This window comes from Corvus moneduloides, chromosome 29 (assembly GCF_009650955.1).
Source record: "Corvus moneduloides isolate bCorMon1 chromosome 29, bCorMon1.pri, whole genome shotgun sequence".
NCBI lineage: Eukaryota > Metazoa > Chordata > Aves > Passeriformes > Corvidae > Corvus > Corvus moneduloides.
Window position 1 is genome coordinate 2,457,193 of NC_045504.1, and position 129,918 is coordinate 2,587,110.

General features: G+C 52.6%; 42 protein-coding genes across 42 annotated transcripts in view; 23 read left to right on the plus strand and 19 right to left on the minus strand.

Moving 5' to 3' along the window:
• Positions 1-2,648: 2,648 nt before the first annotated feature.
• LOC116436282 (feather keratin 4-like) lies at positions 2,649-2,999 on the plus strand. The gene has a single exon (XM_032093337.1). The coding sequence runs from the start codon at positions 2,649-2,651 to the stop codon at positions 2,997-2,999; it is 351 nt and encodes a 116-aa protein (XP_031949228.1).
• Positions 3,000-6,699: 3,700 nt separating this feature from the next.
• Positions 6,700-7,020, plus strand: LOC116436353 (feather keratin 1-like). The gene has a single exon (XM_032093387.1). It carries the CDS (start codon positions 6,700-6,702, stop codon positions 7,018-7,020), a length of 321 nt encoding a protein of 106 aa, XP_031949278.1.
• A 4,509-nt stretch (positions 7,021-11,529) lies between these two features.
• LOC116436281 (feather keratin 4) lies at positions 11,530-11,880 on the plus strand. Its single transcript, XM_032093336.1, has one exon. It carries the CDS (start codon positions 11,530-11,532, stop codon positions 11,878-11,880), a length of 351 nt encoding a protein of 116 aa, XP_031949227.1.
• A 5,430-nt stretch (positions 11,881-17,310) lies between these two features.
• On the plus strand, positions 17,311-17,643 carry LOC116436284 (feather beta keratin-like). The gene has a single exon (XM_032093338.1). It carries the CDS (start codon positions 17,311-17,313, stop codon positions 17,641-17,643), a length of 333 nt encoding a protein of 110 aa, XP_031949229.1.
• A 1,606-nt stretch (positions 17,644-19,249) lies between these two features.
• On the minus strand, positions 19,250-20,116 carry LOC116436245 (scale keratin-like). The gene is made up of 2 exons (XM_032093293.1): positions 19,716-20,116; positions 19,250-19,499 (listed from the first exon to the last, which is right to left on the minus strand). The coding sequence occupies exons 1-2, from the start codon at positions 20,114-20,116 to the stop codon at positions 19,250-19,252; spliced, it is 651 nt and encodes a 216-aa protein (XP_031949184.1).
• A 3,093-nt stretch (positions 20,117-23,209) lies between these two features.
• LOC116436242 (scale keratin-like) lies at positions 23,210-23,923 on the plus strand. The gene has a single exon (XM_032093290.1). The coding sequence runs from the start codon at positions 23,210-23,212 to the stop codon at positions 23,921-23,923; it is 714 nt and encodes a 237-aa protein (XP_031949181.1).
• A 696-nt stretch (positions 23,924-24,619) lies between these two features.
• LOC116436320 (scale keratin-like) lies at positions 24,620-24,994 on the minus strand. The gene has a single exon (XM_032093373.1). It carries the CDS (start codon positions 24,983-24,985, stop codon positions 24,620-24,622), a length of 366 nt encoding a protein of 121 aa, XP_031949264.1. The 5' UTR covers positions 24,986-24,994.
• Positions 24,995-28,800: 3,806 nt separating this feature from the next.
• On the minus strand, positions 28,801-29,183 carry LOC116436315 (scale keratin-like). Its single transcript, XM_032093369.1, has one exon. It carries the CDS (start codon positions 29,164-29,166, stop codon positions 28,801-28,803), a length of 366 nt encoding a protein of 121 aa, XP_031949260.1. The 5' UTR covers positions 29,167-29,183.
• On the plus strand, positions 28,865-30,188 carry LOC116436305 (scale keratin-like). The gene is made up of 3 exons (XM_032093361.1): positions 28,865-28,891; positions 29,648-29,688; positions 29,796-30,188. Exon 3 carries the CDS (start codon positions 29,818-29,820, stop codon positions 30,181-30,183), a length of 366 nt encoding a protein of 121 aa, XP_031949252.1. The 5' UTR covers positions 28,865-28,891; positions 29,648-29,688; positions 29,796-29,817; the 3' UTR covers positions 30,184-30,188.
• Positions 30,189-31,460: 1,272 nt separating this feature from the next.
• On the minus strand, positions 31,461-31,843 carry LOC116436313 (scale keratin-like). Its single transcript, XM_032093367.1, has one exon. It carries the CDS (start codon positions 31,824-31,826, stop codon positions 31,461-31,463), a length of 366 nt encoding a protein of 121 aa, XP_031949258.1. The 5' UTR covers positions 31,827-31,843.
• A 1,106-nt stretch (positions 31,844-32,949) lies between these two features.
• LOC116436312 (scale keratin-like) lies at positions 32,950-33,332 on the plus strand. The gene has a single exon (XM_032093366.1). The coding sequence runs from the start codon at positions 32,967-32,969 to the stop codon at positions 33,330-33,332; it is 366 nt and encodes a 121-aa protein (XP_031949257.1). The 5' UTR covers positions 32,950-32,966.
• Positions 33,333-34,601: 1,269 nt separating this feature from the next.
• Positions 34,602-34,984, minus strand: LOC116436311 (scale keratin-like). The gene has a single exon (XM_032093365.1). It carries the CDS (start codon positions 34,965-34,967, stop codon positions 34,602-34,604), a length of 366 nt encoding a protein of 121 aa, XP_031949256.1. The 5' UTR covers positions 34,968-34,984.
• Positions 34,985-36,071: 1,087 nt separating this feature from the next.
• On the plus strand, positions 36,072-36,454 carry LOC116436309 (scale keratin-like). The gene has a single exon (XM_032093363.1). The coding sequence runs from the start codon at positions 36,089-36,091 to the stop codon at positions 36,452-36,454; it is 366 nt and encodes a 121-aa protein (XP_031949254.1). The 5' UTR covers positions 36,072-36,088.
• A 1,314-nt stretch (positions 36,455-37,768) lies between these two features.
• Positions 37,769-38,151, minus strand: LOC116436310 (scale keratin-like). Its single transcript, XM_032093364.1, has one exon. The coding sequence runs from the start codon at positions 38,132-38,134 to the stop codon at positions 37,769-37,771; it is 366 nt and encodes a 121-aa protein (XP_031949255.1). The 5' UTR covers positions 38,135-38,151.
• A 1,092-nt stretch (positions 38,152-39,243) lies between these two features.
• On the plus strand, positions 39,244-39,626 carry LOC116436306 (scale keratin-like). Its single transcript, XM_032093362.1, has one exon. It carries the CDS (start codon positions 39,261-39,263, stop codon positions 39,624-39,626), a length of 366 nt encoding a protein of 121 aa, XP_031949253.1. The 5' UTR covers positions 39,244-39,260.
• Positions 39,627-40,896: 1,270 nt separating this feature from the next.
• LOC116436314 (scale keratin-like) lies at positions 40,897-41,279 on the minus strand. Its single transcript, XM_032093368.1, has one exon. The coding sequence runs from the start codon at positions 41,260-41,262 to the stop codon at positions 40,897-40,899; it is 366 nt and encodes a 121-aa protein (XP_031949259.1). The 5' UTR covers positions 41,263-41,279.
• Positions 41,280-42,372: 1,093 nt separating this feature from the next.
• Positions 42,373-42,755, plus strand: LOC116436317 (scale keratin-like). Its single transcript, XM_032093370.1, has one exon. It carries the CDS (start codon positions 42,390-42,392, stop codon positions 42,753-42,755), a length of 366 nt encoding a protein of 121 aa, XP_031949261.1. The 5' UTR covers positions 42,373-42,389.
• Positions 42,756-44,038: 1,283 nt separating this feature from the next.
• On the minus strand, positions 44,039-44,421 carry LOC116436318 (scale keratin-like). Its single transcript, XM_032093371.1, has one exon. The coding sequence runs from the start codon at positions 44,402-44,404 to the stop codon at positions 44,039-44,041; it is 366 nt and encodes a 121-aa protein (XP_031949262.1). The 5' UTR covers positions 44,405-44,421.
• A 1,096-nt stretch (positions 44,422-45,517) lies between these two features.
• Positions 45,518-45,900, plus strand: LOC116436319 (scale keratin-like). The gene has a single exon (XM_032093372.1). The coding sequence runs from the start codon at positions 45,535-45,537 to the stop codon at positions 45,898-45,900; it is 366 nt and encodes a 121-aa protein (XP_031949263.1). The 5' UTR covers positions 45,518-45,534.
• A 1,271-nt stretch (positions 45,901-47,171) lies between these two features.
• Positions 47,172-47,564, minus strand: LOC116436273 (scale keratin-like). Its single transcript, XM_032093326.1, has one exon. It carries the CDS (start codon positions 47,544-47,546, stop codon positions 47,181-47,183), a length of 366 nt encoding a protein of 121 aa, XP_031949217.1. The 5' UTR covers positions 47,547-47,564; the 3' UTR covers positions 47,172-47,180.
• A 1,095-nt stretch (positions 47,565-48,659) lies between these two features.
• LOC116436570 (scale keratin-like) lies at positions 48,660-49,042 on the plus strand. Its single transcript, XM_032093796.1, has one exon. The coding sequence runs from the start codon at positions 48,677-48,679 to the stop codon at positions 49,040-49,042; it is 366 nt and encodes a 121-aa protein (XP_031949687.1). The 5' UTR covers positions 48,660-48,676.
• A 1,283-nt stretch (positions 49,043-50,325) lies between these two features.
• On the minus strand, positions 50,326-50,708 carry LOC116436571 (scale keratin-like). The gene has a single exon (XM_032093797.1). The coding sequence runs from the start codon at positions 50,689-50,691 to the stop codon at positions 50,326-50,328; it is 366 nt and encodes a 121-aa protein (XP_031949688.1). The 5' UTR covers positions 50,692-50,708.
• Positions 50,709-51,808: 1,100 nt separating this feature from the next.
• Positions 51,809-52,191, plus strand: LOC116436569 (scale keratin-like). Its single transcript, XM_032093795.1, has one exon. It carries the CDS (start codon positions 51,826-51,828, stop codon positions 52,189-52,191), a length of 366 nt encoding a protein of 121 aa, XP_031949686.1. The 5' UTR covers positions 51,809-51,825.
• Positions 52,192-53,505: 1,314 nt separating this feature from the next.
• On the minus strand, positions 53,506-53,888 carry LOC116436576 (scale keratin-like). The gene has a single exon (XM_032093802.1). It carries the CDS (start codon positions 53,869-53,871, stop codon positions 53,506-53,508), a length of 366 nt encoding a protein of 121 aa, XP_031949693.1. The 5' UTR covers positions 53,872-53,888.
• A 1,113-nt stretch (positions 53,889-55,001) lies between these two features.
• On the plus strand, positions 55,002-55,373 carry LOC116436578 (scale keratin-like). Its single transcript, XM_032093804.1, has one exon. It carries the CDS (start codon positions 55,008-55,010, stop codon positions 55,371-55,373), a length of 366 nt encoding a protein of 121 aa, XP_031949695.1. The 5' UTR covers positions 55,002-55,007.
• A 1,277-nt stretch (positions 55,374-56,650) lies between these two features.
• On the minus strand, positions 56,651-57,033 carry LOC116436574 (scale keratin-like). Its single transcript, XM_032093801.1, has one exon. It carries the CDS (start codon positions 57,014-57,016, stop codon positions 56,651-56,653), a length of 366 nt encoding a protein of 121 aa, XP_031949692.1. The 5' UTR covers positions 57,017-57,033.
• A 1,093-nt stretch (positions 57,034-58,126) lies between these two features.
• LOC116436573 (scale keratin-like) lies at positions 58,127-58,509 on the plus strand. Its single transcript, XM_032093799.1, has one exon. The coding sequence runs from the start codon at positions 58,144-58,146 to the stop codon at positions 58,507-58,509; it is 366 nt and encodes a 121-aa protein (XP_031949690.1). The 5' UTR covers positions 58,127-58,143.
• Positions 58,510-59,789: 1,280 nt separating this feature from the next.
• On the minus strand, positions 59,790-60,161 carry LOC116436577 (scale keratin-like). The gene has a single exon (XM_032093803.1). The coding sequence runs from the start codon at positions 60,153-60,155 to the stop codon at positions 59,790-59,792; it is 366 nt and encodes a 121-aa protein (XP_031949694.1). The 5' UTR covers positions 60,156-60,161.
• A 1,104-nt stretch (positions 60,162-61,265) lies between these two features.
• On the plus strand, positions 61,266-61,648 carry LOC116436549 (scale keratin-like). Its single transcript, XM_032093764.1, has one exon. It carries the CDS (start codon positions 61,283-61,285, stop codon positions 61,646-61,648), a length of 366 nt encoding a protein of 121 aa, XP_031949655.1. The 5' UTR covers positions 61,266-61,282.
• A 1,283-nt stretch (positions 61,649-62,931) lies between these two features.
• On the minus strand, positions 62,932-63,314 carry LOC116436550 (scale keratin-like). The gene has a single exon (XM_032093765.1). The coding sequence runs from the start codon at positions 63,295-63,297 to the stop codon at positions 62,932-62,934; it is 366 nt and encodes a 121-aa protein (XP_031949656.1). The 5' UTR covers positions 63,298-63,314.
• A 1,084-nt stretch (positions 63,315-64,398) lies between these two features.
• LOC116436552 (scale keratin-like) lies at positions 64,399-64,781 on the plus strand. Its single transcript, XM_032093767.1, has one exon. It carries the CDS (start codon positions 64,416-64,418, stop codon positions 64,779-64,781), a length of 366 nt encoding a protein of 121 aa, XP_031949658.1. The 5' UTR covers positions 64,399-64,415.
• Positions 64,782-66,057: 1,276 nt separating this feature from the next.
• Positions 66,058-67,524, minus strand: LOC116436354 (scale keratin-like). The gene is made up of 2 exons (XM_032093388.1): positions 67,381-67,524; positions 66,058-66,447 (listed from the first exon to the last, which is right to left on the minus strand). Exons 1-2 carry the CDS (start codon positions 67,522-67,524, stop codon positions 66,058-66,060), a joined length of 534 nt encoding a protein of 177 aa, XP_031949279.1.
• An 11-nt stretch (positions 67,525-67,535) lies between these two features.
• Positions 67,536-67,901, plus strand: LOC116436355 (scale keratin-like). Its single transcript, XM_032093389.1, has one exon. The coding sequence runs from the start codon at positions 67,536-67,538 to the stop codon at positions 67,899-67,901; it is 366 nt and encodes a 121-aa protein (XP_031949280.1).
• A 3,175-nt stretch (positions 67,902-71,076) lies between these two features.
• LOC116436542 (scale keratin-like) lies at positions 71,077-71,646 on the minus strand. Its single transcript, XM_032093758.1, has one exon. The coding sequence runs from the start codon at positions 71,644-71,646 to the stop codon at positions 71,077-71,079; it is 570 nt and encodes a 189-aa protein (XP_031949649.1).
• A 4,023-nt stretch (positions 71,647-75,669) lies between these two features.
• Positions 75,670-76,239, plus strand: LOC116436543 (scale keratin-like). Its single transcript, XM_032093759.1, has one exon. It carries the CDS (start codon positions 75,670-75,672, stop codon positions 76,237-76,239), a length of 570 nt encoding a protein of 189 aa, XP_031949650.1.
• A 1,899-nt stretch (positions 76,240-78,138) lies between these two features.
• Positions 78,139-78,627, minus strand: LOC116436544 (scale keratin-like). Its single transcript, XM_032093760.1, has one exon. It carries the CDS (start codon positions 78,625-78,627, stop codon positions 78,139-78,141), a length of 489 nt encoding a protein of 162 aa, XP_031949651.1.
• Positions 78,628-83,109: 4,482 nt separating this feature from the next.
• Positions 83,110-83,598, plus strand: LOC116436545 (scale keratin-like). The gene has a single exon (XM_032093761.1). It carries the CDS (start codon positions 83,110-83,112, stop codon positions 83,596-83,598), a length of 489 nt encoding a protein of 162 aa, XP_031949652.1.
• Positions 83,599-88,571: 4,973 nt separating this feature from the next.
• LOC116436551 (scale keratin-like) lies at positions 88,572-88,952 on the plus strand. The gene has a single exon (XM_032093766.1). It carries the CDS (start codon positions 88,575-88,577, stop codon positions 88,950-88,952), a length of 378 nt encoding a protein of 125 aa, XP_031949657.1. The 5' UTR covers positions 88,572-88,574.
• A 2,807-nt stretch (positions 88,953-91,759) lies between these two features.
• LOC116436548 (scale keratin-like) lies at positions 91,760-92,089 on the minus strand. The gene has a single exon (XM_032093763.1). It carries the CDS (start codon positions 92,087-92,089, stop codon positions 91,760-91,762), a length of 330 nt encoding a protein of 109 aa, XP_031949654.1.
• A 3,305-nt stretch (positions 92,090-95,394) lies between these two features.
• LOC116436356 (feather beta keratin-like) lies at positions 95,395-95,721 on the plus strand. Its single transcript, XM_032093390.1, has one exon. It carries the CDS (start codon positions 95,395-95,397, stop codon positions 95,719-95,721), a length of 327 nt encoding a protein of 108 aa, XP_031949281.1.
• A 25,848-nt stretch (positions 95,722-121,569) lies between these two features.
• LOC116436357 (keratin, type I cytoskeletal 9-like) lies at positions 121,570-122,169 on the plus strand. The gene has a single exon (XM_032093391.1). The coding sequence runs from the start codon at positions 121,570-121,572 to the stop codon at positions 122,167-122,169; it is 600 nt and encodes a 199-aa protein (XP_031949282.1).
• Positions 122,170-124,737: 2,568 nt separating this feature from the next.
• LOC116436359 (scale keratin-like) overlaps positions 124,738-129,918 on the minus strand; it is a 5,388-nt gene continuing 207 nt past the window's right edge. The window contains exons 1-2 of the mRNA XM_032093392.1: positions 129,882-129,918; positions 124,738-125,234 (exon numbers count right to left, since the gene is read on the minus strand). The exon at positions 129,882-129,918 is cut by the window's right edge and continues 207 nt beyond it. Coding sequence (XP_031949283.1) covers positions 124,738-125,234; positions 129,882-129,918 — 534 coding nt within the window. The remainder of the gene's footprint in view (positions 125,235-129,881) is intronic.

Here is a 129,918-nt window from a genome sequence, read left to right on the forward strand (position 1 = left end):
TTTTTGCAGGTGGAACCTTTTCTTGATAAAGAAATTGTCCTGCTTTTGTTTTCCAGTCTAGTTTTAGGCTGGCATTGCATGAGAAGCATCATCCACCCATTAAAAATTCTTTCATCTTCCCATTTTATGGTTACCTTTAATTTCTGGTACTTTTATACCAGCTCTAATAATGTCAACGTGAAATTACTCCAAGTACAGTCTAATAAAGAAAATTTTTTTCCAGCTCCTCAGCAATTTGTTCGCTTGTGGCTGCCTTGGGATCCAAGAGCAAATCCAAGAGGTGCCAAAACTCTTTGTGTGCCATTCCCAGCCTGACCCAGTTACAAACAATTGTCAGTTAAAATGTTCACATCTCCAAAAAAACTCTGAGGACCTTTCCAAGCCTGGAGAAGAGAAGCTTTGGGGTGACCTAATTGTGGCCTTCCAGGACCTGAAGGAGCCAACAAGAAACATGAGGAGAGAATTTCCAAGGGGCTGGAGTGACAGGACAGGGGAGAAAGGGGTAAAACTGAAAGAGGAGAAATTTAGGTTGGGTATAGGGGAGGAATTCTTTTCCATGGGGGTGGTGAGGCCCTGGCAGAGGTGATTCCATGGATTTCCCATCCTTGGAAGTGCCCAAGGCCAGGCTGGATGGGGCTTGGAGCAACCTGGGATAGGGGAAGGTGCCCCTGCCCGTGGATTGGAACAGGATGAGCTTAAAGATCCCTTCCCACCCAAACCATTCCATGATTCTGATCAATATTTGTGAGCTGATACAGAAGGGCTTTATAGGTTCCCTTTCTAAAAGAACTGATAAGTCAGGATTAAATGTCCCTTTGCTCTTGCAGCTGTGCCTCAGACTCTGTTACCCAAATTTAACACAATAAAACCATCTCCATTTGATGTGATAAAGTGGGAATTCATCTCTGAATTCCACAATTCTGGCGCTTCCTCCCTGAGTTCTGTGGGATTTCAGGGGTGGACGTGCTCTTTTGGCAGGGCCTTCCCCAACCCCAGAACTGAGATTGCTCTGACGCTCGGCTGGAGGCAGAGCCTGGTCAGTGGAGACAGGAATTTATTAAGGATTTACACTCATACCCTTAATAAAAGGACACCTTGGAATGATGAATTATGTATTATAGACATTCTTGGTATTTTTCTTTATGACTAAAGTCAAACATACACCAGAGTCTAGGTTTTGTTGTGACTGAAAGGTGGCCCTGAAATAAATTTGGTCCCTAATTCCCGAGATGAGAGAAACCTGCGGGACGGAATCTGTCTGTCAGAAGATAAGGAAATAAAAACAAGGTAAATAAGCACCCAGGAAAAGACATTTAATCAGGTGGAACATTTGACATTCAGGACATACTCGCTGGGAATTAATTCCAGCTACAAAGGCTGTCTGTGGTCCCCAGGCCATCAGGGCTGAGGTATAAAAACCAACTCGACCCAACTCCTTCCCACCACTTCTCTTCCCTCTTTCCTCTTTTGTGAGCAAGGTTAGTTCAAATCCACTTCTCTTTCTCTGTTTGCTGAGTTCTTGCCTTTTAATAATCTGGCTTTTCCCCCACAGTGTTCTGCTGGTTGCTGGATTTGTTGGGGGGAGATTTTTTCTGTTTAAGAAGTTGGGGTTTGCTGTTGGAATTGTGGAATTTCAGGAGTCCTGACTTGGTTATAGAGATCCTTGAATTGGTGATAGAAATTTATTCAAACGTGGGATTTCAGACAAGTTAAGTGGTGTAGAAAATATTGGAAATAATAAAGATTAACAAATTGAATGAGTGGAACGATGGCGCAAGGGGTTGGAACTCTGGGGTCTTTAAAGGTCCCTTTCAACTCCAACTATTTATTAAAACAGAAAATCCAGGAGCTCAGTTATATTTTCAGCACCATTTTATATCTTTGAGGATCTTTTCCATCCTGGAATGCCAGCTGGGTCACCAAGTGCAGAAATTTTGTTCCAGAATGCAATGACATCTCCTGGAATGTTGAGAAATGGGATGAGGGATTGTGGGGATAAAGGGAAAGAAGGGGAAAACCAGAGCAGAGCTGAGCACCCACCAGACTGTGACGGGTGTAGGAATCAGAATTTTGTTTTCATTGCCATGGTGGGACCAGACCCAGGGAGCGTGCAGGGGATTCCTGCCTTTTCTCACATCCGTGGACGAGTTGTCTGGGCAAGATTTCAAAGACCTCCTCTTCAAGGCTGCTTAATGACATTGAAATTTGTACCTCTTTGTAGGCAAAGTTGGAGCCTTGAAATGAAGTCTCCCTTTCATTTTTCCAGCTGCCCATGGAACTCTCTCCACAGGTACATTTGTGGTTGGGTTTTACTCCTAATTGCTGCTCCTACAACGCTCTGGGTGCACGGAGCTGGATCTCTCCAGACATGCAATCGAAATCCTACAATTAAATTAATGATACAGGTTTGTTTCTTTTGTTCTGCTGCCAGCTCTTCCCTGGATCCGCGACAGCACAGAGGATGCTTCAGCCTCTGTCTCCTTGTAACATATTTAAGGGTTTGGTTTCCTTCTCAGCTCCTGGTTCAGCTCCTTAAAGGCTCCTTAGAAAGTTGTTGTCCTGATAACTCAACTGAGTAAATGTAGGTGCAACACGACTCCCAGCTCGCACTCAGGTGTGGTCCTGTATTCCAGACTTCATCCCGAGCCATGTCCTGCTACGACCGATGTCCCTCCACCTCCTGCGGCCCCACCCCGCTGGCCAACAGCTGCAACGAGCCCTGCGTCCGGCAGTGCCAGGACTCCACCGTGGTCATCCAGCCCTCGCCTGTGGTGGTCACCCTGCCCGGGCCCATCCTCAGCTCCTTCCCCCAGAACACCACCGTGGGATCCTCGGCGTCCGCGGCCGTCGGGAGCGCTCTGAGTGCTGAGGGGGTCCCCATCTCCTCGGGCAGCTCCTTGGGGCTTGGGGGCTTTGGCTACCCCGGGCTGGGCAGTGGCTACAGCCGGCCCTACCGGCGCTACAACCCCTCCCGCAGCGGCTTCTACGGGCCCTGCTAAGGCGGGAGGGAAAGCGGGAGGAAAAGACCAGGAATGCTGAATCCCACCCCGTCCCTGGAGCACGACTGAGCTCAGGATTTGCAAAAGCGATGTCAGATCCCCGCAGCTCCACCTCAACGGAGTCAGTCAGCGCCTGGAATGAGGCCACTACTCCTGGTTTACTCCTTTATGTTTCTAATCCATTTTGTAGCTCTGCTGCTCCGTGTATTTGGTACTACCTGGTATAAAAGTTTAAATTTAGGAAGTAGGTGGGGCTTGCTTCTCAGGGTGCACTGGAAGAAGAGCTCTGCCTGTGGAACACGTCCCCCTGAACCGAGCCTTTCCCCCCACACTGACCCCTGGTGCTTTGCAGGGCTTTAATCCTCTTGTTGGGATTAATAAAGTGATGCTTTTATTGTAACTCCAGTCTCCTGCTGGTTTTTTCCTTCCCCTCCTGTTTTCCTTTGAAACTTTCTCAGGGTGAAATTTATCACTGAGTAGATCATCAATAGTCTGAGGGAGCTGGGAATGTTGGGAATGTTCAGCCTGGAGTGTGGAGAGCTCAGAGCACGTGCAGGATATGATTTAGATTTGCAACAGCCTCTGAAGGCACTAAACCAGTCGATTTTGAGGAAAAAATGTAGAAATTCTCATGTTGGGAAGGTTTGGGTCATTCCAATAACTCCAGTTACATAAATAATGTCTGCAGCATGTTGTCCCCAGGAGTTAAATTGCTCCCAGGAGTTAAATTGCTCATGGTTTATGTACCAGTCTGGCATCAGATGAAAAACCTCCCTCAAAGCTTCTTTCATCTCCAGGACCTGGGGTTCATTTCAATCCTTTGTTCCATCACACCCAGGACTCCGGAGTCAACACAAGGCTACAAATTTCAATTCACGCAGTAATTTGTCAACTCTTTGGTGCCTCTCCTGTCCTGGGAGCTCCGTGTTGTCACACAGAGATTTTAATTGAGGGTGGAGAGGGTGCAACTCCATTGCCGATCCATGAACGGGAGTTGGTGTGTCCTGGTTCCCCATCCAAAGGCTCCCAAGTTCTTGGACGAACTCCGGGTGTTAATTACAGAACTGGCAGAGCATCATTGCCAGGCTACTAATGAGGCTTTTTCCAAAATGTGATCTCCCCTCCAAGAGCAGCAGTTTCTGTGCCTGGAGGGAAGGATGAGGAGGAGGAAGCATTCCTGGCTTATCTCAGTTTTACGGATGAAAGGGACACGTGAATTTTTCTTGGGAGTGATTCCTACTAGAAGGAATGAATTTTTTAAAATATCTAAAAAGATTACAGGATGTTGGATCGTAGAGATTTTGAGGAAAAGGAGGAGACAGACTCTCCTTTTAGAGAAAAACCTTTTGTAGAAAGGACTCTAATAGAAAAGAAGAGAATTTCCTCGTGGAGAGTTAAAGGGTTTTAGAAGACATGAAGATTTGGGCTTATTTTTTTCTAAAGATAAATTATAGAAAGGTTTAACAAAATAATTAAAGTTTCTGAAGGCGTTTACCTTGAATTAGGTGAAGTCCTTTGAGTGCTCCTGACTCACACACTTTGATTGAAGTCCTTACGCAGGGGATGTGGGCGCTGAGATCTCGCGTCCCTTGAACCTCGGGGAGCCAAAACTTTGCATATTTGAGCCATTAGCGAGAAGTGCTGGGAACTTTGAAGTCCTTTGTTCCTCTGAAGGCCGAGCCCAGTCTTTGTACAAAGCCTCTTCGTTTGGAGTTAATTCCTATCTTTTGCTGAGTGCTCCCGATCCCAGCTTTTTGCATCCTTTCCGTGCAGGATTTTCCAGCAGGGACAAATCAAGCCATGATAAATGGGATGAAGAGCCGGGTGCAGATTCTCCTGACGCTGTCGTTTGGTTCAGACACAATACAGCCTCTAAACCCCAAAATTTGAATTAATCTCAAACATCCACCTTCACATTTAATTTGTTGTGAAAATTGCCTGCACATCCTGGCGACTTCCCGGGATTTCGGGCAGGAGTGGTGGTGACTCAGGCATGGAAATGATATTAAAATTCGTGTTTGGGTAAAGAAATGCATGTTTGTGGGTGCTTGGAATGGCTGAGTCCATAAAAAGTGGGAGAGCTGTGGCTTGGCCCAAGCAATTTCAGAACGTGTTTTGTTGCTCAGCAATTCTGGGTTTCATTTTCTTCCAGCTTTGCAGTCCTCAGGGAAAAGTGCTGCTCCTCTCAGCCGTGTGTTTGTGTGGGAAGTGGGAAATTTGGGAATATCCACTCTGCATCTTGTGGTAAAGCTTGGAACGAAACGCTGAGGCTCCACCTCAGAAAAAGAAAGGGATTATTCACCTAAAGGAGTGAAGTCTTGAATGAGGGCTAAACATCACAACACGCCCCTGAAGCAGTGTCTTAATGACTAAAACCAATCCTAAAACGTCCGCTGGCCTCAGGACTCGACTTAATTAATGCTGCCCTTTACCCGAGTCGCCACAGCCTCCCAAGCAATTAATTGGGAGCACAGGAATGAAGATGAAAGCTTCGGAATGGGAATGTAATAAGGGGAGCAGGAAAAGGGAGCAATCCCAAGGGAAGATTTCGAAACAAACAACAACAGGAGCCGATCAGTTTGGGGGGGATTTTTGCATGCAAAAGGATGGATCATTAAGGAATTCCATGCATAGGAGATGGCTCGGGATCACGGTATAAAAGCCTATAAGACAGAAGCCTTTTCCATCCACTTCTCCTGCCTCGTTCACCCCGGGAACAGGTGAGTTTGAACCTCCCTGGTGCCTTTTTAAATGCTAAAGTGCCACTTTGATGGCTGCTTTTATTGCATTTTTTTGCTGTTGGGTGTTCTTAGTCCTTTATAAATATTTCTAGGTTGGTTTCTGTTGTTTTTTTTTTTTTTACCTCGAAGGGAAATTAGAAAGGTTTCTTTCTACCAAAAAGAAAGGCTTTATTTACCCGTGAAGCAGAGGGTGACAGGACAGGGACGGTGCTGGGAATGTTGTCTCTCCAAACAAGCAGCTTTATCCTGCAGCAACATCTGCTCCAGGAACTCAAACCCACCTGGATTTCCAGGCTGGTGATGGATTTAAAAGCCCAGTTTTATGGCAATCAGCAGCTGCTCTGAATAGAAATCCTAAATAAATGCTCCAAGCATCCTTTTCCAGCCTCCAAACACTCCAGTTCCTGGGAGGGGAGGGTGTTACCAGCCCCTTTTCCAGCTGGGGTGGCTTAAAACTGACCCTGGAGGAAGCTGGCAGCAGGAAAACCTGGATCAGCATCCTGCCTGCCTCTTAGTTTGGAGGGATATAAACAATCCTTTCCCAAAAGAGGAGGATTTGGGTCAGGTTTAAGTTTCCTGGGACCCTGCAAGCGCTCAAGAGTCTGCAGGGAGGCAGGGAATGTTTAATCACTGCTCCTGGAGGCAGTAAAAAAGGGCAAAAATGAGTTTAATGCCTTGTCCAGGGGGAAACAAAGCCCAAATCCTGGGAAAGGATGCTCAGGGGGAGCAGAGGGAAGGAGAATGCCGGCAATAATCCACATCCAGCCCCAAATCAAGGCTTTTCATGGCCAGCAGGGGATGGTGGGGGGTTTGACCTGATGAGTGACGAGCCCTCCCCCCACCTTCTGTGTGTGCTTGGCTCTCTCTCACCCTCCTGGATCAGTTCTAGAAAATTGCTCCAGCTTTGAAATCGGGTTTGATTTCTTCCCTGCGTTCCAGACCTCCTTCCATCCCAAGAAATGTCCTCCTACGATTTGTGTTGTCCCACCTCCTGCGGCCCCACCCCGCTGGCCAACAGCTGCAACGAGCCCTGCGTCCGGCAGTGCCAGGACTCCACCTACGTGATCCAACCCTCGCCTGTGGTGGTCACCCTGCCCGGGCCCATCCTCAGCTCCTTCCCCCAGAACACCGCCGTGGGATCCTCGGCGTCCGCGGCCATCGGGAGCACCCTCAGCTCCGAGGGCGTCCCCATCAACTCGGGGAGTTCCTCGGGATTTGGGGGATTTGGGTACAGCCGGCCCTCCCGCCGCTACAGCTCGCGCTTGGGGGAGCCGTGCTAAGGGAAAAGCGGGATAAAGCAGCCCGGAATGCTGGAGCATGACCCGATGCAGGACTGAGCTTCTGCTCCAGATGTGATGGGAGACGGCCACAGCTCCGCCTGAGCTGTGGGAGCTCCTCAATCCAGGCCTTTGCTTGTCTTATTCTTTGATATTTCATATTTCTGATGAAGTATTTTTATTTCCTGTCGCTTTGTTGTCTCAGTCCACGGCAGCTCCGAGAGAAGAATCCCAGGATGAAAAGCCGTAAGAGTTCTTGTTGAATCCTAGAAATATTTACTTACACTTTGTACTTTTTTATTCTGCTGTTTTGCTCTCATTAAAGTCCCAAAGTTGCATCACACTCCAAGTCTCCTGCTGTTTATTGGAAAAACTTGGAAAACTTTTAGCAAAAAGCTCATTTTCCGCAAAATTTTCTTATTGTTCCTCTGTTTTATACAGTGAAAGGGGGCAGCAGAGGTTGCAGGAATTCAGCCTAGAGAAGAGAAGCTTTGGGGTGGCCTAATTGTGACCTTCCAGGACCTGAGGGTCCTGGAAAAAACATGGAGAGGGAGGGCAAGGGCAGGGAGTTACAGGACAAGGGGGGATGGGTTTGGAATGACAGGGAGGGCATTTAGATGGGATATTGGGGAGGAATTCTTCCCTGTGAGGGCGGTGAGGCCCTGGCACAGGTGATTCCATGGATTCCCCATCCCTGGCAGTGCCCAAGGCCAGGTTGGAGAGGTCTTGGAGCAAACTGGGATAGTGGAAGGTGTACCTGCCCACGGTCCAGATGATCTTTAATGACCCTTCCATGATTCTATGATCTCCAGAGTTCAAGGACAGGCTGAATTTTCACCTGAAATCCTTCCTCATTTTCCTGGGATGGAAAAGTGTTCCAGGAATCTGTCAGTCATGGCTTTGCAGCTCCGAACAAGCCGGCCACAATCTTTTCCTTCCGGAATGAGTGAAGGAAAGAAATGGAAAGTCAGAGACCTGGGATGTGATTGCAGCAAAAGGCAGGTGAGGGGTAAACCATGGAAAAGAAAAATGCCTTGTGCACAGGGTTTATCCCGAATATTCCTGGCAAATCCTGGCTCCGAGTGGACGTATTAGAATCCCACATCCACCAGCCTTGGTGGCACCAAACGTTGGTCTGCAAGGAAGGTGGAGCTGACACCCAGGGCAGCGCTAATTGCACTCATCCAATTTGAAACATAATTAAAATCTGCATTTGAAAGCTCACGCAAACAGGTCTGAAAAAGAAACAAAACCCTCCCGTTCTGGGTGTGTTGTTTTGCAGAGCTTCTGGTGAGTAAATAATTTCTCCCCTCGAGTGTGAATTAATTTTTGGGCTTGTTTTCTGCTGTTCCCAGCAGAATTCCAGCCGGGAATTCCACACTACCCCAGCTCCTTGCAGGAATCCTCTGCAGATCCATCCAGGAGTGAGTGACATTTATTTCTGGACAAAACCAGAAGTCGTAACAGAAATTGTATATTTGCCACAGGAAGATGCCAAAGCAAACCTCGAGCCTGAATGATTTTAACATAGTTCGTGACAGAATTTGAATAAAATTAACAACTAAATGAGCTCCAGTCAGGTGTGAACCTGGAGGATTTCAGATCTCCCTGTGCCTTCAGGGGGGCTGTTTGAGGAGGGGTGAAATCCCAGGCTCTGCCTACCCCAAAAACCATCTCAGATCACACGTCCACAGCTTCATCTGCCTGGGATGGGCGGCAAATTCCAGCCAGGAACAAGGGGTGCCTTCGATAACCCAAAATTCCAGACAGACACGGCCAGAGGGGCTGAGTGAAACGCCTTAAACCACAGGAACATCTTGAGGTTTGAACAATTCCCCATCCAGGGGGATCTGGGCAGGTTGGAGAGGTCGGACTGGGCCTACCCCAAGGGCAAAGTCCCAAAGCCAGGTGAGGGCAATCCCAGGAACCCAGAGAGGGGATTCTCCCCCTTGGCTCTGCTCTGGGGACATCGACCCGGAATTGTGTCCAGTTCTGGAATCTGGCCAGATTATTGTGGGAACCTCAAATGGCTCCAGAAGGTCCACATGAGCTCAGTCCAGAATTAGGGTTGAGACAAAAGTAAAACCCAGCAGAGAAGGGAACTCGGGAGTTGCAAGGATTTTACAGAGGCTCCAAGCCTTTGAGGAACTAATTCTTCATAATGAGCTAATTAATTACAATTCAAAATGAATTGCAGATGCCACTCTTGCCAGGGAAATTCCCTCTGCTTCTCTGTGGATTTTGGGATCGCTTCTGTGCCTGGAGACTTTACCCAGGGATGACTGTGAGTAACCTCCCAGTTCCATTTTGATTAAAAATCTCTTTTTTCAGACGTTCAGTCACTCACAGGTCTCTCAGGAGGATGTTCTCACATTATGCAAGAAGTCTTAATTATAATCTGAATATTTAGGTCCGGCCTTGATGGCAAAAATCTGTGAACTCTTAATTCACTCACTTTAATGCATCTCAAAATCAGGCCATTAAGTCATTCTGAGTGTACAATCAAATAAAGGCTGGAGTTAGAACAATATTTATTGCAATTATTTACCAGAAAGGCTCCAAACAGCTCTGAAAATGTTGCCAGATATATTTTTAAATTCTCAGACGGATTTTAAATGTGTTTTGTGTTATCAAGCAAATCTCGCACGAAGGAAGAATTTAAAAAATTGAGGAAAATAAAATAATGAAAATAAACTGTGGATGGTGTTATGCAAATTAATTCCTCAGCTAACTTCCTTGAGAGGAAATAATTTCTGAAAACAGCTGCTAATTCCTTACAACATGGAGAAATACTGAAGAATGCACAGCCAAAAACAGCCAAGGAAATATTTTTGAGAATCCCCTTGAAATAAGAGATGGCTCAAACCAAACCTTGAACTTTTCTTCTTGATTCAAAAGAAAGCAGCTGTAATTCCAGCAGATAGAAACAATGCCATCAATTTCACAGCCCAATCACTGCCCTGCACCCCCAAATCTTCAGAACATATGAGTAAATAAGATACAAGAATTCAGATCTAGGTCAGGCATCTGAAATGTGCCAGGGACGGGACATTTGCATGGTGGCACTTGAATAAAGCTGCTGATAAACTTTGAAGTTCTCGGGAAGCTCTGCCCAAGCCAAACAAGTTTCTGTTCCCAGGGGATCCCCACAAAGCCAGCCCTAATTTAGGGGTGATTTACATGTCTCAGGAGTGGATGTGCAAGGAGAGCAAGAACCTCGGAGGTAATGCCTGGATCCAGGATTGCTCATGGATTTGGGGTTGGAAAAGAGCTCCAGGATCATCAATCCCAACCTGTGATTGATCCCCACCTGGTCACCCTCGATGTCTCCTCGTTCCTGGGGCACCTCCAGGGATGGTGACTCCAAACCTCCCTGGGCAGTCCCTTCCAAGGCCTGTCCGCCCTTTCCGTGGAAAAATTCCTTCTTCCTTCCCTAGAGAGCCTCTCCATGCCTGGAGGTGTCCAAGGAATGACTCGATGTTGGGCTGGTGACAAGGCTGGGATTGGGAACAGCTTGGACTCAATGATCCTGGAGCTCTTTTCCAACCTCAGGGATCCTGGGATTTTGTGAAAAGCAGCTCAGACCTCCAAATACTCATGGCTTGCCTTCCAAAATCTGCAATTCTCCATTAATTCCCCCAGGATTTACCTTGCAGAGGAGTGCACAAGGGACTGCATTATGCAAATGAGGCTTAATCTCCTGTAATGACACCAAGCAGATCCCAAAGAGGTTTGAAGGCTGAATAAATCCTGCTGAATTAATCACTGTAGTGTTCCCAGGAATGAACCTGACCCAGAATATTTTAAGATGAAAGCAGCTTGTGGTCAGATAGACAAACCACAAGATAAGGAAGTGAGGCAGTAAAAAATACAAATATTGAGGCAAAAAAACCTGTAATCAGTCGTGGCCCATAAATCACGTCTGGCACAAAGAGTGGCCCAAGTTGTTGGGCAACTCAAAACTCGGTATAAAAACCCGACCAACTCCAGGCTGTCCCAGCCATTTCTCTTCCCTCCTTTGCCATCGTGAATAAGGTGAGTTTGAACCTATTTATTCTCTTTATATAACCAGCTTTTGCCTTGATTTTGTAGTTTTCCCTCCCTCCTGTTGCGGCAGTTTTTTCTCAGAGGGAAGAAGGGGTTTTATTCCAAAGAGGGGGTTTTCTGTTGTTGGCGAGTTGTAAAACTCATTAATTAGCCATGCTGGCCATTTAGGGTTATTTGTTCAGTTTTGGGATCCAAGCAAGTTTTAAGGTTGTGCAGCTGCACTTAAATATCAGCAGTGAATTCTTGGGCCTGTTCAGAGTCCTGTGACTGCATCCCACCACAGCCCAAGCGGAGAATTCACCTGAGGCCAGAACACGAAGAGCATTGAAAATTCAGTTTCCTTCTCAATTTGCTCCTTGATCAACTCCTAAACAGATCCTTGGGAAGCTGCTCTTTTCCTGATAAATGTGGGTGTAACACAGTACAGAATATTCCTGTATTCCAGAATTCCCTCCAGCCACAGCCATGTCCTGCTACGACCTCTGTGCCCCCACCTCCTGCGGCCCCACCCCGCTGGCCAACAGCTGCAACGAGCCCTGCGTCCGGCAGTGCCAGGACTCCACCGTGGTCATCCAGCCCTCGCCTGTGGTGGTCACCCTGCCTGGGCCCATCCTCAGCTCCTTCCCCCAGAACACCACCGTGGGATCCTCGGCGTCCGCGGCCGTCGGGAGCGCTCTGAGTGCCGGGGGGGTCCCCATCTCCTCGGGCAGCTCCTTGGGGCTTGGGGGCTTTGGCTACCCCGGGCTGGGCAGTGGCTACAGCCGGCCCTACCGGCGCTACAACCCCTCCCGCAGCGGCTTCTACGGGCCCTGCTAAGGCGGGAGGGAAAGCGGGAGGAAAAGACCAGGAATGCTGAATCCCACCCCGTCCCTGGAGCAGGACTGAGCTCACGGCTGCGGTTTTTGGATGCCGCATGAGACACCCCCAGGCTGGAGTTTAAGGAGCTGTGGGAGTTTGGCATCTCCCCAAACCAGGCCTTTGCTCGTCTTTCGTTGTGCTTTACTTCATATTTCTGATCAAATGTCTTTTCCTGCTTTTTTGTTTGTTTTTGTATTTGATAATAGGCAAAATATTAATTGTTAGCAATTGTTCTGCATGGCTGGATTAGCACAGGTCATTCATCAATGAAGAAGGAAGATTTCCACTTGCTGAGTGTGCCACTGCGAGAGGGATGAGTGGGTTCTGTCCTTACTGGACCATGGAAATGTGTTCCTGACTTTCACATTGCTTCCTTCCCTTCCTCAACCCATTAAATTGGTGCTGCATCACACCCCGAGTCTGCCTGACCTTCTTTGCTCTCCCAGCCCCTTTTCCAGTGCCTTTGGAAGTCCCCACTTCCAGAAAACACGACGCAAATAATTAATTCCAACTTCAAAGGAGAATGAGTCTGAGTCCAGTGGTGGAAAATGTTTAAAATCAAGCCTGAGACCCCTTACCAAAGGTAGAAAGGGACGACCTTCACCTGCAATGGGTGTCTCCTGCTGGGACATAAACAGGGAATATTTAAAGATGTGATACTTGGGAGCTCAGCTGAGATGCCTCAAGAAAAAGTGGAGGGAGAGGCAGCAAATGGGGCAGCCCTTTGGGCACAGCCTGGAGCTGTTTGGGTGCAGCATCTCCAGGCAGCTGAGCTCAGCCCCTGGTGAGTCTGGGAGGGGAGGCAGAGAAGGACGGGAAGTGCTCCTGCAGGGGAATGAGCCTTTGGAATTTGCTGGGTTGGGAAACAAGTCTGGGACAGGAGATGGGAAACAAGTCTGGGATAAAGAGATGAAAGGAGTAAAATTTAAAGAATTTTTAGTTCTAACCATTTCTTAGGGTGTTTTCTTAAGCGGTTGTGTCTGGCAGAGCTGAGCTTTATCAGGCACTGCTTTACTCCTCCTGGACTGTCTGTGCCGGGATCAAGGTGCTGTTTAGACACCAGAGCTTTGCTCCCTGAAGGAAGAAGGTTTGGAAAGCTTCCCCTGAAGGCTCTGGATGACTCAGTCTCCTGTCAGCCCATAAAACTCCTGTTATCTCTGAAAAGTCTTGCTTGGAGTCTTTGTCTGCCTGTCCAGACTGAGGCTGAACTGTAATTAAAGATGTTGATGAGGTTGTACTGACTGCAGTCATTAGTGGAACAAAATTAAAGGAGGTAAACAAAAGAATTATTAATTTTAAGGAAGAGGTTTCCTTAATAAACAACAAAAGACAGTGGAAAGTTGGCAGTTTGATGTTCTATTACAGGAGGAGCTTGGTCTGGATTAAATGCTTAATTTAATATTTTTTGCCATCTCAGCCGAAGCTGTTCCCTGACCAAAGGTGATGAATTCCAAAAAGTCAATGGCTCCAAAGGGTTGTGACTGAGGCACTGCTGAGAAGGTGCCTTGGACATGTTAAGGTGGATATTCCTCATGACAATATTAATTTCCTTTACCCTTTCAATTCCCTTCTCATTAATTGAACCAAACTCCTTCCCAGATTGCAAAAAAACTCCCCTCAAATTTGGGGTGTTTCCTCCAAGCACTCGGAAATCACATCACGAGCATTTGATATGCAGCAAGCTTTACAAAACAAAATAAAAGACAATCCCCAAGCGTCACTTCCCTCCTTCATTCCTGTCACAAATGTTCTTTTTGGGTTAAAATGTGGTGTGGCAACAAGTAAAGCACAATTCTGAGGAAAAAAGGGAAATGTGGCTGGGTTTGCAGTCAATTAGAAAGTGATATATTCAGTGCTGCAGAAAATGAGTGGGATTTTTGTGTTAGACAGAATGTTTTTCACAGGGAAGAATTTTCTCTGAAGAGCTGGAACAACTTGGTCCCACAGAAATAAAAATAAACCCACGAGATGTTTTCGCAGTCCCCTGAAATATTTGCTGTCAGTGAAAATCCATTTCAACACCGAATTCTGAAAAGCTGAAGCCAGAGCTGCAGCATCTCCTGGGTTTACAGGGAGTAGGAAAGAGGCAGGAAGGCTCTGGAGAGCTTTTATGGCTTTCTGGGGCTGCCTGGAGGATCTGAGCCATTCCTGCACCTTTATTAAGCAGTCCCTGCAGGAATTGTTGGTTTGCTTTGCATTTGGCCGGGTTCCCAGCAGGGAAATTGGTTTATGTTTATTAGGGGTTTATCCTGGCCACGGATGAAACCCACGATCCACGAGGCCGCTTTCATCTCCTCCGTTTGCATCCATTAAATATTCCCGACTCCATCATGCCAACTCCACCTTCCAAAGTGGGGATGAGTCAAAATCCGATTTGTTTAGGAATTGGCTCTTCTCTCTGGCATTTTGGGCACACACCTGGGAGCAGCCCCTGCCGTGGCAGCGAGAGTTTTAATTGGAGTCCTGAGTGTGCAACTTCAGCCTTGATAAGCGCCCAGGAGATTTTGGATCGCTGCTCCTTGTAATATTCCAATGAGCAACATCCTGAAGCTTTTGGCTCCAGGGAGGGGAAGATGGAGCCAGCCAGACAAGTGGGACTTAGGAAGTAGAATTGGGGCTCTTTTTATCTTCTCTGTGGTTTTTGATGAGTTGGCTTTCAAACTACACTCTTAGAGTCAATAGTTAGTTATTGTTATAAAGGAATGTCAGAGAATCAGGGAATGGTTGGGGTGGGAAGGGGCCTTAAAAATCATCTAAACCACGGGCAGGGACACCTTCCACTATCCCAGGGTGCTCCAAGCCCCGTCCAACCTGGCCTTGGACATTTCCAGAGATGGGGCAGCCACAGCTGCTCTGGGCAACCAATTCTTTACCATTTCTGTGTGCAGTGAGAACATTGGGAAAGTCTGGTCAAGCTTAAAGGCCAGGAGAGTTTCCATCCATCGTGTCACTGCTGGGGGTCATCCCAAACTGGGGACATCGAGTGACTCATGGCTGGAATTGTGCAAATTCTGATTTGTATTTCAAGGGCAAGCTAGAAGAGCTGGAGCTGGTGAGGAAGTTCGTGACATCCATCAGGAACCTTGGCCACCCATTTGAACCCCTGATCATGTTCAAAGAGTCCATCCCTGCCCATTTGCTGCTCAGTCCCCATTTGCATGTCTGAGTGGTCCAGGGAAATGTTTTGGGAACTTGGAACACTTTTGTTCTTCAAAAGTCTCCAACCAGGGTTTCTTTCCCAGGAGATGTTGGGGAAGATACTCCCAGTTCAGGGCTGATTTGCCTGTCTCTGCCTGGGAGATTAAACATGAGGAGCGACTGGAATGCTCAGCCCTGCCCTTCAGTCTGCTCCTGCATTGTCTGCAATTACTTTTTAATCTGGAAATTGCCTTTGAAAAGGAACTGGAATTGCTGCACACTGAGGTGCTCTTTGAGACGTGCAAAGTGAAAGCCAGGATTGGCTTTCAAAGAGGAAAAAAAGGAACAAGAACATTACAAACGTCTCTAAGTAACTGCTATTAATTTGGGGAACAATTTTGCATAATGGTGCAAGGCCTAGCAGGGGAAAGTAATAATTTAGTGGCAGATGTAAAAGGGTTTGGTGTCTTTGATGACCCCAAAGATGAGCTTGGGCAAGGCTTTGAGTGTCTCTGAGCAGCCTCAAATTCCCAGCCATCCTCCATTTGACCTCAATTGTTGTCCTGGAGTTTGATGGAGGGAGAAAACCCAACCTGGAGACTCCTGAGATGAAGGACTTGGACACTCAGTTCCCAAATTGTGTCTCAGATTCCATCATGGAAGTGGGGTGCTTTGATATTAAAGGAATAGATCAGGCTGCTGATCCTCTTTCACCCTCTCTGCTGAGTCAAGAAAATAAAATCTATTCCCTCAAATAATCCATTTCCCAATACCTTTGGGAGTGGTGGAGTTTGATCAGCTCTAAATGCTTTCAGTAATAAAGTTATTTCCTTTATTTCCTCTGTTTGAGAGGAATTGGGCAAAATTCTGAGGCAGAAACAGAAATTTTCTGCCCTTTTCAGAGCAAGATGTGCCAAAAACTTATGCCCTCCATGCAGAGGCAAAGGGATTTCACAGGGAAGTTCACTGCATCTTTCCTGATGGTTTTATTCATCTGTGTCATGGTTCCTTAGGATGCAGAATAATTTCCTGAGTAACCCAGATGATTCAGCTTCTGACCGGGAATTAACCAGGCTTGTAAGATTTGAGGATAAAAGAAACCTCTCCAGAGGAATGCATACATTACAGGGAGGAAATGAAATCCAGGCAAGAAACACAAACAGAGGGGAAAAGTAAATCCCCTGCCGGGCGTATTTTGCATATGAGGAATCGTTAGCAATTGCCTGGTAATGGGCTACAAGCACAATTTGTGTCTCAGGTCCTCGGGCTCTCTGGGCCAGGGTATAAAACCAGCCCGGTCAGAGGAGCTAAAATCACTCCTGCTTTATTCTCCTTGGAGAAAAGGGTAAGTCTTGATCTGTTTCCTACTTTTCCATGTCCTGCATTGTTGTTGGTCTTGTATTTTCTTTTTCTACTGTTTGTCTGTAGCAGTGCAAGGTTTGTGCCCTTTAAAATTGTAGGGGAGGCCTCGAAGCAGCTTTTTCTCCAGGGAGGGACATTCTGTGAAGGGGTGGAGGTTGTTCGTGCTCTGACCCCGGATTCAGCCTCGTTTGGCATTTGCGTCACCCAAATCTTTTGATTCCAAGGGGTTCCAACCTCTGCCTGGGCATTGCTCAGCAGCTGGATGTGGGGAATCCCTGCAGAGGTTTCGGCTCTCAGAATGGAATCACAAAACATTTGGGGTTGGAAGGGACCTCTGGAGATCTCCCAGTCCATCCCCGGGGTCAGCCGGAGCAGGTGACCCAGGAAAGACTCCAAGTGGGTTTGGAACGACTCCGGAGAGGGAGACTCCAGGGCAGGAGGGTCTGAGTGTCTCCAGAGGGAAATTCCCTGAACTCCCTTGCTCAGAGCAACCTGTGCCGGGGCCTCACCTCTCTCACGGTGAAATTTCTGCTCCTCACTTTTACTTGCTGAGGAATTGTTTATTTTTCCCTCTCTTTTGGGGCAGAGCTTTTCCCTGCTTTTCTGACAGCCTGGTCCTCACTTCCCCACTTATTTCAGAGCTGCAGGAGGAGTGTGGTGGGAAAGGAGCTCTCAGAGCTGCTCAGGAGGAGGTGGAGCTGCCCTTTGTAGTGTGGAGAGGTTTGGGCTTTACTGAAATCTCCTTTCAAGCCAACACCAACCCTTTACTCCATTCTCCACGTAGTCCTTTGTGCTCTCCATCACCGTAGCAGCTTAATTACGTGACTAATTACAAGCTGTTCCTTGTATTCCCTTCTTCCCTGTGTTCCAGACTCGCACCCCACAGCCATGTCCTGCTACGACCTCTGTGCCCCAACCTCCTGCGGCCCCACCCCGCTGGCCAACAGCTGCAACGAGCCCTGCGTCCGGCAGTGCCAGGACTCCACCTACGTGATCCAACCCTCGCCTGTGGTGGTCACCCTGCCCGGGCCCATCCTCAGCTCCTTCCCCCAGAACACCGCCGTGGGATCCTCGGCGTCCGCGGCCGTCGGGGATGCTCTGAGTGCCGGGGGGGTCCCCATCAACTCGGGCAGCTCCTCAGGGCTCGGAAGCGTGGGATATTCTGGTCTGGGGGGCCTTTATGGGAGGTCCTACCGGCGCTCCAACCGCTGTGGGCCCTGAGGAAGCCTTGGGACAGCCGGGAAGGAACAACCAGGAGACGGAAAGCGCGATCCGGATGCAGGACTGAGCCCGTGCCCACTCGCTTGCTGACCCCCCGCAGCTTTGCCCTGAGCTCATGGGGCTGCAGGAGCTTGGCATTTCTGATTCGATGCCTTTCTGTGGTATCAGGGAGGTGAAAAATGTCACTCGATTGTTGCTGGGTGTCCAGCTGTAAAGCACTGCCTTGAAATGGGTGATTAATTTTAATCCATATTCAACCCTTCTGCTTTCTTACGCTGTACATTTTTTTTTAAATTCCACTTCTTGCTCATTAAATACATGGTGCATCACAATTTGTGGTTTGCAATGTTCCTTCTCGCTCTTCCTCTTTGGAGCCTTCTCTGGGAGAAATTTGCCTGTGCATAAATTGTGAGTACCAGGCAGATCTGCATTTAAGTTAGACCACGCTAATTACTGAGGACTTAATCAGAGATAAATATAAGCAATGAATAATATCCTTTTTTTTTGGTAGGGAATATTTTCCCTTTGTCTCATTTCTGGAAGAACAATTTGAAATAATCACCCCCGGCTAACAACAAAGGGAGGGAAAGAGGTGGGAAAGCTAAAGCTGCTTTACAGACAAAGCAGGGAGGAATTTGCTCCCAATATCCCATCTAAACATCCTCTCCATTAATTTGAACCCACTTCCCCTTGTCCTGTCACTCCAGGGCTTTGGAAACAGTTTCTTCCCACATTTCTGGTCGGCTCCTTCAGACACTGGAAGGTGAAATTAGGTCACCCCAAGTCTTCTCCTCTTCAGGCTGAACAAACCCAGGCAGAACATTTAAAACCCAACAAATAAAATAAAAACTTAGGCCTGGTTCTTCCTTTGTTGTCTTGCTAGTTTAGAAAGGCTGCAATTATGTTTTAATTGCTTGCTAAATGATGTGGTGATTGAGAGGCCTTTCGGGTGCCACCAGAAATCCTCAGAGCAAGAACAATTACTCAGAACCTCGGGGAAGATAATGACGGCTAAATTGCTAAACAAACATTCCTCAACATCGTGTTGAGTACCACAATTAAACTCCCATTCCACATTTTAAAGACATGCAGCAAGGGCAGATCCTTTGATAAGGCTCCCTCAGCACCTTGGGGAGTTTTGCTCCCGGAGGAAAATAAAGAACAAATGAAAACCAGAGAGGCTTTTGTGCAACACAAACAGGGGTTTATTGTCAGAGAGAAGAGCAGCAGTGGAGCACAGGGAATCCAGGCAATCGCAGGGGCAGCAGGGGATGCAGGATTCGTGCTCTGGGAGCAGGGCCTCGCTCAGGACCAGGATACAGCAAGGGGATGGAGGGCTCAGGGTATCCCGAGGGGATGGGGGGCTCAGGGCATTCCCGAGGGGACAGGGGGCTCAGGGTATCCCAAGGGGATGGGGAGCTCAGGGCATTCCCGAGGGGACAGGGGGCTCAGGGTATCCCGAGGAGATGGGGAGCTCAGGGCATTCCCGAGGGAATGGAGGGCTCAGGGCACACCTGGCACAGGAGCTCCTGCCCGGTGTCCCCATGGCCCGGGCTGAGCTCCAGGGCTGCCACTGCCCCTGGGGGCTGGCACTGCCAGGGGGGCTTTAGAAAACCCCACAGCTCCCGCGGCGGGACCTGCCCCATCTCTGGAAGCCAGGCAGGGAATAGCCCAGGCCCCGGGAGGAGAAGCCGGAGCTGTAGGACCTCCCGCCATTGCCAAAGGAGCCCCCATAGCCCCCGAGGGAGCCCCCATAGCCAATGTCACCTCCATAACCCAGGGAACGGCCGTAGCCAAGGGAGCCCCCATATCCAAGGGAGTCCCCATAGCCCTGGGAGCCCCCATAGCCCCCACAGCTTCCCAGGCCAAAGGAGCCCCCATAGCCCCGGGAGCCCCCATATCCAAGGGAGCCCCCATAGCCCTGGGAGCCCTCATAGCCCTGGGAGCCCCCGTAGCCTGAGAAGCCCCCATAGCCTGAGGAGCCCCCATATCCAAGGGAGCTTCCATAACCCCCATAGCCCCCATAACCTCCTAACCCAAAGTAGCCTCTATAACCACGGGACCCCCCCAACCCAAAGGAGCCCCCATAACCCTGGGAATCTCCATAAGGTCCCCACCCAAAGGAGCCCCAGTTACCCCGGGAGCCCCCATAACCTCCAGAGCCAAAGGAGCCCCCATAGCCTGAGGAGCCCAAATAGCCCCCGTAACCCCCGTAACCTCCCAGCCCAAAGGAGCTCCCATAGCCCTGGGAGCTCCGGGAACTGAAGGAACGCCCCAACCAGGCTGGGCCTGACAATGCCACAACGCTCTCCTGAGGGAAGGTGCTGAGGATGGGGCCCGGGATGGTCACCACCACCGGTGGGGGCTGGATCAGGGCTCTGGAGTCGGGGCACTGCTGCACACAGGGCTCGTTGATGCTCTCGGCGATGGGCTGAGGGCAGCTCACCCCACAGGACTCACTGGAGCAGGACATTCTTCTGTGCTGGGAGGCTGCAATACACACCAGAAAGGACTTTTAAGCTAAATTGGCTGAGAAGAGATGAATTAAAATTATTAAGCATTGGCTCTGTGTCTGAAATATCAGAGGGAAACAGATAAATTCAAAGATGCTGTCAAAGAAATCTCACTCTTGTATCAAGTCCACTTTTAACCTTCCTCTCACCATGATCATCCTTACGAGCAGAAATTCTGTGATGGATAAATGAAATAAATCTGTAGCAACCTGTGGCAAAGATTCACTCAAAAGTGTGACACCACCGAGACAGAAGCCAAGAGGAACAGAAAAAAAGACTCATTGACTTTATGTAGTAATTCAGATTTTATGAGGATGAGTGACACCACTTACCTTGTTCGCTGTAGGGATGGGAACAAGAGCAGTGGATGCACGGCTGAGGGTGATCTGAGCTTTTATATCCTCCTCAAAGCCACCCTTTGTGCCTCTCATCCTCATTTATTACAAAACCAACGCGATAGTGGGTGCTTCGATTCTGTCACCTCAGCACTGTCCCTCCCAAACTCGTGTGGGTATGATGCAACAGGTGATGGCAATCAGCTCCCTCTGAGGGCAACTTGAGGGGCTCTGAGGAACTTGCAGCTGAAGGGTGGCCACGGAGACATCGATTAAAGCCAGTCCTGCTTTAGTCCCATTTTAATGGGACATTTTAATGGTCAAGGAAGTACTTCCATGGTGTGAAGCCCTTTGTGGTCCCACCTTCACCAGGTGAAGGTCACGCAACCGGACCTAAAATTTTGGCTCTGAGAGGACACAAATTCTCCTTGTAGCTGAGTAGGGATCTATAAAAGTTGCCCCCAAAGAGGCAGAAATTGGTACAGCCAGAATAGGCCTTGGCCTGGAGGTAATTCCAAACTTGTCACTATTTAATTTGAAATCTCTACTTCCAGAAGTTCAGTTAGAAACACATTAAAAATCATGATTGTCTTTCCCCCACCCCCAAAGTACCGAGCACTATAGAAAAAGAGAGAATTTAATAAAGTAGTATTAAAATAAAAATAAATTTTATTAGGATGAGTCTGGAACATCCTGCAGTTATTTCTTTTCTTTCCTCTTGCAATTGTTTTCTAATTTTACAATATTGCAAAAGAGAGGCAATAAATTACTTCTAAATTGTAAAATAGCTCTGCTTGTGAAGTGTCATCAGGATTTGCTGATAATAATGAGAGGTACCTGGAGGATAATGACTTTAAGCTGCCTCACAAATACTCATTAATAGTCAGTGCTTGCAATTTCTGTTATTATCCTATTAAATGAGGGCCAGGAGTTATGAGGATTTATTCTGAGTTAGGAGCTCCCTTGTTATGAAACAGCATAATTTAAAAATACGCCAACCAATGTCACTCCTCTTGATTCCCTGATCAGCCTCTAATTAATAATTTCCATGCTGGCAATGCTTTGATTTTCACTCCTGATATGAAATTCTTTATTTTATTAAGTATTAATGTGTTGTGGGTGATTATGACAGGTCCATGGTCTGGACTATTGAATGCAGCTTCTTCTTAATGTATGAGGCAGCATTTTGCTGAAATGCCTTAAATTTTAGGAGAGAAAAAAGAACCTGATTGCAAATTACCTGAATTTTCAGGCTTAACTATCGATGTTCTGCAAAAAGTGGTGTCAGACTGGTGTTCTAAAATCTCTACTCTTGGACTCTCACCTGGAAATGTTTTGTCCGTGAAGTTGCACCTCATGACACAGAGCCCTCAGCTCACACATCTCTCAATCGGCGCTCCTGCCCAAGCTTTGGGTGCTGACATTTCTGTGCTCGTGTCTAACACACCAAATATGAGTTTCCAGTGAGTGTTCATAAAGCCTCTCATCGTCCTGGAAGGATCTGGAACATCCTCGAAGTGTCCCTGCCTCCATGACATTCCAAAGCCAGCAGGGAATGGCACAATGGAACCCACCTTGGAATTCACGAGTAATTAGTGGTGTTTGAGCTGCAAACAGATCTTAAACCCCCTCATGTTTCTCAAGCATTTGGAGATAATTGATATTCTCTTTCTTTTTGATACCTGTTTCCCTCGTTTTGTGCAGCTTCCGTGGATTTTCATAGGATTCACTTAAAAACCACCGTTTTAAAAAGACAGATAAATTAATTAATTTGAACTCATCGAACCTAAAGCCAATGCTCATGATGGGGATTACTATCTCATCATTCACCAGCTCGATGCCCTCAAGTCTGTCCTGACATCGTCTCACGCCCATTTTTGCGCGTGGGGAGTGGCAGTGCAAAGCCAGCAGAATTAAATCCCTCCATGTGAGGGTTGTTTTGCTGCTGTGCGGGACCTGAGGCACAGAGGGTGTTTCGTCCCTGTAAGCACTTTGGGAAATGTATAAAAGCTGTCACGACTCGGAGCCTCTCCATCCACATCTCCCGAGTTATTCGCCTTGGTGAACAGGGTAAGTCCAATTTGAACTCCTCTATCCTTCTCTATCCTTTTTTCCCATCCAATTCATTAATGTTATGGATTGGTAGATTTAAAAACCGTGGGTCTCAGAAGGCTGTTAGAGAATAAAAGGTAAATTCTTACCATGCCACCTGGAATAACCATTTCCCAGGCATTTTAGTTCCAGTGCGTGACTATAAAATTTAAAAGGATTTGAGTGATCATTCCCACCTTGTGGGAATATTTCTTCCAGAAGGGTAAATTTTCTGGTTTGGAAGCTGAGGGCTACTTGGGAAGGAATATGAAACAATAAAAACTGCTGGTTTGTATCTGAAACTTCTTAACTTGTTATAGATACATTGCTAGATTTCAGCTGCTCTTAATAAATTTATAAAGAGATGAAAGGAGACTTGTCACGGTATAATTGGTGTAGGAATCACCAGAGATTACACCAGATGTCTTCATCTGTGAGTGACATCTCAGGGATCCTGACAGAAGAGTCTAGAATGTGATTTCTGTGGTCAGATAAAGATCAGATTTGGAAGGCAATGAACTCTGAGCCCTCAAAATTTCCATTGGAAAGCACAGGCAGAGTCAGGTGGAAATTTCAGGATCTGAAATCTGTTTCCTGGTGTGTGTTGCAGCCTCCCAGCACAGAAGAATGTCCTGCTCCAGCGAGTCCTGTGGTGTGAGCTGCCCTCAGCCCATCGCCGAGAGCATCAACGAGCCCTGTGTGCAGCAGTGCCCCGACTCCAGAGCCCTGATCCAGCCCCCACCGGTGGTGGTGACCATCCCGGGCCCCATCCTCAGCACCTTCCCTCAGGAGAGCGTTGTGGCATCGTCAGGCCCAGCCTGGTTGGGGTGTTCCTTCAGTTCCCGGAGCTCCCAGGGCTATGGGAGCTCCTTTGGGCTGGGAGGTTATGGGGGTTACAGGGGCTCCCTGGGCTATGGGGGCTCCCGGGGCTATGGGGGCTCCTTTGGCTCTGGAGGTTATGGGGGTTCCCGGGGCTATGGGGGCTTCTCAGGCTACGGGGGCTCCCAGGGCTATGAGGGCTCCCAGGGCTATGGGGGCTCCCTTGGATATGGGGGCTCCCGGGGCTATGGGGGCTCCTTTGGCCTGGGAAGCTGTGGGGGCTATGGGGGCTCCCAGGGCTATGGGGACTCCCTTGGATATGGGGGCTCCCTTGGCTACGGCCGTTCCCTGGGTTATGGAGGTGACATTGGCTATGGGGGCTCCCTCGGGGGCTATGGGGGCTCCTTTGGCAATGGCGGGAGGTCCTACAGCTCCGGCTTCTCCTCCCGGGGCCTGGGCTATTCCCTGCCTGGCTTCCAGAGATGGGGCAGGTCCCGCCGCGGGAGCTGTGGGGTTTTCTAAAGCCCCCCTGGCAGTGCCAGCCCCCAGGGGCAGTGGCAGCCCTGGAGCTCAGCCCGGGCCATGGGGACACCGGGCAGGAGCTCCTGTGCCAGGTGTGCCCTGAGCCCTCCATTCCCTCGGGAATGCCCTGAGCTCCCCATCCCCTTGGGATACCCTGAGCCCCCTGTCTCCTCGGGAATGCCCTGAGCCCCCCATCCCCTCGGGATACCCTGAGCCCTCCATCCCCTTGCTGTATCCTGGTCCTGAGCGAGGCCCTGCTCCCAGAGCACGAATCCTGCATCCCCTGCTGCCCCTGCGATTGCCTGGATTCCCTGTGCTCCACTGCTGCTCTTCTCTCTGACAATAAACCCCTGTTTGTGTTGCACAAAAGCCTCTCTGGTTTTCATTTGTTCTTTATTTTCCTCTGGGGGCAATATTCACTCTTGCACAGGGAGGAAGTGCCTGGAGTTCCTCAGCTGGCCAAGGCCCTTGGGTCTTCGTGATTTGGGAAAAAGAGGCAAAGAGACACAACTTGGATGCAGGAAAACTTTATTGTGAACAGAGGGGCAGGAGAGGCTGGGAGAGGGACGGCAGGCAGGCCCCAGCCAGGCCGGGTGTCAGGGGCTGCAGGAGGCCAGGGCGGCTTGCGCAGAGCTCAACTTCTCCATGCTGGGCCGAGGCCGCCGTGGGTGTTTGGGGTGCGGGGCTGTGGTGGGTCTAGCAGGGCCCGCAGGTGTCCCAGAGCTTCTTGCTGTAGCGGGGCAGGACGCAAGGGCTGCAGGCGGGAGCAGCGTAGGCTCTGCCAAAGGTGCAGAGGCCCCCCGAGGCCTGGGTGGCGCCGGCGCCGTAGAGGCCGCCCAGCCCCAGGGAGCCGCCAAAGGCCGGTGCTCCGGAGGAGCCCACCACGGCTTGCTGCGGGAAGGAGCTGAGGATGGGGCCGGGGAAGGTGACCACCACGGGGGGCGGCTGGATGAAGGCTGAGGAGTCGGGACACTGGCGGGCGCACAGCTCGTTGCAGCTCTCAGCGATGGGCTGGGGCACAGCCACGCTGGTTTTGGGTGGGCACAGGTCGTAGCAGGACATCTTGCAGGGGTGAGAGTTGGTTTGCCACAAGTGGGGAACTTTAAACTATAAAAAGCAGAAAGTTTAGAGAGAAATTTTCAAAATCACTGTGTTGTGTTTTATGTTCAGCCTTGATCAACCTGGTGAGCGCCCAATAAGCACCTTGATCAAAAATTCCTGCCTGTGTAAAACCATCCCCAGAATGACTAGACCCCACAGACTGATCTTTGTTCTGGCCCCACATTATTGTCTTTCAGCTCCTGGAAATGCACTCCCTGAAGAATATAAAAACCTCAGTCCCATGTCCCACAAACTTCCCCAAAGTGGGGAAATAGCCCTGATCTAGATGTAGCTTTGCTTGAAATAGGAGGGTTTATTATGACTCTCAGAATGCCACTGAACCCACCTGAAAAGGGTCTCAATTCTTGTCTTGAATTTTATAAAATACTAAGATAATCATCTGAAATAAATGTTTTAATCTATGCCTTTTTAAAGCTGCTAATTGGCTTGGTACACTCAAATTTCTCACAGTTTCTGTGCTCATACTCAGACTTCCAAATCCTACATTTCCCACTGGTTTCATTAAGAGTAATGCCAGACAGAAACGGTGTAAAGCTGTTCTAAATCTCAGCATTCCTAAAGGAATATTCTACAACTGCTCTGGTACAGGCTCTGTTTAAATAAATAGAAAGAAATTAAAAATTCATACTCACCAAGCTTCGGAAGGTGAATGAGCTGCGAGAAGTGTCTGGATGAGCCCAGGCACTGGAGCTTATATAGAGGATCCCAACATTCCTGAGGGGCTGGAATCTCGCTTGGGCTGGGGGTTCTGCCTAAAAGAAATTGTTTACCAGCTTGAGTCACGAAAGTTTGGAGTTTGTGGCAGTTCTGATTTCATTCACATTCTCCTATCGTGTGATGTCGGAGTTTCACCATCCTGATTTCTTTAATCTTGGGTCTTAATTGGTGCTGGCAACTCCTGGCATCATTAGAGTGACCTCACTGGAATTACCATGTTCATTAAGCTGACTCCACATGTTGCTTCTTCCTTTACAACCTTGTCATGAGCTTGTCTGCGCCGAGATTTTGTAAGACTCGTCTTTGGCTGACATGGACATTTTTCCTTAACAGCCCTTTAAAATTATCTGATAAATTAATTAGAAGCAGAAAACATCTTATTCCAGAGCTACCCAGGAATAAATGTCTTTTCCAGCCCTAATTAAAGACACCTTGTTGGTCTGAGATGGATTTAAGGGGTCATGAATATCTGCTGAGATTGTCCAGGACACTCAGCAATTCCCCAATAGTTTTCCATTGAGAGGAAGGTTTGGAATCAATCCCACATAAAAATCACTTTGTTTAACTAAAAAAGTCTCAGTGGGAAATGAAATTCAGTTTTAAAAGGGTCTGTGGTGCTGAACGTTCCCGTATCAAGTCCTGTGATTCACAAAGGTCCAATTTTGAGGAAATATCAAAGAGGCAGATCAAGGTTTTTCTTTAATGTCGTGAGTGTAATCTCTTACCAAGCATGTTCTGGGCCTTCTTGAGAAAAATACTTTGTAATGATTTCACAAACATTCATTATCTGCTGTTCAACCCAGCTAATGTTTGCTGTTGTATGACATGAGCGATTTAGACATTTCACTCTTACACAACCCCACCTGCTTTAATATGCAGGAAACAAGGTGGTGCCTGCCATTACTTTAATTAAATCGTGATTTGTGCCATTGGAAGTCAAGGGTTAATAATTAATGCAGCTCTTTTTTCTTTCTTCAAAAAAATCCTTTCAATATCTGTGGTTGAATCCTCTGCGAGTTTAAGATGCCACCTTTGCTGTATTTGTCTTATTTCAAACTATACTTTCCATAAAAAAAGAAACATTTGTGATTATTTGCCCTTTTTCTGTGATTTTTCAGAGAACAGCCAGTATCTTTTATTCTAACTTTTAGGTTTTTACCTGTATCCAGTGCATTTTAGAGACCCTTCTTGTCATTCCTGAGAAATCCCCCCAGAGATGAAGTATCTGCTCTTAATTCCTACACTGAAGATTTGTTGTTGTGGTCCATGTTCACCCCAATATTTTCATTTTCTCTGCAAGTGATAAAGGATTTAGGTTTAGGTTTGTGTTTTGTTTGTTGCCCCGACAAATTTCCCTGTATTTGCTGCAGGGGAAGGAAAACAAGATTCTCCAACCACAGAAAGGGATTGAGTGGTTCCCACATCTCCCAGCCTGGGGGTGTCTTCCTTGCCTTGAGATGTATTTTACATAAATCTCGAAGTCAGAACAAGCTGTGCCTCATCCCTGGCTCAGGGCACAAACTCCCTTCAAATCCAACTCCTTGATTATTCCTGGGCTGCATCAAAGGCCCCGTGGGCAGCAGGGGAGGGGGGATTCTGCCCCTCCGCCCCACTCAGGTGAGACTCCACCTGCAGAGCTGCCCCAGCCCTAGGGCGTGGCACAGGGAGGACGTGGAGCTGCTGGAGAGAGTCCAGAGGAGGGTCCAGGATGGGATCCGAGGGATGGAGCAGCTCTGCTGGGAGGAAAGGCTGGGGGAGCTGGGATTGTTGTTTGGAGAAGGGGAAGCTTTGGGGTGACCCAACTGTGGCCTTGCAGGACCTGAAGGGGCTACAAGGAACATGAGGAGAGACTTTTCCCAAAGGATGGAGTGCCAGGACAAGGGGGAACGGGTTCAAACTGACAGGGAGGAGGTTTAGATGGGATATTGGGAATAAATTCTTCCCTGTGAGCGTGGGGAAGCCCTGGCACAGATGATTCCATGGATGCCCCATCCCTGGAAGTGTCAAGGCCAGGCTGCACAGGGCTTGGAGCAACCTGGGGTAGTGGAAGGTTGCCTGCCCATGGTAGGGCGTGGAACAAGATGATTTTAGGATCCCTTTCCACACAAATGCTTCCATGAGTCCGTGATTGCCTCTCTCAACTTTGTATTAAAAATAAGCGCACTCTGAACTACAAAAGGTATTTTGGGGGTTCCTGTGAGGAAAACCCCTCACTATTTGCAGATTTTCTCGAGCCTCTGAGGAACAAGGACTGTGAGAGCACTTTGGAAGCACTGAGTAATGATCTCTGCTCCCTGTTTTGTTGTTTTAATGGGCCTTGCATATCCCAGGGCTGAGTAACAGCATCAGTCAAAGCGGGGAGGAGCTGCCAGGAACCTCAGCCCTGATCAGATTGTTCATAGCCGCTGGGTTTGGGCAGACCTGGCCCTGCCCTGCTCTTACTTTCCCTTTTGTGTCATCCAGGGCAGACTGCTCCTCTCAGAGTGGCTCCCAGGCCCTTTTCAGTGGCCCTCCAGAGCTTTAAGCAACCAGAAATGGTGAAGTTGAACAGTTCTGTTATAAGCAGGTAAAACCTCAAGTGAATAGTCATCATCATATAAAATAAAAAGAGATGAAAACAACAGAAAAATTTGATGCCTAAAAGATTTATTGCAGGAACAACTTGAATAAATCACACAGAGAATACAAAGAACAGGATGGGAAAAGAAGAGGTACAAAGAGAATCGAAAAAATGAAGCCAAAAATTTTAAGTCACGAAGTTGTCAACAAGCAGAGCTAAATAAACGCAAATATGACATGAGGATGATATAAAAGACATAAACAAGAAAGATCAAACAGATGGAAAGAAAACTGAAACTGTAATGGAGAATTTACAAAAGAGAACACTGAAGGTGAGATCTTCAAACTGGAGAAAAAGAAAAATAATAAGAATGGTAAAAGAAAAGGTTTAAAGGAAAGATGAATGGCTGCAAAAATTGGGATAAATAAATTCTAGATTTCTCTGTTTCTGACGGATAAAACAAGCTTGGGAGTTGAGTCTAGCAGGGCCCGCAGGTGTCCCAGAGCTTCTTGCTGTAGCGGGGCAGGACGCAAGGGCTGCAGGCGGGAGCAGCGTAGGCTCTGCCAAAGGTGCAGAGGCCCCCCGAGGCCTGGGTGGCGCCGGCGCCGTAGAGGCCGCCCAGCCCCAGGGAGCCGCCAAAGGCCGGTGCTCCGGAGGAGCCCACCACGGCTTGCTGCGGGAAGGAGCTGAGGATGGGGCCGGGGAAGGTGACCACCACGGGGGGCGGCTGGATGAAGGCTGAGGAGTCGGGACACTGGCGGGCGCACAGCTCGTTGCAGCTCTCAGCGATGGGCTGGGGCACAGCCACGCTGGTTTTGGGTGGGCACAGGTCGTAGCAGGACATCTTGGCGTGGGATGCGAGGGTGCTCTGCAGGAGAGGCCAGCGATGGTGGGAGAGCAGCAGAGGCCAGCGGCCGAGCCACAGAGGGGACGGGGCTGGAGCAGGGATCCGCGAGCAGAAGCGCTCGCACACTTACCCTTGTCCCCGAGGAGGAGAAGGTGGCCAGGGCAGTGCTTGGCCGAGTCTGGCCCCAGCAGGGCTTTTATAGCAGCCCCAGCATTGCTCAGCTCCAGCCGGGCCAATCTGCTCAGGGGACACTCCCTGCTGCTGCTGCTGCTGCTGCTGCTGCTGCTGCTGACAGCAGGGCTGTGCGGCCCCTGCCCCTCCCTGAGTCGGCATCCCCCAGGTGCCACCCCAGCACATCCCGCTGCCCAAGCCATCCTGTCCTTCCTGCCACGTCATATATTCGCTAGCACGGATGTCACCCAGGAATGGACTCCAGGGACATCTTTAATGTTCCAAAGGGGTGGGGCAGGGCTGGAAGCACTGCCCTGGCCACCTTCTCCTCCTCGGGGACAAGGGTAAGTGTGCGAGCGCTTCTGCTCGCAGCTCCCTGCTCCAGCCCCGGCCCCTCTGTGGCTCGGCCGCTGGCCTCTGCTGCTCTCCCACCATCGCTGGCCTCTCTTGCAGAGCACCCTCGCATCCCACGCCAAGATGTCCTGCTACGACCTGTGCCCACCCAAAACCAGCGTGGCTGTGCCCCAGCCCATCGCTGAGAGCTGCAACGAGCTGTGCGCCCGCCAGTGTCCCGACTCCTCAGCCTTCATCCAGCCGCCCCCCGTGGTGGTCACCTTCCCCGGCCCCATCCTCAGCTCCTTCCCGCAGCAAGCCGTGGTGGGCTCCTCCGGAGCACCGGCCTTTGGCGGCTCCCTGGGGCTGGGCGGCCTCTACGGCGCCGGCGCCACCCAGGCCTCGGGGGGCCTCTGCACCTTTGGCAGAGCCTACGCTGCTCCCGCCTGCAGCCCTTGCGTCCTGCCCCGCTACAGCAAGAAGCTCTGGGACACCTGCGGGCCCTGCTAGACCCACCACAGCCCCGCACCCCAAACACCCACGGCGGCCTCGGCCCAGCATGGAGAAGTTGAGCTCTGCACAAGCCGCCCTGGCCTCCTGCAGCCCCTGACACCCGGCCTGGCTGGGGCCTGCCTGCCGTCCCTCTCCCAGCCTCTCCTGCCCCTCTGTTCACAATAAAGTTTTCCTGCATCCAACTCCTGTCTCTTTGCCTTCTTTTCTCAATTTAGGAAGGCCCCAGGGCTGGGGGAGTTCTAAGAGTGGGAGGGGAAATGGTGTTGCTGGGATTGCCAGGGGGAATCTGAAATGGAAGGGGACAGGGAACGGGAAAGCGAAATAGAAGAGGGAGATGGACAGTGGGGGTTAAAGTGGAGAAGAAAATGAAATCAAAGAGGAAAAGGGAGTGCAGGGGAGAGAATGATGCAAAGGGGTTTGGTTAGGAGATGGAGAAAGATAAGAAGAAGAAGAGGACAAAGGATTGGGAGAAGAAGAGGAAGGAGAAGGAGAAGGAGAAGGAGAGGAGGAAACAGATGATGAGGAGCAGGGAGAAGGAGAAATATAAAGACTAAGACAAATGGAAAGAGAAGGAATTGATGATAAGGAAATTTAATATACAGGGTATGGTGAGGGGGAAGTGTCCCACTTATTCCAGTCCCAGGTCCTTTAGCAGAGCCACAGTGGCACAGAGGGGCTGGAGGCCGGGTTGGAGCCCTGGTCCTCTGCCCCTGAATGGCTCCCAGCTCTGGGCCCACTCCACTCTTTGACAGCACGGGTGCAGGTCTGCCAAAGCCTGTGGTCTCCTGGCCTACAAGCAGGGGATCTGTCTTTCTTCAGGAAGAGTCTTTGATGCTCCTTCTCCTTCTCCTTCTCCTATCCTGACCCCTTCCCCCGTTCTCTTTCGTACTCCTCCACTTCCCCTTTGATAACATTTTCTTCTCAGGTTTAACCTCCACTCTACCCGTCCATTTTCTATTTTACCTTCCACTCCCCTGTCTTTTTCATTCTCCCTGACCATCCCAGGATCAGCATTCGCCCTCCCACTCATGGAACTCCCCCATGCCCTGGGTGCTCATGATTTTGGAAAAGGAGGCAAAAAGACAGGAGTTGGATGCAGGAAAATTTTATTGTGAACAGAGGGGCAGGAGAGGCTGGGAGAGGGACGGCAGGCAGGCCCCAGCCAGGCCGGGTGTCAGGGGCTGCAGGAGGCCAGGGCGGCTTGCGCAGAGCTCAACTTCTCCATGCTGGGCCGAGGCCGCCGTGGGTGTTTGGGGTGCGGGGCTGTGGTGGGTCTAGCAGGGCCCGCAGGTGTCCCAGAGCTTCTTGCTGTAGCGGGGCAGGACGCAAGGGCTGCAGGCGGGAGCAGCGTAGGCTCTGCCAAAGGTGCAGAGGCCCCCCGAGGCCTGGGTGGCGCCGGCGCCGTAGAGGCCGCCCAGCCCCAGGGAGCCGCCAAAGGCCGGTGCTCCGGAGGAGCCCACCACGGCTTGCTGCGGGAAGGAGCTGAGGATGGGGCCGGGGAAGGTGACCACCACGGGGGGCGGCTGGATGAAGGCTGAGGAGTCGGGACACTGGCGGGCGCACAGCTCGTTGCAGCTCTCAGCGATGGGCTGGGGCACAGCCACGCTGGTTTTGGGTGGGCACAGGTCGTAGCAGGACATCTTGGTGTGGGATGCGAAGGTGCTCTGCAAGAGAGGCCAGCGATGGTGGGAGAGCAGCAGAGGCCAGGGGCTGAGCCACAGAGGGGCCGGGGCTGGAGCAGGGAGCCGCGAGCAGAAGCGCTCGCACACTTACCCTTGTCCCCGAGGAGGAGAAGGTGGCCAGGGCAGTGCTTGGCCGAGTCTGGCCCCAGCAGGGCTTTTATAGCAGCCCCAGCATTGCTCAGCTCCAGCCAGGCCAATCTGCTCAGGGGACACTCCCTGCTGCTGCTGCTGCTGCTGCTGCTGCTGCTGACAGCAGGGCTGTGCGGCCCCTGCCCCTCCCTGAGTCGGCATCCCCCAAGTGCCACCCCAGCACATCCCGCTGCCCAAGCCATCCTGTCCTTCCTGCCACGTCATATATTCGATAGCAGGGATGTCACCACGGAGTGGACACCATGGAGACGTGGAAGTATTTGGGAGGTCTGGGTCAGGAGTGGAAGGACCAAGCACTGTGTTGCGATCTTTGCATCACTGGCCAGCATGGGGGAGCCAGAATGCATCTACCTCTAGGCACTGCCCCGGGAGTTCTGCCAGGCTGGGCACAAAGACTGCTCGTGCCAGGCCTGAGATACATTGGGAAAGGAGCAGAGATGTCCATCTGGCCCAGGCTGATTCCAGCCCTGCCCCACCCATTTGGAACATTAAAGATGTTCCTCGAGCCTATTCCTGGGTGACATCCCTGCTAGAGAATATATGACGTGGCAGGAAGGACAGGATGGCTTGGGCAGCGGGATGTGCTGGGGTGGCACCTGGGGGATGCCGACTCAGGGAGGGGCAGGGGCCGCACAGCCCTGCTGTCAGCAGCAGCAGCAGCAGCAGCAGCAGCAGCAGCAGCAGCAGCAGGGAGTGTCCCCTGAGCAGATTGGCCCGGCTGGAGCTGAGCAATGCTGGGGCTGCTATAAAAGCCCTGCTGGGGCCAGACTCGGCCAAGCACTGCCCTGGCCACCTTCTCCTCCTCGGGGACAAGGGTAAGTGTGCGAGCGCTTCTGCTCGCAGCTCCCTGCTCCAGCCCCGGCCCCTCTGTGGCTCGGCCGCTGGCCTCTGCTGCTCTCCCACCATCGCTGGCCTCTCTTGCAGAGCACCCTCGCATCCCACGCCAAGATGTCCTGCTACGACCTGTGCCCACCCAAAACCAGCGTGGCTGTGCCCCAGCCCATCGCTGAGAGCTGCAACGAGCTGTGCGCCCGCCAGTGTCCCGACTCCTCAGCCTTCATCCAGCCGCCCCCCGTGGTGGTCACCTTCCCCGGCCCCATCCTCAGCTCCTTCCCGCAGCAAGCCGTGGTGGGCTCCTCCGGAGCACCGGCCTTTGGCGGCTCCCTGGGGCTGGGCGGCCTCTACGGCGCCGGCGCCACCCAGGCCTCGGGGGGCCTCTGCACCTTTGGCAGAGCCTACGCTGCTCCCGCCTGCAGCCCTTGCGTCCTGCCCCGCTACAGCAAGAAGCTCTGGGACACCTGCGGGCCCTGCTAGACCCACCACAGCCCCGCACCCCAAACACCCACGGCGGCCTCGGCCCAGCATGGAGAAGTTGAGCTCTGCACAAGCCGCCCTGGCCTCCTGCAGCCCCTGACACCCGGCCTGGCTGGAGCCTGCCTGCCGTCCCTCTCCCAGCCTCTCCTGCCCCTCTGTTCACAATAAAGTTTTCCTGCATCCAACTCCTGTCTTTTCGCCTTCTTTTCTCAGTTTAGGAACACCCCAAGAGTGGAATAGTTTCAAGAGTGGGAGGGGTAATATTTTTGCTGGGATTGCCAGGGGGAATCTGAAATGGAAGGGGACAGGGAAGGGGAAAGTGAAATAGAAGAGGGAAGTGGGCAGTGGAGGTTAAAGTGGAGAAGAAAATGAAATCAAAGAGGAAATGGGAGTGCAGGAGAGAGAATGATGCAAAGGGGTTTGGTTAGGAGATGGAGAAAGATAAGAAGAAGAAGAGGACAAAGGATTGGGAGAAGAAGAGGAAGGAGAAGGAGAAGGAGAAGAGGAAACAGATGATGAGGAATGAGCAGTGGGAGCAATATAACGACGAAAGACTAAGACAAAGACAAATGGAAAGAGAAGGAGCTGCTGATAAGGAAATTTAATGTACAGGGCATGGTGAGGGGGAAGCGTCCCTCTTATTCCAGTCCCAGGTCCTTTAGCAGAGCCATGGGGGCACAGAGGGGCTGGAGGCCGGGTTGGAGCCCTGGTCCTTTGCTCCCAGCTCTGGGGCCCACTCATCTCTTTGACAGCACGGGTGCAGGTCTGCAAAAGCCTGTGGACTCCTGGCCTACAAGCAGGGGATCTGACTTTCTTCAGGAAAAGACCTTGGTGCTCCTTCTCTTTCTCCTACCCTGACCCCATCCCACTGCTCTCTTTCGTACTTTCCCACTAACCCTTTGATAACATTTTCTTCTCAGGTTTAACCTCCACTGTCTCCTTTCCTTTCCTATTTTGCCTTCCACTCCCCCGTATTTTTCATTCTCCGTGACCATCCCAGGATCAGCGTTCGCCCTACCACTCTTGGAACACCCCCATGCCCTGGGTGCTCATGATTTTGGAAAAGGAGGCAAAAAGACAGGAGTTGGATGCAGGAAAATTTTATTGTGAACAGAGGGGCAGGAGAGGCTGGGAGAGAGACGGCGGGCAGGCCCCAGCCAGGCCGGGTGTCAGGGGCTGCAGGAGGCCAGGGCGGCTTGTGCAGAGCTCAACTTCTCCATGCTGGGCCGAGGCCGCCGTGGGTGTTTGGGGTGCGGGGCTGTGGTGGGTCTAGCAGGGCCCGCAGGTGTCCCAGAGCTTCTTGCTGTAGCGGGGCAGGACGCAAGGGCTGCAGGCGGGAGCAGCGTAGGCTCTGCCAAAGGTGCAGAGGCCCCCCGAGGCCTGGGTGGCGCCGGCGCCGTAGAGGCCGCCCAGCCCCAGGGAGCCGCCAAAGGCCGGTGCTCCGGAGGAGCCCACCACGGCTTGCTGCGGGAAGGAGCTGAGGATGGGGCCGGGGAAGGTGACCACCACGGGGGGCGGCTGGATGAAGGCTGAGGAGTCGGGACACTGGCGGGCGCACAGCTCGTTGCAGCTCTCAGCGATGGGCTGGGGCACAGCCACGCTGGTTTTGGGTGGGCACAGGTCGTAGCAGGACATCTTGGCGTGGGATGCGAGGGTGCTCTGCAAGAGAGGCCAGCGATGGTGGGAGAGCAGCAGAGGCCAGCGGCCGAGCCACAGAGGGGCCGGGGCTGGAGCAGGGAGCTGCGAGCAGAAGCGCTCGCACACTTACCCGTGTCCCCGAGGAGGAGAAGGTGGCCAGGGCAGTGCTTGGCCGAGTCTGGCCCCAGCAGGGCTTTTATAGCAGCCCCAGCATTGCTCAGCTCCAGCCGGGCCAATCTGCTCAGGGGACACTCCCTGCTGCTGCTGCTGCTGCTGCTGCTGCTGACAGCAGGGCTGTGCGGCCCCTGCCCCTCCCTGAGTCAGCATCCCCCAGGTGCCACCCCAGCACATCCCGCTGCCCAAGCCATCCTCTCCATCCTGCCACGTGAGGGACTCATTAGCAGGGATGTCACCCGGGGTAGACTCCATGGACACCAGGAAGTACTTGGGAAGTCTGGGTCAGGAGTGGAAGGACCAAGAGCTTTGTGGGGATCTGTGCATCACTGGCCAGCGTGGGGGAGGCAGAATTCATTTATTTCTTGGCACTGCCCCGGGAGTTCTGCCAGGCTGGGTGCAAAGACTGCTCGTGCCAGGCCTGAGATACATTGGGAAAGGAGCAGAGATGTCCATCTGGCCCAGGCTGATTCCAGCCCTGCCCCACCCATTTGGAACATTAACGTTGTTCCTGGAGCCCATTCCTGGGTGACATCCCTGCTATCGAGTCCCTCACGTGGCAGGAAGGAGAGGTTGGCTTGGGCAGCGGGATGTGCTGGGGTGGCACGTGGGGGATGCTGACTCAGGGAGGGGCAGGGGCCGCACAGCTCTGCTGTCAGCAGCAGCAGCAGCAGCAGCAGCAGCAGGGAGTGTCCCCTGAGCAGATTGGCCCGGCTGGAGCTGAGCAATGCTGGGGCTGCTATAAAAGCCCTGCTGGGGCCAGACTCGGCCAAGCACTGCCCTGGCCACCTTCTCCTCCTCGGGGACAAGGGTAAGTGTGCGAGCGCTTCTGCTCGCAGCTCCCTGCTCCAGCCCCGGCCCCTCTGTGGCTCGGCCGCTGGCCTCTGCTGCTCTCCCACCATCGCTGGCCTCTCTTGCAGAGCACCCTCGCATCCCACGCCAAGATGTCCTGCTACGACCTGTGCCCACCCAAAACCAGCGTGGCTGTGCCCCAGCCCATCGCTGAGAGCTGCAACGAGCTGTGCGCCCGCCAGTGTCCCGACTCCTCAGCCTTCATCCAGCCGCCCCCCGTGGTGGTCACCTTCCCCGGCCCCATCCTCAGCTCCTTCCCGCAGCAAGCCGTGGTGGGCTCCTCCGGAGCACCGGCCTTTGGCGGCTCCCTGGGGCTGGGCGGCCTCTACGGCGCCGGCGCCACCCAGGCCTCGGGGGGCCTCTGCACCTTTGGCAGAGCCTACGCTGCTCCCGCCTGCAGCCCTTGCGTCCTGCCCCGCTACAGCAAGAAGCTCTGGGACACCTGCGGGCCCTGCTAGACCCACCACAGCCCCGCACCCCAAACACCCATGGCGGCCTCGGCCCAGCATGGAGAAGTTGAGCTCTGCACAAGCCGCCCTGGCCTCCTGCAGCCCCTGACACCCGGCCTGGCTGGGGCCTGCCTGCCGTCCCTCTCCCAGCCTCTCCTGCCCCTCTGTTCACAATAAAGTTTTCCTGCATCCAACTCCTGTCTCTTTGCCTCCATTTCTGAAATTAAGAAGAACCCAGGCATAGGGGAGTTCCACGAGTGGGAGGGGAAATGCTGATCTACGGATGCCCGTGGGGAATGGAAAATGGAAGTGGAAGGGGAAAGTTAAATAGAAGAGGGAAGGGGATAGTGGAGGTTAAAGTGGGCAAGAAAATGTTATCAAAAAGCAAGTATGAAAGGAGAAGTGGGAAGGGGTAGGATGAGAAAGATAGGATAAAGATGAGAAGAAGGAGTTGCAATGATTCTTCTTAAGAAAGTCAGATCCCCTGCTTGTAGGCCATGAGGCCACAGGCTTTTGCAGACCTGAACCCGTGCTGTCACAGAGTGGAGTGGGCCCAGAGCTGGGAGCAATCCCGGGGCAAAGGACCAGGGCTCCATCCCCTCTGTGCCCCCATGGCTCTGCTAAAGGACCTGGGACTGAAACCAGAGGGACACTTCCCCCTCACCATGCCCTGTACATTTACCTTCCTCATCTTCAGCTCTTTGTCTTTGCCTTTGTCTTTGTCTTTGTATTTGTCTTACTCTTTGTCTTTCTTTTTTATATTTCTCCCTCTCCTTGTTCCTCATCTTCTGTTTCCTCTTCTCCTTCTTCTTCTCCTTCCTCTTCTCCATGTCCTCCTCCTTCTCCTTCCTCCTTTTCCTCCACTGTTTCCTCTATTCCTTCTCCTTCTTCATGTCCTTCTCCCAATCCAATCCCTTCCTGACATTTTCTATCTTCTGCTATTAATCCACTTTGATATAATTTTCTTCTACACTTGAACCTCCATGGTCTCCTTCCTTCTCCTATTTTACTATCCCCTTCCCTTTCCATTTCCGATTCCACTGGGCTATCACAGCAACACCATTTCCCTTTGCAGTGTTGGGACACCGCCAGCCCTGGGGTCTTTCTGGTTTTGGATGAAAGCTGAGGGAGACAGGAGTTGGATGCAGGAAAACTTTATTGTGAACAGAGGGGCAGGAGAGGCTGGGAGAGAGACGGCGGGCAGGCCCCAGCCAGGCCGGGTGTCAGGGGCTGCAGGAGGCCACGGCGGCTTGTGCAGAGCTCAACTTCTCCATGCTGGGCCGAGGCCGCCGTGGGTGTTTGGGGTGCGGGGCTGTGGTGGGTCTAGCAGGGCCCACAGGTGTCCCAGAGCTTCTTGCTGTAGCGGGGCAGGACGCAAGGGCTGCAGGCGGGAGCAGCGTAGGCTCTGCCAAAGGTGCAGAGGCCCCCCGAGGCCTGGGTGGCGCCGGCGCCGTAGAGGCCGCCCAGCCCCAGGGAGCCGCCAAAGGCCGGTGCTCCAGAGGAGCCCACCACGGCTTGCTGCGGGAAGGAGCTGAGGATGGGGCCGGGGAAGGTGACCACCACGGGGGGCGGCTGGATGAAGGCTGAGGAGTCGGGACACTGGCGGGCGCACAGCTCGTTGCAGCTCTCAGCGATGGGCTGGGGCACAGCCACGCTGGTTTTGGGTGGGCACAGGTCGTAGCAGGACATCTTGGCGTGGGATGCGAGGGTGCTCTGCAAGAGAGGCCAGCGATGGTGGGAGAGCAGCAGAGGCCAGCGGCCGAGCCACAGAGGGGCCGGGGCTGGAGCAGGGATCTGTGAGCAGAAGCGCTCGCACACTTACCCGTGTCCCCGAGGAGGAGAAGGTGGCCAGGACAGTGCTTGGCCGAGTCTGGCCCCAGCAGGGCTTTTATAGCAGCCCCAGCATTGCTCAGCTCCAGCCGGGCCAATCTGCTCAGGGGACACTCCCTGCTGCTGCTGCTGCTGCTGCTGCTGCTGCTGCTGACAGCAGGGCTGTGCGGCCCCTGCCCCTCCCTGAGTCAGCATCCCCCAGGTGCCACCCCAGCACATCCCGCTGCCCAAGCCATCCTGTCCTTCCTGCCACGTGAGGGACTCGATAGCACGGATGTCACCCAGGAATGGGCTCCAGGAACATCTTTAATGTTCCAAATGGGCGGGGAAGGGCTGGAATCAGCCTGGGCCAGGTGGACATCTCTGCTCCTTTCCCAATGTATCTCAGGCCTGGCACGAGCAGTCTTTGTGCCCAGCCTGGCAGAACTCCCGGGGCAGTGCCAAGAAATAAATGAATTCTGGCTCCCCCACGCTGGCCAGTGATGCACAGATCCCCACAAAGTTCTTGGTCCTTCCACTCCTGACCCAGACCTCCCAAATACTTCCGCGTGTCCATGGAGACTACTCAGGGTGACATCCCTGCTATTGAGTCCCTCACGTGGCAGGAAGGACAGGATGGCTTGGGCAGCGGGATGTGCCGGGGTGGCACCTGGGGGGGATGCTGACTCAGGGAGGGGCAGGGGCCGCACAGCCCTGCTGTCAGCAGCAGCAGCAGCAGCAGCAGCAGGGAGTGTCCCCTGAGCAGATTGGCCCGGCTGGAGCTGAGCAATGCTGGGGCTGCTATAAAAGCCCTGCTGGGGCCAGACTCGGCCAAGCACTGCCCTGGCCACCTTCTCCTCCTCGGGGACAAGGGTAAGTGTGCGAGCGCTTCTGCTCGCAGCTCCCTGCTCCAGCCCCGGCCCCTCTGTGGCTCGGCCCCTGGCCTCTGCTGCTCTCCCACCATCGCTGGCCTCTCTTGCAGAGCACCCTCGCATCCCACGCCAAGATGTCCTGCTACGACCTGTGCCCACCCAAAACCAGCGTGGCTGTGCCCCAGCCCATCGCTGAGAGCTGCAACGAGCTGTGCGCCCGCCAGTGTCCCGACTCCTCAGCCTTCATCCAGCCGCCCCCCGTGGTGGTCACCTTCCCCGGCCCCATCCTCAGCTCCTTCCCGCAGCAAGCCGTGGTGGGCTCCTCCGGAGCACCGGCCTTTGGCGGCTCCCTGGGGCTGGGCGGCCTCTACGGCGCCGGCGCCACCCAGGCCTCGGGGGGCCTCTGCACCTTTGGCAGAGCCTACGCTGCTCCCGCCTGCAGCCCTTGCGTCCTGCCCCGCTACAGCAAGAAGCTCTGGGACACCTGCGGGCCCTGCTAGACCCACCACAGCCCCGCACCCCAAACACCCACGGCGGCCTCGGCCCAGCATGGAGAAGTTGAGCTCTGCACAAGCCGCCCTGGCCTCCTGCAGCCCCTGACACCCGGCCTGGCTGGGGCCTGCCCACCGTCTCTCTCCCAGCCTCTCCTGCCCCTCTGTTCACAATAAAGTTTTCCTGCATCCAACTCCTGTCTCTTTGCCTTCTTTTCTCAGTTTAGGAACACCCCAAGGCTGGAAGAGTTTCAAGAGTGGGAGGGGTAATGTTGTTGCTGGGATTGCCAGGGGGAATCGGAAATGGAAGGGGACAGGGAAGGGGAAAGTTAAATCGAAGAGGGAACTGGACAGTGGAGGTTAAAGTGGAGAAGAAAATGAAATCAAAGAGGAAATGGGAGTGGAGGAGGGAGAATGATGCAAATGGGTTTGGTTAGGAGATGGAGAAAGAGAAGAAGGACAAAGGATTGGGAGAAGAAGAGGAAGGAGAAGGAGAAGGAGAAGGAGAAGGAGAAGAGGAAACAGATGAGGAATGAGCAGTGGGAGCAATATAAAGACGAAAGACTAAGACAAAGACAAATGGAAAGAGAAGGAGCTGCTGATAAGGAAATTTAATGTACAGGGCATGGTGAGGGGGAAGCGTCCCTCTTATTCCAGTCCCAGGTCCTTTAGCAGAGCCATGGGGGCACAGAGGGGCTGGAGGCTGGGTTGGAGCCCTGGTCCTTTGCTCCCAACTCTGGGGCCCACTCATCTCTTTGACAGCACGGGTGCAGGTCTGCAAAAGCCTGTGGACTCCTGGCCTACAAGCAGGGGATCTGACTTTCTTCAGGAAAAGACCTTGGTGCTCCTTCTCTTTCTCCTACCCTGACCCCATCCCACTGCTCTCTTTCGTACTTTCCCACTAACCCTTTGATAACATTTTCTTCTCAGGTTTAACCTCCACTATCTCCTTTCCTTTCCTATTTTGCCTTCCACTCCCCCGTATTTTTCATTCTCCGTGACCATCCCAGGATCAGCATTCGCCCTACCACTCTTGGAACACCCCCATGCCCTGGGTGCTCATGATTTTGGAAAAGGAGGCAAAAAGACAGGAGTTGGATGCAGGAAAATTTTATTGTGAAGAGAGGGGCAGGAGAGGCTGGGAGAGGGACGGCAGGCAGGCCCCAGCCAGGCCGGGTGTCAGGGGCTGCAGGAGGCCAGGGCGGCTTGTGCAGAGCTCAACTTCTCCATGCTGGGCCGAGGCCGCCGTGGGTGTTTGGGGTGCGGGGCTGTGGTGGGTCTAGCAGGGCCCGCAGGTGTCCCAGAGCTTCTTGCTGTAGCGGGGCAGGACGCAAGGGCTGCAGGCGGGAGCAGCGTAGGCTCTGCCAAAGGTGCAGAGGCCCCCCGAGGCCTGGGTGGCGCCGGCGCCGTAGAGGCCGCCCAGCCCCAGGGAGCCGCCAAAGGCCGGTGCTCCGGAGGAGCCCACCACGGCTTGCTGCGGGAAGGAGCTGAGGATGGGGCCGGGGAAGGTGACCACCACGGGGGGCGGCTGGATGAAGGCTGAGGAGTCGGGACACTGGCGGGCGCACAGCTCGTTGCAGCTCTCAGCGATGGGCTGGGGCACAGCCACGCTGGTTTTGGGTGGGCACAGGTCGTAGCAGGACATCTTGGCGTGGGATGCGAGGGTGCTCTGCAAGAGAGGCCAGCGATGGTGGGAGAGCAGCAGAGGCCAGCGGCCGAGCCACAGAGGGGCCGGGGCTGGAGCAGGGATCTGCGAGCAGAAGCGCTCGCACACTTACCCTTGTCCCCGAGGAGGAGAAGGTGGCCAGGGCAGTGCTTGGCCGAGTCTGGCCCCAGCAGGGCTTTTATAGCAGCCCCAGCATTGCTCAGCTCCAGCCGGGCCAATCTGCTCAGGGGACACTCCCTGCTGCTGCTGCTGCTGCTGCTGCTGCTGCTGACAGCAGGGCTGTGCGGCCCCTGCCCCTCCCTGAGTCAGCATCCCTCAGTTGCCACCCCAGCACATCCTGCTGCCCAAGCCATCCTGTCCTTCCTCCCACATCATATATTCGCTAGCACGGATGTCACCCAGGAATGGGCTCCAGGAACAATGTTAATGGTCCAAAAGGGGTGGGGCAGGGCTGGAATCAGCCTGGGCCAGGTGGACATCTCTGCTCCTTTCCCAATGTATCTCAGGCCTGGCACGAAGAATCTTTGCACCCAGCCTGGCAGAACTCCCGGGGCAGTGCAAAGAAGTAGATGGATTCTGGCTCCCCCACGCTGGCCAGGGATGCACAGATCCCCACAAAGTTCTTGGTCCTTCCACTCCTGGCCCAGACCTCCCAAATACTTCCGCGTGTCCATGGAGACTACTCAGGGTGACATCCCTGCTATTGAGTCCCTCTCGTGGCAGGAAGGACAGGATGGCTTGGGCAGCGGGATGTGCCGGGGTGGCACCTGGGGGGGATGCTGACTCAGGGAGGGGCAGGGGCCGCACAGCCCTGCTGTCAGCAGCAGCAGCAGCAGCAGCAGCAGCAGGGAGTGTCCCCTGAGCAGATTGGCCCGGCTGGAGCTGAGCAATGCTGGGGCTGCTATAAAAGCCCTGCTGGGGCCAGACTCGGCCAAGCACTGCCCTGGCCACCTTCTCCTCCTCGGGGACACGGGTAAGTGTGCGAGCGCTTCTGCTCGCAGCTCCCTGCTCCAGCCCCGGCCCCTCTGTGGCTCGGCCGCTGGCCTCTGCTGCTCTCCCACCATCGCTGGCCTCTCTTGCAGAGCACCCTCGCATCCCACGCCAAGATGTCCTGCTACGACCTGTGCCCACCCAAAACCAGCGTGGCTGTGCCCCAGCCCATCGCTGAGAGCTGCAACGAGCTGTGCGCCCGCCAGTGTCCCGACTCCTCAGCCTTCATCCAGCCGCCCCCCGTGGTGGTCACCTTCCCCGGCCCCATCCTCAGCTCCTTCCCGCAGCAAGCCGTGGTGGGCTCCTCCGGAGCACCGGCCTTTGGCGGCTCCCTGGGGCTGGGCGGCCTCTACGGCGCCGGCGCCACCCAGGCCTCGGGGGGCCTCTGCACCTTTGGCAGAGCCTACGCTGCTCCCGCCTGCAGCCCTTGCGTCCTGCCCCGCTACAGCAAGAAGCTCTGGGACACCTGCGGGCCCTGCTAGACCCACCACAGCCCCGCACCCCAAACACCCACGGCGGCCTCGGCCCAGCATGGAGAAGTTGAGCTCTGCACAAGCCGCCCTGGCCTCCTGCAGCCCCTGACACCCGGCCTGGCTGAGGCCTGCCTGCCGTCCCTCTCCCAGCCTCTCCTGCCCCTCTGTTCACAATAAAGTTTTCCTGCATCCAACTCCTGTCTTTTCGCCTTCTTTTCTCAGTTTAGGAACAACCCAAGGCTGGAAGAGTTTCAAGAGTGGGAGGGGTAATGTTGTTGCTGGGATTGCCAGGGGGAATCGGAAATGGAAGGGGACAGAGAAGGGGAAAGTTAAATCGAAGAGGGAATTGGACAGTGGAGGTTAAAGTGGAGAAGAAAATGAAATCAAAGAGGAAATGGGAGTGGAGGAGGGAGAATGATGCAAATGGGTTTGGTTAGGAGATGGAGAAAGAGAAGAAGGACAAAGGATTGGGAGAAGAAGAGGAAGGAGAAGGAGAAGGAGAAGGAGAAGGAGAAGGAGAAGGAGAAGAGGAAACAGATGAGGAATAAGCAGTGGGAGCAATATAACGACGAAAGACTAAGACAAAGACAAATGGAAAGAGAAGGAGCTGCTGATAAGGAAATTTAATGTACAGGGCATGGTGAGGGGGAAGCGTCCCTCTTATTCCAGTCCCAGGTCCTTTAGCAGAGCCATGGGGGCACAGAGGGGCTGGAGGCCGGGTTGGAGCCCTGGTCCTTTGCTCCCAGCTCTGGGGCCCACTCATCTCTTTGACAGCACGGGTGCAGGTCTGCAAAAGCCTGTGGACTCCTGGCCTACAAGCAGGGGATCTGACTTTCTTCAGGAAAAGACCTTGGTGCTCCTTCTCTTTCTCCTACCCTGACCCCATCCCACTGCTCTCTTTCATACTTTCCCACTAACCCTTTGATAACATTTTCTTCTCAGGTTTAACCTCCACTATCTCCTTTCCTTTCCTATTTTGCCTTCCACTCCCTCGTATTTTTCATTCTCCCTGACCATCCCAGGATCAGCGTTCGCCCTACCACTCGTGGAACTCCCCCCATGCCCTGGGTGCTCATGATTTTGGAAAAGGAGGCAAAAAGACAGGAGTTGGATGCAGGAAAATTTTATTGTAAACAGAGGGGCAGGAGAGGCTGGGAGAGAGACGGCGGGCAGGCCCCAGCCAGGCCGGGTGTCAGGGGCTGCAGGAGGCCAGGGCGGCTTGTGCAGAGCTCAACTTCTCCATGCTGGGCCGAGGCCGCCGTGGGTGTTTGGGGTGCGGGGCTGTGGTGGGTCTAGCAGGGCCCGCAGGTGTCCCAGAGCTTCTTGCTGTAGCGGGGCAGGACGCAAGGGCTGCAGGCGGGAGCAGCGTAGGCTCTGCCAAAGGTGCAGAGGCCCCCCGAGGCCTGGGTGGCGCCGGCGCCGTAGAGGCCGCCCAGCCCCAGGGAGCCGCCAAAGGCCGGTGCTCCGGAGGAGCCCACCACGGCTTGCTGCGGGAAGGAGCTGAGGATGGGGCCGGGGAAGGTGACCACCACGGGGGGCGGCTGGATGAAGGCTGAGGAGTCGGGACACTGGCGGGCGCACAGCTCGTTGCAGCTCTCAGCGATGGGCTGGGGCACAGCCACGCTGGTTTTGGGTGGGCACAGGTCGTAGCAGGACATCTTGGCGTGGGATGCGAGGGTGCTCTGCAAGAGAGGCCAGCGATGGTGGGAGAGCAGCAGAGGCCAGCGGCCGAGCCACAGAGGGGCCGGGGCTGGAGCAGGGAGCTGCGAGCAGAAGCGCTCGCACACTTACCCTTGTCCCCGAGGAGGAGAAGGTGGCCAGGGCAGTGCTTGGCCGAGTCTGGCCCCAGCAGGGCTTTTATAGCAGCCCCAGCATTGCTCAGCTCCAGCCGGGCCAATCTGCTCAGGGGACACTCCCTGCTGCTGCTGCTGCTGCTGCTGCTGCTGCTGCTGACAGCAGGGCTGTGCGGCCCCTGCCCCTCCCTGAGTCAGCATCCCCCAGGTGCCACCCCAGCGCATCCTGCTGCCCAAGCCATCCTGTCCATCCTGCCATGTCAGATCTTTGATAGCTGGGATGTCACCCAGGAATGGGCTCCAGGAACAACGTTAATGTTTCAAATGGGTGGGGCAGGGCTGGAATCAGCCTGGGCCAGGTGGACATCTCTGCTCCTTTCCCAATGTATCTCAGGCCTGGCACGAGCAGTCTTTGCACCCAGCCTGGCAGAACTCCCGGGGCAGTGCCAAGAAATAAATGAATTCTGCCTCCCCCACGCTGGCCAGTGATGCACAGATCCCCACAAAGCTCATGGTCCTTCCACTCCTGACCCAGACCTCCCAAATACTTCCGCGTCTCCATGGAGTCTACTCTGGGTGACATCCCTGCTATTGAGTCCCTCGCGTGGCAGGAAGGAGAGGATGGCTTGGGCAGCGGGATGTGCCGGGGTGGCACCTGGGGGATGCTGACTCAGGGAGGGGCAGGGGCCGCACAGCCCTGCTGTCAGCAGCAGCAGCAGCAGCAGCAGCAGCAGCAGGGAGTGTCCCCTGAGCAGATTGGCCTGGCTGGAGCTGAGCAATGCTGGGGCTGCTATAAAAGCCCTGCTGGGGCCAGACTCGGCCAAGCACTGCCCTGGCCACCTTCTCCTCCTCGGGGACAAGGGTAAGTGTGCGAGCGCTTCTGCTCGCAGCTCCCTGCTCCAGCCCCGGCCCCTCTGTGGCTCGGCCGCTGGCCTCTGCTGCTCTCCCACCATCGCTGGCCTCTCTTGCAGAGCACCCTCGCATCCCACGCCAAGATGTCCTGCTACGACCTGTGCCCACCCAAAACCAGCGTGGCTGTGCCCCAGCCCATCGCTGAGAGCTGCAACGAGCTGTGCGCCCGCCAGTGTCCCGACTCCTCAGCCTTCATCCAGCCGCCCCCCGTGGTGGTCACCTTCCCCGGCCCCATCCTCAGCTCCTTCCCGCAGCAAGCCGTGGTGGGCTCCTCCGGAGCACCGGCCTTTGGCGGCTCCCTGGGGCTGGGCGGCCTCTACGGCGCCGGCGCCACCCAGGCCTCGGGGGGCCTCTGCACCTTTGGCAGAGCCTACGCTGCTCCCGCCTGCAGCCCTTGCGTCCTGCCCCGCTACAGCAAGAAGCTCTGGGACACCTGCGGGCCCTGCTAGACCCACCACAGCCCCGCACCCCAAACACCCACGGCGGCCTCGGCCCAGCATGGAGAAGTTGAGCTCTGCACAAGCCGCCCTGGCCTCCTGCAGCCCCTGACACCCGGCCTGGCTGAGGCCTGCCCGCCGTCTCTCTCCCACCCTCTCCTGCCCCTCTGTTCACAATAAAGTTTTCCTGCATCCAACTCCTGTCTTTTCGCCTTCTTTTCTCAGTTTAGGAACACCCCAAGGCTGGAAGAGTTTCAAGAGTGGGAGGGGTAATGTTGTTGCTGGGATTGCCAGGGGGAATCGGAAATGGAAGGGGACAGAGAAGGGGAAAGTTAAATCGAAGAGGGAAGTGGACAGTGGAGGTTAAAGTGGAGAAGAAAATGAAATCAAAGAGGAAATGGGAGTGGAGGAGGGAGAATGATGCAAATGGGTTTGGTTAGGAGATGGAGAAAGAGAAGAAGGACAAAGGATTGGGAGAAGAAGAGGAAGGAGAAGGAGAAGGAGAAGGAGAAGGAGAAGGAGAAGAGGAAACAGATGAGGAATGAGCAGTGGGAGCAATATAAAGACGAAAGACTAAGACAAAGACAAATGGAAAGAGAAGGAGCTGCTGATAAGGAAATTTAATGTACAGGGCATGGTGAGGGGGAAGCGTCCCTCTTATTCCAGTCCCAGGTCCTTTAGCAGAGCCATGGGGGCACAGAGGGGCTGGAGGCCGGGTTGGAGCCCTGGTCCTTTGCTCCCAGCTCTGGGGCCCACTCATCTCTTTGACAGCACGGGTGCAGGTCTGCAAAAGCCTTGTGGACTCCTGGCCTACAAGCAGGGGATCTGACTTTCCTCAGGAAAAGACCTTGGTGCTCCTTCTCTTTCTCCTACCCTGACCCCATCCCACTGCTCTCTTTCGTATTCTCCCACTTGCCCTTTGATAACATTTTCTTCTCAGGTTTAACCTCCACTATACCCGTCCATTTTCTATTTTACCTTCCACTCCCCCGTCTTTTTCATTCTCCCTGACCATCCCAGGATCAGCATTTGCCCTCCCACTCGTGGAACTCCCCCCATGCCCTGGGTGCTCATGATTTTGGAAAAGGAGGCAAAAAGATACAGGAGTTGGATGCAGGAAAACTTTATTGTGAACAGAGGGGCAGGAGAAGCTGGGAGAGAGACGGCGGGCAGGCCCCAGCCAGGCCGGGTGTCAGGGGCTGCAGGAGGCCAGGGCGGCTTGTGCAGAGCTCAACTTCTCCATGCTGGGCCGAGGCCGCCATGGGTGTTTGGGGTGCGGGGCTGTGGTGGGTCTAGCAGGGCCCGCAGGTGTCCCAGAGCTTCTTGCTGTAGCGGGGCAGGACGCAAGGGCTGCAGGCGGGAGCAGCGTAGGCTCTGCCAAAGGTGCAGAGGCCCCCCGAGGCCTGGGTGGCGCCGGCGCCGTAGAGGCCGCCCAGCCCCAGGGAGCCGCCAAAGGCCGGTGCTCCGGAGGAGCCCACCACGGCTTGCTGCGGGAAGGAGCTGAGGATGGGGCCGGGGAAGGTGACCACCACGGGGGGCGGCTGGATGAAGGCTGAGGAGTCGGGACACTGGCGGGCGCACAGCTCGTTGCAGCTCTCAGCGATGGGCTGGGGCACAGCCACGCTGGTTTTGGGTGGGCACAGGTCGTAGCAGGACATCTTGGTGTGGGATGCGAGGGTGCTCTGCAAGAGAGGCCAGCGATGGTGGGAGAGCAGCAGAGGCCAGCGGCCGAGCCACAGAGGGGCCGGGGCTGGAGCAGGGAGCCGCGAGCAGAAGCGCTCGCACACTTACCCTTGTCCCCGAGGAGGAGAAGGTGGCCAGGGCAGTGCTTGGCCGAGTCTGGCCCCAGCAGGGCTTTTATAGCAGCCCCAGCATTGCTCAGCTCCAGCCGGGCCAATCTGCTCAGGGGACACTCCCTGCTGCTGCTGCTGCTGCTGCTGCTGCTGCTGCTGACAGCAGGGCTGTGCGGCCCCTGCCCCTCCCTGAGTCGGCATCCCTCAGGTGCCACCCCAGCGCATCCTGCTGCCCAAGCCATCCTGTCCTTCCTGCCACGTGAGGGACTCGATAGCAGGGATGTCACCCAGGAATGGGCTCCAGGAACATCTTTAATGTTCCAAATGGGCGGGGAAGGGCTGGAATCAGCCTGGGCCAGATGGACAGCTCGGCTCCTTGCCCCATGTATCTCAGGCCTGGCACGAAGAATCTTTGCACCCAGCCTGGCAGAACTCCCGGGGCAGTGCAAAGAAGTAGATGGATTCTGGCTCCCCCACGCTGGCCAGTGATGCACAGATCCCCACAAAGCTCTTGGTCCTTCCACTCTTGACCCAGACCTCCCAAATACTTCCGCGTCTCCATGGAGTCTACTCTGGGTGACATCCCTGCTATTGAGTCCCTCGCGTGGCAGGAAGGAGAGGATGGCTTGGGCAGCGGGATGTGCTGGGGTGGCACCTGGGGGATGCTGACTCAGGGAGGGGCAGGGGCCGCACAGCCCTGCTGTCAGCAGCAGCAGCAGCAGCAGCAGCAGCAGCAGGGAGTGTCCCCTGAGCAGATTGGCCTGGCTGGAGCTGAGCAATGCTGGGGCTGCTATAAAAGCCCTGCTGGGGCCAGACTCGGCCAAGCACTGCCCTGGCCACCTTCTCCTCCTCGGGGACAAGGGTAAGTGTGCGAGCGCTTCTGCTCGCAGCTCCCTGCTCCAGCCCCGGCCCCTCTGTGGCTCGGCCGCTGGCCTCTGCTGCTCTCCCACCATCGCTGGCCTCTCTTGCAGAGCACCCTCGCATCCCACGCCAAGATGTCCTGCTACGACCTGTGCCCACCCAAAACCAGCGTGGCTGTGCCCCAGCCCATCGCTGAGAGCTGCAACGAGCTGTGCGCCCGCCAGTGTCCCGACTCCTCAGCCTTCATCCAGCCGCCCCCCGTGGTGGTCACCTTCCCCGGCCCCATCCTCAGCTCCTTCCCGCAGCAAGCCGTGGTGGGCTCCTCCGGAGCACCGGCCTTTGGCGGCTCCCTGGGGCTGGGCGGCCTCTACGGCGCCGGCGCCACCCAGGCCTCGGGGGGCCTCTGCACCTTTGGCAGAGCCTACGCTGCTCCCGCCTGCAGCCCTTGCGTCCTGCCCCGCTACAGCAAGAAGCTCTGGGACACCTGCGGGCCCTGCTAGACCCACCACAGCCCCGCACCCCAAACACCCACGGCGGCCTCGGCCCAGCATGGAGAAGTTGAGCTCTGCACAAGCCGCCCTGGCCTCCTGCAGCCCCTGACACCCGGCCTGGCTGAGGCCTGCCTGCCGTCCCTCTCCCAGCCTCTCCTGCCCCTCTGTTCACAATAAAGTTTTCCTGCATCCAACTCCTGTCTCCCTCACCTTTTCTCCAAAACCAGGAAGACCCCAGGGCTGGGAGGGTCCCAACACTACAAAGGGAAATGGTGTTTCTGTGATGGCCCCATGGAATTGGAAATGGAAAGGGAAGGGGATAGTAAAATAGGAGAAGGAAGGAGAACATGGAGGTTCAAGTGTAGAAGGAAATTATATCAAAGTGGATTAATAGCAGAAGATAGAAAATGACAGCAAGGGATTGGATTGGGGGAAGGACAAGAAGAAGGAGAAGGAAAAGAGGGAAAAGTGGAAGAAAAGGAGGAAGGAGACGGAGGAGGACATGGAGAAGAGGAAGGAGAAGGAGAAGAGGAAACAAAAGATGTGGAACAAGGAGAGGCAGAAATATGAAGAGGAAAAAGACAAAGGCAAAGACAAAGAGCTGAAGATGAGGAAGGTAAATGTACAGGGCATGGTGAGGGGGAAGTGTCCCTCTTGTTTCAGTCCCAGGTCCTTTAGCAGAGCCATGGGGGCACAGAGGGGATGGAGCCCTGGTCCTTTGCCCCAGGATTGCTCCCAGCTCTGGGCCCACTCCACTCTGTGACAGCACGGGTTCAGGTCTGCAAAAGCCTGTGGCCTCATGGCCTACAAGCAAGGGATCTGACCTTCTTGAGAAGAACCATTGCAACTCCTTCTTCTTCTCTTCCTTATCCTATCTTTCTCATCCTACCCCTTCCCACTTCTCCTTTCATACTTGCTTTTTGATAACATTTTCTTGCCCACTTTAACCTCCACTATCCCCTTCCCTCTTCGATTTAACTTTCCCCTTCCACTTCCATTTTCCATTCCCCACAGGCATCCGTAGATCAGCATTTCCCCTCCCACTCGTGGAACTCCCCTATGCCTGGGTTCTTCTTAATTTCAGAAATGGAGGCAAAGAGACAGGAGTTGGATGCAGGAAAACTTTATTGTGAACAGAGGGGCAGGAGAGGCTGGGAGAGGGACGGCAGGCAGGCCCCAGCCAGGCCGGGTGTCAGGGGCTGCAGGAGGCCAGGGCGGCTTGTGCAGAGCTCAACTTCTCCATGCTGGGCCGAGGCCGCCGTGGGTGTTTGGGGTGCGGGGCTGTGGTGGGTCTAGCAGGGCCCGCAGGTGTCCCAGAGCTTCTTGCTGTAGCGGGGCAGGACGCAAGGGCTGCAGGCGGGAGCAGCGTAGGCTCTGCCAAAGGTGCAGAGGCCCCCCGAGGCCTGGGTGGCGCCGGCGCCGTAGAGGCCGCCCAGCCCCAGGGAGCCGCCAAAGGCCGGTGCTCCGGAGGAGCCCACCACGGCTTGCTGCGGGAAGGAGCTGAGGATGGGGCCGGGGAAGGTGACCACCACGGGGGGCGGCTGGATGAAGGCTGAGGAGTCGGGACACTGGCGGGCGCACAGCTCATTGCAGCTCTCAGCGATGGGCTGGGGCACAGCCACGCTGGTTTTGGGTGGGCACAGGTCGTAGCAGGACATCTTGGCGTGGGATGCGAGGGTGCTCTGCAAGAGAGGCCAGCGATGGTGGGAGAGCAGCAGAGGCCAGCGGCCGAGCCACAGAGGGGCCGGGGCTGGAGCAGGGAGCTGCGAGCAGAAGCGCTCGCACACTTACCCTTGTCCCCGAGGAGGAGAAGGTGGCCAGGGCAGTGCTTGGCCGAGTCTGGCCCCAGCAGGGCTTTTATAGCAGCCTCAGCATTGCTCAGCTCCAGCCGGGCCAATCTGCTCAGGGGACACTCCCTGCTGCTGCTGCTGCTGCTGCTGCTGCTGCTGCTGACAGCAGGGCTGTGCGGCCCCTGCCCCTCCCTGAGTCAGCATCCCCCAGCTGCCACCCCAGCACATCCCGCTGCCCAAGCCATCCTGTCCATCCTGCCACATCATATATTCGATAGCAGGGACGTCACCCAGGAATGGGCTCCAGGAACAATGTTAATGGTCCAAAAGGGGTGGGGCAGGGCTGGAATCAGCCTGGGCCAGGTGGACATCTCTGCTCCTTTCCCAATGTATCTCAGGCCTGGCACGAGCAGTCTTTGTGCCCAGCCTGGCAGAACTCCAGGGGCAGTGCCAAGAAATAAATGAATTCTGCCTCCCCCACGCTGGCCAGTGATGCACAGATCTCCACAAAGTTCTTGGTCCTTCCACTCCTGACCCAGACCTCCCAAATACTTCCACGTGTCCATGGAGTCTACTCAGGGTGACATCCCTGCTAATGAGTGCCTCACGTGGCAGGAAGGACAGGATGGCTTGGGCAGCGGGATGTGCTGGGGTGGCACCTGGGGGATGCCGACTCAGGGAGGGGCAGGGGCCGCACAGGTCTGCTGTCAGCAGCAGCAGCAGCAGCAGCAGCAGCAGCAGCAGGGAGTGTCCCCTGAGCAGATTGGCCCGGCTGGAGCTGAGCAATGCTGGGTCTGCTATAAAAGCCCTGCTGGGGCCAGACTCGGCCAAGCACTGCCCTGGCCACCTTCTCCTCCTCGGGGACAAGGGTAAGTGTGCGAGCGCTTCTGCTCGCGGCTTCCTGCTCCAGCCCCGGCCCCTCTGTGGCTCGGCCGCTGGCCTCTGCTGCTCTCCCACCATCGCTGGCCTCTCTTGCAGAGCACCCTCGCATCCCACGCCAAGATGTCCTGCTACGACCTGTGCCCACCCAAAACCAGCGTGGCTGTGCCCCAGCCCATCGCTGAGAGCTGCAACGAGCTGTGCGCCCGCCAGTGTCCCGACTCCTCAGCCTTCATCCAGCCGCCCCCCGTGGTGGTCACCTTCCCCGGCCCCATCCTCAGCTCCTTCCCGCAGCAAGCCGTGGTGGGCTCCTCCGGAGCACCGGCCTTTGGCGGCTCCCTGGGGCTGGGCGGCCTCTACGGCGCCGGCGCCACCCAGGCCTCGGGGGGCCTCTGCACCTTTGGCAGAGCCTACGCTGCTCCCGCCTGCAGCCCTTGCGTCCTGCCCCGCTACAGCAAGAAGCTCTGGGACACCTGCGGGCCCTGCTAGACCCACCACAGCCCCGCACCCCAAACACCCACGGCGGCCTCGGCCCAGCATGGAGAAGTTGAGCTCTGCACAAGCCGCCCTGGCCTCCTGCAGCCCCTGACACCCGGCCTGGCTGGGGCCTGCCTGCCGTCCCTCTCCCAGCCTCTCCTGCCCCTCTGTTCACAATAAAGTTTTCCTGCATCCAACTCCTGTCTCTTTGCCTCCATTTCTGAAATTAAGAAGAACCCAGGCATAGGGGAGTTCCACGAGTGGGAGGGGAAATGCTGATCTACGGATGCCCGTGGGGAATGGAAAATGGAAGTGGAAGGGGAAAGTTAAATAGAAGAGGGAAGGGGATAGTGGAGGTTAAAGTGGGCAAGAAAATGTTATCAAAAAGCAAGTATGAAAGGAGAAGTGGGAAGGGGTAGGATGAGAAAGATAGGATAAGGATGAGAAGAAGGAGTTGCAATGATTCTTCTTAAGAAAGTCAGATCCCCTGCTTGTAGGCCATGAGGTCACAGGCTTTTGCAGACCTGAACCCGTGCTGTCACAGAGTGGAGTGGGCCCAGAGCTGGGAGCAATCCCGGGGCAAAGGACCAGGGCTCCATCCCCTCTGTGCCCCCATGGCTCTGCTAAAGGACCTGGGACTGAAACCAGAGGGACACTTCCCCCTCACCATGCCCTGTACATTTACCTTCCTCATCTTCAGCTCTTTGTCTTTGCCTTTGTCTTTGTCTTTGTATTTGTCTTACTCTTTGTCTTTCTTTTTTATATTTCTCCCTCTCCTTGTTCCTCATCTTCTGTTTCCTCTTCTCCTTCTTCTTCTCCTTCCTCTTCTCCATGTCCTCCTCCTTCTCCTTCCTCCTTTTCCTCCACTGTTTCCTCTATTCCTTCTCCTTCTTCATGTCCTTCTCCCAATCCAATCCCTTCCTGACATTTTCTATCTTCTGCTATTAATCCACTTTGATATAATTTTCTTCTACACTTGAACCTCCATGGTCTCCTTCCTTCTCCTATTTTACTATCCCCTTCCCTTTCCATTTCCGATTCCACTGGGCTATCACAGCAACACCATTTCCCTTTGTAGTGTTGGGACCCTCCCAGCCCTGGGGTCTTTCTGGTTTTGGATGAAAGCTGAGGGAGACAGGAGTTGGATGCAGGAAAACTTTATTGTGAACAGAGGGGCAGGAGAGGCTGGGAGAGAGACGGCGGGCAGGCCCCAGCCAGGCCGGGTGTCAGGGGCTGCAGGAGGCCAGGGCGGCTTGTGCAGAGCTCAACTTCTTCATGCTGAGCCGAGGCCGCCGTGGGTGTTTGGGGTGCGGGGCTGTGGTGGGTCTAGCAGGGCCCGCAGGTGTCCCAGAGCTTCTTGCTGTAGCGGGGCAGGACGCAAGGGCTGCAGGCGGGAGCAGCGTAGGCTCTGCCAAAGGTGCAGAGGCCCCCCGAGGCCTGGGTGGCGCCGGCGCCGTAGAGGCCGCCCAGCCCCAGGGAGCCGCCAAAGGCCGGTGCTCCGGAGGAGCCCACCACGGCTTGCTGCGGGAAGGAGCTGAGGATGGGGCCGGGGAAGGTGACCACCACGGGGGGCGGCTGGATGAAGGCTGAGGAGTCGGGACACTGGCGGGCGCACAGCTCGTTGCAGCTCTCAGCGATGGGCTGGGGCACAGCCACGCTGGTTTTGGGTGGGCACAGGTCGTAGCAGGACATCTTGGCGTGGGATGCGAAGGTGCTCTGCAAGAGAGGCCAGCGATGGTGGGAGAGCAGCAGAGGCCAGCGGCCGAGCCACAGAGGGGCCGGGGCTGGAGCAGGGAGCTGCGAGCAGAAGCGCTCGCACACTTACCCGTGTCCCCGAGGAGGAGAAGGTGGCCAGGACAGTGCTTGGCCGAGTCTGGCCCCAGCAGGGCTTTTATAGCAGCCCCAGCATTGCTCAGCTCCAGCCGGGCCAATCTGCTCAGGGGACACTCCCTGCTGCTGCTGCTGCTGCTGCTGCTGCTGCTGCTGACAGCAGGGCTGTGCGGCCCCTGCCCCTCCCTGAGTCAGCATCCCCCAGGTGCCACCCCAGCGCATCCTGCTGCCCAAGCCATCCTGTCCATCCTGCCACGTGAGGGACTCGATAGCAGGGATGTCACCAAGGAAAGGGCTCCAGGAACATCTTTAATGTTCCAAATGGGCGGGGAAGGGCTAGAATCAGCCTGGGCCAGATGGACATCTCTACTCCTTTCCCAATGTATCTCAGGCCTGGCACAAAGAATCTTTGCACCCAGCCTGGCAGAACTCCCGGGGCAGTGCAAAGAAGTAGATGGATTCTGGCTCCCCCACGCTGGCCAGTGATGCACAGATCCCCACAAAGTTCTTGGTCCTTCCACTCCTGACCCAGACCTCCCAAATACTTCCGCGTGTCCATGGAGTCTACTCTGGGTGACATCCCTGCTATGGAGTCCCTCACGTGGCAGGAAGGACAGGATGGCTTGGGCAGCGGGATGCGCTGGGGTGGCACCTGGGGGATGCTGACTCAGGGAGGGGCAGGGGCCGCACAGCCCTGCTGTCAGCAGCAGCAGCAGCAGCAGCAGCAGCAGCAGCAGCAGGGAGTGTCCCCTGAGCAGATTGGCCCGGCTGGAGCTGAGCAATGCTGGGGCTGCTATAAAAGCCCTGCTGGGGCCAGACTCGGCCAAGCACTGCCCTGGCCACCTTCTCCTCCTCGGGGACAAGGGTAAGTGTGCGAGCGCTTCTGCTCGCAGCTCCCTGCTCCAGCCCCGGCCCCTCTGTGGCTCGGCCGCTGGCCTCTGCTGCTCTCCCACCATCGCTGGCCTCTCTTGCAGAGCACCCTCGCATCCCACACCAAGATGTCCTGCTACGACCTGTGCCCACCCAAAACCAGCGTGGCTGTGCCCCAGCCCATCGCTGAGAGCTGCAACGAGCTGTGCGCCCGCCAGTGTCCCGACTCCTCAGCCTTCATCCAGCCGCCCCCCGTGGTGGTCACCTTCCCCGGCCCCATCCTCAGCTCCTTCCCGCAGCAAGCTGTGGTGGGCTCCTCCGGAGCACCGGCCTTTGGCGGCTCCCTGGGGCTGGGCGGCCTCTACGGCGCCGGCGCCACCCAGGCCTCGGGGGGCCTCTGCACCTTTGGCAGAGCCTACGCTGCTCCCGCCTGCAGCCCTTGCGTCCTGCCCCGCTACAGCAAGAAGCTCTGGGACACCTGCGGGCCCTGCTAGACCCACCACAGCCCCGCACCCCAAACACCCACGGCGGCCTCGGCCCAGCATGGAGAAGTTGAGCTCTGCACAAGCCGCCCTGGCCTCCTGCAGCCCCTGACACCCGGCCTGGCTGGGGCCTGCCCGCCGTCCCTCTCCCAGCCTCTCCTGCCCCTCTGTTCACAATAAAATTTTCCTGCATCCAACTCCTGTCTTTTCGCCTTCTTTTCTCAGTTTAGGAACACCCCAAGGCTGGAAGAGTTTCAAGAGTGGGAGGGGTAATGTTGTTGCTGGGATTGCCAGGGGGAATCGGAAATGGAAGGGGACAGGGAAGGGGAAAGTTAAATCGAAGAGGGAATTGGACAGTGGAGGTTAAAGTGGAGAAGAAAATGAAATCAAAGAGGAAATGGGAGTGGAGGAGGGAGAATGATGCAAATGGGTTTGGTTAGGAGATGAAGAAAGAGAAGAAGGACAAAGGATTGGGAGAAGAAGAGGAAGGAGAAGGAGAAGGAGAAGGAGAAGGAGAAGGAGAAGAGGAAACAGATGAGGAATAAGCAGTGGGAGCAATATAACGACGAAAGACTAAGACAAAGACAAATGGAAAGAGAAGGAGCTGCTGATAAGGAAATTTAATGTACAGGGCATGGTGAGGGGGGAAGCGTCCCTCTTATTCCAGTCCCAGGTCCTTTAGCAGAGCCATGGGGGCACAGAGGGGCTGGAGGCCGGGTTGGAGCCCTGGTCCTTTGCTCCCAGCTCTGGGGCCCACTCATCTCTTTGACAGCACGGGTGCAGGTCTGCAAAAGCCTGTGGACTCCTGGCCTACAAGCAGGGGATCTGACTTTCTTCAGGAAAAGACCTTGGTGCTCCTTCTCTTTCTCCTACCCTGACCCCATCCCACTGCTCTCTTTCATACTTTCCCACTAACCCTTTGATAACATTTTCTTCTCAGGTTTAACCTCCACTATCTCCTTTCCTTTCCTATTTTGCCTTCCACTCCCTCGTATTTTTCATTCTCCCTGACCATCCCAGGATCAGCGTTCGCCCTACCACTCGTGGAACTCCCCCATGCCCTGGGTGCTCATGATTTTGGAAAAGGAGGCAAAAAGACAGGAGTTGGATGCAGGAAAATTTTATTGTAAACAGAGGGGCAGGAGAGGCTGGGAGAGAGACAGCGGGCAGGCCCCAGCCAGGCCGGGTGTCAGGGGCTGCAGGAGGCCAGGGCGGCTTGTGCAGAGCTCAACTTCTCCATGCTGGGCCGAGGCCGCCGTGGGTGTTTGGGGTGCGGGGCTGTGGTGGGTCTAGCAGGGCCCGCAGGTGTCCCAGAGCTTCTTGCTGTAGCGGGGCAGGACGCAAGGGCTGCAGGCGGGAGCAGCGTAGGCTCTGCCAAAGGTGCAGAGGCCCCCCGAGGCCTGGGTGGCGCCGGCGCCGTAGAGGCCGCCCAGCCCCAGGGAGCCGCCAAAGGCCGGTGCTCCGGAGGAGCCCACCACGGCTTGCTGCGGGAAGGAGCTGAGGATGGGGCCGGGGAAGGTGACCACCACGGGGGGCGGCTGGATGAAGGCTGAGGAGTCGGGACACTGGCGGGCGCACAGCTCGTTGCAGCTCTCAGCGATGGGCTGGGGCACAGCCACGCTGGTTTTGGGTGGGCACAGGTCGTAGCAGGACATCTTGGCGTGGGATGCGAGGGTGCTCTGCAAGAGAGGCCAGCGATGGTGGGAGAGCAGCAGAGGCCAGCGGCCGAGCCACAGAGGGGCCGGGGCTGGAGCAGGGATCTGCGAGCAGAAGCGCTCGCACACTTACCCTTGTCCCCGAGGAGGAGAAGGTGGCCAGGGCAGTGCTTGGCCGAGTCTGGCCCCAGCAGGGCTTTTATAGCAGCCCCAGCATTGCTCAGCTCCAGCCGGGCCAATCTGCTCAGGGGACACTCCCTGCTGCTGCTGCTGCTGCTGCTGCTGCTGCTGACAGCAGGGCTGTGCGGCCCCTGCCCCTCCCTGAGTCAGCATCCCCCAGGTGCCACCCCAGCGCATCCCGCTGCCCAAGCCATCCTGTCCATCCTGCCATGTCAGATCTTTGATAGCTGGGATGTCACCCAGGAATGGGCTCCAGGAACAACGTTAATGTTTCAAATGGGTGGGGCAGGGCTGGAATCAGCCTGGGCCAGGTGGACATCTCTGCTCCTTTCCCAATGTATCTCAGGCCTGGCACGAGCAGTCTTTGCACCCAGCCTGGCAGAACTCCCGGGGCAGTGCCAAGAAATAAATGAATTCTGCCTCCCCCACGCTGGCCAGTGATGCACAGATCCCCACAAAGCTCATGGTCCTTCCACTCCTGACCCAGACCTCCCAAATACTTCCGCGTCTCCATGGAGTCTACTCTGGGTGACATCCCTGCTATTGAGTCCCTCGCGTGGCAGGAAGGAGAGGATGGCTTGGGCAGCGGGATGTGCCGGGGTGGCACCTGGGGGATGCTGACTCAGGGAGGGGCAGGGGCCGCACAGCCCTGCTGTCAGCAGCAGCAGCAGCAGCAGCAGCAGCAGCAGGGAGTGTCCCCTGAGCAGATTGGCCTGGCTGGAGCTGAGCAATGCTGGGGCTGCTATAAAAGCCCTGCTGGGGCCAGACTCGGCCAAGCACTGCCCTGGCCACCTTCTCCTCCTCGGGGACAAGGGTAAGTGTGCGAGCGCTTCTGCTCGCAGCTCCCTGCTCCAGCCCCGGCCCCTCTGTGGCTCGGCCGCTGGCCTCTGCTGCTCTCCCACCATCGCTGGCCTCTCTTGCAGAGCACCCTCGCATCCCACGCCAAGATGTCCTGCTACGACCTGTGCCCACCCAAAACCAGCGTGGCTGTGCCCCAGCCCATCGCTGAGAGCTGCAACGAGCTGTGCGCCCGCCAGTGTCCCGACTCCTCAGCCTTCATCCAGCCGCCCCCCGTGGTGGTCACCTTCCCCGGCCCCATCCTCAGCTCCTTCCCGCAGCAAGCCGTGGTGGGCTCCTCCGGAGCACCGGCCTTTGGCGGCTCCCTGGGGCTGGGCGGCCTCTACGGCGCCGGCGCCACCCAGGCCTCGGGGGGCCTCTGCACCTTTGGCAGAGCCTACGCTGCTCCCGCCTGCAGCCCTTGCGTCCTGCCCCGCTACAGCAAGAAGCTCTGGGACACCTGCGGGCCCTGCTAGACCCACCACAGCCCCGCACCCCAAACACCCACGGCGGCCTCGGCCCAGCATGGAGAAGTTGAGCTCTGCACAAGCCGCCCTGGCCTCCTGCAGCCCCTGACACCCGGCCTGGCTGAGGCCTGCCCGCCGTCTCTCTCCCACCCTCTCCTGCCCCTCTGTTCACAATAAAGTTTTCCTGCATCCAACTCCTGTCTTTTCGCCTTCTTTTCTCAGTTTAGGAACACCCCAAGGCTGGAAGAGTTTCAAGAGTGGGAGGGGTAATGTTGTTGCTGGGATTGCCAGGGGGAATCGGAAATGGAAGGGGACAGAGAAGGGGAAAGTTAAATCGAAGAGGGAAGTGGACAGTGGAGGTTAAAGTGGAGAAGAAAATGAAATCAAAGAGGAAATGGGAGTGGAGGAGGGAGAATGATGCAAATGGGTTTGGTTAGGAGATGGAGAAAGAGAAGAAGGACAAAGGATTGGGAGAAGAAGAGGAAGGAGAAGGAGAAGGAGAAGGAGAAGGAGAAGGAGAAGAGGAAACAGATGAGGAATGAGCAGTGGGAGCAATATAAAGACGAAAGACTAAGACAAAGACAAATGGAAAGAGAAGGAGCTGCTGATAAGGAAATTTAATGTACAGGGCATGGTGAGGGGGAAGCGTCCCTCTTATTCCAGTCCCAGGTCCTTTAGCAGAGCCATGGGGGCACAGAGGGGCTGGAGGCCGGGTTGGAGCCCTGGTCCTTTGCTCCCAGCTCTGGGGCCCACTCATCTCTTTGACAGCACGGGTGCAGGTCTGCAAAAGCCTTGTGGACTCCTGGCCTACAAGCAGGGGATCTGACTTTCCTCAGGAAAAGACCTTGGTGCTCCTTCTCTTTCTCCTACCCTGACCCCATCCCACTGCTCTCTTTCGTATTCTCCCACTTGCCCTTTGATAACATTTTCTTCTCAGGTTTAACCTCCACTATACCCGTCCATTTTCTATTTTACCTTCCACTCCCCCGTCTTTTTCATTCTCCCTGACCATCCCAGGATCAGCATTTGCCCTCCCACTCGTGGAACTCCCCCCATGCCCTGGGTGCTCATGATTTTGGAAAAGGAGGCAAAAAGATACAGGAGTTGGATGCAGGAAAACTTTATTGTGAACAGAGGGGCAGGAGAAGCTGGGAGAGAGACGGCGGGCAGGCCCCAGCCAGGCCGGGTGTCAGGGGCTGCAGGAGGCCAGGGCGGCTTGTGCAGAGCTCAACTTCTCCATGCTGGGCCGAGGCCGCCATGGGTGTTTGGGGTGCGGGGCTGTGGTGGGTCTAGCAGGGCCCGCAGGTGTCCCAGAGCTTCTTGCTGTAGCGGGGCAGGACGCAAGGGCTGCAGGCGGGAGCAGCGTAGGCTCTGCCAAAGGTGCAGAGGCCCCCCGAGGCCTGGGTGGCGCCGGCGCCGTAGAGGCCGCCCAGCCCCAGGGAGCCGCCAAAGGCCGGTGCTCCGGAGGAGCCCACCACGGCTTGCTGCGGGAAGGAGCTGAGGATGGGGCCGGGGAAGGTGACCACCACGGGGGGCGGCTGGATGAAGGCTGAGGAGTCGGGACACTGGCGGGCGCACAGCTCGTTGCAGCTCTCAGCGATGGGCTGGGGCACAGCCACGCTGGTTTTGGGTGGGCACAGGTCGTAGCAGGACATCTTGGTGTGGGATGCGAGGGTGCTCTGCAAGAGAGGCCAGCGATGGTGGGAGAGCAGCAGAGGCCAGCGGCCGAGCCACAGAGGGGCCGGGGCTGGAGCAGGGAGCCGCGAGCAGAAGCGCTCGCACACTTACCCTTGTCCCCGAGGAGGAGAAGGTGGCCAGGGCAGTGCTTGGCCGAGTCTGGCCCCAGCAGGGCTTTTATAGCAGCCCCAGCATTGCTCAGCTCCAGCCGGGCCAATCTGCTCAGGGGACACTCCCTGCTGCTGCTGCTGCTGCTGCTGCTGCTGCTGACAGCAGGGCTGTGCGGCCCCTGCCCCTCCCTGAGTCGGCATCCCTCAGGTGCCACCCCAGCGCATCCTGCTGCCCAAGCCATCCTGTCCTTCCTGCCACGTGAGGGACTCGATAGCAGGGATGTCACCCAGGAATGGGCTCCAGGAACATCTTTAATGTTCCAAATGGGCGGGGAAGGGCTGGAATCAGCCTGGGCCAGATGGACAGCTCGGCTCCTTGCCCCATGTATCTCAGGCCTGGCACGAAGAATCTTTGCACCCAGCCTGGCAGAACTCCCGGGGCAGTGCAAAGAAGTAGATGGATTCTGGCTCCCCCACGCTGGCCAGTGATGCACAGATCCCCACAAAGCTCTTGGTCCTTCCACTCTTGACCCAGACCTCCCAAATACTTCCGCGTCTCCATGGAGTCTACTCTGGGTGACATCCCTGCTATTGAGTCCCTCGCGTGGCAGGAAGGAGAGGATGGCTTGGGCAGCGGGATGTGCTGGGGTGGCACCTGGGGGATGCTGACTCAGGGAGGGGCAGGGGCCGCACAGCCCTGCTGTCAGCAGCAGCAGCAGCAGCAGCAGCAGCAGCAGGGAGTGTCCCCTGAGCAGATTGGCCTGGCTGGAGCTGAGCAATGCTGGGGCTGCTATAAAAGCCCTGCTGGGGCCAGACTCGGCCAAGCACTGCCCTGGCCACCTTCTCCTCCTCGGGGACAAGGGTAAGTGTGCGAGCGCTTCTGCTCGCAGCTCCCTGCTCCAGCCCCGGCCCCTCTGTGGCTCGGCCGCTGGCCTCTGCTGCTCTCCCACCATCGCTGGCCTCTCTTGCAGAGCACCCTCGCATCCCACGCCAAGATGTCCTGCTACGACCTGTGCCCACCCAAAACCAGCGTGGCTGTGCCCCAGCCCATCGCTGAGAGCTGCAACGAGCTGTGCGCCCGCCAGTGTCCCGACTCCTCAGCCTTCATCCAGCCGCCCCCCGTGGTGGTCACCTTCCCCGGCCCCATCCTCAGCTCCTTCCCGCAGCAAGCCGTGGTGGGCTCCTCCGGAGCACCGGCCTTTGGCGGCTCCCTGGGGCTGGGCGGCCTCTACGGCGCCGGCGCCACCCAGGCCTCGGGGGGCCTCTGCACCTTTGGCAGAGCCTACGCTGCTCCCGCCTGCAGCCCTTGCGTCCTGCCCCGCTACAGCAAGAAGCTCTGGGACACCTGCGGGCCCTGCTAGACCCACCACAGCCCCGCACCCCAAACACCCACGGCGGCCTCGGCCCAGCATGGAGAAGTTGAGCTCTGCACAAGCCGCCCTGGCCTCCTGCAGCCCCTGACACCCGGCCTGGCTGGGGCCTGCCTGCCGTCCCTCTCCCAGCCTCTCCTGCCCCTCTGTTCACAATAAAGTTTTCCTGCATCCAACTCCTGTCTCCCTCACCTTTTCTCCAAAACCAGGAAGACCCCAGGGCTGGGAGGGTCCCAACACTACAAAGGGAAATGGTGTTTCTGTGATGGCCCCATGGAATTGGAAATGGAAAGGGAAGGGGATAGTAAAATAGGAGAAGGAAGGAGAACATGGAGGTTCAAGTGTAGAAGGAAATTATATCAAAGTGGATTAATAGCAGAAGATAGAAAATGACAGCAAGGGATTGGATTGGGGGAAGGACAAGAAGAAGGAGAAGGAAAAGAGGGAAAAGTGGAAGAAAAGGAGGAAGGAGACGGAGGAGGACATGGAGAAGAGGAAGGAGAAGGAGAAGAGGAAACAAAAGATGTGGAACAAGGAGAGGCAGAAATATGAAGAGGAAAAAGACAAAGGCAAAGACAAAGAGCTGAAGATGAGGAAGGTAAATGTACAGGGCATGGTGAGGGGGAAGTGTCCCTCTTGTTTCAGTCCCAGGTCCTTTAGCAGAGCCATGGGGGCACAGAGGGGATGGAGCCCTGGTCCTTTGCCCCAGGATTGCTCCCAGCTCTGGGCCCACTCCACTCTGTGACAGCACGGGTTCAGGTCTGCAAAAGCCTGTGGCCTCATGGCCTACAAGCAAGGGATCTGACCTTCTTGAGAAGAACCATTGCAACTCCTTCTTCTTCTCTTCCTTATCCTATCTTTCTCATCCTACCCCTTCCCACTTCTCCTTTCATACTTGCTTTTTGATAACATTTTCTTGCCCACTTTAACCTCCACTATCCCCTTCCCTCTTCGATTTAACTTTCCCCTTCCACTTCCATTTTCCATTCCCCACAGGCATCCGTAGATCAGCATTTCCCCTCCCACTCGTGGAACTCCCCTATGCCTGGGTTCTTCTTAATTTCAGAAATGGAGGCAAAGAGACAGGAGTTGGATGCAGGAAAACTTTATTGTGAACAGAGGGGCAGGAGAGGCTGGGAGAGGGACGGCAGGCAGGCCCCAGCCAGGCCGGGTGTCAGGGGCTGCAGGAGGCCAGGGCGGCTTGTGCAGAGCTCAACTTCTCCATGCTGGGCCGAGGCCGCCGTGGGTGTTTGGGGTGCGGGGCTGTGGTGGGTCTAGCAGGGCCCGCAGGTGTCCCAGAGCTTCTTGCTGTAGCGGGGCAGGACGCAAGGGCTGCAGGCGGGAGCAGCGTAGGCTCTGCCAAAGGTGCAGAGGCCCCCCGAGGCCTGGGTGGCGCCGGCGCCGTAGAGGCCGCCCAGCCCCAGGGAGCCGCCAAAGGCCGGTGCTCCGGAGGAGCCCACCACGGCTTGCTGCGGGAAGGAGCTGAGGATGGGGCCGGGGAAGGTGACCACCACGGGGGGCGGCTGGATGAAGGCTGAGGAGTCGGGACACTGGCGGGCGCACAGCTCGTTGCAGCTCTCAGCGATGGGCTGGGGCACAGCCACGCTGGTTTTGGGTGGGCACAGGTCGTAGCAGGACATCTTGGCGTGGGATGCGAAGGTGCTCTGCAAGAGAGGCCAGCGATGGTGGGAGAGCAGCAGAGGCCAGGGGCCGAGCCACAGAGGGGCCGGGGCTGGAGCAGGGAGCTGCGAGCAGAAGCGCTCGCACACTTACCCTTGTCCCCGAGGAGGAGAAGGTAGCCAGGGCAGTGCTTGGCCGAGTCTGGCCCCAGCAGGGCTTTTATAGCAGCCCCAGCATTGCTCAGCTCCAGCTGGGCCAATCTGCTCAGGGGACACTCCCTGCTGCTGCTGCTGCTGCTGCTGCTGCTGACAGCAGGGCTGTGCGGCCCCTGCCCCACCCTGAGTCAGCATCCCCCAGGTGCCACCCCAGCACATCCCGCTGCCCAAGCCATCCTGTCCTTCCTGCCACGTGAGGGACTCGATAGCACGGATGTCACCCAGGAATGGGCTCCAGGAACATCTTTGATGTTCCAAATGGGCGGGGAAGGGCTGGAATCAGCCTGGGCCAGGTGGACATCTCTGCTCCTTTCCCAATGTATCTCAGGCCTGGCACGAAGAATCTTTGCACCCAGCCTGGCAGAACTCCCGGGGCAGTGCAAAGAAGTAGATGGATTCTGGCTCCCCCACGCTGGCCAGTGATGCACAGATCCCCACAAAGTTCTTGGTCCTTCCACTCTTGACCCAGACCTCCCAAATACTTGCGCGTCTCCATGGAGTCTACTCTGGGTGACATCCCTGCTATTGAGTCCCTCGCGTGGCAGGAAGGAGAGGTTGGCTTGGGCAGCAGGATGTGCTGGGGTGGCACCTGGGGGATGCTGACTCAGGGAGGGGCAGGGGCCGCACAGCCCTGCTGTCAGCAGCAGCAGCAGCAGCAGCAGCAGGGAGTGTCCCCTGAGCAGATTGGCCCGGCTGGAGCTGAGCAATGCCGGGGCTGCTATAAAAGCCCTGCTGGGGCCAGACTCGGCCAAGCACTGCCCTGGCCACCTTCTCCTCCTCGGGGACAAGGGTAAGTGTGCGAGCGCTTCTGCTCGCAGCTCCCTGCTCCAGCCCCGGCCCCTCTGTGGCTCGGCCGCTGGCCTCTGCTGCTCTCCCACCATCGCTGGCCTCTCTTGCAGAGCACCCTCGCATCCCACGCCAAGATGTCCTGCTACGACCTGTGCCCACCCAAAACCAGCGTGGCTGTGCCCCAGCCCATCGCTGAGAGCTGCAACGAGCTGTGCGCCCGCCAGTGTCCCGACTCCTCAGCCTTCATCCAGCCGCCCCCCGTGGTGGTCACCTTCCCCGGCCCCATCCTCAGCTCCTTCCCGCAGCAAGCCGTGGTGGGCTCCTCCGGAGCACCGGCCTTTGGCGGCTCCCTGGGGCTGGGCGGCCTCTACGGCGCCGGCGCCACCCAGGCCTCGGGGGGCCTCTGCACCTTTGGCAGAGCCTACGCTGCTCCCGCCTGCAGCCCTTGCGTCCTGCCCCGCTACAGCAAGAAGCTCTGGGACACCTGCGGGCCCTGCTAGACCCACCACAGCCCCGCACCCCAAACACCCACGGCGGCCTCGGCCCAGCATGGAGAAGTTGAGCTCTGCACAAGCCGCCCTGGCCTCCTGCAGCCCCTGACACCCGGCCTGGCTGGGGCCTGCCCGCCGTCTCTCTCCCACCCTCTCCTGCCCCTCTGTTCACAATAAAGTTTTCCTGCATCCAACTCCTGTCTCTTTGCCTTCTTTTCTCAATTTAGGAAGGCCCCAGGGCTGGGGGAGTTCTAAGAGTGGGTGGGGAAATGGTGTTGCTGGGATTGCCAGGGGGAATCGGAAATGGAAGGGGACAGGGAAGGGGAAAGTGAAATAGAAGAGGGAAGTGGGCAGTGGGGGTTAAAGTGGAGAAGAAAATGAAATCAAAGAGGAAATGGGAGTGCAGGAAAGAGAATGATGCAAATGGGTTTGTTTAGGAGATGGAGAAAGATAAGAAGAAGAAGAGGACAAAGGATTGGGAGAAGAAGAGGAAGAAGAAGGAGAAGGAGAAGGAGAGGAGGAAACAGATGATGAGGAGCGAGGAGAGGGAGAAATATAAAGAAGACAAAGACAAATGGAAAGAGAAGGAATTGATGATAAGGAAATTTAATATACAGGGTATGGTGAGGGGGAAGTGTCCCACTTATTCCAGTCCCAGGTCCTTTAGCAGAGCCACGGTGGCACAGAGGGGCTGGAGGCTGGTTTGGAGCCCTGGTCTTCTGCCCCTGAATGGCTCCCAGCTCTGGGCCCACTCCACTCTTTGACAGCACGGGTGCAGGTCTGCCAAAGCCTATGGTCTCCTGGCCTACAAGTAGGGGATCTGTCTTTCTTCAGGAAGAGTCTTTGATGCTCCTTCTCCTTCTCCTATCCTGACCCCTTCCCCCGTTCTCTTTCGTACTCCTCCACTTCCCCTTTGATAACATTTTCTTCTCAGGTTTAACCTCCACTATACCCGTCCATTTTCTATTTTACCTTCCACTCCCCCGTCTTTTTCATTCTACTGGACCATCCCAGGATCAGCATTTGCCCTCCCACTCTTGGAACTCCCAGATGCCCAGGGTCCTCATGATTTCAGAAAAGGAGGCAAAAAGATACAGGAGTTGGATGCAGGAAAACTTTATTGTGAACAGAGGGGCAGGAGAGGGTGGGAGAGGGACGGAAGGCAGGCCCCAGCCAAGCCGGGTGTCAGGGGATGCAGGAGGCCAGGGCGGCTTGTGCAGAGCTCAACTTCTCCATGCTGGGCCGAGGCCGCCGTGGGTGTTTGGGGTGCGGGGCTGTGGTGGGTCTAGCAGGGCCCGCAGGTGTCCCAGAGCTTCTTGCTGTAGCGGGGCAGGACGCAAGGGCTGCAGGCGGGAGCAGCGTAGGCTCTGCCAAAGGTGCAGAGGCCCCCCGAGGCCTGGGTGGCGCCGGCGCCGTAGAGGCCGCCCAGCCCCAGGGAGCCGCCAAAGGCCGGTGCTCCGGAGGAGCCCACCACGGCTTGCTGCGGGAAGGAGCTGAGGATGGGGCCGGGGAAGGTGACCACCACGGGGGGCGGCTGGATGAAGGCTGAGGAGTCGGGACACTGGCGGGCGCACAGCTCGTTGCAGCTCTCAGCGATGGGCTGGGGCACAGCCACGCTGGTTTTGGGTGGGCACAGGTCGTAGCAGGACATCTTGGCGTGGGATGCGAGGGTGCTCTGCAAGAGAGGCCAGCGATGGTGGGAGAGCAGCAGAGGCCAGCGGCCGAGCCACAGAGGGGCCGGGGCTGGAGCAGGGATCTGCGAGCAGAAGCGCTCGCACACTTACCCTTGTCCCCGAGGAGGAGAAGGTGGCCAGGGCAGTGCTTGGCCGAGTCTGGCCCCAGCAGGGCTTTTATAGCAGCCCCAGCATTGCTCAGCTCCAGCCGGGCCAATCTGCTCAGGGGACACTCCCTGCTGCTGCTGCTGCTGCTGACAGCAGGGCTGTGCGGCCCCTGCCCCTCCCTGAGTCAGCATCCCCCAGGTGCCACCCCAGCACATCCCGCTGCCCAAGCCATCCTGTCCATCCTGCCACATGAGGGACTCATTAGCAGGGATGTCACCCAGGAATGGGCTCCAGGAACAACGTTAATATTCCAAAGGGGTGGGGCAGGGCTGGAATCAGCCTGGGCCAGGTGGACATCTCTGCTCCTTTCCCAATGTATCTCAGGCCTGGCACGAGCAGTCTTTGTGCCCAGCCTGGCAGAACTCCCGGGACAGTGTCTAGAGGTAGATGCATTCTGCCTCCCCCACGCTGGCCAGTGATGCACAGATCCCCACAAAGTTCTTGGTCCTTCCACTCCTGACCCAGACCACCCAAACACTTCCAGGTGTCCATGGGGTCTACTCAGGGTGACATCCCTGCTATTGAGTCCCTCACGTGGCAGGAAGGACAGGATGGCTTGGGCAGCGGGATGTGCTGGGGTGGCACCTGGGGGATGCTGACTCAGGGAGGGGCAGGGGCCGCACAGGTCTGCTGTCAGCAGCAGCAGCAGCAGCAGCAGCAGCAGGGAGTGTCCCCTGAGCAGATTGGCCCGGCTGGAGCTGAGCAATGCTGGGGCTGCTATAAAAGCCCTGCTGGGGCCAGACTCGGCCAAGCACTGCCCTGGCCACCTTCTCCTCCTTGGGGACAAGGGTAAGTGTGCGAGCGCTTCTGCTCGCGGCTCCCTGCTCCAGCCCCGGCCCCTCTGTGGCTCGGCCCCTGGCCTCTGCTGCTCTCCCACCATCGCTGGCCTCTCTTGCAGAGCACCCTCGCATCCCACGCCAAGATGTCCTGCTACGACCTGTGCCCACCCAAAACCAGCGTGGCTGTGCCCCAGCCCATCGCTGAGAGCTGCAACGAGCTGTGCGCCCGCCAGTGTCCCGACTCCTCAGCCTTCATCCAGCCGCCCCCCGTGGTGGTCACCTTCCCCGGCCCCATCCTCAGCTCCTTCCCGCAGCAAGCCGTGGTGGGCTCCTCCGGAGCACCGGCCTTTGGCGGCTCCCTGGGGCTGGGCGGCCTCTACGGCGCCGGCGCCACCCAGGCCTCGGGGGGCCTCTGCACCTTTGGCAGAGCCTACGCTGCTCCCGCCTGCAGCCCTTGCGTCCTGCCCCGCTACAGCAAGAAGCTCTGGGACACCTGCGGGCCCTGCTAGACCCACCACAGCCCCGCACCCCAAACACCCACGGCGGCCTCGGCCCAGCATGGAGAAGTTGAGCTCTGCACAAGCCGCCCTGGCCTCCTGCAGCCCCTGACACCCGGCCTGGCTGGGGCCTGCCTGCCGTCCCTCTCCCAGCCTCTCCTGCCCCTCTGTTCACAATAAAGTTTTCCTGCATCCAACTCCTGTCTCTCTGTATATTTTTCTGGAGTTCTGTTCCCACCACAGTGGGAGGGTAGATTCTGATTTCTGCGTATCTCACCATGCCATATCATCTTCTTTTTACTCCTTTGAGAGGTCAGGTAATTTCTGCTTTCATTGTATTCCTTCCTGTTCCGCATTTTGTCTTAATTAGGATAAATTCCATTCATTTTTCCTGGATTCACCATGTCTGTTTGACGAGTCAGGCCATGTTTTCAGTGATAGGGAAATTGGGTGTGCTCTTTCCCTTGGTTTTACAGGTTGTGCTTATATTACCATGACTCTGGTATTTTATATTTTCATTGTATTCACTCCTAAGCATGTAGAGGTCACAGGGGCCTCTGGCCCAGTCAGGTGACTGGGCGCTCCCAGTCACAGCAGAAGCTGATGTCCCCAGGCTTTGAGGTTGTAAAATCCCAACATGCCCTTTGTTTGTCCCTCCTCAGACGCATCATCCTGAGCCGTTATTCTGTTTTTGCACCATGATTAAATTATTTTAAGGATCCAGAGGTCTGACACTCTGCTTGGAAAATCTGGGATTGAGGCAGTGCGGAATCCTTTGGTAACTGTGAGTGTGAGGGATGTGAGGATTCAAGCAGAGGTCACTGGAACCAGTGGTCTTGGCTCAGATGATTCTACTGGACATGACCTTCAGTGCTCTGGTCTGGTTGACGAGGTGGGCATTGGTGCCAGGTTGGACTTGATGATCTTGGAGGTGTTTTCCTGGTTCCTGGGATTCTGAGGGTGGCTCCTGAGAGGTGGCACAGGAGAGTTTCCTTGCCGTTGCACCACCTCCTTTCCCCATATTCAGCAGGTCCCCAACTCTGCCCCGTCCCGTGACGATCACCACGTTACTGCTGCTCCCAGCAGTTCAACCACCTCGTTTTTCCAGTCTGAAACTCTGATTCCCTCCTGCTCCGTGCCACTCAGCTTTCTTTCTGTTATCAGGGTTCCCAAAAGATGTGCCAATGCCAGGAACGCAAATGAATAATTAGAGGTTTTTTGGGATGGATCCTTGAGTAATGAATGGAGTAAACTCCCTCCACCCCATAACTCCCGTGTAGACACTGAGAGAAAGGTCAGCTCTGTGTAGGATTTTGCAATCAGACATGAGCTCACTCTGAGCAGGCATCGAGCCCAAATTAAAGCTGTGTAATCGTTGTTCCCTGGGTGTTAATGGCTCTCTCCAGGGGTGTTATCTTGGGCTGAGCACTTGTCTGACACAACACCTAATTAGGCTGGTACCTGCCTGGCACAGCCTCGCTGAGAGGATCAGGTGAAATTTGGCAGTCGCAGCTCAGGTGTTCGGCTGGGCTCATGATTGACACCCAAGCACCTCTTGGAGGCTGCGTGTGGAAGCAAAGAACAGAAGAGAAACAGAGAGAAAAGCATCCGCGTTTTGTAAAATTGTCCCAGGAACTGCCCTGGATGAGAGGAAGGAGGGGACAGGGAGGATGAAGCAGGGACAGAGAGGAGAACCCATCAGGGAAGAGCTTTTTGAGCTGCACCAGAGGAGCATCAGGTTGGACATAGGAATTTCCTCCTGGAAAGGGTGGTCAGGCCTTGGAAGGGGCTCAGGGAGGTTTAGAGTTCCCATCCCTGGAGATGTCCAAGGAATTCCTGGATGTTGGGCTGGGTGACCAGGTGGGGATCAGGCACAGCTTGAATATCTCAAAGGTTTTTTCCAACCTAAATAATTCTGTGATTTTTGGACAAAATATTCTCAATAAGTGTTTGTTTACCCATAAAAACAAAACCTTGTTTTCTTAAAATAAAACCAGCATTCATGGGTACCATGGACTAATTTCCACTTGAATTTATTACTTACAGCCCTCTGACAGATCCAGTCCCATATGAGGAAGAATATTGAAATTACCTGTGAAAAATAAGATTTGCTGTTCTTTGACACTCAAGATATTTTCTTTGAAAGAGTCCCAGTGAAGGAAGAGGTAAATCCTCTCTAATGCATCAGTTCATGTTCTTTTTACCTCACCTGCTGACAGGTTCAAGCAAACCTTCCCTGAGGCAACTTTATCATGGCAATGATTAACGAAAAAAGAGAAGGTAATGCCTCATCTTTGCTCATCAGATACCTATCTCAAAAATTGTTTCCCTTTGTTCACCTTCCTCCTATCATTCCTTTTCAGAAGACGCTTTGGCAGAACTTCAGGCAGTATTTTTTAGCTTTGTCTTTGAAGGCAGTTGGGTGATTTCTAAGACATCTCCTGGAAGACGTAAAATTAAAAGGAATTCCAGCACTGAATTAACCACTTAAAGGTAGAATCATGGAATATCCTAAGTTGGAAGGGCCCCACAGGGATTGAGTCCAACTCCTGGCCCTGCACAGGCACCCCAAAAAACCCACCCGGTGCCTGAGAGCGTTGTCCTTGAGATCTGGCAACCTTGGGGCTGTGACTATTCCCTATTCCAGTTCCAAACTGGATGGAAATAATTGGAATAACTACTGGAAGTCTGACAACTGGAATAATTAGTCTAAGGCAGAGAGGATTCTCAGGTGCAGGTCTGACCAAAGGCCTCTCAGCCTGGTTCTGATGGGGATGAGAGGGAGCCCTGAACCCCGCTCTGGGGCTTAACAGGAAAAACAAAGGCAGGTGTTGGATGCTGGATTTTTTTATTGCAAAGGCAGGGAAGGCTCCGCTGGACAAGAACATCTGAGGCAAAGACAGGCAGGTTGTCCCTCCCTGCATCACGAGAGCTGCTCCCTCAGCCTTGTCCCAGGAGGCAGCAGTTCAAGGGAGAAGCCAGTGGATGGTGGAGCCCCACATTTGGCCACTGGCAGGAGTGGGGAAGAGGAGATCAAGCAAAGGAAGGAGGAAGGGAGAAGAGGGATTTCTGGAGGGGTTCTGACTCCACAGTGTGAAGTGAAGTCTGACGCTGTGCCCCTTCCTCAGGAGCTCAGGTGAGGATCCAGTGGTGTCGTTTACTGAGTTGAGGAATTTTTCCATCAGGTTTAGCAGGAGCCGCAGCTGCCGCGGCCGTAGCGGCCGTAGCGGGAGGACCAAGGGCTCCAGGAGCCAAAGGATCCAAAGGATCTCCCAGAGCCATACAGGCCCCGGTAACCCCCACAGGACCCCAGACCCCCATAGCCCAGGGAGGAGCCCCCATAGCCCCACAGACCCCCATAGCCCAGGGATCCGTAACCCCCGTATCCACAGAGACCACCATAACCCCCAGAGCCATAGCCCCCATAGCCCAGGGATCCATAGCCCCCATAGCCCAGGGATCCATAGCCCCCGTAGCCCAGGGATCCATAGCCCCCGTAACCCAGGGATCCATAACCCCCATAGCCCAGGGAGGACCCTGAGGCTCCAAGGACGGGCGCTCCAGCAGATCCCACCACGGAATCCTGCGGGAAGGAGCTGAGGATGGGGCCGGGGAAGGTGACCACCACGGCGGGAGGCTGGATGACGGTGGTGGAGTCGGGGCACTGGCGCACACACGGCTCATTCCCGCTGTCGGCGATGGGCTGGGGCCGGATGAGGCCGGAGCCAGAGGTGGAGCACAGGTCATAGCAGGACATTTTGCAGGGATTGGAGGTTGATCTACGAGAGTTGGTTTGAGCAAGTACAAGATGTTATTTACCGACAGAAATGGGCTCTGGTGTTGGCTGCCTTTCCCCACTCAGGAGCGCTTTGAAGCACCGGAATTTCCCCACGTCTATTAAAGATGAAAATTGAATAAGAACAGCCAAATGATTTGTTCGGGTACTTTGGTGAGTCAGCAGATCAACAAGGAGCGAGACTCTGCTCCGAAAGTTGAGTGTGTTGTTATTTCGGATTTCATGAGTCTGGCTCTTCATTCCCACTGATCTCCTTTATGCTGATCCTTGTCAAAAGAGGGATTATAACTCATTGTCTTTTCAGATTCACTCTGTAGCTTGTTGGATGAGACCATTACAAGGGAATTACAAAGATGATTGTCCCAAATCTCCAAACATTGAATCAGGGCTTTGAGACAATGAGCTTAACACTCAGCATTTTGATTTTGAGCTCTGAACTCCGAAAAATTCTCACACCAAACCTCTTGCCCTCATTAACTCAGAAGAACCCAGTGCTTCACATTTCAGCTCCCTAAATTCTGTCCAGGATCCCTTTTAATCTTAAATAAATGTCTTACAGGGTGTTTTAAACAGTTCTCAGTTCTTCTCTGTGCCCTACTCCAAGACAGTGCCTGATCTCTGGGGGTGTTCATGACCATTTATCTTGAACTAAAAGCATTTTGGGTGATTTGTAATAGAATAAACTGGATCTAATGGCAGGTTTGCCTCTAGGCTCAACATCCCCTGTTCCCAGGATTTAAACTTTCCAAATAATTTCCAGTCACCCATTTAACCAAACAGAAAATAGGAATAAACGCTGAACCAGTAACATCATGGATAGAACTGGTGAACGCAACCCAACATCCAACCGAATTTTCTGACAAGAAACTTTCAGTTTGATTTGGAATCAAACACCAACCTCGAAAGCAAAGAGCAGCCGTCCCTAAGGTTTTTGTAAGGTTTATCTCTTCACCTAAAATTTTGCCTACGAGTTCCCAATGGAAGAGACCACCCCAGAATTATTGTATACCAAAGAGAGATTCCAAAAGTAGCAAAGAGCAGTTCCAGAAGTAGCGAAGAACAGCTCCGGACTTACCAAGCCGTTGAGAAGAACGAGTGAAGGGAAGATGCTGGGAGAACCCCAAGTGGAGACACCTTTTATACAGTTCAGACTTGCCTGAGGGCTCAGAGGAGCTCATTAGTTGACACAGAACATTTTTTGTATTGATTGCACCTCAAAGTGATGAAATTATTGCTCTTTCTGTGTTTATTCTTGATTTCAATTATCGCGTTACGTCACACGAGGTCCTTTCATCTAAAAGGTTGATGGGTGAAATTAGTGCATCTCTCATCCTAAAACATGATTCACGAATTAGTATTGGTTTTCTGGAGTGGCACCACATACTGAGCTGTTTATACATCAATATTCTTGTCCTGTCTTATAAGAAAATTATGCTCAGACATTTACAGAAATTACAAAATCATGGAATGATTTGGGGACACAAATATCCAGAAAAGCCTTAGGTTTTATCTGACCCTCAAACCACAGCTCAGACCTGAGTTTAGTTCTGAATGGGGAGAGATTTGTGATTTTAAGGATTAGAATGGAAAGTTCAAAATAATCAGAGTGTACATTGAATTAATAATTGAATTTATGTTTTATTGAGATGGCTCCATCTGTGGAAGTGTTCAAGGCCAGTTTGGATCAACCTGGGATAGTGGAAGGTGTCCCTGCCCATGGCAGGAGTTGGAACAAGATGGTCTTTGAGGTCCCTCTGAACTTTAAACCATTCCATGATTCTGTATAGGAGAAATCCCAAATTTAGCTGTAGTGGAAATAAAAATTCTTTGTTTTTAGAGAGGATCTTGCAGCTAATCCCATCCTTGATGGCGTCTTTCAGCACAGAGCAATTACAAGGTGAGAATCTGCTGGGAAAAGCAAATGTTGGATTTGCTGAGGTTTCTTTCTCTGTTTACACCATGATTGTCCTACTCTATCATTATCATTGTTATCATAATCACCCATGTGGTTATCTTCACACCATGAATTATTTATAAATTATGAGCTTTTCAAATCTGGAGATACATATGAGGATTTCCTGAGCCATTATCCTGGAAAAAAAAAGCCATGTCGAAGTTTTACAAGAACATTCCAAGGGATTTTCAAATACCTCCTGAATATCCATTACTGACTTGTTCCTACTGTGTCAGAGTTATATAAAACCTGTGCCTGGGTGTAAACAACTCACAATTATAAGAGATTATCACATTAAAAGATCTAAATTGAGGCCACTTGAGTTTTTCCCATAATCAGCTCATGGTCTATAACATTAACCTTTCTGTCTTTGACCTTAAGAATAAAATCTATTTTTCTTTTTTATTTAAAACACAAAATGTTGTGTCTGTAACACGTAAAAATAGGAAGGAAAACATGAGAAAGGAAAGCAAAGCTCGATGAAACAACTCAAAATCTCAATTTCCATGGAATTGTGGCTGCCAGGTGAAATATTTCTCTGTTTCCAGGGACTGAAAGAGAAGAGAAATGAGTTTAACAAGGAACATGGGGAGAGACTTTTTCCAAGGGCTGAAGTGGCAGGAAAAGAGGGAATGGATTAAAACTGTCAGAGAAGGGGTTTAGATGGGATATTGGGAAGGAATTGTTCCCTCTGAGGGTGGTGAGGCCCTGGCACAGGTTATTCCCTGAATTCCCAGTCCATGGAAATGTCCAAGGCCAGGATGGATGAGGCTTGGAGCAACCTGGGATATAGAAGGTGTCCCTGCTCATGGCAGGGGATGTCACTGGATGATCCTTAAGGACCTTTTCAACCCAAACCATTCCAAGATAGGATTTTATGACATAAAATCCATTCAAAGATGCTCCTGATGATTGTGTTTGCCTTGCCTTGTGTAGGTGGAGGGAGAAATGCTGAGCCTGCAGAACCAATGTTTTTCCCTTTGTTATTTTTCCCCAGTCCTCATTCAAGTTCCTAAAAGAAATTCCATTGGCTTCAGGTCTCCTGTTGATCACACTCAAGGACCTGTACCCGGACAAAAAATGAGTGTCCTTCAATCATCCTAATTAAGAAGGACTCATAAATAAATCAAGTCAGCTTTATTTCCTCCCCTAACGCTAAGGAGAGCACCGGGATCATAAAAAATAATTCCCCACATAAGCCCGGAGACAATAGAGGTCTGGGGTGGAATGTGCAACTCATGCTATGTGTGGGTTTGAAGTGCACCAGCAATAAGCAAAGACAATTTCAGCACTTTGAGGAATTATGTGTCCTGCAATTTGGGGTTGGGACCTAATTACGAACTCACGCATCAGGTGCCTGGTGCCCTCTGGGCAAGCAGGGAGCTCTATAAAAGGTGTCTGCATCAGGTCCTTCCATCCACTTCTCTCACCTGTTCCACCTTCGTGAACCAGGTAAGTCGCTTTTCTCTCAAACTTCTCTAAATTGAACTTCCTGTCAAGAAATCCGGATTTTAACCAAGTGCCCTCCAGTTGCAGTCAGGCTGCCACTGCTCTGTAGGATATTTGGCGTTTAATTTCTCATTCATGTCAAGGTCTTGTAGGAGAGGGGTTCCTCAAGTGGTTTTGAACGCCAAACTTGTATTATTTTAGCACTCCAAAGGATTCCTTGGCTATGTTTTAGGACATAAAGAATAACCTGTATGTGTGGCGGTATTTGGTAGGGCTTTGCTGAGTTTGTAACAGGAAAGATCAAATCCAAGTAGAGATCATCAACTAAGAGTAATGTAATACTGAAGAAATTATCTGATCTGGAAATTCAAAGATGCAACTGAAGTGTAGAGTGTGTTGGACCGAAGTCAGGAGTAACCTGGAGATCACAGTCATGGGAAAAATAGGAATAGGAAATGTATTTACTTCCCAGATTTATTACTGACACCCTTGCACTGCTTCAGCACAGCCTAAAGTTTGCTATTCCTTTAAAATTAACATAAATTAACATCTTTTACAGATTAACCTCCAATCCCTGCAAAATGTCCTGCTACGACCTGTGCTCCACCTCTGGCTCCGGCCTCATCCGGCCCCAGCCCATCGCCGACAGTGGGAATGAGCCGTGCGTGCGCCAGTGCCCCGACTCCACCACCGTCATCCAGCCTCCCGCCGTGGTGGTCACCTTCCCCGGCCCCATCCTCAGCTCCTTCCCGCAGGATTCCGTGGTGGGATCTGCTGGAGCGCCCGTCCTTGGAGCCTCAGGGTCCTCCCTGGGCTATGGGGGTTATGGATCCCTGGGTTACGGGGGCTATGGATCCCTGGGCTACGGGGGCTATGGATCCCTGGGCTACGGGGGCTATGGATCCCTGGGCTATGGGGGCTATGGCTCTGGGGGTTATGGTGGTCTCTGTGGATACGGGGGTTACGGATCCCTGGGCTATGGGGGTCTGTGGGGCTATGGGGGCTCCTCCCTGGGCTATGGGGGTCTGGGGTCCTGTGGGGGTTACCGGGGCCTGTATGGCTCTGGGAGATCCTTTGGATCCTTTGGCTCCTGGAGCCCTTGGTCCTCCCGCTACGGCCGCTACGGCCGCGGCAGCTGCGGCTCCTGCTAAACCTGACAGAAAAATCCCAAGTGAGGTCTCACCAACAGATGAAATGTGATGGTTTCACAGCCAACGAGCTCGGAACCACTGCTGCTCTATCCCAAGACCACGGATTTGTAGCTGTTCAGCCCCTTTTGAATTTCTCCTCTTTCAGCTTCTGCCGTAAAGCTTCTCCTGCCCCATTTCTGTGTTGCCTGGGGGAAATATGGAACAAAAGGGCTCAAAATGGGTCCTGCTTGTTCCCATCAACAGCTGGGATTTGGAAGAGAACCCAAATCAAACACATGTGAATGTGCCTCTGGCTGGAGAAGAGTTTTGTACTTCTTGGAGACTCTGAAAATGCATTGCTTTGCTTGCTATCATTAAAAGTTTGTTGCATCAAAGTTGATATGTTCTGGTGTTCTTTTCTCCTGTTTTCACCATTATTTGCCTTTAGAGAAGCTTCACCTGTGCAGGTGTCAGTAACAGCCTAAAATATCCTGGAATCACGGAATGGTGTGGGTTGGGAGGGACTTTTAAGCTCATCTCCTTCCACCCCCTGCTATGGACGGGGACACCTCCCACTGGCCCAGGTTGCCCAGAGCTTCATCCAACCTGTCCCTAAACTATGGAGATGAATGTCCTGCCTAAAAAATCAGGGAAGATTAGACTTCAGTATGAATTTCTTCCAGGTAAAACTTTTATCTCTCTGAGTTTCAGGTTCTCACTCAAATATTTTCTCACCCAAATATTTAAGCTCTGTCCTCAGGAATAACCTTGGCAGGAAGTTAAATCAATTTCCTGTCAAAATTTTAAGTAAAGTTTTCTGGGCCACAGAGTGGAACTTTGAAATCTGAAATCTTTCTGTGTAATCATGAAATGTAAAGTGTTGGATGGTTTTTGACAGAAAAACAGCTCCTTCAAGGGTTCATCCACACCAGCAAGAAAAGCTGGAATAGACAGAACCTGGAAAAATTAAAAAGTAGAAAATGTCTTAACCTGTGAGCAAATCTCCCCCTTCTACTCTGCTATGGTGAGATTCCACCTTCCAGGATCTACAGGGAAGCTGGAGAGGGACTTTTCCTCAAGAACTGGAGTGACAGGACAAGGGGGAATGGATTCAAACTGACAGAGGGCAAATTTAGGTTGGATATTGGGAAGAAGTCTTTCCCTGTGAGGGTGGTGAGGTCCTGGCTCAGATTTTCCAGGGAATTTCTGGATGCCCCATCCCTGGAGGTGTCCAAGGGTAGGTTGGAGCAACCTGGTCTAGTGGGAGGTGTTCCTGCCCATGGTGAGGGGTGGAATGAGAAGATCTTTAGGGTCCTTTCAACCCAACCCATTCTGTGAGTCCATGGCTCTGTAATGGTTTTATTGTAGTGCAGGAAAGGTAGGGAGGGAGGATCCCTGCTCCCAAATACTGGATCAAGGAACAGTGACTGACCACTCCCAGCTGGGCCATCCCTGGGGATTTCGAAGTCTGAACCTCATCCTGTTGTAAGGATATGAATTTTCCCCCTGTGCGGAGAGAAGTGTTGCAAACCCACAGCCAGAGAAATTAAAACTAAAACTTCATTTGTTTTTTGCAGAACAGAATCACTTTAATGAGAAAAAAGCATTCACAGAAAAGCATTTCAGAATATGAAGAATATCAGATCACAGGCAACTCCTTCCATGGTTGTTCTTCTCCAGTTGGACAGTGAAGTTGCATTTTAGGAGAATATAAATTGTTGTTTTATCCCACACATTACACACACACACAGATGGAAAAAAAAGCCCAGAAGATGGCAAGTAGAGGTGAATGAATCAAGGAGGAGTTGTGTCCTTCCAGCTCCACCAGAGTGGGGTGGCCGTGGTCACAACATCTCCTTTGGGGCCAGGACTGTATCTCTCAGTTGTCGGTTTCCTTACTCTGGGATATTTCTGCAGGGTTTAGCAGGACCCCCAGTAGCCGCGGCCGTAGCGGCCGTACCAGGAGGAGTAGGGGCTGCAATAGCCAGAGCCAAAGGCTCTGCCAGAGCCGTACAGGCCCCGGTAACCCCCACAGCCCCACAGACCCCCATAGCCCAGGGAGGAACCCCCATAGCCCCACAGACCCCCATAGCCCAGGGATCCATAGCCCCCATATCCATAGAGACCACCATAACCCCCAGAGCCATAGCCCCCATAGCCCCACAGGCCCCCGTAGCCCAGGGAGGACCCTGAGGCTCCAAGGACGGGCGCTCCAGCAGATCCCACCACGGCTTGCTGCGGGAAGGAGCTGAGGATGGGGCCGGGGAAGGTGACCACCACGGCGGGAGGCTGGATGACGGTGGTGGAGTCGGGGCACTGGCGGGCGCACGGCTCATTCCCGGTGTCAGCCAGGGGCTGGGGCCGGAGGACGCCACAGGCAGAGGAGGGGTACAGGTCGTAGCAGGACATTTTGCAGGGATTGGAGGTCAATACAGGCTAAAAAAGAAGATAAGGACTTTTAAATTCAGCAATTTACATTAAAATAACAAGTAGAGTATTCCGAGTATTCCTCACTTTGCTATCTCAGTGCTCTCCTTTTCCAAAAAGTGTCTTTTCCAAAATTCTCTAAAAGGTGTTCACACACGAGAGCAAGTGGGAAATGTTCTGAAAATCTTGTCCCTCATAACACCCTGAAAAGAACTACAACTTATTTCTCCACATTAAATTGAAAACTGGGAAGCAAAAGCAGCAAGAGCAAAGTGACTTTGTCCAAGGTCATTGGATGAGTCATTAGGAAAACACAGATTTGGGTTTAGCTGGTTTACGTGAGATGGAGCTTATATAGAACTTAATTACAGTAGCTTGATCTTCCCACTCATCCCAATTTTGCTGAGAGTCAAGGGAACAACAGATTATAGGATTGTGAGAGCCTGGGTTTCCCAGAAAGGCATTTAACAAAACAATAAAGAACAAATCTCTAACCATGTTTGATAAATCCTTAACAGAGTTTTGAGGAGGAACTTGAAAGCAAGAAGGTGAAGGAGAGCCTGAAGATTTGAGGTAGCAGGACACAAATGACTTTACCACGTGTGAACGGCTGCAGGGGTGACAACCTCATCAAACCTTGAACCTTTTATGCAAGTGTTGGGATGGGTTAAATGTATCAAAAATGAGGATCAGAGAATCATAGACTTCCTCAAGTTGGAAGTGACTCATAAGAATCAAGTCCAACTCCCTGCTTTTTTTGCAGGATTACTTAGAACTAAACCAGAGAACCTTGGAATTACCCGGGGTTGGAAGAGATCCTAAAGATCATCCAGTCCCACCCCCTGCCATGGGTGGGGACACCTTCCACTACCCCAGATTGCTCCAAGCCCTGTCCAACCTGGACACTTCCAGGGATGTGGAATCCATGGAGTGACCTGTGCCAAGGCCTGTCCAGCCTCACAGAGAACAATTCCTTCCCAATATCCAACCGAAATTTCCCCTCTGTCACTCTGACCCTATTCCCTGTGTCCCGTCCCTGCAGTTCCTGAGGAAAAGTCCCTCTCCAGCTTCCCTGGAACCCCTGCAGATCCTGGAAGGTGCTGTGAGGTCTCCACACAACCTTCTCTCCTCCAGGCTGAACATTCCCAGCTCTCCCAGCCTGTCTCCAGAGGGGAGGTGCTTCAGTCACCTCAGTTGTCTCAGAGCATTGTCCAATTGCTCCAAGGTCTGGTGTTCCTGACACCAAGAACTCCACAGGGTCCCACACACCAAAAAGTTGTATCTGCCACCCCAGAGACAGAAAGATCCTTGATCTTTCACAAGCCCATGCAGACACAGCCAACAGAAAGGATGGTGAACATCAACTCAAGTTGAAACCAACAATGAAAAATACACAGAGAGCAACCGAGAAGATTCAGACTTACCCAAGTCTCCAAGAAGTCAAGGGAAGTGTTTGGAGGAGAGAGGAGACAGAGGACCTTTTATATCAGCTGGAGGTACCAGATCAGCATCTCTTGCCCGCCCCAATTTCAAATTCATGCAACCATCAGGATGATGAAATTGTTGGGTTTATTATTGGGGTTTACGAGGCCTTTCAAATTTGTTTGTAATAATGATCTAAACATCACTTGAGATCATAGAGAATTCTTTCATCTTGTGACGACTTGGGAGGAAATTAACACCCAGCATTATTCCTGTCACTTCCTTGGAATCACATCAGGAATTGCCAAGCCAGCTCCTCTCGGTATTAACTGAATACCTGGAGGGGGCTCATGGGTTTATTGGAATTACAAAGTGCAACGTCATGAGTGGGATATTTGTCTAAGTGCCTGTACAGGATGGAAGTTAAAGACTGCCAGTGGCATACACAGGAAGTCTGGGGGAGGTTTCTTCTTGTTTGGCTTCCCCACCTGCAGCTGGAAGTCACAGCACCCTTGGGAAGGGGTGATGTTTCCAGTGGGATTTGACAAGGGCTGTAATGGGGACAATTCCATTCAGAATCAGAGAATCATGGAATGTCCTCAGTTTAAAGGGATCCACAAGAATCATCAAAGTCCGACTCCTGGCCGGGCATGGGGAAGCTCCAGGAATCCCACCATGGGCCTGGGAGCATTTTCTTGACCTCTGGCAGGCCCAGAAGAGCAGTAGCAACTCAAGGGACCTCCAACATGCACTTCAATGTCTTATGTGGGTGCTGGAATTTTGTCTTGAGCAGGAAGAACAGTGAAATCCTTAATTTTGTCCAAGTCCACAGAATTCCACGGAGGAGACAGAGGGGAACCTTTGTCTTCCTGAGGGTTGTCTTGGTTTTGGAGATAAACAAGGAATGAATTCACAAAGTTAACTAAAGCCACAAAGGGATTGGAGGTCCTGAAGAGACTTTTCCCAGGTGTTGATGGTCCGATGTTGTCCAAAGACGGTACCTGAGAACACTGAACAGGCCTGAGGAAACGTGGGATATTTTAGGAAAAATGAGTCCTCTGGTGCAGAAGTCGAAATGTGATGGAATTGCTTTGAATTATTGCCTCGGATTCTTAGGAATTCATGAGCTCCTGTGATACACAAGTCATAAATCCCAAATAGGGCTGAGCTGGAAGTTTCTGGGATGAGGGAACAATCAGGAATTTGTAATGTGGGACACAAAGGCTCCTTCTTACTTCGTTTATGGATGGACCATTTTAATATGCAGACTCCACACCAGAAATTATCCCTAAATGCTGAGGTGGGGTTCTCAGCCTTTGCGGAGTGGGGGGTTTTGAACAATAATCTTTTCAAGCTTCCAGGGAACAAGTCCATGCAAATCCTGTAGATGATCCAGTAGATTAAAGGCATGGAGCTGGATTTAGGTGCCTCACAATTATTCAAACACCTCAGTCAAGATATTTGTGTCCTTGGTATCATCAGTTCAAGGCCAAATACTGGGGGTGTTTGCACTTTTGGGTTTTTTCACAATGAAAAAGAATTAGAAATAAAACATTCTGTATAAAACCTGGAATTTCATGAGCTGTATTTTATTCTAAACACTTCCAGGGATGGGACAACCACAGGGTCTGCTCCCAGGGAACAAGGGACAGGAAAACAGGGAATGTCCTTGAGCTGTACCAGGGGAGGGTCAGGTTGGACATGAGGAGGAATTTCCTCCTGGAAAGGGTGGTCAGACCTTGGAAGGGGCTGCCCAGGGATCTATGGAGCCGCTACCCTTGGAGGTGTCTGAGGAATTCCTGGACATTGGTCTGGGTGGCCAGGTGAGGATCGGGCACAGCTTGGACTCGATGGTCTTGGAGGGCTTTTCCAACCCAAATAATTCCAAGATTCTGTAGCAGAAACCATTTAAGCACCACAGGATGCTTTCCATGCCTTCCTTCGGGTTCCATATTGTCCTCGTATTAAGCAGCTGAGACTGATGATGATAAAGATAAAAATTATGACCCCAAAGTTGCTCTAAATCATTTTATCTCCAGGTATTTTTTTAAATGGAAAAAAAAGCTCTGCACATCAGGTGACCCCAAGTGAGCAGATGGGTTTTGCCATTAATGATGGAGAAGCTCTGGAAGAGCGTTGGGATAATTCCTGCTGTAACGCCAGGGCTGTGAATGGAATGATAAGAGGAATGAAGATGACTTGTCCCCAGTGGAGATGAAAGAGGACTCTGTGATGAAATGCACTTATCACATTTCACGAGACTTCGGACCAGCAAACAAACAAAGAGTCAGCAGAACTTTGAGGACCTACGTGTCGCATTCATTTGGGGTTTGCCCCAATTATGCACATCCCCAAATTGCACCTTAGATGATCCCCGGGATCTTGGGAATGGTATAAAAGCTCTCCCAGCCCAGGGCTCTTCACTTCGCCTTCCTTGCTTCAACCACCTCGGTGAGAAAGGTAAGCACCATTCTATGGGATCTCTTCTCTAAAATTCCGGTCTCTTCTCTGCTGGTTTTAGTTAAGGTTGGAATCAGCCATAAGGATTCTAAGATTCTTAATAATTGGATTATTTTGCCATGGTTTTATTTTTACTTGGTGTTGGACATTTATGAGTTTGAAATGGTAAAACCATTGTTTCTGGTGAGTAGAAATTAGAAAAATTACCAAAGCAGCTTCCAAAACCTTACAGAAGGTTTGTTCAGTCCATGGGAATTTTTTCATGGGTTATATCATGAAAGTTCTTGATATTTGTCTATCAAGAAGTGGTAGAAGCTTAATTGGATGATATCTTTGCATGGTCTGGCAGTGGGGTAGAATGAAGAAGTGCTTTTTGATGGAAACGAAGTACAAGAAATTAGGAATGAGACCCCAGGAGAGCTGACAGCTCAGAGTGCAAGTGATTTACAAAAACACTGGCGAGAAGGAATGATCGGAGAGATCACAATTATTTCCATCCACACGTCCAAATGTCAAACCTTTTAACCATTGAATTTCTTTTTTTTCACTCCTCAGTGTCTATTGACCTCCAATCCCTGCAAAATGTCCTGCTACGACCTGTACCCCTCCTCTGCCTGTGGCGTCCTTCAGCCCCAGCCCCTGGCTGACACCGGGAATGAGCCGTGCGTGCGCCAGTGCCCCGACTCCACCACCGTCATCCAGCCTCCCGCCGTGGTGGTCACCTTCCCCGGCCCCATCCTCAGCTCCTTCCCGCAGGATTCCGTGGTGGGATCTGCTGGAGCGCCCGTCCTTGGAGCCTCAGGGTCCTCCCTGGGCTACGGGGGCCTGTGGGGCTATGGGGGCTATGGCTCTGGGGGTTATGGTGGTCTCTATGGATATGGGGGCTATGGATCCCTGGGCTATGGGGGTCTGTGGGGCTATGGGGGTTCCTCCCTGGGCTATGGGGGTCTGTGGGGCTGTGGGGGTTACCGGGGCCTGTACGGCTCTGGCAGAGCCTTTGGCTCTGGCTATTGCAGCCCCTACTCCTCCTGGTACGGCCGCTACGGCCGCGGCTACTGGGGGTCCTGCTAAACCCTGCGGAAAACCCTCTAGGTGATGTAGAAGGGCAAAGCAAAACACAGATTCTTCTTGCCTTTAAATTCTTCCCTGATACCTCCATGGGTTTAATTCCTTTTTATCTCCTGCTTTATCACCCCTGTGACTGAATGCGGTGACAGACTGAAGTGCCTTTCAAGCTCTGCCGTCTTGCATTTACAATCTCGATGTTACAATGTTGTTTGTGTTCTTTTCATTCTCATTAAAACTCTGTTGCATCACTGAAAATCCTCGTGTCGGGCTTTTGTGTTCTCACCCACCCCACGTTTGCCAGCCTCGCTGGGTGAAGCTCCCTGCTCTGCATGAGGCTGCAAAAACATTGAGCAAACCCTGCCCAGGGGGGAAAGTCTCCATAGAGAGCCTTCCATGGGGCTGTTTTCCCACTGAATTACAGTGTGGTCACATCGTGGTGGCAAAAGATGAGCAGGAGTTTCCTCTACATGTTGAGCTCGGTGTGCAGAGGGAACTTCTTTACATCCTCAGCAAGGACCTCATGAGTGGTCATGGAATCATAGAATTGGGTTGGAAGAACCTTGAAGATCATCAAGACCATGGGCAGGGCAGGGACACCTTCCACCATCCCAGGTTGCTCCAACCTGGCCTTGGGCAATTCCAGGGATGGGGCAGCTGTGGAATCACCCATGCCAGGGCGTCTCCACCCTCAAACGGAGGAATTTCATCCCAATATTCCATCTAAACCTCCCTTCTTTCAGTTTTAATCCCTTCCTCCTTCTCCTGTTGCTCCAGACCCCTGGAAAAAGTCTCTCCCCATGTTCCTTGTGGCCCCCTCAGGTCCAGGAAGGCCACATTTAGGCCACCCCAGAACCTTCTCCAGGCTGAAAAATCCCAATTCGCTCAGCCTTTCACTTTGCACCCCCTACATCTGGGACATCTTTGGTTCTGTTTGTTATTTATATATTAAATAGAAATAGAAGTTGGGTCTATATTTTATAAGTAGCCTAAAACCCAAGAAAAGCACTGCATCATATACGTCATTATCTTTTTATGTTATCAGCAAAGCACAAAACTACCTCCTGATTCAGGCTGATCCTTATCTCACAAGGAGTTTTCCTTATCTGGTTCAGCAGCCAAAAGATCTCAGGGTACGTATTTTCTGACAGCAAAAGGAATTGTTGAACATCACCATCTTTAGAGAACTTCTGACCAGAAACTGAAGGAAAAATGTGACTTAAAAAAGGCAAAAGCTTCTGCAGTGCCCAGCTCCCCTCTCTGTAATGGAACAGCAAATTCCTTAGTGTTTCGATTACCTAAAAAAGCAGTGAAAAATCAGGTTTTTATTTGGTTTTATTTCATTGTCTCTGGAAAATGGAATGACTCCCAGCAAAACCCAGAGCTTCCCCAGTGGTATCCAAGTAACAGCCAGAGGGGATGTTCTACCTCCTGCCAGGACCTGAAAAATCAGTCAGAAAATCTGTCTACCTCCTGCCAGGACCTGAAAAATCTGCTAGAAAATCTGTGGTGGTAAAGAGATCAGTAAGAAAAGATCAGATTACAAAAGGAGCCCTTAAGCAGGGTTTAAGCCAGGCTCTTAACGGAGATCCCAATGTGCTTCCGGAGGGAAGGGACAAAGGATCTGGGTGATGACACGGGATGGTGGCTGAGCCACCACCCTCAGGTCAGGGCATTCCTCGAGTTGGTCATCAGGAAACGTGACTGAGTGTGGCTGTCACCCAGCAGAGCCTTCTGTGGGACAAGGGGAAAAGCCTGGAAATGTCACGGAAGTGGGAAAATCCGGTGTCCAGTTCTGGGCCCCTCATGGCAAGGGGGGCATTGAGGGGCTGGAGAATGTCCAGGGATGAGAATGGAGCTGGAGCAGCAGAGGAAGGGTCTGGAGCATCCTGAGGGAGCTGGGGGAATTCAGCCTGGAGAAAAGGGGGATTCAGGGGGAATTTCGGGCTCTTCCAGGGGGGATTTGGGGTCTGATCGCAGGGAATGGGGCCAGGACAAGAGCGAACAGCCTCGAGCTGTGCCAGGGGAGGCTCAGGGTGGATATTTGGGAAAATCCCTCCTGGAAAGGGCGGCCAGGCCTTGGGAGGGGCTGCCCAGGGAGGGTTGGAATGGCCATCCCTGGAGGTGTCTGAGGGATCCCTGGACACTGGTCTGGTTGACCAGGTGGGGATCAGGCACGGCTTGGACTCGGTGACCTTGGAGCTCTTTTCCAACTTAAATAATTCTGGGATTCCGTGAAACTCCAGGCAGTTTCGAGGAGGGGCTTTTGATACATCCTTTAAGCTGCCTGAGGAGCCCGAGGCTCCCATTAACGCATTTGTCACACCTGGGTCACCTCACGGTGACGAAAGAGTTTTGCTCAATATTTCTGTTTATGAGTTGATTCAAATTCTGACGCTGCACGAAATGCAAATTACAACCCAAAGATTTCTTTCATCTCAGCACTTAATTGGCCAAGATTCACGCCTGGTAACGTTCCATGAAATACATTTGGAATGACAGCACGGATTCTGCTGCTTCATTTATTCACCTCTCATTAGCTGGCATAATGATGCTGGCTCAGGTGTTAATCATCATTTTCATCTGCTTGAAGGTGCAAGATTTTTTTCTTTCTTCTTCACCAGTGGTAGATAAAAAAATTGATTAAAACCTCAGTGCCTTCCGTGTGAAATCAGCAACTTTTATGTGAAGTTGGAATTCAAATTTGGACAAAGTCATCCTGCACCTTTCAAAGGAAATATGAATAATTTTTTAAACCATCCACATCCATGTTTTGTCTCCCAGATGTTCCGGCTATAAAGAGAAATGAAATGTGAAGTAAAACATCAGCACTGAAGGAGAAACCCAAATAAATGAAAACTTAAATGATACGAGAAGATAACACTGAAATTCTGAGGTGAGAAACCATGAGCTGGTGAAGGCAACAGGAAGAGTTCACTCGGGCAAATCATTTATTTTTTTACATTTTATTTTTAATATTAATTTTAAAACTAATTCTAATTGCATTTCAAAATGCTGGGCTGTTAGAACACAACCACATATTTATATTGCAATAATCACACCCCATTTCGTGGATAAACCATTAAGGAGGGTTTGGGAAGTGCTTAAAAACACACCCAAAAAATATTTGGACACCTTTTGGGGGGGGAGTTATTCCTGTAGTCCCCTGGGGACATCTCAAAGTTTGGGGGAAAGAACCTCCCGATTTCAGTGTAACTTTGGTAGAAATGTGTTTATTTAACAACGCATCCACAGCAAATGAGGGGTTTGGCTCTGTTCATCACCCAGAATTTGGGAATATGGGAATAAGGGTGGGACACCTCATCAAACATTCCCTGTTTACGAGCTGGGCCTTTCGGCTGAGCTGGTTCTGTGTCTCCTGAGCCAATGAAAGCAAAATTGGGGTGTTTTGGGTGTGATCCCAACTCGGGCCGGGTAAACACCGGAGATAGGGTGAAGTGTCCTGCAGAAATTCCTGTCCCTCCCCACTGAGGATTCGGGAAGGCTGAGTAATTCCAGGTGGTGAAGGGAAATGTTTGATCTCAGTCCAAAAGGACTGAGGAATTTGCCCAAATCCACCTTTTTTCTTGTGTTTTGTGGAGAAGGTTGTGTGGAGACCCTTCCAGGATCTGCAGGGGCTCCGGGGAAGCTGGAGAGGGACTTTTCCTCAGGAACTGCAGGGACAGGACACAGGGAATGGGTTCAGGCTGACAGAAGGGGAATTGAGGTTGGATATTGGGAAAGAATTGTTCTCTGTGAAGGTGGTGAGGTTTCCAACTCTTTTCCAACCTTTTTCCTCTTTTCCAACCTCAAAGATTCTGGAGTTCTGTGAAAAACACACTGACATCCCTCCAGAAAAAAAGCTTTGATTTAAGCCCCATTTTACGTACTGAAATACTGTGTTTTCTGCATCGAGGAAAATCGGGAATTTCCACATCCTGGTGGGCAAATCCACGATTCCCACAACGACCTGAGGTTTGTGGCTGCAGGTGTGAAAAGCATCAGGAGCATTCCTTCCACCACTCCAAGCATTCCATTGCAAAATGTGGGAGCAGAAGTGACGAGAGTCGGGACCTGGAGCCCTTAAACCCAAACCTGTCCACGGCAGCAGGTTCTGACTCCGATTAAAATCATTAGGGGAAGGTAATGAAGGAAGTGCCCAATAAATGGGAGTTTAATTCCCGCTGGGTGGGATGATCCTGGCGGGAAGCTGCTCCATCAGGCTCCGAGATGAAAGGGAGCCGAGAACTGGAATGTGCCGATTGTGCTGGGCAGAGATTTAGGGTGGTTTTGCAAACTGCAAGCGAGAAGAGTTTCGTCACTTTGGGGAGTGATTTGGGCTCGTTGGAGGTGGCGACTCCTGAGCTCGGCGTGGTTCAGCCCCGGGGCATCCCAGGATTTGTATAAAAGCAGCAGCTCGATGGAGCTTCTCCATCCTTCTCCTGCTTTCCTCTTCTCCATCAGGTAAGTCTGATGCCTCTTCATTCCTTCCCCAGCTCCAGAATGCCTTCGCTTTTTGATTTTTTTATTCCAGTTCACAACTATTACATTAATTTTCGGGACTTTATTTTACCTTTGTTCTTCTTTTTATTCTTTAAATTTTCATTCTTGTAGTATCCTGGCAAGTGTTTTACTGCAAGGCTTTAGGACCCAAACCCAGGATTTGAGACATCTTTTATTTAGGAAGGATTTATTTCCCTGTAATTTGTATTTGGCCATTCTTGGATCGACAGCAGAGTGAAAATGTAGGAAGTCACAAGCTTTAAAACATTGAATTTTCCTGTGTTTCATTTCATGACTGAATTAGGGAAATTTGGCCATCCCACCTCTCCCAACACCAAGCGTGCTTCTGTCCCATCCCAATTTTTCACCTGGGGATGTTTTCCCCCATTCCCCAACTCCCCCAAAGCTCCACCTGCCCTTTCCCAGTTTTCAGCAGCTCCTTCTCTGTATTCCAGGACCGCCTCCACCCCTGCCAGAAAATGTCCTGCTACGACCTGTGCCCCACCACCGGCGGCATCGCCTGCCCCCAGCCCGTGGCCAACAGCTGCAACCAGCCGTGTGTCCGCCAGTGTCCTGACTCCACCGCCCTCATCCAGCCGCCCCCCGTGGTGGTCACCTTCCCCGGCCCCATCCTCAGCTCCTTCCCGCAGCAAGCCGTGGTGGGATCTGCTGGAGCACCGGCCTTTGGCGGCTCCCTGGGCTATGGGGGTCTCTACGGCACTGGGGCTTTCCTGGGATACGGCGCTCGCTCTGGATATGGGATCTCAGCGCTGGGCAGCGGCTCCTGCAGCCCCTGCGGCCCCTCCTCATCCCGCCGCTTCAGCCGCCTCTTCCGCGGCTCCTGCGGGCCTTGCTGAGGGCACGGGACCCTCCAGGGAATCCCAGGAATGCCCAAATCCACGGCCACGAGGGTGAGGGGTCAGAGTTCCCACAGCCCCTTCGCATTCCCCATCTTTCTCCTACTTCTTGTTCGGCATCTCCTCGTTGTTTGCTCTCACTGCCTGTTCTGGCATTCCCGGTTTATTGGACCAGCGTGGGACAGCCCATTCCCTATGGATATCACCCACAATGACCAATATCCTCTGCACCAGCTGCACAACAGCCAGGAGGAGCCAGCTGAGGACGTCTCGGAGCAGGACTTTGGTTGGACTTTGCCCGAAATTGTCCGGGAATGGATTTTCCGCGTTCTGTGATCTCTGGCTTTACAAAGGGTCATTTCTCGCTCATTAAAACTTTGTTGCATCACACAGCAGCCTCCTGGTTTCCCTTTTCCCCCCTTTTTTCCCTTCACCCACAGCCTGGCCTGGGTGATCTCCCCACAGGCAGGTCCAGGCTGCTCCCTGAGGAGGACCACGGCCTGATTTTCCAAGGTGTCCCAAATGTTTCCATAACGAAACCCCTCGGTAGCAGTTTTCCATTCTTTGAAGGTTAAAAAAAAAAAAAAAATTAAATAACAGAATTCCGGAGTCATTAAGGTTGGAAAAGGCCATCGAGTCCAAACTTTGACCCCCTGCGTGGGCAAAATTGATGGGACATAGGGAATTTAACAGGTAGAATTAATCTGTTATTTTATTTAACAAGGAATTCCGGAATCGAGGAGTGGTTTGGATTGGGAAGGACCTCCAAAGGTCATCCAGTCCCACCCCTCTGTCACGGGCTGTTCTCTCACTAGATCAGATCGCTCAAAGCCCCTTGAACACTGCAAAAATTAAAAGATTCCAGACATTCCTATTAAATTATTTGGGTTTTAAGTAAAAAAAGAGGGAATGAGATAAAAAAGAAACTTTTCTTTGGTGTGTCTGATGGAGAATTTCATACAAAACACCTGAAAAATCAAAGTGCAGCTCCTCCAATCGCAAAACCGAGAAAAAGCAAATCCTCCCTTTGCCAATCCCACCAGAATCTGGCCCTGGAAGAAAGGTGGAATCCACCCCTGGGCCTTTGTGCCTGCAGGGAATTTGCCAGCCTGGAGCACCCAAAACCCATTAAACACAGTATTGAAATCAAACACTAGAGGATTAATTGGCACCGGGATCTGCCCGAGCTGGGTTTTGCAATGCCTTTAATGAGTCAGCTGCTGATTGCATCTCAATTAACAGCACTGCCCTCGTGCTGGGACCTGAACACGGGGTAAGACAAGAGTGCAGTGACCTCTGGGGTTCAGGAGGAGAGTTTTTCTCCTCCTGAGAGTTTTCTTCCCGCTCCTGGGAATTCCCTGTGCGGCTGGCAGATGGATCAGGAGTCTCAGCTGAAGGTGCAAACTCCCAATGGAATTTTTCTGTCCCGTTCTTCTTCAAATTCTGCCCAAGAACTGCAGGAAATGTCACAGTCAGACACATTCCTCTGTTGAAGTGGCCAGAAAATGGTGATTTTTGTATCAAATTGGCTCCACAATCAGGAGTCAAAGGAACAGAGGCTGCTCTAGAGGAGAGAAGGGCAGCAGAAGATGGAAAAAAGGAGGAGAAAAACCCCCAAACTTTGAGCCACTTCCTGATCTTTTTCCTGTCTTTCTTTCTTTTTCGTCCAAGCCCAGGGAGAATTAAGGAATTAAAGGGTAAAGAATTGGCCTTTGGGGTTCCATAGAACCAGAAAATCGTTTGGGTTGGAAGGGACCTTAAAGATCTTTCATTTATGGGCAGCGACTCCTTCCACAATCCCAGGTCGCTCCAGCCTGGCCTTGGACACTTCCAGGGATGGGGCAGCCAGAAATTTCCTAGAAAAGCTGTGCCAGGGCCTCCCCACCCTCCCAGGGAAGAGGGGGTTGCTCTGCAGGGAACACTTAACAACTCTAATTTAATTTCGTTTCATTCAGGCAGATAAATGGGAAAGGTCAAGGAACTCACAGAATTCCAGCAAAAGTTTTGCCTTTCGGTTAAAAATTCCTGTGGGAATTTCCAAGGGAAGTTTTCCAAGGGAAGTTTTTCCCCACAGATCATTCCAGGCTATTTTTAAACAATGAAAAAAACCCCATTAAATGGCCGTGTGGGGATGGAATTAAATTGCAGCCTGGGGCAGGGATTGAAACACCAATAATCCGAGTCACCCATGTTTAACTTTCTTTGGGAACAGGGAACAGCCACGCCTGTCCTGAGGGAAGATCCAAATGGAATTGGAAGGGTTGCAAAATGTCTTTATCCCTCATGGAATGACTTTGTGTCACCGCACTTCCTCCTGCCCAAGGGACCTGGGCACCTTCCAGGTGTGGAAAGGCAGCAAACACTGCTACGCTCATCCAGAATGGGGGAAAACCCCCAAAATTAGGGATAAAAACCACAGGAAAACTCTGGGGTTTGATGCACAACGGTTTAATGAGAAAGGAGAAAGCAAAATATCACAGTGGGGATGGAAAACACCGGGGGAAATCTTGCTGGGGCAAGGAAAGAAATGCTTCAGGGCCATGCATTCCACAGGGGTGACTCCTGGATTTTCACTGTGTGGGAAGGTGACACAACCTCATCCATCACTTTCTGCCGGCCAGGAATCATGGATAGGATGATTCTGAGGTTGTTATCAGCAGGAGCCACTGGAAAAAAGAGTCAGAAAAATGAAAGGAATTTACATAAAAATGTGGGACTGAGGATGCTCCAGGAAATTGCCGGGATTTGTGGAGGCTCCTCTTCCTCCGTGGTGGCCTTTGGCTCCTTCCTCCTCATTCCTCGGGTGTTTAACAGGGTCTGCAGCTCCCAAACCCATATCCAGAGGATCCATAGGAAGAGTAGGACCTCCCATAGCTGTAGGATCCGTAGGAGCCCCTGGATCCCAGGAAGCCCCCGGAGCTGGACGGTGCCGAGGATCCCACGACGCTCTCCTGGGGGCAGGAGCTGAGGATGGGGCCTGGGAAGGTCATGACCACGGGCGGGGGGTAGATGACAGCCCTGGAGTCCCCGCAGGAGGTGACACAGGGCTGGTTCCAGGTGCTGGCCACGGGCTGGGGGCAGGAGATCCCGCAGGGAGCCAGGCAGCGGGAGCTGGAGCTCTGTCTGTAGGAAAACATCTTCGGGAATGGGGATAGCTCTGGAATATTCGAGCCGGAGGCAGCAGGAAGGTCAGAGACCAGCTGGATGGAGATCAGGCTGGGAAGAGAAAGAACGGACAGCAAAAAGGTCACAAAGAGGCTCAAAATTTGGGGTTTTCCATCTTCTCATGTCCTTGTCTCCCATTTCTCCTGACTCCTAATTATGGAGTTAAGTTGACACAAAAACCCCCCATAATTAACAGTAAAATAATTCTGTATTTGGCCTCACGTTGTCCCTGCTGTTCCCGTTTCTCCTTCCCCCTGTTCCTTTTGAAATCTGACTTAACAGGACTCTGGGTTTATTTTATGATTAACTGGAGGGAAGAACAGAAATCCCTGTTTTATTTACTGACACCCTGTGCTGGTTCTGCACCTCCTGGAATCAGGACAGCTCCAAGAGGGAAGTCAGGAAGAGCCCGAAATTCCCCCTGAATCCCCCTTTTCTCCAGGATGAGCCCCCCCAGCTCCCTCAGGATTCTCCAGACCCTTTTCCTGCTGCTCCAGCCCCGTTCCCACCTCTGGCCCCGCTGCAGCCTCTCCATGTCCCTCTTTCCGTGCTTGTCCAGCACTGAACACAGCCCTGGACATTCCCCTCCCCATTCCCAGCACAATCCCTACCCTGGCCCTGCTGGCGCCACGGTTCTGGATCTGAACAAAGCTCATTTCAGATGCTGACAGTTCCAGAAACAATTCCAGGTTTGGACTTACCCCTGTGGAGCACAGAGAGGGCTGGGAGGATCGGATGGAGCAGCCCAGAGCCGAGCGGGTTTTTATACCTTTCCTTGGGCAATCAGCTGGAGCTGAAACATGTACGGCTGATGAATGATCCAACAAAAATTCCCTCCGCCTGTCACTGCCCCAGATAAAGTCATTATTTTGCTCAGCAATTATTGTTGTTGTCTTTACATCACGGCATTACTCAGGCAGAGTAACGATTTTTTTTTTGAACTTTTATTATTGCTTTTCCCTACTTCTGGGATTGCCTCACAGAGCAGGGATTGCTCAGAGCTCGATCCACAAACACGAGGTGCTGACATAGCTCAGCTCCCACCCCACTTTTGCCAAGGAAAGGGGGAATTGTGCAATTTCTCCCATGATTGACCCACAGTAACTCCCGTGACTCTGATATGAGGCATGTTCGTCCATAGGCACCTTCCTGCTAAATTTGGGAATGGGAAGAACTCATTCCCATCCTCCTGGCCAAGGAACACACCCAATTCCTGCTTGAAATGTCCAGGTGGAGTAACCTGGGAGCTGGGGAGTTTTGCAGGAGAAATCCATGTCCACTTTTTAGGGAATCCATGGGATCAGTGCTGAGCTCAGGGGTGCTGACTGAGGAGGATTCACGGATTGGGGTGAGCCAGGTCAGGGAGGGGACCCATGCATCACCCCCGGAAAGCCTTGGAATGTTCAGGTGCAGCTCCAGCTGATGCAAAGGTTTGGCTGCAACTTCAGCAGATTTGTTCCTCGGATTCCTCCCTCTCCAGTCATTCACTGGGTAAATTTCCTGCTGTTTCTCCACATTTTCCATACCCAGCATTATTCCCAAAGCCTTTTTCAGCCTCAAGAAATGAGCTTTTCCCCTCCAAAATCCCTCCCCTTTATGGAATTATAATTTGAGCAACTGGTTTTGAGTGCACCTGGGATTTCTGTCCTAAAATGCCCATTTTATTCTGGTTTTTCTGTTGGTAACTGTTAGGGTACGAAGCCTGAGGAAGCCTTTCTTGGGGTTTCCCCAAGTGTTGTTTCCCAAACCTTGAAATTTACAGTTCAGAGCATCCACCCAAACCAAAAACAGGATTAGAAAAAACAGGGAAGGGAGAATTTGTGGGGCCACAACCCCCAGGAGCTGCTCCTGCCCCAACCACACCTGGTTTCACTTCACCTGGCACCAAACGGTGACAGAGGCGCCACATCCCAGCAGGTGAATCACAGAACCCTTGGAAATCATCCCTGTCCCAACCTCCCCATCCTCCTGAAAGGGCAAAAGGAGAAGCCCGGCAGGACCAATCCAAATAAACCCCAAAATTCTTTGTTTCAGCTCGTGGTGTTTGATTTTTCCCCTCTGCTCCTCTCTGGTGAGATCTCACCGGGAATTCTGTGCCCGGTTCAGGTGTCCCCAAGCCACGAAGCTGCTCAGTGGATTGGAGCCCCTTCCCTGTGGATCCAGGCTGGGAATGTTGGGAATGTTCAGCCTGTGGAGACCTCAGAGCCTCTCCCAGGATCTGCAGGGGCTCCGGGGAAGCTGGAGAGGGACTTTTCCTGAAGAACTACAGGGACAGGACACAGGGAATGGGTGATGGAGGAGGAATTTCAGTTGGATATTGGGAAGGAATTGTTCCCTGTGAGGGCCTGGCCCAGGATATTCCATGGATTCCCCATCCCTGAAAATGTCCAAGGCCGGATTGGAGCCACCTGGCCCACGGAAGCTGTCCCTGCCTGTGAAGCAATTCCACAAAGAAATTAATTCCCCAACATTTTCACCATCTTGGCAAAATCAGCAAAAAAACGCTGCAGGAAGTGAAACTGCTTCCAAAAAAATCAAGGAAGAAACTGGAGGGTGTTGGGGGAAACTGACAATTGTCCCGAGGCGGATAAAACAATCGGAGCCCGGATAAAACAATCGGAGCCCGGGGAGGGTTGGGAAACACCAGGGATGTCTCAACCCCCGCGGGCAATCCTGGGACGGGATAAAAGGCTCCTGGCTCCCAATTCCTCACATTCCAGCTCCGAATTCCTCGGATCACAGCTCCTCGGGCTTCTCCTCTTCAGGATCTGAGTGAGTCTGGGGGATACTTCGGGGGTGGCTGGGGTGGGAATCGCTCCGTGGGGGAGATCGGGAGGAGCTGCCTGGGAGGGATGGAGGGAGGGAAAGGGAGAGGGAGAAGCGAGAGAGAGAGAAAATCCTGAGTTTTTGGAGAGGGGGCTTCTTAGGAGGGAGGGAGGGGGAGAGAGAGAGGGACTGGGAGAAGGGAAAAAGAAAAATCTGAGATTTTGGAGAGCAGCTGCATGGGAGGGACAGATGGAGGGAAAAGGAGAGAGGGACTAGGAGAAGAGAGAGAGAGAAAAATCTTCTGGGTTTTTGAAGAGTTTTTGGAGGGAGGGAGGGAAGGAAGGAAGGAGGAAAGGAGGGAGGAGGAGGGGACAGGGAGAAAGGAAAGAAAAAACATCTGAGCTTCGCAGCGCAGCCCCTCCCGGCACATCCTGCCCAGTTTTCCAACCCTCTCTCCTTCCTTCCTTCCCTCCCTCCCCGTTCCGCAGCAGTTCCACCCTCTCCTCCCAGGATGTCCTTCTCCAGCCAGCTCAGCTCCCGCTGCTCTGCGCCCTGCGAGGTGTCCTGTCCCCAGCCCCTGGCCAGCGCCTGGAGCCAGCCCTGCGTCACCTCCTGCGGGGACTCGCGGGCCGTGGTCTACCCTCCACCCGTGGTCATCACCTTCCCGGGGCCCATCCTCAGCTCCTGCCCCCAGGAGAGCGTCGTGGGATCCGCATTCCCATCGGGAGTGGAGCGCCCCATGGGCCTGCAGGGCTCCCTGGTCTACGGGGGCTTCTTGTCCTCCTCCTCCTCCAGGAATGTCTGGAGCCAGCGCTCCGGGGGCTGCGGGCCCTGCTGAATCAGGAAGAAGGGATGGATGGCGGGAGGAACCTGGGGGGAATGGCAGCAGGAGATGTAGCAGCAGCTGAGCAGGGGGACACGGCTCCGGGGGGCTGGGGAGAGGCCTGGGAGCTGCTCAGAATCCATGGGGAATGCTCAGAATCTATGGGAGCTTCTCAGCATCCATGGGAGCTGCTCAGAATTCATGGGAGCTGCTCAGCATCCATGGGAGCTTCTCAGCATCCTTGGAAACCCTTCAGCATCCCTGGAAGCTCCTCAACACCCCTGGGAGCTGCTCAGAATCCCTGGGAGCTGCTCAGAATCCCTGGGAAATGCTCGGAATCCCAGGAAGCTCCTCAGCACCCCCAGGAGCTGCCCTTCCTCTCACCCTTGCTGTTTCCAATGTCGGTTTTCTCCAAATTTGCCTTTTCCCTCCTCAAGCCCCGAATTGTTTGGTCACAACCCACGCGTTCCTCGTTGTCTGAGCACAGAATTCCTGGGAATTTGTCCGTGGATGGGTTTAATTGTTTGGGATCATGTATTTTATCCCTTTGTGGATTTTTCCTTGGATACCTCCGTGTCTGACAGGACGAGCTGTGCCCTCCCCCTGGGATTTGTCCAGGCCCTTTGAAACATGACTCAAGCCGGAAGAATGTGATGGAAATTAATTGGTTTAATTAATGAAATATTTAGAGTACTAATTTGAATCGAGTGCACCTTGTGCTTTTCCGCTTCCATCCCAATAAACTCCTGTGTTTGCATCCAAATCTCTTGGATTTCTTCTCTTTTTTTTGGGATAATGAAACCTCTGCTAACCCATGGAACCAAACCATCCCCTTACCGTGGAGATCTGGGGGTAAGGGTTTGGGTCTTCCAGTGAATGTTCTTATGGATTCATCCATCACAAAATTCCCTGCATGCCCCATTTCACCTTCCCAGGGAACCGCCCAATCCTTGGATAAAACAGGGGCGGTTCCACCCGGGGACTCTCAGCACCACAGCCCCTTCTGCTGTCCTTGGGCTATTCCCAGATTTCCCTCACGCCTCGCCAGGTCATCCCTGGAAACTTTGGGATGGCGTTCAGATTCATCAAATTCCAGCCTCTCCGAGCCAATCCCGACATTTATCCCCGGCGGGAACGAGAGGCGCTCCAGGAAAGCTGGAACCGTTCCAGTTTCTGTATTTTATACTTTAGAATTTGCTCAGAGGTGGGGGAAAAACCAAGAAATTCTTCAGCCCTCGAATTTCCCTGGAATCCACAAAATACAAGAGACACACAGAGAGCGGAAATTCCCTTTTTAAAAATTTTTTTTTAATATTATCACCCTCCGATGGGATTCTCCAGGGCAAGATTTTGCGTGTTGGCATCAGAGCCTTGGACACTTCCAGGCATGGAGCAGCCCCGAATTCCCTGGAAAAGCTGTGCCAGGGCCTCCCCAAACTCTGAATTTCTTCCCTGAACTTGCATAAAGTTTATGCTGTGAAAGTATAAAGTGTGTCAAAAGTAAAGACGTGCATTAAAAGATATAAAACGTAAATATATATTTATATAAAGTGGGGAAAACTGAAGTCTAAAGTGTATAAAGTTTTATTCTGTAAATGTCTGTATAAATTCCAGGGCTGTGGAATTTTTAGGATTTATAGCAAGGCCTGGGAAGTCCTTTTAGCACCTGAATTAATGGAAGAGACAATTCCTGGAAGAATGGGGTTAAACATTTAGAAACCACCCAAATAACAGAGGAGAACTCCAAACTGTGATGCAGAAAGGATTTTATTGGGGCCAACAAATGGGATTTATCCCACAGCAGTAGCGCCAATGGGAATTACAGAGGAATTCGGGTAAATTTACACCGAGGCAGAGCCAATCGATGGGAATTGTGATCCGGGGGATCCGATCCAGAGGGAATCGCGGGACTGGGATCGTTCCTCGGGATGAAGGAGCAGCCCCAGCCCCTCTCGGAGCGCTCCCCACTCACAGCTTGCGAATTTGCTCCTTTTTCTGCTGGATTTGCTCATCCAGGGAATCTTTGCCGGGCTTGGCAGGGTGGGAATAGCCGGGGTAGGAATTTCGGGAATAGCAAGGGTAGGAATTTCGGGAATAGGAGGAGGAATTGCTGGAATAGCAGGACGAGGAGGAGGAATTCCAGCCACCAACAGCGACTCCGGGCTCGCAGGAGTTCTGGACACCACCGTAGCCAAAGGAACTTCCCATTCCCGATGGGAATGCGGATCCCACGACGCTCTCCTGGGGGCAGGAGCTGAGGATGGGCCCCGGGAAGGTGATGACCACGGGCGGAGGGTAGACCACGGCCCGCGAGTCCCCGCAGGAGGTGGCGCAGGGCTGGCTCCAGGCGCTGGCCAGGGGCTGGGGACAGGACACCTCGCAGAGCTGCTGGAAGGACATCGCGGGGGCTGGAGGTGACCCTGGGACACAGAGAGGGGACAACGTGGGGGACAGAGCAGGGCACCCAGCCTTGGACACTTCCAGGCATGGGGCAGCCCCAAATTCGCTGGAAAAGCTGCGCCAGGGCTGACCCAAACTCTGAATTTCTCCCAAAATTTGCAAAAAGTTCATCCTGGGAAAAGGGCAAAGGGGAGCCCTCATCGATCCTATTTATCTAACGCTGAAGTGCCCCGGGTAAAGCTGTTTTAAATTAAATTAATGTCAGGATTAATGCGTTTTACCCTTTTTTATTTCCTGTAGTTCTGTTTCCAAAACTTGAAATATCTCCCACCACTCCTTAGGGATTTTTTTGAGATAAATGAAACAATATTCGAGCTCAAACCCTCCCCGCTCCCCCAAAACCTGACTTACGTGGTCGCACAGCAGGAGATGAGATAAGAATGGCAGATAAATGATTAAAAGTCTCGCTGAAGGAGCTTTTATACAAGTCCTCACTTCACCCCAAGGGAAGGGAAGGATTCCTGTCCTCCTTTGTCCCCATTGTCCCTCAAATACCTTTTTCTTTTTTGCTTCTGTCACTCAATCAAGGTAATTGTGGCCATTGTTTCTCCCAAAACTCCACCTTGAGTGGTTTTAAATCCCGGAGATTTTACGATGTCAAACAGGGAGGGCGATTCCCATCTTTGGCACAATCCCTGGGACAGAGGGACCTGAAGATTTATTTTGCTATGAGTTTTCATAGCAATTTTTCCAAATTTTATTAAAATCCTACAATTTCACATCTCCCCGTGGATTGGCCTCTCCATCTCCTGTTTATGTTTCTCATAGGGCCCCAAACAAAGGTCCCTGACTCAGAGCCGGGGCAGGAGATGAAAGAGTGAGGCCTTGGTGTGCCGAGGGCTCCTCCCTGGATCTCCTTTTCCACTGAATCAACAGCTGGGGCTGGGATTTCACCTCAGATTTTAATAACCCCCGTGAAGAAACTGGCACGAAAAATTACCCAATTCCTGCGGGGTGTTGGACAAATGAGGGGTTAGGTGCAAGGTGGAGGAGAAACAAGGGTTTGATGTTGTCTCAAGATAAGAAAACACCGAGATGGAGAAGGGAGGATTGGGGAATTAAAATGAAATTGTTTTGGCAGCAGCTGGAGCAGGTGTGAGCAGAAAGGAAATGCGATTTCCAGGGAAGAAGTTAAACAGAAATCCAGGGATCATTCCCAGCGTCTGAGGAGGAGGAGAAGGAAGGTTTTGGGATGAGGATGAAGGAAAAAAAAAAAACAATGATTCAGGAATTTGGAGATGTTTTTGACAGAGATCGTTGCTTCCCTTGGCTTCCCCCATCGTCATCCTGACTCAGGACCCCGCGCCCCGTCCAGACTTCCCCCTGGAAGGTGCTGAGCCCACAGAAAATCCCACTTTATTAAGCATTAATTTGTCATAATCATGTTTTCCCAGCAGGTAAAAATTGCTCTTCCAGGCCCTCGACTCCCACGCAAGACGGGGAATCACGGGAGGCTCCGCTGATGATTTTTTTGTTCTGGCAGAGATGATTAAAGAGAGGCCCAGAGGATTTACAAAACATCCCATGGCAATGCAGGCAGCCTCTGGGAGGAGATGTCGGGCACGGCTGGGACTTGTCAGCGCGATTAATTGTAATTATAACTCCATCATCTCCTGGAAATGGGGCTGGCGCTCGGATACCGCAGAAACAGAGCTCAGGGAGCACGAAACGAAACCGGACGCGTTTGGGTTGGGTGAAAGGGAGGATTCTCCTCCCCAGGAGTGCCCAGGGTGGGATGTCTCCACCCCAAGGGCAACGAGGGCATCAAAAAACCTCTCCCCAAATTCCCGGCCAAGGTCATTTCCCGGCTGGAAATTCATCCCAGCCCGCTGTGCCTCAATCTTTATCTTTCCCCGGGTCTAGACTTGATTTTATTTCTGTTCTCCGTGGTGTAATCACCCTGATGAATTCAGCAGCGAGGCCGGGGCAACGTCTGTGTTTATAATAAAGGAAAGAAAGCATTCCCATCCCACTCGGAAAACCCTCAGGAATGCCGATTCCAGCTCCTGGCGGGGCAGGGACGCGGCTCCTGCTGCAGGAGGGAATGGCCACGGGCGATCTAAATCAGCTCCCCAGTCACCCGCAGCTGTGCGAGCAATTATTTTGATTTTTAATTAGTTCAAAGTCATCAAGTTCCGGCGCAGAAGGACCCCAGAACGGACTCCAGAACTGACCCCCCTCTCCGCTCTGTGCTCCTTACGCCGCGAGAGGAGCTGAATGGGATTTTCCAGCTGTAAATGGATTGAATTCAAACCCCTGTGATGTTTCAGTACAAAAGAGTTGTTAAAAATGTTACATTTGGGGGTTTTCTGCTCTGAAGCTGGGAAAAGTGGAAGAAGGAAGTGAACTCCTGGGATGAGGAAGAAGAAGCGAAGGGTGAATCCCCTTTTGAGATGAAAGCTCGCTGCCCTGGCGGTGATACCATCCCAATAAACAAGAATTGCCCAATGTGCCGGGATTCCTCCGCCCCTGGAGTGACAAATCCGGGGAAGTTTGGGAAGGGCCGCGTGCCCCAAGCGTGGCTCAGACCCTGCAGAAGGGTATAAAAGTCCTTGGAAAACGGAACCCTTCACTCTCCTGCGCTCCTTCTTGGTGCTGACCTGAGTAAGTCCGGCTTAGAAGTCGTTTTAATGAGATTGGTAACGCCGTGGGTTGGAAGGGACCTGAAAGTTTGGGTTTTATGCGATTATAGAATGGTTGTTTAATGCGTTCATTTGAGCACTAAACAGATCTTTTTATTTTAAGAATATTCATTTAAAAATGCATATTCTCTAATTTCTTCCATCCTGGCAGGGTTTGGGGTGGTTGGGATTTGGCAGGGATGGATTCAAGGAATCATGGGTTGGTTTGGGTTGGAAGGGATCTTAAAGCTCATCCCATTCCAGTGGGCAGGGACGTCCTCCCCTATCCCAGGTGGCTGAGTTTGGAATCAATATTTTATTGCCAGGTTAATTGTTAATTTTCACCTGATCTTAACAAGATGTTGTTGATTTTTAAGAGTTTAGTCTTCATTATTTCTTCATAGGAACTGCAAAAAACACTTTCTCTTTAGCTATAGAGGAGTAAATTTTGGAATATGAATATTGGAGATATGAATGTTGGAAGTATGAATATTGGAAATATGAATGTTGGAAATATGAAATTTGGAAATATGAATAATGAAAATATTAATATTGTAAATATTAAATTTTAATAGGATTATTGGAAATATGACATTTTAAATATGAATTTTGGAAATATGAATATTTGAAATATGGGTATTGAAAAGATCAATGGTGTAAATATTAATTTTTAATAGGAATAGTGGAAATATGAAAATTTAAATATGAATTTTGGAAATATGGATATTTGAAAATATGAATATTGAATAGATCAATATTGTAAATACTAATTTTTAGATAGGAATATTGGCAAGATGAAAATTTAAATATGAATTTTGGAAATATTAATATTGGAAATACGAATATTGAAAAGAAGTATTAGAAATAGGAATTTTTGAGATATGAAAATATGAATAGTGGAAATATGATTTAAAAAATACGGATATTGGAGATACGAATTTTTGAAATACGACTTTTTGAAATACGACTTTTTGAAATACGACTTTTTGAAATACAAATATTGGAAATACGAATGTTGAAAACACGAATTTTTGAATAAATAAGGGCTCCCCTCTGCCCTCCCCTGCTCTGTCCCCCACGTTGTCCCCTCTCTGTGTCCCAGGGTCACCTCCAGCCCCCGCGATGTCCTTCCAGCAGCTCTGCGAGGTGTCCTGTCCCCAGCCCCTGGCCAGCGCCTGGAGCCAGCCCTGCGCCACCTCCTGCGGGGACTCGCGGGCCGTGGTCTACCCTCCGCCCGTGGTCATCACCTTCCCGGGGCCCATCCTCAGCTCCTGCCCCCAGGAGAGCGTCGTGGGATCCGCATTCCCATCGGGAATGGGAAGCTCCTTTGGCTCCTGCGAGCCTGGAGCCTCTTTTGGTGGCCAGAATTCCTCCTCCTGCTATTCTCGCTATTCCTACCCCTGCTATTCCCGGTACTCCCGGTATTACCGTGGGAGCTGCTGAGCCCTGCGGGGATTCCCTGGGAATGCAGACCCAGGGAAACCCAGACCCAGGAAAATCCAGATCCACGAGGGAGCAGAGGCTGTGAGAGGAGCAGGATCCCGGTGGGCAGCAGCAGAACCTGGGAATGTGGATCCTGGAGCAGGCGCTGCTCCCATGAAATCCTGGTCCTGTTTCAATTAAAGATGATGTTGCACTGCAACGATTTTTTTTTTTTTTGTTTGTTTTTCTGGTTTCCTTTTCTCCTGAAATTTCTGGAAATTCCGGGCCAAGGATGCTCAGATGGGGCCTGATTTGAGCCCCAGGCTCGTGGGGGTGTAAAACCACAGCAAAGAAAAAGTTATGGGGGCTGCTGGGGCGTTGTCCCTTCATCCACAGCATGGGGATGTTCCTAAAATTTTCTGGAAGGATTCCAGGTGAAAAGGGTGGGAGAAGGAGGCTCAGGGGGGAATTTCGGGCTCTTCCAGGGGGGGATTTGGGATCTGATCGCAGGGAACAGGAACAGGACAAGAGGGAACGGCCTCGAGCTGTGCCAGGGGAGGCTCAGGGTGGATATTTGGGAAAATCCCTCCCGGAAAGGGCGGCCATGCCTTGGGAGGGGCTGCCCAGGGAAGGTTGGAGTGGCCATCCCCGGAGGTGTCCGAGGGACCCCTGGAGGTGACACTCGGGGCTCTGGGCTGGGTGAAATGATGTTGGTCCATCAAAGTTGGGGGTTCTTTTCCATTCTAAAGGATTCTGGAATTAAATAACTGCACTGAACTGTGGGATCAGGGATTCTCTCCATCCCGTCAGCATCTCAGGAAGAGGAAGGAGTTGACCTCAGTGTCTTAACGACACTTTAAAAGTGTTCTTTTCTCCCTCGAGGCTCCTGCTCATTCCAAAGGAATGGATTTCCAGTCTATCCCGGAAAACTCTTGGCTCCAGCCTCTGCACGGGCAGGGTGTGTGTACACAGCTCGATTTTCTCCGGATATCGAGGGATTTTATTGTTTCTGATACTGAAGGGCCAAAATTCCCCCTTTACGAAGTTACCCAGAACTTGTGGCTGGAAGGAAACCGCCATCAGTGATTCAGGGAATTAAATTGAGTATCTGGGAGGGAAATGAGGGAGCTCAGGAGGATGAGAGGTGGAATAAACCCCAGGCCAGGGTGGTGCAATAAATGGTTTTTAATTTGCACGAGAAGCAGAGCCAAGACTCACAACAACAGAGAATTAACACAGACACCTCAGGACCTTTAATACCCCAAATCCCTACAAGAATTCCTGCTTTCCTTAGCGCCGCCCCACAATTCAAGCCCCACATCCCTGGAACTGAATCCCCGGGAAGTTTTCACCAGGAGCCACAACTCCCTCGGCTGCAGGAGCTGTACTGGCGGCGCAGGAAAGGGCCGCAATTCCCCCTTCCCAGCGAGGAACACCCGCAATTGGAGGACCGGCTGGAATTCCAGGCACCCCCGTAGGCATTGGAGGAGCCTCCGAAGAGGATGGAGCCCCTCAAGCCGACAGCATTCCCATAACCCCGGTACCCCAAAGAACCCCCGGAGCCCACGGAGCGGCCGAGGGCGAGGGGGCTGCAGCTTCCCACGCCGCTTTCCTGGGGGCAGGAGCTGAGGACCGGCCCCGGGAAGGTCAGGACGACGGGCGGGGGGTAAATGACGGCCTTGGAGTCACGCAGAGCTCGCTGCAGGCGTTGGTCAGGGGCTGGCACAGGTCCCCGCAGTGAGACACGGCTCTGCAAAGCCCGCGAGAGGGTTTAGGTCAGGTCCGAGCCTAAAACACAGCGGGGAAATCAGGACGCCCATCACCTTCAAATTGGGGCGCAGCTCACGGCGAAGAGTTGCAAAATAACCATCCTAAAATTCAAAGTGAGGCTGTTTAAGCGCCGGAGAGAGTTTAAACCCGCCCTGTGCTCAGTGCAAAGTGTTTAAAAGCCTTGGAGGGCCCTAAATCTCAGTTTACCCCCCCAGATTCAGCATTTTCAAAGCTCTCAGTGGAGCGTTTGTAGCAGCAAAGAGCTCGACAGCAAAGCTTCACACTAAAAGAAGAGAGAAAAACAGAGTTTTACACTGGAAAGATAACAGCAAAGCTTCACACTAAAACAAGAGATAAAACCAGAGTTTTACACTGAAATAAAAGATAACAGCAAAGCTTTACACTAAAATGAGATAAAAACAGAGTTTTACACTGAAATAAAAGATAATAGCAAAGCTTTGCACTAAAATAAGAGATAAAAACAGAGTTTTACATTAAAATAAAAGCTCTAAGTGTTCAAAGAATGAGCCCGGGCTCACCTGATTCCAGCGGAGAGGGAAAGTTGGGAGAAGCGGATGAACAGCCCTGAGCTGCGAGCGCTTTTATCCCGTTCCTGCAGCGCCCCGAGGCTCCGGGCCCGATTTGTCGCTGATTTTTATCTCATTTAGCTGCAAATCGGGGGTTGTCGGCTCGTTCCGGAGCCCTCTAATTACCCCTGTCCGCGGTGGGTGTTAATTGCGAGCCCCGCGGAGCGATATCCATCTGCCAAGGGATGTGGGATGCTCCGGGATCGCTGTGGCAGGGATCAGGGAATTATTTAGGTTGGAAAAGACCTGGAGATCATCGGGTCCACCCTGTGGTCACAGAGCAGGAGCGACACGTTCCAGAGGTTTAGGTCAGCAATTAGGGATAAATCCTTCCCGTGGGAGGGAGGGGAGGCCCTGGCTCAGGTTATTCCATGGATTCCCCATCCCTGGAAGCATCCAAGGCTGTGTTGGAGCCACCTGGGACAGCGGGAAAATGTCCCTACCCGGGAACTGCATCTCTTTAAGGTCCTTCCAACCCAAACCGTTCCATAATTCCATGAAAACCACGGAAAACTCCCATTTTCCAGGCACGAACTCCGGGATGGGGCAGGAGGAAGCAGAATTTGGGCACCTTCCTCTCCCCTGCCTGATTTCCACCCCGGATTTTCTGGCAGGGCTCCAATCCCGTGGGATGGTTCTGAGGAAGGCGACACTTCCCGGAGTCGTTCCTATTTAATTTAATTTAATTTAATTTAATTTAATTTATTTTTATTTTATTTTATTTTATTTTATTTTATTTATTTCATTTTTTATATTTTACTTTATTTTATTTTATTTATTTTTTATATTTTATTTTATTTATTTTAAAATATTTTATCTAATTTTATTTTATTTTAAAATATTTTTAAATATTTTGTCTAATTTATTTTTTAATATTTTATTTTATTTTATTTCATTTTATTTTATTTTAATTCTTCTCTCCCCCCGGATTTAAGGACTTCAAAGCGCCTCGGTGCTATTAAAGCGCTCTGCTGTCATCAAATTAATGACGGGTTGCTGCACGTTCAGGACTTGATAATGAGTAATAGTTTCACTTTAAAACCTGATCTCTTTTTCCTCTGAAGGACACCCCGCAGAGCTCTGCAGGTCAAGGTTATTTTCTTTGACATAAAACCCATTCTTTTTCCTCAAATCTTACGAACTTCTGGTCTTTGTAGGGTGAAAATTTGTTTTATCAATGGAAGAGACGCATAAGGGGATTAACCCAGTTTAAAATCGGAGTTTATGCCGTTAAAAAAGTTTAAAACCCAGCCCGGCAGCTGAATTAATCTTTTCGAATTAAAAACATAGAGCATAATTTATATAAACCCTCCTTCTCCAGGGATAATTTTGTTATTATCCCTGGTGCAAAGAAATTTATAATTCACCAAAGAAATTGAGAGCCCACGGATTTATTTATCCTCAAACCGCAGGATTTGGATTCCTTCAACACCGGGGCATTTAAGCCGAAGTTTTCCCAAATCTAAAGAGGAATTTTACACAATTTTGGGGATAGAAATGTTTTGCCTCTGCAAATGCCCGACGTATTTCAGGGCCGCTCACTTCTAAAAGATGCTGAGGTGAAATTCCATTATCCTGCCCCTCCATCCCTTGGAAATTGCCTCTTCCCTTGTTTTTTTTTTTTTTTGTTTTGTTTTTGTTTGTTTGTTTGTTCGTTTTGTTTTTGTTTTGGTTTTTGGTTTTGGTTTGGTTTGGTTTTGGTTTTGGTTTTTTTTTTTTTTTTTGTCGGCTCCTTCAGGTCCTGGAAGCCACAATTAGGTCACCCCAAAGTTTCTCCTCCCCAGCCTGGGCAATCCCGATCTCCAATCCCAATCTCCAGCCTTTCCTCGCTCCATCCCCGTGTCCCTCTCACACCCAAACCCCTCAGAGCCTCCGTAGCAGCGCGGTTCTTATCACCTTTATCCTTATCTCGAGGGGACGCTGCCTTCAGCCAGCCTCGGAGATAAGAGATAAGATAATGATGGAGGTGCCAGGGGTGTGTTGATATCCCAAACTCCTGGGCTCGTCCCTGATCCCTGAGGAATTCAAGGAGAAGTGACCCGACCGCACCAAGACCTTTGTTAGGATTTGGGGGTGACTCAGTGACCCCAAACCCGCCCAGCTGGTTCAAAATCGCCCGCGGAGAAAGGGGGACACCCCCCAAAAATGCCTCCGAGCAGCCCGAGAATGGAGATCCCAAAATCCTCCCCTTTTTTTGTGGATTACAGAGGGAACCCAACCGGCTGCCCTGAGTTCGGGGTCTGAGGAAAATCTCAGCTTTGTTTTCTCTCATTTTGCACTAAAACTCGTGCTTGAGGAGGGGAAGTCGAGTTCTGGAAGTTTGGAATGTGCGGGGAGGATAAATCAGGGAAAATATTGGGCAGGAATGAAAGAATTCCGGGCCGCTCTGAGGAACCAGCAGCAGATTTGGGATTAGCATTTACGGGCTCATTATCTCCTTACTGAGCCCGTAAATCCCGATAATTGTTGGATGCTCCCGTTCCGTGGGACACCCTAAAGGAACAAATCCTGCACAATCCAGCAGGAATTGCCTTCCCCGAGGGCTTTTCCTTCTCAGCACAAACCAGCAGCCTACGAAAAGAGGAGAGGGATTTATGGAAATTGTATAAACCCGGTTGTGGAGGCCCAAATGGATCCAAAAATCCCGGACTTCCCGAACATTTAATATTTATAAAGCCATGGAATTTTGTGGAGCCCCAAATGGATCCAAAAATCCCAGACTTTCCGAACGTTTAATTTTTATAAACTCTCCTGACACTTTATTACTTCTGAGTGTCCCTCCCTCAAAATCCAAATTAATTCCCCTCCCAATGATCTCTTCTTCCTTCCTTGTCTCCTTTTTTTTTCCTGCTGCCAGACCAAATTTAATTATTTGTTATTTATTTGAGTTATTTAATCGATCTCAGGGCAGCCAAACATCAAAACCTCCCTTTGGGGTTGAGGAAATCCTATAATTTATGCCAGACGTGGAGGGAGATACCAAGAGCTGGATCCCATCCAAGCTCCTCCATGGAATCAGCACGATTCCCGGAGGGCAGCAATTATCTCCTCTATAAAAAGGGATTTAATAACCCCCCCGTGCTTTCCCTAAAATCTCAGCAGCGATGCCAAAAAAATAAACCACTGGGAAAGTGTTGGGAGTGGCCTCGGGTCGTTAACAGGGATTTAGGGACATTCCCGGCAGTGGGAAGAGGAATTCCTGACTTTTTCCAAGTGTCTCTCCAGTGGTTTTGGTGGTTTATCCACAGCTGGGTTATCCTCAGGTTTTCCTGTTTTACGTCTCTCCTCAAATATCCCTTTTTTTTGGCCACTAAATGTTACAGTTTTTCAAGGATGTCCACAAAGAAGTTGGAGGTTTCCTTTCTCCAAGGAACTTGGTGGGGAATTGCTGGAAATGGAATTTTCCTAGCCTGGTAACTTGGGGTTGGTTCTCAAGAAAATGTTATTTATTTTTATTTATTTTAATTTTTTTCAATGTTAAAAAATCCAAATTTGTTTCAAAATGTGAAGGGAGTGAACTGGAATGACCGGGCTGGGCGATTCCAGTGGATTTTCGGAGCCCCTCTTTAAAACTTGACCTTACTGGAAACATTCCCAAATATTGATTATTGGCATCATAAAATAAAAGAAGAGCAACTTTAGGGTGAAAACCATCAATTTACTTTAAAAAAAAAAAAAAAATATATATATGTGGAGAAGATAAAGAAATAAAAATGTGTGAAATGATGAAAATTATGACCTTTTTTTTTTCCCCCCCAAATCACTTATTCCAGTCTTAGGGAACATAACCCAAATAAGAGCTAATTAATATTAAATTAACATTCCAGGTCCAGGCGTGTTTGGGAAGCGTCCTGGCTCCCTTTGTTCTGCCTTGGGATATTTTGGGGTGCGGGTAATTGAGGTAATGACCCGGAATTCCAAAGCCACTCCAACGTGGCCATTAGGGAAGAATGAACCGAACATAATTTTTAGGATAAAAACAGCGCCTGGAATTGCTTGGAATGGGACAAGCAGGACACGCCTGACATCCCAAACCGCCTGGAGGGATCCACTGCTGGCACCGGCTCTTGGAATCTGGGCCTTTGACCGGGAGCAAGGAAGCTCCAGGTCCCTCCCTGTCACCACAGAGAGGTGGAGAAGAGTCCTTGGAAAAGCAGCTCAGGAAAGTTTGGATGCAGAAATGTGGAGAAAAGCTTGGATTTGGCTCAATTCCCTTTGTTTAGAGGGAAGAAAATCCCCAAACAGGGCTGGTTATGAGCAGGACATTAAAAATTCCCATTTTGCTGCAATCTGAAGGTTTTATCCTGGAAATTGCAGAGCCAGGTTTTTTAGGAATAAAATCTTTTATCCCGGAAAATGCAGAGCCAGGAAACTTTAGGAGTTTTGCTCACAGGTTCCTGGGTCATGTGACTGAGAGCCCATTTCGGCACAGGGACCTCTGGAGCAGAACCAAACCCTAAATTTTACCTTTCATCGAGTTTGGAGCAGTCTGGGAAGAGCCTCGAGGTCGCCTGTGCCTCTATCCAAGGCTGAGTTTCCCCAAGAGAGCCCAAGGAGCAGAGGAAAAAGGGAATTGAGAAGGCCAACGGGGTTTGATGCAGAAGCATTTTAATTGGAATGCAAAGTGGAGTCAACATTGGCAGAGAGAATAATGCAAAGAGGAGCCAACTCCTAGAAAAGCCCGAACCAATCACCCACTCCAGCCTGCCCCCTTCCAGCCCGACATCCCTCCCCTTGCACTTGCCGAGACCTTCCAATCGCTACCATTCCCAAAATCCCTCGGTTTCGATCCACGCTCGGTGTCGAACTGGGCAGAGAAAGTCCAAAGCACAGACAGAAGATGCAAAGCCCCAAGAAGAAAGAAAAGCCTGAACTAAACTAAAGCTCTATCCTAGACTTAAATGCAAGGTCCTGGTTTCCAGCGGCGCTTCCCTCTCCGGCAGCCTTCGGATCACATTCCGTATTCCTTCGCTTCTTCCCTTGTTCCTTTCCAGGGTTATTTCCTCAAAAGCGCTCAGATCTTCTTGCAGAGGCCCCTCTGGCACGGGTGCTTCCAGCGGGTGGAGAAGGTGTAGGAGCGCTCAGGGACGCACTTGGTGGCACACGGGGTGGCACAGGGCGGGGCGCAGGTGGGGACGCACTTGGTCACGCACTTGGTGGCACAGGGGGTGGCACAGGGCGCGGGGCACGGCGGGGCGCACTTGGTGGCACAGGGTGGGGGACAGGGCGGGGCACAGGGCGGGGGACAGGGCGGGGCACAGGGCGGGGCACAGGGTGGGGGACAGGGCGGGGCACAGGGTGGGGCACAGGGCGGGGCACAGGGCGGGGCACAGGGCGGGGCACATTTGGTGGCGCACGGGACAACACACGGAGCGGCACAGGGAGTGACGCAGGGCGGGGCACACGGGGTGACACATGGGGGGTCACACTTGGCCACGAACTGCGGCACACAGCAGGACTCCAGGCACTCCAGGCCCTTCTGCCCCGTCCCGATGGGCACGCCCGCCTCCAGCGCCCCGGCCAGCTCGGCCGACTCCGTGGAGCCCACCACGGTTTCCTGCGGGTACGTGGTGAGGATGGGCCCCGGGAAGGTGACGACCACGGGGGGCGGGAAGATGATGACCCGGGAGTCGGGACAGGCCACCACGCAGGGCTCGGTGCAGGCGGCGGCGCGCGGCTCAGGGCCGGACAGCGAGCAGGGCTCGGCGCACACGGTTTTCTCACAGGACATCTTGCGGCTGGGCTGGACCTGCAAGGAGGGGACAAATGTCAATCCCAAGGAGCCGACGGGATGAGATCAACCCCTGGAAAGGCACAAGGTGGTGGATGGGTCAATAACCACCCTGCTCTGCTTTGCTTGGCTCTTCTCGGTGACCTTCCAGAGCCCTGGGAACCAAACCACCTCTGTGGGGACACCAAACCACCTCTGTGGGGACACCAAACCACACCTTGGGGGACACCAAACCACCTCTGTGGGGACACCAAACCACACCTTGGGGGACACCAAACCACCTCTGTGGGGACACCAAACCACACCTTGGGGGACACCAAACCACCTTTGTGGGGGGACACCAAACCACTTCTGTGGGGGGACACCAAACCACCTCTGTGGGGGACACCAAACCACCTCTGTGGGGAACACCAAACCACCTCTGTGGGGGAACACCAAACCACCTCTGTGGGGACACCAAACCACCTCTGTGGGGACATCAAATCACCTCTGTGGGGACAATAACCACCTCTGTGGGGAACACCAAACCACCTCTCTGGGGGAACACCAAACCACCTCTGTGGGGACACCAAACCACCTCTGTGGGGACATCAAACCACCTCTGTCGTGGGACACCAAAACACCTCTTTAGGGACACCAAAACACCTCTCTGGGGACACCAAACCACCTCTTTAGGGACACCAAAACACCTCTCTGGGGGGACACCAAACCACCTCTTTGAGGGACACCAAACCACCTCTCTGGGGACACCAAACCACCTCTGTGGGGGACACCAAAACACCTCTTTGGGGACACCAAACCACCTCTTTGGGGACACCAAACCACACCTTTGGGGCTGTTGTTTAATTAACATCTGTTTTCTCCTGTAATTTGGGCTCCAGAAGTGGAGCTCAGTAAAATGAGGGTAACGCATAAATTGTTGTAGGAATGGACAACGTGAGAGGTTTTACTGGACCAAATCTGGACAAAGTCTGGGCTAAGGAGACAAAAACCCCAAGGAATATCATCCCTGTGATGGAATTGATCCATAAGGATATCAATAATTATGGATTTAGAGCAGTCAGTTCCTAACAGGTGCCTTTAACTCAGATATTTAGCACAAAACTCACTTGGAAAATTCAATAAAAACCTTTTGCAAGATCGTGAGGAAAAAGTTGAAGCACAACAAAACTTGAGAGCAGCTCTCCCAAATTTAAATTCCAGAGGGATTAAAACCGTTCTCAAACCTGGGCTGAATTCTCCACCTTCTTTCTGGTTTTGAAATAAATAGAAGGGTGGGGATTTGGAAAACTGCACAAAAGTCCATTTCAAGTTGTCATTTCAACCTCATCCAAATTCCACCTCAAAGCACCGGCTGAAGGAGCCGCTTAATCTGTTGTTGCAGATTAAATGGAATGTGAATTCTGGGTTCAGCCCAGGTGATTATTTCTTTTTTAGCTGCATATTGGAGGAGCCTGGGTGGGGCTGAGTTTGACTCAAGCCATTTTTGTTTTCTTTCCTCATTCTAAACACCATGCCCAAATATCCATTATTCACCCAAACTTTAAACCCCAGTCCAGATGCTCTCCTGAACTTCCCACCCTTTAAATCTGCTACAACTCTGAATTCCCTGTCCTTGACCCTAATCAGAGACCAAACCAGAGGAAAGGAATCATTTAAAACCAGACCTAAACACAGAGCACACAACATCCCGAGTGGATTCGAATATTCTGGCTTTGCATAAAACCAAAGCTTTGCATAAACAGAACGAAAGCACCCAAAGCAACTTCCCAAGCTGACATTTTTTGGGTTGTTCCCACATCTCCTGCACTGGAAAACCAGGAATTCTGCAGGGCCACATCCACAGGGATGTTGTGCCCTCATTCACAGGTGACTGTAGCTCTGCCCATCTCAATATTCATAAAACCTGTGTTGAAATTTCCACACCACCTCTACCCAAAATCAGATAAAAATTGGAAGCCACAAGATCAGAACCATCCCCCCCCCCCCAGGTGGAAGCTGCTGGCTGAGGTATTTTAAGGTTACCTAAAGGTTGTACCCATTAAATTTCCGTAAAACAACAGAATTAACTGGTTTTAATATTATCTAGATTGCAAATACATTTTTAAACCTCGATCCCGCAGCACTTCTGGATGAATAATCAACATTATTTTGATTATTCGGTGAAAATAAACAGAATTGCTTTCCAGAATGGCGGAATACAAATCCAAAATTCAGCCCTGAGTTAAACGCAAGCGTTGTTAAAATGAGACTCTTTTTATTTTATTATTGTAGGAAGAAGTTATATCAGAATCCAACTTACTCAGTTCACCGAGGAGAAGCCAACAGGACCCGCTGGAAGCTCCCTGAGTCAGGAATGGTTTTTATATCCCCGGCTGGACCACCAGGCTGATGCAAGAAAATAACGTCATATTTGGGCATTAGGCCCCATTACTCCCCAAACCAAATTTGAGGGGTAATTACAGTAATTGCTTTGTCTTGCTCATGTTTGTGTTGATTACCCTTTTCTCACCAGCACGTGACCGCCGTTGTTTGGCCTTGGATTCTTCTCATTTCAGAGTTTTGAGGCTCAAATTTACTCCTGCAGCTCTAAACCTGGACTGAGCTTGGCTTTGTGGGAGCTCGTGAGTTTTGCAAGGCTCGTCCTTGCAGCTCCTTAATGCCAGGATTTGTTTTCCTGGCCTCCAAGAATGCAGCAGAGCCTAACCCAGAATTAGCCATGAGTGTTCCTGGCTGTTTCCAAGCTTGTTGGGACGTGTTTATGGGAACTGCTGGACTGGAGTGGCCAAGTCGGCTCCCAGAGCCACTCCCGGCGGAGCCCGTGGGGCCCTGGCTCCTCATTTGGCATCCGAGTCCAGGATCCAACTCATCCCAAGTTTATGGCCATGGATGAAACTTTGAGGAGTTCCATCTCAGCGTGAGGGAGAACTTCTTTCCGTGGAACTGCTGCCCAGGGAGGAGAGAATTCGGACTCTTCCTCTCTGGAGTCATCCCAAGCCCACATGGATGTGTCCCTGTGTCACCTGCCCTGGGAGATCTCCAGAGGTCACTTCCAACCCCAACAATCCTGGGGTTCGGGGACATAAAACAGTGCCAGGAGTTGGTGTGTCCAGTGGAGCCCCAGTTCAGCACAAAACTCCTCCTCTGCCGCACAATTTGTGCCCGGGAAGAAATAGGAAAGGAGGAAAGTCCTTTTTGGGAAAAGTGGGATGGTCAGAGGGATCCTGGTATGGAATAAATCACTCTGTCCCCAGTTCTTTTCCTGGTGGTTTTGGTCACCAGAAAAATGTTGGAGTGTGGAGGAGTGTGGGAAACTCGGGGTGAGAGAGAAGCCACCGACGACAATCATTCCCTGTCTAACACAGGGAAAACCAGGAAAAAGCTTTATTCAAGGTTGCTGGGGACAGCTTTGGATCCAGAGGACAAAGAGTTACAGCCCCAGTTTGTGCTGGGGTGAAGCAGAAATTCATGGCATGCTTGAAGCTCAGCCCCTGAGGTGAGAGAAGCCCAATCCCATTTAAATCCCCAAATGTGCCCTGATTTGGGAAGGTGAGTGTTTGGCCAAGTGGATTGAAATGGTATCATTAGGAAAACAAACACAGGGCAGGCTTTTAATCCCAAAGAACCAGAGGGATCCAAATTCCCGAGGTGTTTCTCGCTGTCTGAGTCAGGGAAATCACGTGGGTGGCCCTGACACATTTATTTGGAAGGGACGCTATGATTCAATCCTGATTTAATATCTGTGGCCTGTCATTAACTTCAGAGAGCCATGGTGCTTTGCATGGATAAAACATGAGTGGGTGTTTGCAAAACCATCCCCAAGCATTTCCTCACAACATTCCCAATAAGTTCCTTGGCCCAGGAGAGCCTCCAGAATCGCTTCTTGCAGGAGGGAATGGAGAGCGCAGAGGTCGAGACAAAAATAAGCAAAAAAAAAAAAAAGTTGTGTATGAGCAGAAAGGAGGGAAATGAGCCCAGGAAATGTTGGGGGTGCTCAAAACACCTGGTGTGGGGTGGCAGGTCCTGAGATTGTGGTGCCAGCCTGATCCAGGGCTCCTCACCAGAGTTTGACACAAAGTTCTGGAGCTGGGAAGGTGGAATGGGCCCCTGAGAGGGGATTTTAAAGGAATCAGAGAAATGGGATGGTTTGGGTGGGAAGGGACCTTAAAAACCACCTCATCTGCCCCCCTGACATGGGCAGGGACGCCTCCCACCATCCCAGGTGGCTCCAAGCCCTGTCCAACCTGGCCTTGGACACTTCCAGGGATGGGGAATCCATGGAATAACCCCTGACAGGGCCTCCCCACCCTCACAGGGAATTGCTTCCAAATATCCCATCTAAACCTCCTCCCTGTCAGTTTGAACCCGTTCCCCCTTGTCCTGGCACTCCATCCTTTGGGAAAAGTCTCTCCCCATGTTCCTTGTAGCCTCTTCAGGTCCTGCAAGGCCACAGTTGGGTCACCCCTGGTCTCTTCCCCAGGCTGAACAATCCCAGCTCTCCCAGCCTTTCCTCCCAGCAGAGCTGCTCCATCCCTCGGATTCCATCCTGGAGCCTCCTCTGGACTCTCTCCAGCAGCTCCACGTCCTCCCTGTGCCGGGATCCAGGCTCAGGATCTGTAGGTCCTGTCAGGGGCTGCTTTTACTGGACCAGCCCAACCCAGCAACTTCTGGGAGCTCTGGAAAAGTGTGGAGCCACTGGAATTCCTTTCCCACTCCTTTCAGCAGTGCCGGCCCTGCCAGGAGGATTCCTCCTCCTCTCTCCTTAAGAGCAGCAGCCTCCTGCAGCTTTTATCCCATTTTTGGCTGTCTCAGGGGAATTCCAGCTCCAGCTCCTCATCCCTTGTGAGGTTCCAGCCTCAGGAATTCCTCACAAAGCCCCCTGGCAGGAGCAGGGCACCAGGAAGAGCCGCTCTGCCTTTCCTGGCACAAATTCCCTTCCCCAGAGCAGCTCCAGAGGGAGCTTTTGGACCGGCCCAACTTCCACACGCAGAAATGAATTCATTCTCCTGCATATTTTTATTTATTTACATGGATAATATCAGGAATGAGGAAGTGGTTGTACAATCCCACTTGGAAAAGGGTTCCAGACTCCAAACTGGTGAAGTAACAAAACGTGTTGCGACCAGGAAATATAGATCAGTCTGAATTGTTTGAGAAGTTTGGGAAGGGGAAGGGTCTGGAGAACTCCTGAGGGAGCTGGGGGGGCTCATCCCAGAGAAAAGGGGGATCCAGCGGGAATTTTGGGCTCTTCCAGGGGGGATTTGGGATCTGCTCACAGGGAACGGGGCCAGCACAAGAGGGAACAGCCTCGAGCTGTGCCAGGGGAGGCTCAGGGTGGATATTTGGGAAAATCCCTCCTGGAAAGGGCAGCCAGGTCTTGGGAGGGGCTGCCCAGGGAGGGTTGGAGTGGCCATCCCTGGAGGTGTCTGAGGGATCCCTGGACGTGTCCGAGGGATCCCTGGACATTGGGCTGGGTGGGTGGGGATCAGGCACAGCTTGGATTTGGTGGCCTTGGAATTCTTTTCCACCCTTATTAATCCTGGGATTCTTCAAAACCATCACTGAGCAATGCCACGGCCTTAACAAACATTGTTTGGGAATTCAACTCTATTATTTTTATCTCTCTATTTTTGTTGTTTTTTTTTTTTTCTCTGATTCACATTCAGGTCTCACGCAGACATATCCAGAGGCAGCAGAGTCGTCCAACCAGATCCAGCAGGATGGGGCACGTTTCCCTGGGAAAGTCTCTTCCTCACAAGAGGCTCGGGAAGCACTGAGCCGAGACAGAGCTGAAGGGCCTGTGTGCTCACAATCCCAAATATTCCAAGATTCTTTAGGAAAAAAACTCAAAACAGAGGCCTCCAGGTGAAAAATTCTTCTGCTTCGTCTCAAACTGGGATTTCGTGTTCCTGTTTCCAAGAGGAGTCTGTCTAAAACCAGCTCCTATTTCTAGGAATGCTCAGCTCATTTATTCTTTTTTTTTTTTTTCTGATTCCAACAGGAAATATTGAAGGATGTGGTGGAAAATCTGTTGTCCCCCCACTCAAACCCAGTGCTGAGTGTGATAAAGGGGTCTGGTTCTCATCCAGGAGCCTCCCATCCTCCCAAATTCCCACATTAGGCAAAAAGATGAGTTGGAAAAAGGAGTCACAAGGAAAACAAAACCAACAATGGGAATTTGAATGCAACAGAACTTTAATGGCAGGGAAGTGTTTGGGGCAGAGTCCCATGGAGGGAGCACAAAGGACGATTCCCAGGACTTCGGGAAACGATGCAGATCCACAAAGGCCGGAAAAGGCGATTCCTTGGATGCCCCTGGCTTGCAGCTTCCCCAGGAGCTGAGACTAGCCTGGGGCTGCTGCCGGGGCAGCCGGGGCCACCTCAGCAATAAAAGAAGCTGCAGTTTCCTCCTCCAAACCTCCCGGAGCTGGAGCTGCCCCCTCCATAGGAACCCCCTCCAAAGGAGCCCCCACCAAAAGAGCTGCCCCCGCCAGAGGGGCCCCCAAAGCCCCCACCAGAGGAGCCCCCGAAACCCCCGCCAGACGAACCCCCAAAGCCCCTGCTGGCGGAGCCCCCGAAGGTCCTGCTGGAGGAGCCCCCGAAGCCCCCGCTGGAAGAGCCCCCGAAGCCCCCGCTGGAGGAGCCCCCGAAGCCCCCGCTGGAGGGGCCCCCAAAGCCCCTGCTGGAGGAGCCGAAGGATCTTCTGTTCCCAAAGGATTGGCCCCCTCCATAGGAGCCTCCAGAGCCGAAGGATCTGGCTCCCCCATAGGAGCCTCCAGAGCCAAAGGATCTGCTCCTTCCATAGGAGCCTCCAGAGCCAAAGGATCTGCCCCCTCCATAGGAGCCGCCCCCAAAGGAGCGGCCGCCTCCATAGGAACCCCCAATTCCCCCTATGGAGCTGCCACCTCCATAGGAACCCCCAAATTCACCTATGAAGCTGCCCACTCCACAGGAACCCCCAATTCCCCCTATGGAGCTGCTGCCTCCACCATAGGAACCCCCTGATCCCCCCATGGAGCCGCCGCCTCCGTAGGATCCCTCAATGGCGCCCCCGGATCCAGAAGATCCCATGGCCCCCAACGGGAAGGAGGTGCCCACGATGCTCTCCTGGGGGCAGGAGCTGAGGATGGGCCCCGGGAAGGTGATGACCACAGGCGGAGGGTAGACCACGGCCCGCGAGTCCCCGCAGGAGGTGACGCAGGGCTGGCTCCAGGCGTCCGCGTAGGGCTGGGGACAGGACACCTCGCACGGGGACGAGCAGCCGCTGCTCACCATCTCTCCTGAAGACATTTTTGGGATGGACAGCAACCTGGAGCAGCACAGAAATCAGAACTACAACTCCCAAAAGGCCAGAGGGAAACAAATCCCGCTCTGGAGTCTTCCGTGAGCAGGAAAAAAGGGCCAAAGGAGAGTTTGGGAAGAGTCAGGTTTGTCCCTTCTCTGCATTTGGCTGCACCGAGCTCTGCTGCTTCCCAAAGGGTTTCCTGCTGCCCTGGCACTGGAAAGCAAAGGCAGCCTCCAGGGCCCTTTGGAAGCAGCTCATCCCCAGCAGTTTGCAGGATCAGGAGATAAAGTTGTGGTGGGAACCAACAACCTTGAATTGATCCCAGTGCCTGGGAAATTCCAGTCCCGTCAGCGATCCCGCGCCTGCAAACGCAGACAGGGATGGGACTTTGGATTTTAAAGCCTGGACAAGGCAAATGGAGTTACTGGGCACCACAGGTTCTACAGGAGAACCAGCCCCCAGTGAAGGACTGTCCTGGAGACACCTTTTGGGATGGGGATGAGCTGGAAGCAGGGGATAAATCACAACTACAATGCCCAAAATTCCGGAGGGAAAAAATCCTGCTCTGGAGCCTTCCTTGAGCAGGAAAAAAGAGGGGAAAGAAGAGTTTAGAGAGATTCCCAAAAACATCTTTTGGGAAGGAGAGAAAAGACAGAAAACATTTTCCCGTATTCACGCAGATAACAAGGAAGATCCGACTCACCTGGTCTGGAGAAGTGGACACGAGGAGCAGCTGTGGATGGTGCCGCAGAATTCCAAGAGCTCTTTTATACTTTTCCTGACCCTCAGTGGGATGGGAGCCGCACTTTGTGCAAGAGCTTCCCACGCCTTACCAAACCGTGTTTTGCTGGCTGGATTGTTTTATTAATTGTCCTAATTGTTCTCCTAAGTGCGGTGATAAATTTATTATTAATCTCAAGTCACGTTCCAAGCGCTGCATCCCTTGGGTTTGATTCCATTTACTCCACATTCCGACCCCCAGGAAGTCTCCTCGGAGCTGATGTTTGTCCCTGGGCCTCTCCGGAATTGAAGCTGGAATGAGTTTAGATCCGTTCGAGGGATTTATTGATTTATAAACAGGTTTTGTACAAAATATTTCACTTTCCACCCGAAAATCTGTATTTTTGGGGGGTTGATGGAAGCGCTGCCACTTCCCAGAGCTGCCGGAATGGGAGACCCAGCAGCAGGATCCAGGATTTTCCATGCAAATGGATATTTCCCAACCCAACTGGAGGAACCCAGAAAGTTTCACGTTAATTGAGGAGTCAAGGAGGAATTGCTGACTGGCAGAGCTGTGAAACCCAGGGATGTCATCGGGGCCTGACAGGGCTTGTTCAGGTTCTGTTGCAAGATCTTAACCCCGATATTGGCTCCTCGTGTTCTGTTTTCCAATCGGGTCTGGAAACACCAGAAATGTCGGGGTAGGAGCTATAGGAACACAGAGTATAAACTTTATCACAATAGAAATGTGAAATATGGGATGATCACAGAATCCCAGGATCCCGACGTTGGAAAAGAGCTCCAAGGTCATCGAGTCCAACCCGGGACCCATCCCCACCTGGTCACCCAGACCAACGTCCAGGTGCTCCTTGGACACCTCCAGGGATAGCGACTCCAAACCTCCCTGAGCCCTTTCCAAGGCCTGGCTGCCCTTTCCAGGCAAAACAGGATGAAATTCCAGCTCCAGGCTGGAGTCGCTTCCTTCCCACAGCTCTGACTATCAAATGCCAAATCTTGGATCTCAAATCTTGGGTCTCAAATCTTGGATCTCAAATCTTGGGTCTCAAATCTTGGATCTCAAATCTTGGATCTCAAATCTTGAATCGCAAATCTCAAACCTCTTCAGTTGACTTTGATTTAGAACCAAAACTGCCCTGGTTTGGGGTTTGATGACACCAATATTTGTGTGACACATTTGTCTGTGACAGCCACCCCAAAATATCCATCATGTCCGAAGTTCTCCTGATGTTTCTGGTGACGGTTTTGCTGGGAGATTTCTCCTCCTATTGATGCATTTCTGCCTTTCACCAGATGGGGTTTAAATCCAGGAATTCTGCTGTGGCTTCCCTGGAAAAATAATCCTGGCCAGTCTTAGGATGCTTTTACTTTGTTTTAGATGGAATCATCTTCGTGCACTCAAAAATATTTGGGGTTTTTTCTCCAATGGTGCCTCCTCTGGACCCACGTCTCCCCAAAACAAATGGGGACAAAAGGAGAATTAGGATAATTAAGGGGACAAAAGGACAATTATGAAAATTAAGGTAACAAAAGGAGAATTATGATAATTAAAGGACTCCACGCTCTCACACGGAGCTTCCTTGGATGACAATGAGCATGCAAGGAATTAATTTAAGTCCTTTTAAACCAGTTCCTTGCGTTAAACAGATGCAAAAAAATGACCCTTCCCATTCGAGGATTTATAAAGACAAAATCTGTGGTTTTCCCAATTCTGAATTTCCAGGGAATTCTTTTCTGCAGAACCGAAAGCACTTGCCCTGACAAAGCCAAACTGATTTTTGACCTTGCTGAGGGAATTCCTGATCCTTCACCCTTCCAAGCCAATTCCCAAGTCAAACCAGGTCAGGAAATGGCAGCAGTCACAAAATCATCTAAAAATTATTTAAGGATTAAAGGAAGACAAAGGGTGTGTGCCCATATTGGCTGATGAGGAGTTGATTTACTAATCATTAGCACTTATCAGAGCAATTATTACAATTAGAGGGCGCTTATACAGCAAAAAGTGTTGCTGGTGATGTCCCAAAGTTGTTTGCATATCCTGGGAGCCGTCGGGAAGGGTATAAAAACCAGGATTTTCCTCCAAGTTTTCCAGCATCTTCTCCTCAGTCCTGTTCTCCCTGCGAGCCCAGTGAGTTCTCTGCCTTTGATTCCGTGTTTATTGACTGGGAGGCGGCTGTGGGTGCTGAATTGGGAAAGAATTCTTTGTCAGGGCTCTGAAATGATCAGGAATATGGACTTGGGGCTCTTTTCCAAGCCAAATTATTCCATAATATCAATCCTGTCTCTTGGGTAGGGACGTTTCTTGTGGCTGGAACTGTTGGGAGATGCAGATCTCAAAATGTGAGGTTGTGTTGTTCCAAACCACGAAGGGAAAGTGTCAATTAAACCTTGATTATTTGATGGGGAGGTTACAACTTAACTACTCTGAGCTTGGCTTTTATTCAGGATGCAGGGAAATGGGAGGAGATCTTGGATATACGGGACAATAATTCCTTCAATCATGAAATTATTGATTTTATCTCCCTGGTGATTGTGTAAAGGCCGGGATCTCTCTGTACGTTTTTATTTGGCTCCTTTGCTGCGTTGCAGGTTTCCCTCCTTCCCAAAAGATGTTTTTGGGAATCTCTCTAAACTCTTCTTTCCCCCCTTTTTTCCTGCTCAAGGAAGGCTCCAGAGCAGGATTTTTTCCCTCCGGAATTTTGGGCATTGTAGTTGTGATTTATCCCCTGCTTCCAGCTCATCCCCATCCCAAAAGGTGTCTCCAGGACAGTCCTTCACTGGGGGCTGGTTCTCCTGCAGAACCTGTGGTGCCCAGTAACTCCATTTGCCTTGTCCAGGCTTTAAAATCCAAAGTCCCATCCCTGTCTGCGTTTGCAGGCGCGGGATCGCTGACGGGACTGGGATTTCCCAGGCACTGGGATCAATTCAAGGTTGTTGGTTCCCACCACAACTTTATCTCCTGATCCTGCAAACTGCTGGGGATGAGCTGCTTCCAAAGGGCCCTGGAGGCTGCCTTTGCTTTCCAGTGCCAGGGCAGCAGGAAACCCTCTGGGAAGCAGCAGAGCTCGGTGCAGCCAAATGCAGAAAAGGGACAAACCTGACTCTTCCCAAACTCTCCTTTGGCCCTTTTTTCCTGCTCACAGAAGACTCCAGAGCGGGATTTGTTTCCCTCTGGCCTTTTGGGAGTTGTAGTTCTGATTTCTGTGCTGCTGCAGGTTGCTGTCCATCCCAAAAATGTCTTCAGGAGAGATGGTGAGCAGCGGCTGCTCGTCCCCGTGCGAGGTGTCCTGTCCCCAGCCCTACGCGGACGCCTGGAGCCAGCCCTGCGTCACCTCCTGCGGGGACTCGCGGGCCGTGGTCTACCCTCCGCCTGTGGTCATCACCTTCCCGGGGCCCATCCTCAGCTCCTGCCCCCAGGAGAGCATCGTGGGCACCTCCTTCCCGTTGGGGGCCATGGGATCTTCTGGATCCGGGGGCGCCATTGGGGGATCCTACGGAGGCGGCAGCTCCATGGGGGGATCAGGGGGTTCCTATGGTGGAGGCAGCAGCTCCATAGGGGGAATTGGGGGTTCCTATGGAGGCAGCGGCTCCTTTGGGGGTGGGTCCTATGGAGGGGGCAGATCCTTTGGCTCTGGAGGCTCCTATGGAGGGAGCAGATCCTTTGGGAGCAGACGATCCTTCGGCTCCTCCAGCGGCGGCTTTGGGGGCTCCTCTGGTGGGGGCTTTGGGGGCTCCTGTGGCGGGGGCAGCTCTTTTGGGGGGGGCTCCTTTGGAGGGGGCTCCTATGGAGGGGGCAGCTCCAGCTCCGGGAGGTTTGGAGGAGGAAACTGCAGCTTCTTTTATTGCTGAGGTGGCCCCGGCTGCCCCGGCAGCAGCCCCAGGCTAGTCTCAGCTCCTGGGGAAGCTGCAAGCCAGGGGCATCCAAGGAATCGCCTTTTCCGGCCTTTGTGGATCTGCATCGCTTCCCAAAGTCCTGGGAATCGTCCTTTGTGCTCCCTCCATGGGACTCTGCCCCAAACACTTCCCTGCCATTAAAGTTCTGTTGCATTCAAATTCCCATTGTTGGTTTTGTTTTCCTTGTGACTCCTTTTTCCAACTCATCTTTTTGCCTAATGTGGGAATTTGGGAGGATGGGAGGCTCCTGGATGAGAACCAGACCCCTTTATCACACTCAGCACTGGGTTTGAGTGGGGGGACAACAGATTTTCCACCACATCCTTCAATATTTCCCATTAAAGCTCTTTTATATCCCTATTTTTGCCTCACGTTTTCTTTTCCACCTTTTCCCCTACAAATCCTTTGCCCTGAGCAAAACACTTTGCCCTGAGCCAGCTGAAATCCTCCTGTCTTAAATCTTGGAGCGACTTTCAGGCCACTTGAGCAGGGATTTGGAGCACTGGAAAACGCTGCGCCCTGTGACACATTCCAGGATTTGCTGAACTGGAATTCTGTGGGATTTTGCCTCCTCTCCCCAGAGCTTCCCCATGATTGCAAACAAATTATCCAATTGTTTTCCAATTGGGCCCGTTCCTTCAGCCCCATTAAGGTTTCGCTCGCAGCTGATGAATTTATTGTGTGCCATCATTAAATTAATGGCAGATTAAAATTTCTAAACCTCTTTAGACACACGGGAACTTTGAGCAACTTTAGTCATGTGTCATCTAATTTTCTGTTTCTCTACAGGGCTGTCAATTAAAACATCTTAAAGCCATTTTCAGCTTAAACAGAGAGTGAAACATTCGGTTTTTCAAGTAGGAATCTCTCATAGGGACATCCTCTTTTTCCTGATATTTCCCATATTTCAGTTCATCCTTCTTGACTTAACAAATATTAACGGTTCTGTAGTTCAACATGATGTATTAAAATAGAATTTAAAATTTCTGGGGGGGTTCCTGTCCTCCCTCCTGTGTTTTCCAACGGAGTAAAGCCGGGTTTTAGGGTTAAGTCACCTTTAGGGCATCTTTAGACCTGGGACTCACCCATGGGCCTCTTTTTGTTCCTATCCCGGCAATAAAACAACAACACCGGGGCGGGATTTGTGCTCTTGTGTCACTCCTCCCTTGGGAAATTCTCTCTTGCACAGCCTGGTGACATTTTACTGTCACATGAAAGCAGCCCTCTGATGATGCCACAGTCAGGAGAAATTTCTCCACGTCCTGAAGCATTTGGCACTGCAAGCTCAGGGTGACGGCTCAGAAATCAAGGAGAGGTTCTTTGGTGGATTTTCTTTCATTCCCATCCCCAGTCCTCAGATGTTTGTACTGATTTGTGTTCTCTATCACTCCTGAAAATGTGTTCAGCTTTCCTGAACCTCAGAATTCTGCAGGGAATCACATGAACTCCTAAAAACTGGTTCTAAGTATGGCGACAGAATGCATGGGGTTGGGCTCTGCTCCCAGGGAACGGGGCCAGCACAAGAGGGAACGGCCTCGAGCTGTGCCAGGGGAGGCTCAGGGTGGATATTTGGGGAAATCCCTCCTGGAAAGGGTGGCCAGGCCTTGGGAGGGGCTGCCCAGGGAGGCTTGGAGTGGCCATCCCTGGAGGTGTCCAAGGAAGGACTGGACATGGCACTGGTGAGAGGTGGAGATTGACCAAAGGTTGGACTCTATGACCTTGGAGATCTTTTCCAGCCTCAAGGATTGGGTTCTGTGATTCCATGAACGAACAGAATCCTTCAGGGGGGAAGAGCTGAGCTAAACCCCAGACTTTAACATAAAAAAACTCCATGGCTTCCCAGTTTTTAGCTGACCACATCCCACCCCTCACTTGCTCATCCTCCAGCTCAGAGTCGTCACCTCCAGAGACCCCCATGTCCCCTAGGGAACAGCTGAACTCCTTTGTGCTTAAAGTTTGGCTGCTTCATCCAAGCCTCCGTTTCACAACCCCGATTACTTAAACAATTACAGCCCAATTACCATAAAACCTCATAATTGCTGCTCACGGAACCAGCTCGAGGAAGCCTAAGGAAGCAGAGGAAAGGATGGGACCGAAACGGTCCCGCAGTGAAAGGAAATCCCAACACAACATGACGATGCAGGAGGATTTTAATAGGATAACGACAGAATGACACAAACCCTCCTTCCTTCAGCTTCACTGTCCGAGGAGAATCCACCTTCCACCCATTGCTCTTCTCCTGTCAGGGCTGCACTGACAAACTCCTGTCAGGCCTTTCAAGTTTTTCTTCCTTTCTTCTCTCGGCACAATGAAAAGAAGGAGCTGGCACAGAAGGGTGATTAACAGAGGCTGTTACTAATTAAAGACAAAGGGGAAATGCAGGGAAAAGGTGTGGGCCCAGCTTCCAGAGGTCCTGAGCAAGGGTGGCTCCTGTTGATGTTTTTGCCATCTCCAAAAGCTGGTCCCAGCTGCGGATCTGGGTCATGGGGTTCCATCTCCTGGCTCTGTGGATCTTCCGCTGCCTCAGTTTCCCAGGCGGGATCCGCGGCTGCCGCTGGTGTAGAACTTCCTGAGGTGGCAACCCCCCGAGGAGGAACCCCCACACCCAGAGGAGCCCCCCTTCCCTGACATGCCCCCAGAGGAACTCCCACATCCATAGGAGCCCCCAGATCCATAGGAGCCCCCAGAACCGTAGGAGCCCCCAGATCCGTAGGAGCCCCCCACCCTTGACAGGCCACCATAGGAGCTTCCCATCCCTGAGCTGTATGAGGCTGTGTGAGGGCCGGAGGGTTGGGGCATGGATGATGCCACGATGCTTTCCTGGGTGCAGGAGCTCAGTATGGCGCCCGGGAAGGTGATGTACACGGGTGGGGCGTAGACGAGGGCCGTGGAGTCCCCACAGGAGGCCATGCAGGGACCGAGGCCTCTGCTGTAGGTGCAGGGCTCGGGAAACGTCACCTCACAGCCAGGCAGGCAGCGGGAGCTGATGCAGTTCATGGTTCTCAGGGTTGGAGGAGGAGCTGGGAAAGAAAAGATGGAGTCAGGGAATGTCAGAGCCCCGTCACACACACGGGACAGCAAATGAGATCCTTGTCCTTCCTGTTCACCGAATGCCAGCACCACTGAGGTTGGGAAAGAATTCCAAGAGCATCAAGTCCAAGCTGTGCCTGACCCCCATATGGTCACCCAGACTAATGTCCAGGAATTCCTCGGACACCTCCAGGGATGGCCACTCCAACCCTCCCTGGGCAGCCCCTTCCGGGAGGGAATTCCTCCTCCCATCCACCCTGAGCCTCCCCTGGAACAGCCTGAGGCCGTTCCCCCTTGTCCTGTTCCCTTCTTCCCCCTGTAGAGGACCTTTAGGACTTGGTCTTTCAGTAAATTGAAGTTTTGAAAGCCACAAGAAAAATTCAAATAGCTCTTAAAATTCTATCTTCAAGTATCAAATCGATTTCTGCCACCATCTCCAGGTCACTGCGGCGAGACTTCGATGAAAAGCAGGATTTCACCGCCACATCTCCAGGCTAAAACCCCCAAAGCCAAGGAACGAGTCCTTGTTTAAAACTATCGCTACAGAGAATGAGAGAGAGCAAAGATCAGCTTAAATCCAACTCACCTGGAGTAGCAGGAGAAGTCAGGAGAAGGTTTGAGGAGACCCCGGAGATGTTCCTGCTTTTATACCTCTTTGAGGCAGCTCTTGGGATGTGAAGCATGCCGTAAAATCTCTCATTCTTAACAAATTCTGATTTTTTTTCCTCTGTGTGACTCCTCTAATGCCTGTAATTATTTTCATAGTTTCCAATTAGCAAATCAACCCTCGACATATACAATCTGACTCTTGTATCATAAATTTGGCTTTTTCATTGTGTGGGAATTTTACAGCCCCATTTCTGTGCAATACCCCTGGGATGACTGGTTTTACAGTGGAATCTGACCCCTGCCTGTTATTTTTTGTTAATGATTTAAGTGAGGCCTGGACAGATTAACCCTGCAAGTTTGCACTAAAGAACGGCTTGGGTTGTTGATGAGACAATTTTGAAGGTCAACCTCGCTTGTGGAGAATTTCAGGAGGAATTTCCTCACGGAAAGGGAGGTCAGGCTTTGGAATGGGCTGCCCAGGGAGGTTTGGAGTCCCCGTCCCTGGAGTTGTCCGAGGAACAACTGGACATTGGTCTGGGTGACCAGATGGCGATGGGTCAAACGTTGGACTTGATGACCTTGGAGGGCTTTTCCAACCTAAGCAATCCCAAGATTTTAAGTTTGGGATCCACCTTGGAGCACAAAGGCCTGGTGATCTTGGGCTGTGCCCTTGCAGTGGCACTGGTGACATCCTGGTGACAATGCTGAACTCAGCATCCCCAAAATGAGTTTTGATTAAAATTACTCAGAGGCTTCAGAGCTTAGAGGACCTCGCGTGTCACTTCAATCCCTTTGAAATACGTTTTGCTCTCTCATCCCCACAATCCACGGGCGCAGGGATGGTTGCAAAGAGCACTGACCCCCATCCAAGGTCGGATGATTCTGTTTGGGAGGGATTGGACCTAAATCTGAGGCTTACACCCCAATTGTGTGAGTGACACATGGGGAGCCACCTTTCTTTGAGTCACTGAAGGAAAATAAACACAGAGATCCGCTCCTGTTTCCTTTGGAACCACAATGATGCCGAAAGGATTTTTTTCCCTGAAGTTTGAGACAAAAGGAGACTTTTGGGTGTTGGGTTTGTGTCACTCAAAGCAGGGCTGGAAACGATCACTAATTATGAGCTGAAATGAAGACAATGGCAAGGCTTAAGAGGATCTTTTTCTTTGTAGGTGAAAAGAATTTAGTAAATGATGGGTGACCTCACATCCGCCTTATTGTCTGAAAATGGGATAAAAGGGGAGAGACCTGGGAAATCTTCCATTCTTCCAGCTCCGCTGATTTATCCTTCCAAGACACCAGGGTAAGTCTGACTTCATTGTACTCCTCAATACTCAAAAATTGCTCCTTTTTTATCTTGTAAAATTCCAGAAGTTTTAGAAAAGCTGAGGTAAAGAGAAGTGGATTTAGAAAAGTTGGGGGAAAGGGAAGAACAGAGCAAGGAAGATTTTCCTAGGGGACTTTCTGAAGGTAAATCTTCCTGTGGGTCAACTTTGAAAAGGGAATTAATGGGATTTTTCTGAGTGAAGAATTGTTTAAGGACCAGGTAGTTCAGTCCCAGAGAAAGGGAAAGATTTTTTTAAGAGATTCAGAAGAAAAAGGGATGTGGTGGTAGGAAAGGAAGAACTGAGACGCCTCAAACAGGCCAGGAAGGAAGGAAAGAGCAGAAAAAATGGGAATTTGTGAGGGAGGGTTGAACTGGGAGCAGCTGGAGGAGAAGGACAAAGTACAACTGGTTCATACTGGGAACCTGTGGCCTGACTGTGCTGCTTCCTTGGCTGCACTTTGTCTTTCCCAGCTTGATCCCAAATCCCAAGCAACGATGCAGAACGATGTCAGCTCCGAGTGCCTGCAGGGCTGTGAGGCGGCCTGTTCCCAGCCCTGTGCCTACAGCAGGAGCCTGGAGCCCTGCGTTGCCTCCTGTGGAGATTCCAGGGCCGTGGTGTTCCCTCCTCCCATCATCCTCACCTTCCCGGGCCCCACTCTCAGCACCTGCTCCCAGGAGAGCGTTGTGGGAGCATCCCTTCCCACCGTTTTCGGCGCTCCGATCCCAAATGGCTCCGATGAGTCCTGTGGGGTGGGCGGCTCCTTTGGGCCTGGGGGCCTGGCAGGGATGGGAGGCTCCTTCAGATCCGGGGGCTCCTTTGGGTACGGGGGCTCCTCGGGGATCGGGGGTGCCTCTGGATGGGGGGATTCCTTTGGTTCTGGGGGCGTGGCGGGAATGCAGAATTCCCTTGGATCCTGTGGGTACGGAGGTGTGCTGGGGGCGAGGGGCTCCTTTGGATCTGGGGGTGCCTTTGGCTACGGAGGCTCCCTGGGAATGGGGGGCTCCTGGTACAGCCGGAGGTCCCACAGCAGCCGCCGCGGATCCCGCCTGGGGAACTGGGCCAAACAACCCGGGAGATGAAAACCCCGGATCCAGATCCACAGCCAGGCCTGGAATTCCGAGGCTGCTCCCTGAAAACCAGGCTCACATCTCCTCCTGCTGTGCCTCACCTTCAATCAAAAGCTGTCCCATGGGATGATGTCTCTCCTGGAACTCTTTAATTAATCTTGTCCCTTTTCCTTTCTGGTGGGGTGGGAATGCTCCAGAATTCCAGCTGTGATTTTCTGTAAAGGCTCCAGCTTCACCTTGTGTGGCTTTTGCCACCCACGGGGGTGATCTGGCTGCCCTTGGACCACCAATGAATTGCTCTGTTTTATTCCATTTCATTTCCTACAAGCCCGAATAAAAATCCTTCTGAATTGCATTGGCAGCTTCCTGGTTTTCCTTTCCACAGAATGCCAGGATCCTTTAGGTTGGAAAAGACCTCCAAGGTCATAAAGTCCTCTAATCCCCACAAAATTAGGTCACCCCTAAGCATCCCAATCCCCCATTATCCTGGCTCCAAAGGTAAACTGGTTTTGAGTGGGAGCTCCACCAGTCCACCCCCAGAGGTTGTTCCAACCTAAATTATTCTGTGTTATTTGTTAGAATGAATAATGTGGCATAGATCAGAAAGGGAAATTAGTTTATTGAGGAATTTCAGACAAATTATATTTGCATTAAAGCGGAATTAATTCCCCTCTGATGAGAATTAATCACTGCCCAAGAATTCACTTCCACACCGGTTTGTAACTGAAACTGTGATGAAATAAAAGACAGAACCCGGGGCTGTGATGCAACAGGGCTTTAATACAAACAAAAGAGTGAGATGAGGCGGTGCAGGGACAAAGAACAGAATCTCCAAGTCAGAATTCCCATTTCAGCATTCCCATTTCAGAATTCCCATTTCAGCATCCCCTCTTCAGCATTCCCATTTCAGCCTGGACTCCAATCCAGCAGTCATTCCACGACATTCTTTTTCCAGCCGGACACTTTCACAGCCAAGCCCCGTGACTGGTTTGACTCTTCAGGTTCAGGGAGTACAAAACACAACAGGAGCAAGGGAAAAGGGAGGGAACATCGGGATCCTAAGCCTTGGACAAAGCACAACGAGATCCGAACAACCCCGGCCCCCTCTGGATCAGCTGGAGCAGAGACTGCTTGGAATATCTAGCTGTCAACTACTACTTTGCATCCTATTTCTCCTGTGGATATTCCTCGGTTTTAAAGGGTTAAAAAGGCCCATAGTTCCCGTAGCGATACCTGTAGTACCCTCGGGAAAAATAGGGATAATAATTCCTACCGGAGCCTGAGAAATAGGAGCTGCGGTAGAGGCTCCCCAGGCGTGACATCCCACCCCCGCAGGAGCCCTCCCCGCCGTAGGAGCCCCCTCCCATTCCCCCGCAGGAGCCCATCCCGTAGGAGCCTCCTCCCCCGCAGGAGGAGCCCATTCCTCCCCCTCCAGATCCCATTCCTCCCCCTCCAGATCCCATTCCTCCCCATCCAGATCCCATTCCTCCTCCTCCAGATCCCATTCCGCCCCCTCCAGAGCCCATCCCGCCCCATCCGGATCCCCTCCCACCTCCTCCAGATCCCATCCCTCCTCCGGACCCCATCCCGCCACCTCCAGACCCCATCCCACCTCCTCCAGACCCCATCCCACCCCCTCCAGACCCCATTCCCCCATGGATTTCAGGGAT

Bases quoted from the DNA above. Each gene is read 5' to 3' on its own strand.
- LOC116436282 (XM_032093337.1), top strand. From the start codon at position 2,649: ATGTCCTGCTACGACCGATGTCCCTCCACCTCCTGCGGCCCCACCCCG.
- LOC116436353 (XM_032093387.1), top strand. From the start codon at position 6,700: ATGTCCTCCTACGATTTGTGTTGTCCCACCTCCTGCGGCCCCACCCCG.
- LOC116436281 (XM_032093336.1), top strand. From the start codon at position 11,530: ATGTCCTGCTACGACCTCTGTGCCCCCACCTCCTGCGGCCCCACCCCG.
- LOC116436284 (XM_032093338.1), top strand. From the start codon at position 17,311: ATGTCCTGCTACGACCTCTGTGCCCCAACCTCCTGCGGCCCCACCCCG.
- LOC116436245 (XM_032093293.1), bottom strand. From the start codon at position 20,116: ATGTCCTGCTCCAGTGAGTCCTGTGGGGTGAGCTGCCCTCAGCCCATC. The intron at 19,500-19,715 runs GTTGGGGGGGTC...TGGCCTGGGAAG, and splicing joins GGTTATGGGGGCTCCTTTGG to CTGTGGGGGCTATGGGGGCT.
- LOC116436242 (XM_032093290.1), top strand. From the start codon at position 23,210: ATGTCCTGCTCCAGCGAGTCCTGTGGTGTGAGCTGCCCTCAGCCCATC.
- LOC116436320 (XM_032093373.1), bottom strand. From the start codon at position 24,985: ATGTCCTGCTACGACCTGTGCCCACCCAAAACCAGCGTGGCTGTGCCC.
- LOC116436315 (XM_032093369.1), bottom strand. From the start codon at position 29,166: ATGTCCTGCTACGACCTGTGCCCACCCAAAACCAGCGTGGCTGTGCCC.
- LOC116436305 (XM_032093361.1), top strand. From the start codon at position 29,818: ATGTCCTGCTACGACCTGTGCCCACCCAAAACCAGCGTGGCTGTGCCC.
- LOC116436313 (XM_032093367.1), bottom strand. From the start codon at position 31,826: ATGTCCTGCTACGACCTGTGCCCACCCAAAACCAGCGTGGCTGTGCCC.
- LOC116436312 (XM_032093366.1), top strand. From the start codon at position 32,967: ATGTCCTGCTACGACCTGTGCCCACCCAAAACCAGCGTGGCTGTGCCC.
- LOC116436311 (XM_032093365.1), bottom strand. From the start codon at position 34,967: ATGTCCTGCTACGACCTGTGCCCACCCAAAACCAGCGTGGCTGTGCCC.
- LOC116436309 (XM_032093363.1), top strand. From the start codon at position 36,089: ATGTCCTGCTACGACCTGTGCCCACCCAAAACCAGCGTGGCTGTGCCC.
- LOC116436310 (XM_032093364.1), bottom strand. From the start codon at position 38,134: ATGTCCTGCTACGACCTGTGCCCACCCAAAACCAGCGTGGCTGTGCCC.
- LOC116436306 (XM_032093362.1), top strand. From the start codon at position 39,261: ATGTCCTGCTACGACCTGTGCCCACCCAAAACCAGCGTGGCTGTGCCC.
- LOC116436314 (XM_032093368.1), bottom strand. From the start codon at position 41,262: ATGTCCTGCTACGACCTGTGCCCACCCAAAACCAGCGTGGCTGTGCCC.
- LOC116436317 (XM_032093370.1), top strand. From the start codon at position 42,390: ATGTCCTGCTACGACCTGTGCCCACCCAAAACCAGCGTGGCTGTGCCC.
- LOC116436318 (XM_032093371.1), bottom strand. From the start codon at position 44,404: ATGTCCTGCTACGACCTGTGCCCACCCAAAACCAGCGTGGCTGTGCCC.
- LOC116436319 (XM_032093372.1), top strand. From the start codon at position 45,535: ATGTCCTGCTACGACCTGTGCCCACCCAAAACCAGCGTGGCTGTGCCC.
- LOC116436273 (XM_032093326.1), bottom strand. From the start codon at position 47,546: ATGTCCTGCTACGACCTGTGCCCACCCAAAACCAGCGTGGCTGTGCCC.
- LOC116436570 (XM_032093796.1), top strand. From the start codon at position 48,677: ATGTCCTGCTACGACCTGTGCCCACCCAAAACCAGCGTGGCTGTGCCC.
- LOC116436571 (XM_032093797.1), bottom strand. From the start codon at position 50,691: ATGTCCTGCTACGACCTGTGCCCACCCAAAACCAGCGTGGCTGTGCCC.
- LOC116436569 (XM_032093795.1), top strand. From the start codon at position 51,826: ATGTCCTGCTACGACCTGTGCCCACCCAAAACCAGCGTGGCTGTGCCC.
- LOC116436576 (XM_032093802.1), bottom strand. From the start codon at position 53,871: ATGTCCTGCTACGACCTGTGCCCACCCAAAACCAGCGTGGCTGTGCCC.
- LOC116436578 (XM_032093804.1), top strand. From the start codon at position 55,008: ATGTCCTGCTACGACCTGTGCCCACCCAAAACCAGCGTGGCTGTGCCC.
- LOC116436574 (XM_032093801.1), bottom strand. From the start codon at position 57,016: ATGTCCTGCTACGACCTGTGCCCACCCAAAACCAGCGTGGCTGTGCCC.
- LOC116436573 (XM_032093799.1), top strand. From the start codon at position 58,144: ATGTCCTGCTACGACCTGTGCCCACCCAAAACCAGCGTGGCTGTGCCC.
- LOC116436577 (XM_032093803.1), bottom strand. From the start codon at position 60,155: ATGTCCTGCTACGACCTGTGCCCACCCAAAACCAGCGTGGCTGTGCCC.
- LOC116436549 (XM_032093764.1), top strand. From the start codon at position 61,283: ATGTCCTGCTACGACCTGTGCCCACCCAAAACCAGCGTGGCTGTGCCC.
- LOC116436550 (XM_032093765.1), bottom strand. From the start codon at position 63,297: ATGTCCTGCTACGACCTGTGCCCACCCAAAACCAGCGTGGCTGTGCCC.
- LOC116436552 (XM_032093767.1), top strand. From the start codon at position 64,416: ATGTCCTGCTACGACCTGTGCCCACCCAAAACCAGCGTGGCTGTGCCC.
- LOC116436354 (XM_032093388.1), bottom strand. From the start codon at position 67,524: ATGCGAGGGTGCTCTGCAAGAGAGGCCAGCGATGGTGGGAGAGCAGCA. The intron at 66,448-67,380 runs GTGGCCAGGGCA...CCTCTCTTGCAG, and splicing joins TTGTCCCCAAGGAGGAGAAG to AGCACCCTCGCATCCCACGC.
- LOC116436355 (XM_032093389.1), top strand. From the start codon at position 67,536: ATGTCCTGCTACGACCTGTGCCCACCCAAAACCAGCGTGGCTGTGCCC.
- LOC116436542 (XM_032093758.1), bottom strand. From the start codon at position 71,646: ATGTCCTGCTATGACCTGTGCTCCACCTCTGGCTCCGGCCTCATCCGG.
- LOC116436543 (XM_032093759.1), top strand. From the start codon at position 75,670: ATGTCCTGCTACGACCTGTGCTCCACCTCTGGCTCCGGCCTCATCCGG.
- LOC116436544 (XM_032093760.1), bottom strand. From the start codon at position 78,627: ATGTCCTGCTACGACCTGTACCCCTCCTCTGCCTGTGGCGTCCTCCGG.
- LOC116436545 (XM_032093761.1), top strand. From the start codon at position 83,110: ATGTCCTGCTACGACCTGTACCCCTCCTCTGCCTGTGGCGTCCTTCAG.
- LOC116436551 (XM_032093766.1), top strand. From the start codon at position 88,575: ATGTCCTGCTACGACCTGTGCCCCACCACCGGCGGCATCGCCTGCCCC.
- LOC116436548 (XM_032093763.1), bottom strand. From the start codon at position 92,089: ATGTTTTCCTACAGACAGAGCTCCAGCTCCCGCTGCCTGGCTCCCTGC.
- LOC116436356 (XM_032093390.1), top strand. From the start codon at position 95,395: ATGTCCTTCTCCAGCCAGCTCAGCTCCCGCTGCTCTGCGCCCTGCGAG.
- LOC116436357 (XM_032093391.1), top strand. From the start codon at position 121,570: ATGGTGAGCAGCGGCTGCTCGTCCCCGTGCGAGGTGTCCTGTCCCCAG.